Source organism: Molothrus ater, chromosome 2 (assembly GCF_012460135.2).
Source record: "Molothrus ater isolate BHLD 08-10-18 breed brown headed cowbird chromosome 2, BPBGC_Mater_1.1, whole genome shotgun sequence".
Taxonomy (NCBI): Eukaryota; Metazoa; Chordata; class Aves; order Passeriformes; family Icteridae; genus Molothrus; species Molothrus ater.
Genome location: NC_050479.2, coordinates 34,874,673 through 35,012,523, shown reverse-complemented (window position 1 = coordinate 35,012,523; position 137,851 = coordinate 34,874,673). Strand labels below are relative to the sequence as shown.

At 40.7% G+C, this 137,851-nt stretch overlaps 5 protein-coding genes across 7 annotated transcripts in view; 3 read left to right on the top strand and 2 right to left on the bottom strand.

Moving 5' to 3' along the window:
• The first annotated feature begins 24,205 nt into the window (after positions 1–24,205).
• Positions 24,206–51,799, top strand: P2RY8 (P2Y receptor family member 8). 2 transcript variants are annotated; one of them, XM_036388285.1, is made up of 2 exons: positions 24,206–24,261; positions 50,402–51,799. In XM_036388285.1, exon 2 carries the CDS (start codon positions 50,470–50,472, stop codon positions 51,541–51,543), a length of 1,074 nt encoding a protein of 357 aa, XP_036244178.1. In that variant the 5' UTR covers positions 24,206–24,261; positions 50,402–50,469; the 3' UTR covers positions 51,544–51,799. The 2 variants fall into 2 exon arrangements, with proteins under 2 accessions (XP_036244178.1, XP_036244169.1); XM_036388276.2 differs by lacking the exon at positions 24,206–24,261 and adding an exon at positions 42,441–42,476.
• Positions 51,800–65,912: 14,113 nt separating this feature from the next.
• On the top strand, positions 65,913–91,400 carry ASMTL (acetylserotonin O-methyltransferase like). 2 transcript variants are annotated; one of them, XM_036386280.2, is made up of 13 exons: positions 65,913–66,028; positions 67,028–67,159; positions 68,947–68,994; positions 69,627–69,691; positions 70,693–70,754; positions 72,674–72,782; positions 76,641–77,061; positions 79,985–80,147; positions 81,890–82,074; positions 83,782–83,911; positions 84,987–85,130; positions 85,636–85,758; positions 91,076–91,400. In XM_036386280.2, exons 1-13 carry the CDS (start codon positions 65,936–65,938, stop codon positions 91,288–91,290), a joined length of 1,890 nt encoding a protein of 629 aa, XP_036242173.1. In that variant the 5' UTR covers positions 65,913–65,935; the 3' UTR covers positions 91,291–91,400. The 2 variants fall into 2 exon arrangements, with proteins under 2 accessions (XP_036242173.1, XP_036242165.1); XM_036386272.2 differs by lacking the exon at positions 91,076–91,400 and adding an exon at positions 87,959–89,157.
• A 3,197-nt stretch (positions 91,401–94,597) lies between these two features.
• SLC25A6 (solute carrier family 25 member 6) lies at positions 94,598–99,977 on the top strand. Its single transcript, XM_036382173.2, has 4 exons — positions 94,598–94,768; positions 95,931–96,417; positions 97,118–97,258; positions 97,672–99,977. Exons 1-4 carry the CDS (start codon positions 94,658–94,660, stop codon positions 97,827–97,829), a joined length of 897 nt encoding a protein of 298 aa, XP_036238066.1. The 5' UTR covers positions 94,598–94,657; the 3' UTR covers positions 97,830–99,977.
• Positions 99,978–100,739: 762 nt separating this feature from the next.
• Positions 100,740–116,685, bottom strand: LOC118685153 (granulocyte-macrophage colony-stimulating factor receptor subunit alpha-like). Its single transcript, XM_036380962.2, has 12 exons — positions 116,662–116,685; positions 111,999–112,116; positions 111,691–111,827; positions 110,555–110,675; positions 109,123–109,252; positions 108,856–109,031; positions 107,785–107,924; positions 106,065–106,097; positions 105,064–105,193; positions 104,372–104,465; positions 103,648–103,729; positions 100,740–100,990 (listed from the first exon to the last, which is right to left on the bottom strand). Exons 1-12 carry the CDS (start codon positions 116,683–116,685, stop codon positions 100,928–100,930), a joined length of 1,248 nt encoding a protein of 415 aa, XP_036236855.1. The 3' UTR covers positions 100,740–100,927.
• A 3,550-nt stretch (positions 116,686–120,235) lies between these two features.
• LOC118689020 (interleukin-5 receptor subunit alpha-like) overlaps positions 120,236–137,851 on the bottom strand; it is a 20,672-nt gene continuing 3,056 nt past the window's right edge. The window contains exons 6-13 of the mRNA XM_036387026.1: positions 129,112–129,241; positions 128,845–129,020; positions 127,366–127,505; positions 124,474–124,512; positions 123,365–123,494; positions 122,023–122,119; positions 121,456–121,537; positions 120,236–120,656 (exon numbers count right to left, since the gene is read on the bottom strand). Coding sequence (XP_036242919.1) covers positions 120,582–120,656; positions 121,456–121,537; positions 122,023–122,119; positions 123,365–123,494; positions 124,474–124,512; positions 127,366–127,505; positions 128,845–129,020; positions 129,112–129,241 — 869 coding nt within the window. The 3' untranslated portion in view covers positions 120,236–120,581. The remainder of the gene's footprint in view (positions 120,657–121,455; positions 121,538–122,022; positions 122,120–123,364; positions 123,495–124,473; positions 124,513–127,365; positions 127,506–128,844; positions 129,021–129,111; positions 129,242–137,851) is intronic.

Below are 137,851 nucleotides of genomic sequence, written 5' to 3'. Positions count from 1 at the left end.
AACCCCAGGGAGCCAGTGAAAAAGTCCAATGGTTTTCACTGGTTTTTATATGACTTTTTAAAGAAGGATAACATGTTACATAAGGAAATTGCCACCTTCTATAAAAGCTCGCATTAAAGGACTAAAGCAGATCCTGGAGTCTTATAGATTTTGCCCTCCACTTCTGTTTGATATGATGCCAGAGCTAGTGAGGTCATATCATAGCCTATACCTATACCTCTCTGGTGAAAGTATAAATCCTAATGAGAAATGTCCAAAATACTTCCTTTTCTGTTCAGCTGTGCTCTTTTGACCATGTGCTTGCATCTCTATGTGTACACAGAGCAGCTGTATTCTGGGACTTTTTTTCCCCTCAGTTTTGTGCCCTGATTTTTATTTAGGAAATTACTGGAACCTGTAAAACCAGGTATGTTCACAAATGATAGTAGCTAAAAAATGAGCAAAAGAGCATCCTTTCTGCTTCCACTGTTCTATAAGGATGTCACAGCCACTGTGGGTGGGCTGCTCCCCAGGAGTGAGCTGGGAGCCAGGAGTGGCCATGAGGTTGGCAGGGCCATGCTCTCCGTGGCAGGTCAATCCATCAGCAAGGGAGCAGGGATAAGACAGGGATGGGGCTCATGGCCAGCCCAGAGCCCTGCAGCCACCTGGCAAGGCCCCAGGTGATGGGGCAGGTGGGAAGGCCAGTGGGGGCAGTAGGTGGTGGCCAGCAGGTCCAGGCTGGGCACAGACTGTGGGGTAGCTCAGGAAAGGGCCACGGCTGAGATCTGGGTGTGCATGGAGTTCCCAAGAAAATGGGAGCTGTAAAGTTACTTCAGTAATACTTCTGCCCTTTCTGCCCTGACTCTTTTCCAGCAGTGTGAACCCAACCAGGCTGCAGAAACAGGGGCAGCACCCCCAGCCTGGGAGAATGGGGGGCTCAGCAGCAAAGCTGGACTGAATTTTTCTTGCATCACTGAGAAATGCTGTTGTATTAACTGGAGAGTTTTCTTGGAAGCATATTGCATTATCAGCAAAGTCTCTGGGTTCCAAACAGGGCTCTCTGGGTCCTGGAGCATGAGGCCAGCAGTGTGAAAAAGCTTTAGGGTCCAATGGGGCCAGTGTGGCCATGGCCAGAGGAGCCTGTACTGGGCTGCAAGGTGTTTGTGCAGCAGACAGGGGGCATACTCAGTAAAATCCTTGAGGGTTTGAAGCTTTCAGAAGCATCAAGCTCCTGGAGGAAGGGCACCACCCAAGGTGTGCTTCCTCAGAGGAAACGTAATTTCTTAGAATCTTTGGTTTGTGAGAGATGAAGGGAAAAAGGAGTATCACTGTGTGTATAGTTCTGACTCAGACCAAACCCAAAGTTTAAGAGCGCCTGAACTTCCCAGAAACTCAGAACTCTTTCTGATCATCTCTGGAACAAGACTTACTCCACTCACCATTTTGTTCTTTAGAACAAAAAGAATTGATTTCTGCACAAGTCCTTTTCAGGAAGCACATTGTTATCTTGTGGTTGTAACTGAAATTTACAGCACAGAATATATATATTAAAGAAAAAGACTTTCACAGTAGAGAAAAGAGAGGACTCTAAAGCTGTAATGAGGCAGAAAAAATTGGAGCAGGTAAAAGCCTTGAATACTGAGATCCCCCTATTTACATTTACTTCATACAGCCACAAAGATAATGACTTTTTTTTATTGTGGTATGGACTTACTGGTATCAGGAAGGGATAAAAGCAGACAGTTTTAAAATCTTTCTCTTCAGACATCAGTTAGACCATAACAGAATTGTAAGTTGATAATAGAGTGACTTATTTATATTTCAGTACAAAGTTTCAATGTGCTACCTGATACTTCAGTGTGAAAAAATATTGCTGTGGATATAACAGTCGTGAGCATGCAAATGAACTTCATATCACTTGTTTTAGATGTTAAAGTCTCTTTCCAGGCAGTGATGTAGCTCATGTTACACTCAGGTAAAAGATCTAATAGGAACAATGCAAGGCTTTTTGGCTTTTTATAGATTTATCCCTACCTCACCATACACAGGCAAGTGTAGGGTGTTATTGGATGAAATCTTTTGTGGAGAAGCAGCTGCATTGCCAAAACCACATCAATATAAAAGTCTTAATGGATTCCAGGAACTGGTCTGTATAGTCTGTCTGACCCCTCCTAAGTGGCTTCTATCAGGCAGTTTGCCACAGGGATGAGGTTCTAGCCTCACCTGAATACAACAAAGTAAAAATTAACATCTTCTTGTTCCTCATGATATGCTACAGGGAGGAAACAGAACTTTGTTGACCATGTAAGTGCAGTTTCATTTATGGATTGAGATTGTGGCTATGCCACAACATGAAAGCAAATAGATTTGACCTTTTATGCCCTCATGTTCAAATGTACAGTAGAAACTACCATAAAATCTGCATGGGTCCAAAGCATTGACATGAAAAGGCTTTAGGCACCTGGTCTGAGTCAGAGTAAAAATGTCCTTTTCTTCAGAGGTGTTTCAGGTGTTTTAGTAGTTACTGGAACAGTAATATGGGAATGAGCTTTCAATTACGACCCTCCACTTGGGGCTCAGAAACCTGACAATTCAGGCATACAACAAAGCCATGGCATTAAACATGTTCTTCCTGCTCTGCTTTGGCAGCAATTCCCTGGAAGTGAACAACAGGGGTTTTCAGCAGGTGCCACTGCCCCAGCCTCAGGAATCCAAAACTGAGTGAGCAGCACCTCTTGCTATGACCTTGCTCAACCCAAGTCAGATCTCTGACCTGCTGAGATGGGCACATTGCCTCTCTGTCCTTCAGTCTCAGGCACCTTCATCCAAGGATCTCCTCTGATGTGGAGCCAAGCCAGCTGCACTGAGCCCTAGGCCCAGTACTGTCCCAGGAGCTCTGGGGTGGGTGCAGGGGTTTTGCTTTCAGCACCTCAAAACTCTTGTCACTCCTCAGCTGAGTATTCAGGGTCCTGCTTCTTCAAAATGGCTGCGTTGTGTTAATGCTTTGTATGAGTGCTGATCCCTTGCAGTGTTTGTGAATTGGACTGGCTCCTTTGAAGTTGTTCTTTGGACAGTACTGAACTTTGAGAACTGTATTGTGGACCATTGCTTCTTGGACTTTAACATTCTTTATATGATTTTTCTAAAGCTTTTTAAATTATACTTCAGGGCTGTCTGGGTGAAACTATCAGGGCTGGTCAGTTTTTTTCTCACTTCCTCGCATTTGTATCAAATCTCCAAATAATGCAAAGAACCCCTCTAAACTGAGATGCATTGAGAATCCCTTCCCACCTTCTGCCTATACTTCAGTGTTTATCTCTTGCTTTCAAAATGACCAGATTTTCCTATAGCTTGTGGCTCCTCAGCCCTGAGGATCAGCTGCATCCAGAAAGGATGATAGACACCTGGGAGGAATGAGTCAAATGGAAAGGAAGTCAAATGCTTGGTATAGATGAGTAAACAGGAGTTTACTCATCTATACCAAGCATTTGATTTCCTGGGGAGTTCAGGAAGGAGATGGAAGGCCAAGGATTGAAGATAACCTTTTTGATTTCTGAAAAAATATTGTTAAGATGGGTGAGGGGGAAGGAGAGGAAGAGGGGAAGGGAATGCTAGTAAAAGTAATTGTGTATACAAGTGGAAGAAAGAGAGAGTATTACTGGATGTCAGAGCTCACCTCCTACTCTGGGACTACAGATATGTGTATTTCCATCCCAAGCTGTACTCTGTCAGTCTTGATATTTGCTGACCAAAACCCAAAACTTTTCCATTATTGTAACACCAATGTTCCTGCTCATGGCTGATAAGCCCAAGCTTTTCAACTCTGAATCATCAGCTGAAACTTTTGTCTCCAGACTGAATACATGCTATTCCCTCATGTATTCAGGGAATAGGGGAAAGAAAGTACAGGGACATAGGGTCAAAAAGCTATTAATTATACCAGTAGTTTCTTTATTGTCCTTTCCTTCATGATTACTTTACATTGTTTGTAGAAAAATAGAATACGGCTCCAAAGAGCAGAAACAGATTTGCAAGAATTATTTGTTAGGGTTGATTTCTGCTCAAATAACCTAAAAAACAAACAAAACAACAACAACAAAAAAAACCAAAAACACACACAAAAAAAAAACCAAACCCAAAAAACCCCAAACAAAATTAAAAACAGTAACAAAACCAAACCAAACAACCCCTCCAATTTCCAGTTTGAAGGAGACGAGGTCCTGCTGGAGGTACTGCTGTAAACCAGGGATGGCAACTCCTGTTGTCATGGCACCACCAGCTGCTCGTCCCTGCAGCTCCCAAATCCCTCACGTCTGGCGGCAATTCCCCAGCGAGTTTTTTTGCATTTTGCCCACGGCTGGTCTTTCAGTGGAGCCCAGATACACCCGCAGCCCAGTCCATGATGGGGCACAGGCATAGCCAGGTCTTCAAGACTTTGTCCCATCGTCCTGCTGTTTTCCAAGTTTCAAAAGCCAAGTCAAGTGCACTCCAGGCTCATCCCCTTGCAAATTGAGTCTGATTATCTGTAGATACTGAGCCAAAACTGCCCGTAGTCTTGTGTGCAGACACAAAAGAAATGGAACTGTGGGGCTTGGAGTGCAATAATGAAGCTCCTCTAATGAGCACTACCAACAAAACCTGTTTTTTTCGCATGTATGATTGACATTAGTAGTCCTTTGCATCCATAGAGGCAAGTAGAGTGAGGTAGCCTAGAAATAGGCATCCTGTGACTGAGGTCAAAGGAAGAGGAGGAATATGGGTATGTGCTTAAAGAGCAAGCTTTCTCAGAGTGTTCGTGCTAGGGGAGAGTGGTTTTCATGCTATACAATATGGCATTCCAAGCTAATTCTAAAAGTGTCATTTAATGAGTGCTCACTTTCCTTTTGGTTTTTCCTGTTGTTCTGGAAACATTTAGCTTGCAGTCTATATCTGTGTGCTGCAGCTGCCACAATATCCTTCAGAGAAGAACTCTTCTACATCTTGCAACAGCAGCATGATGTGTCAGTGCAGCTGCCTGGGATTCTTCCACCAGGTCATATTCCAAACTGTTGATGATGCTGGATTTTTTCTTTTCACTGGGGAGAAGTCTTTTGTGGATAAATGAAACTGGTTTAGATTCAACTCCATATCACCTCAGATAGTTTTTTTAATTGCATTAATTGGTTATTTTTTAATTATGACTTGAACTTTCTTCTTCACCTATTTTTGGCTCTTAAGAGAAAGTTTTCCATCCCCATCATTGCAGGAAAAGGTTTCAAGATATGGATCTCAGTGAATGACAACCCATAAAGTAATTATTTAAGAAATAAATAAAAAATAAATAAATTATTTGAAACCATTTCTTAGTACTTATCACATCTAGGATTTCTAGATGCATGAGACTGGCAGTAGGACTTCCAAGTAAAAGTGTGAAGGAATAAAAAAGCATTACTTTCTGGTCCCATTCTCTAATTCTGCCACATTTAATTTGAAAGTTCTCTACACATATCTAGCAATATTATAGACTTAATCTGCTAGAGCATCAGTTGCACCAACTGGTACTAACTCAGACTCTTTTTCTAATGTGTATACCCACAGAAATGTCATAGTTATATCACTTTTATAGTTACATCACTGAGAAATGGGGATGGGAGAGAGAAAATCATTTTTATACTTGTCTGTTGTCAGATTTCATCTAAGCTTCAGTCTAAAGCAGTTTTGTTACTATAGACTGAGTATACCAAAGCTTTTTTTTGGAACCTACATCCTGAATGTATGTTCAGCAATGGCTTTAATGAGTTTAACTCATAAAAAAACCTGTCAGCTAAAACTTGCCTTTCTGGAGTAAGTCACGGAGGATGGGATTCAGCTCATGTGAATTAAATAGTCTAAAATGGGAGAGTTTGGATAAATCCCGGGGGGTGATAGACACTCCTATCTAGAAAAGAGATTTAATTTTTTGCCAAGGAGGAAGTGAGGGAGAGGGGGAGAGGAGGGAGGCAGGTCCCTGCTGGTGATCAAAGTTTTCTGGTTTCTGTTGCATCTGACAGTCAGAGCAGGGCCCAGGCAGGTTCCTGACGACATCCCAGGCTCTCCAAGTCACAGTCTCAGCTACCCTGAGAAAGGCACACTTCAGTTTGGCATTGGGTTCATGGGGCAGCAGTTTGAAAATATAATCTGTGGGACAGAGCCCCACATTGCATCCAGTCCAGAGCCCACTGAAGGGATAAAAGCTGGGGAGAGTGTGGATAAAAAGCAAAGACTCGGAAGTCACCTAATCTGATTTTCCTGAAGCTGGCCAGCAACAGAGGAACATTGCAGACACTTGGAGTAGCATCTGGCTTGGCTGTCCCTCCTGCTGTGTCCCTTCCCTTCCCCGGGACAGCAGCGGTTCTGGCAGGAACAGGAGGATGTTTGTGGTGCCAGCTGTTGCTGTAGGGAAAGGGGAGCACAGCTCATCTCAAAAGTGGGAGCCAGGAAGTTCTGCACAGAAGGAGGATCTTGCAGCAGGTGGGAGCAAAGTTTCAGGATTTGATGCTCATGAAGGTCTGTGATCCTGTACGGTGCCAGTCGAGGCTTCTACATGTGTGATTAGCCTACCAAATAATTAAATTTAAATGTATTCAGTGTAGCTCAATGAGCTGCAATTAGTGATGCACTAGCCCTATTTTTTATCCTGTTGCTCATATTTCTTCTCCTTTATAAATTAATATTCCCTAATGCTTCATCAGTAGGAAATGCAAACTAAGTGTGTCATAAAATTGCTGATTTCAAAAACACATTCATTTTTCTCCATTGTTACAAAAAACAATAGATGGAGCTGAAACCTGCAGGAAGTATGCCTTATCATCCATGGCCATGGGCTCATTAAAGACCCAGCCTCTGACATTTGAGGTATGTTTCTAAGAACAGAGGTTACAAACAGATCACTACATGTGTTAATAAAAGCTAAGGCAGCCACTCATATCTGTATGTGGAAAGTCAATAATGTCCCCACATCTGAGGCGAAGCCGCAGAATTCTGCAAGATAGAAAATCCAGGACAAATTAGTTCATGCTTTGGGAACTGGGGCAACACAAAATATTTTGCTCTTCTGGAAGCTTACATGTGCTCAGAGATTTGAAAATCTAGCTGCCACTGCAAGTTCAAAAATCAATATCTTTAAATTTCTATCAAGGCCTTAAATTAAGGTTAAAGATACTTCAACATTAGAAGTGGAAAAAGAAATCAAACCTGAGAAAAGTTTATTTTAGGTCTTAGCCTTTTCACAAAGCCATAGTGCCCAACTACATAGGAAACCAAGAATTTCTTGATTATTTTCTTTTTTGCTTTTTTCATTTGGCTTCTAGCTGCTTCTTAGGAGTTTGTTCAGTGCTGAGCTAGTCAATGAGAACCAAAGAAGATGCTGCTGCAGATGTTTTTGGACTGAATTTTTTTTCCCAGTCAGCCAAACAGGCTTGTTTTTCTGGCACTGGATCCAGCATCCCCAAAGGTGTCCAGGTCATGTAAGAGAAGAATGGCTCATAGTGGGCCATCAGGTTGGCCACATTAACTGGCTTGGCTTGCTTCATCCCTCGTCTCCATTAGAGCTACGAAAATATGTTAAACAAGCCAAGTGACCTCAGCATCTCCCCTCAAGGCCCTTCACCATTTTCATTGCCCTCCCTTGGACACTTTACAATGGCTTTATATCTTTCTTATATTGTGGTGCCCAACAATTAGCTGAGGACTTAGAGTTTGTGGCTTCAGGAACTCAGCATCATGGCAGAAGCCACCAGGAAGCCACCATCACCTGTCTTCTCTCATGCCTGCCCAAGACTCCCTCTACACCTCACTAACCTTGCAGCAGCAGGAGCTGTGGCAAATAAAAATTGGAATTTCTGAGGTGGTAAGTTGGTCCTTTTCAGAGGATGGACAGAAAAAGTGAAAACCCACATAATGCTCAGGGAGGAAACCCAGGGAGGGATGGAGGGAATTTCCCTGAATTCACATGGGGATGGTGCTTTTCAATCTCCAAATTCCTCTCACCTCTCTCCTCCAGTATCTGTTGTGGCAGACTGTGGGGTGAGAAGCACCAAGCAATGACCCCTGCCCACCTTCACAGGGGTGATGGGAACCACAGGAAAATGAGCAGCTGGGTGGTGTAAGAGCAGAGCTTGCCTTTGGGCTGATTGCCCATCTCTGTTCTTTAGAATGACACCTCAAGCACAGAGCAAGGCAGGTAACACAAAGCTATTCCCAGCACAGTCTTAGCATGTGCTTCCCCACCAGAGAAAGAAGGAATACCTTGACTGGGGCTAAAAACATACATTCAAGGAAATATTCAACTGGTGGAACAGCTACTCAGAACGCCTAAGAGAACACACTCTTGTGATACATTATGTACCAATTCCTAAATTGCTGTTACAACTAGGAGACATCTTAAATACTGCAGAAAATAACTATTAAAAATATTTATGGATGAAAATGTATATTCTTTTCTGAGATGAAAATGAAGAATTGAAAAGGTCTCTGATCTGTAAGGGCACTTGTTCCTTAAAAATATATATAATATATAAATTTTAAAAAGAAATAATGGGTTTCTTTTTTACTCATTTGGCTTTCTTCCATTAAAAAAGGCCTTATTTTTTCACTTTGTAAAGCAATTTGAGTAGAGATCACCAAATCCATACTACAACTGTGGCAGCATTAGGTGCCAAAACAGAGGAGATGCCCAAGACCAAAAGCTGCACACTGCCCTGTCAGTCCTCTGCCTGCTCATTCCCCTGCCAGCACAGGCTTCTGGCAGGAATCCTGTAGCTCCCTTGATGCCTTGGGCTCCCTTTGTGAAACTCCCCCATAAACTGAGCAGCAGCCCTTTGTTTTACAGCACAAGTGCCTGCATTGCCTGCTGTTCTCAGCAAAGAGCCAGCTCCTCAGCCCCTGCTCTCTGTCACCCTGCAGGTGTTGCTTTCTGCAGAAGGGGGTGAGGCTCCAGCTCAGGCTGCACACAGAAGCCTCAGGCACTGCCTGAGTGCCTTGACATTGCAAACATTTGAGGTGTTCAAATCTACTCCTTTTGGTGTGCACCTTCTCCAGCTCTTTAGTTTAGGAAGACACATCACACTTTTCAGTGCAGGAATGACAGACAACAGCTAACTGTCTGTTTGTTTCCCTGACCTACATTTTCCTGAAGAAACACTGCTTATATTAGAGATTCTGCTTTGGCTCACGTGTCTCTTCCTGCTCACTAGCAATAGCATCACAATTATTCAAAAACTTCTTACTAAAAATTTTTCACTTCCTCTTGTACACAGTTCAGGGAAACCAAAAAGCACACTGCTGCTTTCAACTTTGTATTGTGGTGTAGGATTTTATGATGTTCTATATGCCTGAAACAGTGATAACAATAATCCAGTTAGCCTATATTGCCAAAATGAAGGGTTTGTTTGGGGTCATATAAGCTTTTGTTGGCATTAAACAGTCTCCACTTTGATCCTGTTGTTGTTATTGTGCTGCAAAGAGTTTCAATGAAAGGCACAAATGGAGATCTGCAGATACATTGCTGAGACATGCATTGGAAATGAAGATATGCTGAGAACTTCCAGAGAAAAGAATTGTAGAACTAAAAATGCATTTAATCTGGAATAGATGCCCATTTCATGATTTTTTGGGAACCTGAAAAGACTTCTATTTTAGACAGCAAACTGCTCTCTGCCAGAACAATTGCAACTTTTTTGGGAGACAATTACCATCACAAAATAGCTCAGTATGAATAGCTGAGTATGATCTTTCTTGGTATCAGCACACTCCAGCATATGAATGTCTCTGAATTAGATATGCAAGGTGTACATTAATGCAGGGGCCCTGCACTCTGTTGGACTATATTTCCTGGGCTGAAAAAAATTCTTCCAAAGCTTCTTTCCCATTTGCATTCCTAAAGGAAATGACTCAAGACAATACAATAAACATTCAGTCATGGAGCAAAGAAATATCTGGACTGAGAGCAAAATACATTGTTGCCTGGGTCAAGGGTAAGTGCAAATGAGTTGACAGACCCTGCAGTTAAAAACTGAATGGCAGAAGGATCCACAGATTATCTTCAATTTGTCTACGTAAATTTAGTTTCCTCTTTGCCATCAGTGTTTGTGCTGTTGATCACTGAGTGTTAACACATTGCATGTAATTTCCTAATGGTGTTTGTGCTTTTTCTGCCATTTCCGGGCACGGCCCATCATGTTACATACCCCCAAATATCTGAAATATATAGCAAAGCACAGCACAGCAGAAAATCAGCCCGGTGCTCTGCACCTCTCCTCCCTCCAGGCACTGACCTGGCAGCCTCACCTGCTGCCCAAGGTTTGCTCCCAAGTTCACATCTGCTGCCAGGGAGCCTCAGCCACAAGAGCAGCTTCACAGGGCTGTAGCTGTGCCCTAAGGGAGCCAGAGCTGAGCCACAGCCAGAGCACTGCTGCTGTCCAAGCCAGCAGGTTTGCATGTGAGGCTGCCACTCCTCTGGAAACCTGCAGCTAAAAGGACCCCTGTCCCAGGAACACCTGTCCCAGCAACACCTGTCCCAGCAACACAGTCACAGCAACACAGTCACAGCAACACCTGTCACAGCAACACCTGTCACAGCAACACCTGTCACAGCAACACCTGTCCCAGCAACATCTGTCCCAGCAACACCTGTCCCAGCAACACCTGTCCCAGCAACACAGTCACAGCAACACAGTCCCAGCAACACCTGTCCCAGCAACACAGTCCCAGCAACACCTGTCCCAGCAACACCTGTCCCAGCAACACCTGTCACAGCAACACAGTCACAGCAACACCGTCACAGCAACACCTGTTGCAGAACACCTGTCACAGTGTCATGGTTTGACACTGGCACAATGCCAGTGCCCCCATGAAGATACCCTCTCCCTGGTTTCTGCTGTGAGATGTGACCAGGAATAAGCAAAGCAGGCTCTCACTTAGGAAAGAAAAGAAAACAAAACTTTATTAACTACACTACAACTATATATAAAAAGGAACACACACAGAGAAAATGAAAACCTTACAAATACATTTCCTCCTCCCCCCACCAAATTTCCAACACAATACATCTATTCCCCAAATCACCAACTCTTGGTCCAGCACCACCCTTCAGACAATCAATCCCCAGTTCATCAAGAGGAGAGGAGTCCTGCTTGTACCATGGGCTTCCCCTGGAAACACAGTCGAAGCCTCGTGTGTTTCCGTGTCACTCGTGGCACCGCCCGGAGTACATCTGCCGTCGTGACTTCTTCCTTTCCATGTCCAGTGCTCTCACCACTGAACACGGACCAGAACTGCTTCTAGGGTTGTCTTTTAAGGATGCTCTGTCCCATTCCAAAAAAGGCACAGTCTCTCCTTTGGGACACCTGTCCCCACAATCTCTCCTTTGGGACACCTGTCCCCCCCATATTTTTCACCCCCTGGGGCCGAGGGGCATCAACACTGAACCCTCTTGGTCTGTGGCCATTGCCTCCCCCTAGAATGCAGTCTCTGTATCACAAGGAACATGGTTCTGTCCATGGCTGTACAAAAAGAGTCCAGCAAAAGCCACTCCATCATCTCTTCCCACTAGGATTCTTCTCTATTCTTCTACTATCTCTCGCTCACCCAGACCTCTCTCACACTTGCCCATTTCCTTCCTCATCTTCTACTCTATCTTCTAGGAGAGGTCAGTGTTCTGTAAAGTTCTCATTCTCCAAAAAGGGGTTAAAAGCTCCTACAAGTGGCCGGCTGAACCCCCGTCTCTTCTCCGTCCCAGCCGTGCTGCCGGCACAGGCCCATGTTTATCCAGTCTCAAGGTTACAGTCCCAGGCAGCGGCTCTCTCTCTCTCTCTCTCTCTCTGTGTCTCTCAGGGGGGGGCTGCCCGATGGCTCCCGGTGTCTCTCTCTCTCTCTCTCTCTCTTCCACCCTTCCACCCCCGGGCTCAGGCCTACCTCTCCCGGCCACATGGCTTTCCCCTCCCCCTGCCCAGCCAGCAGCTGGGGGGGGGGGAGAGACCCGAACTCTTTCCCACCAGAAACCCAAGAGAGCCCTCCCAGGGCAGAGCTCTGCTTTTAACCCCGTGTTCTCAGAGGCGTGTCCAATGTCCCAATGTCCCAATGGCCAGATTAGATGCCAATATTAAAATCTGAATATCCATTTGCCCAACCATAGCATCCCAAAAAACACATTTCCTGTCAAACCACCACACTCAGCAACATAGATCACAGCAACATCTGTTCACAGAAGCACGTGTCCCAGCAACATCTGTCACAGAAACACCTGTCACAGCAACACCTGTCACAGAACACCTGTCACAGCAACATGGATCACAACAACACCTGTTCACAGAAACACCTGTCCCAGCAACACCTGTCACAGCAAGGGCCCCAGACAGCTCCTGCCCAGCTGCCTGGGCACTCCTATAAAATTCCTATAGGGAGAGCTGTCTTCACAGGAGTGCTGTGAGGTGGCAGGTACAGACCTTCCTGACCCATGCTGCTTACTTCCTCCCTTCTTTCCCCTCCCCAGTGCCCTTCCAACACAAGAGCCATAAGCAAGCAGGCTTTTGCCTGAGTCACCTCGAAGTGCGTGCCCTTCCCTAAATGAGAGAATTCTGGATGCACAGCCTTTGCAAACAAAGGCAATGAGGATGTCAAAAGCACGGCTATAGCCCCGGAAGGATGCCAAAAATACTGGAATCATTCCAGGAGCTGCCATGGTTTACTTGCACCTTAGCAGTGCTGGGAACATAATTTGACTCTCGCTTTTTTTATGTGTGATGGTCTCAGGAGTAAATTACAAGAGTAAAAGTACAAGACTGGTGCATTTGTCATAGGAAATAGAATCCAGGTTTCTGATTTAAACTGCAATACAGAACCCCTTGGAAATATGCACAACCTGACCTCCCCCTCTCACACGCTCCATTCCCTTTTTGCAAGAAATAACAAAATTTTTTTGTATCTTGTTGAAACGATTTCTTAGCAAATGTGTGTCTGGAAAAATCAAGAGCTTTTCTGAATGTAATAGCCATGCAATAAATAATTAATGAGCAGTAAGATCAACTGGGTTTTTTATTTTCCTCTTTTTCTTAAATAGAAAGGGTAAAAACAGACTTCTCTTGAGACACCTTTAAGCAATGGTACATGATAATTTAAGAAATTGGGTGGAGTACTTCCTTCCTGTAATCTGTTTGTAATGAGTGAGAAGTTAGAGATAAATAGGATGTCTTATGCAACGTCTGAAAAAAAGCATTTTAACAGTTTAAAATAAAAAAAAAGAGCTTTTCCGACCTCCCTGTTGGGCCTAATCCTGAGTCTTCTTAAAGACCCTGATGACAACCTGGTTCTTGGTAGATGGAATTGCTGGTGTTGTCCAGCTGGTAACTCTCCCTGTTGTTTTCTCTTCTTGCTCAGTAGGCAGGCTTGCTTATTGCACACCTTGTCTTGGGGGTAAAAGTAGATTTGACTTCAAAGTATTTCTGGTGGCAGACAAGACTTGACAGCGTCTGCTTACCCAAACATGGGTGAATACATTTTCCCAGCAGCTGTGTGATGCAAGATGGGGACAAAGAGGAAAAAAACACACCAAAACCTGCAGGGATCTCACCATCCTGTATGCAACAGCCACAGCCTCCTTTTTTAACACCCTCCGCTTGAGAGCAGATGGCTGCTCTGAAACATCTACTGGCCATATTACAGTTTGTCACACGTACATCTGGGCAACAAATCAAAAAACCCCCTCACTTTTCAAATAGCTTAAAAAAAAACCCAAAAAGCCAAAAAAACCCAAACCCTGAAACACTTTAGTTGATAAAACAAAAAACAAAATAAACCCTAAAGCATTATATTTTTTTTCAACTACATACAGTACTTTCCTTCCCTAGGTATTGACTTTTGCAGGAGCTGACCATTCTCCTGCTAGTTTTGTCCAGTGGTTTACAAGGATCTAGGAGGACGGTCAGCCTGAGGAAAGGCTTTCCCACTTGCATGTCCTTCATTTTGGGTTGGACTAGGTGATCTTTAAAGGTCCTCCCAACCCAAACCTTGTATTATATCCATGACCTTGGTCAATCAGGGAACAGGCAGACAGGAAGCATTGGTTTCCTGCCCACTAGCCACTGAAGTGTCTGGTCTGGCTGCTGAGGTCTGTCAGGAAACAAGTCTGGTGGGTAAGGGACCAAAGAGCCTTGATACCTGGGGGAGCAAATTGCATCCCATTGTAAGAGATCAGGTTTATGGCCACTTGAGGAACCTGGTTGTGCATAAGACTATGGGACCTGATGAGATGCATCCCAGAGTCCTGGGGGAACTGGCCATTGTAGTTGCCAAGCCACTCTATGATACTCCAAAAATCATGACAATCAGGTGAATTTCCTGGTTACTGGAAAAAGGGAAAACATTTTACCCATCTTTAAAAAAGAGAGAAAGGACTGTGGGAACTACATGCCTATGACCCTTACTTCTGTGCCTGGGAAGATCATGGAACCTCCCAGGATCTATGCTAAGACACATGGAGGATGGGGCTGTGACTCAGGACCATCTGCACAGCTTCACCAAAGGCAAGTTCTGCCTGAAGAACCAGGTGGCCTTTGTCAGTGGAGTGGCTACAGCAGTGGACAAGGGGAGAGATGTTGTCTGTCTGGACTTTTGTAAGGCCTTTGACATGGTCCCTTCCTACATCCTTTCTCTCTAAGCTGGAGAGAGAGGGACTCAAAGGGTGGATTGTCCAGGGGAGTAGGAATTGGTTGGATGAATTTGCCCAAAGCTGTGTCCCTAGTAACACAGCTTTGACCAAAGCCTTGCCCATACTGATTTCAGTTGGTCAGTCCTAGAGTTCAAGGCATGATCCCTGAAACTGAGACCCAAGAATATGTCTGCTTTGGTTTTACCAGCATCTCCTGAGAACTATGGGGCAGGGACCCAGGACAGAGTTCAGTTCTGGCGTAGCACTCAATTCCTTCTACCATAAGAGTGTAGAGGGATCCCTACTTTCTGCAGGACCACAGAAATTTGTCTCTTGAGCTGCCCCCCACTTTGGGAGGGCTTCAGAGCAATGGGGGATGTGGCCATGTCTGCCTACTCTTAGGGGCTCAGCTCAAACAAATGGCAACTACTGACGACATTTTCTCCCAACCCAAGTTACCTTGGGTAAATTTCTTATCACTCTGCTTGTCTCTGTCTGAGGGGAAGTTCCCTCTGTGAAATGCAGCAACCTGATAGACCAAGGTCATGGATCCTGCCTCCTTCCAACATTTCTCTCACAGAATTAACACCTGAGGTTCTCAGTCCTGAGTCTGGGCCTTAGGCTGAAATTGAGATTTTTTTTCTTTTTTAAATGACAAACAGAATTGGACTTTACACAACTGGAGGAAAAGCTACTTCCAATAACTAAACACTAGGTAAGAAGTTTTGATCACTGCACTTTTTTTCCCTCCTCTTTTACAATGACTGGAAAATTAAGAGAGACAAATTCATGTAGGGATAACACTCTGAAATAAAAATAAGAGCAAGGGGAAGTCACTTTTAAAGGCTGACTGACTATCAGGATTATCAAACTGAAATCTGCCTCATATGGGTTAGTCAGACCAGCAGCCTGTCAGCAAACGTGCAATTTTCTGAACTATTTCAAAGGCAGTTGAAGGTTTTCTCAAAGCTGAGTCAATTCAAGCTAAGGCTCTAGCTGCTTCATGCTATGCAGTTGGATATATTCACACTGAGGTTTTTAACCATCACAATGGAGGCAGTGATCAAAACAGCGATGACAGAGTGATTAGAACCTTAAAAACACCACCTTGGTGAGGATCAGATATAAAAATCGCATTAATGTCTACTAGATCAAGAAATGTGTACTTTATTTTGTGCTGATTAAATGGTCCAGGGGCATTTTTTCATTTGGGATTTTTTTTCCTAAAAATGCTTTTAGGGAGTCTAGGGACAGCTAGATTCAAAGGAGGTGCTGCTGTGAGGTGGCAGGTCCAGACCTGGAAACAGAGCTCTGGTGTTTCACAAACTGGTGTTTCATTTCAGCTGCAGGAAACTGAGACACCTCTTGGTTCTCATTACAAGCATCACTTCCCTCCCAGGAGCAGTCACCAGTCACTGGACCACAGATTTATTCTGCACTGAGAATATTTTAATATTTTGTACAACATTGAACAGCAAAGACAAAGACTGCATCTGAACTTGGACTCTGATGCACAACACAATGCATCTGATGAGCCTGGTTATTCCTGATTTGGTGGCTGTGCCCCCTGCTTCATGCTACCTAAGGGCTTTTTCCCCTTTTCTTTGCTTCCTTGCTTCTCCACCCCCTTGCACATAACAGAGTATTAACTCTCCTCTGCCATCTATCATCACTCTCCCTCTATTCCTTCACAGACTTTTCTCACCCCTTGCTTGCCTTCATTCACCTGAACCTTTGCTGCAAGGAAAACATATGCCAGGAGTCTGCTTTGGCAAATCCCTCCAGTTTTGCATAGAAACCAAGAGGAAAGTGTGAGTGTGTTTGGAGGGGGAGGAGATGTTGAGACTCTGGAAGTCTTGAGACAGTTTGATTCAGAGGTGTGACCAGGACACTCACATCAGTGTAAAAAGTAGGAAGTTTCCCTGGCTACGGTAGAACAGATCTGGTTGGAGAGATCCTGGCCCCAAAAGGCTCTGCAGTCCAGTGACTGAAATGCTCCCCCAGAGGATGGAAGGCCCATCTCAAACAAAGCAAAGATCCATATCATGTACTACTACCATTGCCACTCAATTAGGCAGCAGCTCTCATTTCCTATGACAGAAATTTCCTATGCTGAAATGAAAAGATGTCAGTTTGAAAACACTGACGTAAATTTTTTTCACTTTGAGTTTTTTTTCCAATTCATTGGTCAACATTACACAAACCTGCAGTTTGGGGGTTGAATAACTGACAGACAGAATATTTTGACCCTTGAAGGCTGTGACATTGGGCAAAGAACCAGGTCACATCTCATGTGCAAGAGAGAACTGTTAGGTACATTTTCGTTCACCCCTCCATGGGCCTAGAACATCTGTAATGAATCTAACTAGAAGTAATTGGCCAAGATATCTGCTTATTCCTTAAGAACTGATAGGAATGTCTCCTTTCTGGAAAGCTCCACAGCTGATTTCATGTTAGCACTAAAATGAACAATCAGTCATAACTGAGGACTGGAATTTCTTCAGATGTGTAATGGCATCATAGCACACAGGTCAACAGCATTGGGCAAAAAAGAGTTTTGCCACCTGGACAATGAGCACCAAAGTCATATATTCTGCCTGCCATGTGCTCTGTCTTTCCTATCACTCTTGGCATCACAACTCAGTTCTGAGTGGATGAATGTTCCACAAATTGGAGATAATCAGATTGGTTCTGAGTCAGGCGTGGGTCTCCTCATTCTTTTCACTGGTTACCTGCCTGCCATTCATCCCTAAAAAAAGCTCACCTTGCTATGGGACAATTCATGCCATGGTTATCTCACCTGCCTAGAATGGACCAAACACCTGAGCCCTGGAGATTTGCTCAGGACCTCCTGGTGCTGGATGACAGAGAAGCAGAAGTTTTCAGAAAACTCTTCTCCTTTCCTTCACCTTTGCTATGATACAGGATAGATTCCCCAGACCCTTTTTCCTCCCTCTCTAATTGTCTTCCTTCCATAGATCAGGGACTCCTTCTCTCAGTCCCCCTTGCTCCTGCCACCTTCTCTCACTTCCATGCAGATTTATCCTTTTTCCATCTTCTCACTCCCAAATCACAGGACTTCTTTTTGGAGGTTGCCCGCTGTCACACTCCCATATCACTGTACTTGCAGACCTCCCACCACCACCTGTGCAAGCTGCTGATCTCTTTGTGTCCCAGTGCATCTAAAGCTGAGCTCCAACCAGACCTGCACAGCTCAGCTCAGGCTGAGATAAGGAATCCCTTGGGAAGGTGGAATGATAGCTTGCATCTCTCTTGTTTTCATGTCACAGCTGCTAACATTGTGCCATGTCCTCCCACTGTTAGGCCTTCCTCTGCTTATGGAATGACAGGCTAGGTCTATCAGGGAGACCCCAGAAGCAGGTCCTGTATTTAGCCTGCAATTCTGCATTCCTCCAGGCCCTCCTCAGCTGCAGAAGAGAATCCAGTGTTTGCTTCTCTGCAATAGCATTGCTGTTAATGAATGATAACATTCAGCCTTAGTGCAGCTCCCCAAAACCGTTTTTCTCTTTTTATTATGCAAAGGGTTGGTATGGCCTGAGGCTGAGTAGCCCTCAGAGCCTTGTGCAAATCAGATCCTCATCTGCATCTGCTTCCTCTGGGCTCCAGGAACCAGAGGCACATTCAGGTCAACCTCAAGGCTGTTGCAGATTGACTGTAGAGGAAGACCTCTGCACTGGAAAGATATTGAGGAGCTTTCTAACATCACTAAAAAAAAAAACACCAAAAAACAAAAGACAAACCAACCAAAAAAAACCCAAAACCAAACCAAAAGTCTAAAATGCCACATGCCACCAGACTAGTCTAAAATATCTTACACAAAAGTCATGTCCCTGTCTCCCAGGAAAACACAGTTGAATTGCAGGTTTTTTACCAACGAAGACAGGATCCCAAATACTCATAGACTGCTTGAAACAGCTCCAGGGAAGACTCTCAAAGTGAACTCCAGAGCCTGCTGAGCTCAGTGAGAAGCTAAATGTGGACTCCACCCAAAGGAAACTCACCCATAAATATTCACACTCTTTCTCATAATCATTCTGAAAGACACGACCAGACTTAGAGGGATGCTTTCTTAGCACTTAATTGCTTTCTGAGGAAATTTTAGCATGGCCAAATGAACATCATCAAATTGATTACCTTGTAGAAATAGTATATTTAATTATTAAACAATTTTCTTTTCATTATACTATGTTATGATATATCACAGTTTATTGTACTATAGCATTAATTAATAATATACTCATTATAATACTCCAGGACTGTGGAATTTAATGGTTTTTTGCCAAAAGTACATGCTGGGTCTTTTCATTCTGAAAGTTTCTTTCCCCAGTTTTAGAGAGGAAAGCTTCTTTAAAAATTGTAGTGAATTAAAAGTTGCAGAATATTAATTATTTGTAGCCTTAAGGATCAAAAAGTTGAAAATAAAAAGCTCTTTTTCTAGCCTGCTATATTTGAACTAAAAGAAGATTGTTTAAAAAAATAACAACCAAGAAGCAAATCTAATCTCATTTTTGGAGGAGTTTTTAGGGGGTTGGATTTAATATATTTTTTACTCTTTGAAGCTATAAGACTGAAACTCCTTCCTGTTTACCTGTGGGCTCATGGTGAGAATACTGACAGTTGGTTTCAATTTTTTATATGTGGAAGTGAGAGGAGTTAAAGCAAGAACTTGAGTCTCCATCCTGCAACTGTCTTCAAATTAAAATGCCGTGGTGTTTCTGCATACGAAGCTACAGCATCAATAGCCATAGCTTGAAGAGTCACACAAACGTTTTTTCCTCCATTCTGAGATAACACTAAGCACCTGCTCAGATCTAGGACCTTGAGTATCCTCATTCTTTTTGTGGAGTACTGTAAAAAGATAAACTTCAAGTGCAGACCAGCCTCATCAGTGTCTTGTGGGAGCATGCCTCTGGAGTCTTTGTTGCTGGAAATAATCATTAAAACTTAACTTGCAGAAAATAAGGACTTTTTGTAGTTTTTATAATATCTTGATTGAATTAAAAAATCATGCCAGCATATATACATATGTATCTATATAACAGAAGAAACTCTTATTTGGATGTTAAAATTCCCAGATAAAGAGCCTTGCAAAGGTCTTTTTCCTTCCACTGCCTATATTCAAGAGTGCCTTGAATGACAGACTCTGGTGTAGACATCTACAGTGCAAATGCCCAGAGCTAGGCAAGACAACCCCATCCCTGTCTCAGAAAACCCCAACACAGGGGTATTTCCGCAGGCTCAGAAGCCCAGGTGCCAGCTTGGGTTCTGTATGGAGGTGTCCACTCCCCAGAAGCAGCTTGTGCTCTTGTGGGCAGCTGGCCTTTAATAGCTTTCAGTCTAGTGGGTGTTTATAAGCTCAGTCTCAGAAATGCCTTTTAGTCAAACATATACATTTAGGCAAGGAAGATAGGCATGTTTTTAGGCACAGAGGGGTTTTACATGCAGAGGACTAACTCCTGATACTCTGGGATACCTGACTTTCAGCTGGAGACCCTCTGTGTATAAAAGTATCATACACCATATGTATATGAAATGCTTGTCCAGGCTGTAATGGATGCCACTCCTTCGAACAACCTTGGTTTTTACCTTGCTCTCTTGGGCACCACAACACTGAATTCATGATGAGAATGTTGCTGCACTGCTCTAAACCTCTTCTGTAAATGAGAGTTGGGAGGTTAAGCCATTACTCTAGGTCATTTCTGCATTTCATTACATAAGTGTCACTCAACAGTAAATTGTACTTGGTCACAGTTATGCAGAAGTTCTTCTCTTTCATAGAGGTGATCAGAGTCTTCTCCTCTGTCCACCTGCATTTTCTCAGTGTGAAACAGAAATCGTGTGTAGGGCAGAGCATTCACTACCAAACTGCAGTGGAACTGTACTTGAAAGACTTTGAAGTAAGGAAGGAGTTAATAGTTTCAAAATAGTCATTTCCTGAGTCCTCTGGTTGGATGAGTAAAAACTTTCAACTATTTCTATTTCTTCTGTGTCATTTAAGAGGCTTTCAAGGTGCACTGTACTTCTCAGACCAGGTAAGGAGTACAGCTTTTCACTTCTTGATTGTTTATTCATAATAGTTTTTCAGAGGAGCCAGACTCAGTCAAGACTGATTGTTCTCCCTCCTATTATTTACATCTGAAGTGAGAACGAAGTTCATTGCAATCCAAGAAGTACGTGTGTCTCTTTGTGCCTGATGATTGTGAGCTGTAGAAATAAATGAAGAACTGTATGGCTTAATAGTAGAGCAAAGATAGTTAAGAAATTATGTTGCACATATTTAGAAGTCAGAATTATTACAGCAAATACTGTAGTAAAAGAGAAAGAAAACGCATCACCAGTTTTAAGGAGTTCACTCTGCAGGAACCACTAAGAAAATAAGTTCTCAGGTGCAGTTTGCTTTAGTGAGGACAGAAGTAAAAATCATAGCATGTCTTTAACTCCGATTTTAAAAAGAGGAAGAATGAGCTTCTACATATTGGAGACAGAAAAAAAATCAAACCCAGATAATTTTGGACCAGTTTTAATTGTAAATCTGAACCTGATATCTATCTTAGCTATTGCAGAGTCATGTACTGTACTCATCCTGAGACGGCTCCAGCAGTTTGCAGCAGCCCAACACACACACAGAAGTGACTGTGGAAGAATATCATAAAATGATACAATTTCATCAGGGTCTTTTGATGCATAAAAGCTGACCTCAGAAGAAAGTCCCACAACACAGTGCACTTTAGCACACGGCATTTGTTGCTTCTTAATAGATAAGGAGAGGGATTATTTGTGTGAAAACCATTTTGTTTTGTTTAATAGTTCAGAAACGAGCATAAAATAGTCATCTGTGGGGAAGTTATTGTAATAATGTGCTGTCATTGTGTCACCATACAGAAAGGGAAATTGTAAGTGCCATGCTGATCCCTGAGTGAAATCATACAGTGGTATGGCATTTATGGGTTTTTTTAAAGACTCAGGGTTTTTTTTGCATTTGCGTGTTTTTAAGCCTTTGCTTGTTATCAGTTTTAATGTTTGAATATTGACTCCTTAAATGTTTGGTTTAAACGCTTTCTGGATTTTATGCATAGTAGTCAGGAGAATCTAGCTAGGACTTTTAACAGCATTGGTTTGATTCAGACACAAAATTTCCATCCCTGTTCGGACTTAATTCCTAAATAATTTCCACTTTACTTGTGAAACTGCTGATAGAGTAGCGATTGGACCTCTGTAATGAATTTCACGCTCAACAGACCCAATGATCCACATGAAGTTTTGTCACTGCATCTACAGATGGGGACTTAATATGAATCTCAGCTGGTGCCAGACTTGTGCTCTAGTTTTTGCAGCTGCCCCGTGCAGGCAATCTGATCAAGAGCCCCAATCTTCCCTTGCAAACAGCTGTGTCAGTTTAGAAACAACCAGAGAGCATGTCACCCTTCTGCTAGGGAAGCGGCTATGGCAGGGGTAGAAGCATTTGCATCAGCCTTAGTCTTAGTTTGAACATCAGTGCTAAGCAATTTGCTGTTCCTTACAGGTCTATATGGCCTTAGTTGGTAAATTCTTGCAGCCTTTGCCATAGTTTGCTGAAGGAAAGGTGGCTGAGGTGTGCCTACACTTCTGCAGTCACATTTCCCAGTTACTAAATAGGCATGGCTCAAGGGAAAGTGCTCAGCAACTTTGTGTGGGAAGAGCAAAGAGAACTCAGGCATCCCCTGTCACCAACCATCCTCTTACTCACTGCTTGTGTATTCACCTTCTGTCTTACAGTGTGGGCTTGGGTTCAACTCAGATGCATCTGCCCATGCAGATAATTAGGCTTTCGTTGATGACTGTTAGTGCAGAAAAGGCCAGCTCAGGTGATATGAAATGTTTGCTCTCGGTGCCCTCTTTCAGCATCAGTATCTTTTTTTGATGTGGGAAAAGGGTGCACTCCTCTGTCTGAGGGTGCAGTATGTTATGTGCAGTGGTTACGTGTAACAGCTCTGAAAACAAACAAATAGCAGAAAGGTGATTCATTGTATGGCAACTTTGGTCTGCCACAGTAACTGCTGCATTCTGGTCAAGCGGCAAGAAGGGAGAAACCCAGACACAACTCAGCCACAACAAGTTGTTTTGTGGTAGACTCCCCTGTCCTGCTCAAAAATGAAGGCACACCAAGACTGTGTCACCATGCGTCTAAAGTACGTGCTGGTGTTGTGCGCTTGTATTGCCACTTACAAACTTCACATTTGCACAGTTTCCAGATAAAAAGTCATTTTGAAACAGAAGTTCAGGGGGGTTCGCTGCTGACAACTAATGTTTGCAAAGCTTTCAGTTGGACAGAAGGCAGGTTTCCTTATCAGGCATATTTATTGACACTGGTTCCATGCTCTTCACAGCATGAAAAAGGAGCTTGAAAATGAGCTCTCCTCTGAAAAGTGACATTACAGAAATGCATTACAGTTTGGACCTTGACTACTGCCTCCAGAATTCCTGGATGAAATGAGCTCTATTTATAATTAAATGTCTGTGGGATTGTTGCTTTGGCTTGATTATTCTTACTGACAGCTCTCAAATGGGAAAGTCAAGCTGGTGCTCCTCTTGGGCTTACTATTTATACACAGGAAATCTGAGAGGAACTCAGCCTGAGAGTTAAGGTTGTTACTTAAAATAGGCTTTAAATGGGTAATATAATCATATAATCCAATTTTTGTCAAAATTTAGTTGCTAATCAATCAGAAGTATCCCACAGGATTAATTTTCTGCATCTTTGAACCAGGTAATGTCAGTTTGATCCAGTCTCTTTTCCTATATTTTTGATTGGAAGCCTTCTGTCCTTACCAAATTTTCCATTGGTAATCTTATTTTTCAGTGTTGATGAATATTTAACTAAAGCTAAATATCAGAGAAAGAGAGAGAAAAATCTGTGTATACTTCATGCAACAGCTCAATAATTAAATACTGGGTTTTAGCTGTCATTGATATCCTAACAGAGAGATTCTCCCTTTTTGCACACAGACTGATGAGGGTCCAAGAGTTGCTCAGGCTGGGGCCAAGGATCTGTAAGTTTGGTCAACAAGAGCTGCACATTTTTGTCATATTTTCACACTACTGCATGAAAAATTTAGGCTCAGCAGCTGGTGAATTGAAAATCCTTGCTTGCCCACCTGCTGACTAAATCTTGAAATAAGAACAGAAATTACACCTTGCTATGGTCATGAAGAAGCAGCTAGGATACTTACTGTGAGATACCCTGCACCTGATTCACATCTGCACAAATGAGAAGGGAAAATAGCAAACCAACAAGTATGTGCTCTTTTATCTTCTCTTCATCTTCAGATGTCTGTATTCTGAAGCATTAGTAGTCCTGCACAGGTATGTTTTACAGCTAGTGAACCATATTTTTAAGGCTGTGAAAGAAAATAGAAAATATTATCAGTGCTTGTCACTGTCACTGTTTGTAATTATCTTTAGATATGTCCTCTTCTTTTTTTTTTTCTTTTTTTTTTTTTCCTTATAAGATTTCTTGTTTGTTCCTTTCTGCAGATCTTACTCATAGAGGAAATCTGATCTGCTGCAGCGCGGAAACATCAGCAGTGAAATGGCGAGACAAATTCCTTAGGGAGCTGCTTGTAAGTCTGGTCAACATTTAAGATGAAAAGTTTTGCATTTTCTTTGGCAGGATGTTACATGCAGAGTTTAGCTGTATGAGGCAATTGCTGAGGCAATAAGGGAATATTCAGGAACACAAGCTTTGAGTAGGTGAGTAAGCACAAAGGCAGAAATAATCTTGTTAGGATTTTTTCTTTCTTCCCTGCCCTGCCCCCCCCGCCCCCACTCCCCCAACTCCTAAAAACATGATTTTCTAAAAACGTGATTGGTCTTTGAGACTCACTAAATCATGAACAATTGAAATCCTGTTCTCCTGGATACACTGAATAGACCCCACTTTAGGGCTACAATGGTTCAGCAGTCGAAAGCTGTGAGAAAAAGCCTTTTGTACTTTTGTTGCTTCACCTTGAGACAGTCAAGCAATGCAGGGATCAAAGGGAAATTCCCCTGGAACACAGGCAGTGGTGAGAGATAGGGTAGGAAACCGTGGATAAGTCAGCAGTGAAATGGTGAGGATGAGACCAAAAAAAGGAAAACTGGTAGTACAAACTTGGGGTAGATGAGGACAGACGGTGGGATCTGGGGAGCAGTTAACAGGAGGAAGAGAGACTTTGGGTTACATGATGATGATGATGAAAGTGGATTTGTAGAGGACAGCAAGGTGTGATTCTTTCAGGTCTTTCTCCCAAATACTCTGGGGAAACCCCTGAAATATCCAGGTCTCAGAAACATAGAAGTAAATCTTGGAGGCAGCACAGGTGTGTCTGCACCCTCTAGTGGGCTACAGAAAATTATTTTACCCAGCAGAAAATTACATTATACAGAATATGCTTTTACCCAGCAGTAACTTTCCACTTCATTTGCTAGGACCAGTCATATCCTGATGTTTAGCATATTTGACACACATGTAATAACTATTTTCAGCCTCTATAACATGATGGCTGCATCCAAACTTCTTTTTCTGGGATGGTCTTTTGTCTGTCATAGCTCCTGAACTATACAAGAAGTTGATTGTGGCTCAGAGTTGTTTGAGGCAGCATTAGCTGGTGTGAGACAAAACCATGCCAGAACTGCAGCAGCCCAGCAGTTGAATTTTGTGATCTGAGCACTGTTTTGACAGTGTTAAATTTACTAATGTTGACATACTTTACATGTTGTAAAATCTCCCTTGTGCAGATGGTATACTCCTCAGAGTCCTAAGGGTAAATATTACAGAACAATAATTCAGCACAAAAAAAAATCAATGAACAACCTGTTTAGTGAGAGACCATTTCCTGTCTCATTGCTCAGCTCTCATCTACTTGCTGCTGGAGGACATATTCTGACTGAGATGTAGAACTACAGGAAAAAGCAAAGCAGCTTTGTGATTTTAGTGACTGAGTAATGTTCTGGGAAATATGATTCTGCCACTAATTCTACCTGGGAGTAGATGCTGATAAAAGCTTTTGTAATGGTCACAAAAAGGTCACCTTTTTAAGAAAAGGATACATGTGAAATGCCTGAAATGGAGCTAGGAGGGAACTTCAGAGCTTCAGCTCTGAACAAGGAAAATTCTGATGCAGCCTCTGACTACTGGGGGATTATACCATAGTAGTTGCTTCTTATAACACAAGATAGCAGTATTTAAGATGCTTAGAGACAAAAATAGAGAAGATATCCATTAGCAATTATAAGAACAAATGGATTTTGGCAGGACTGAGAAAGCTGGTCCGGTGCCACCAAGGAGAATTCTTAAAGAATGTCAGTGAAACTGTTTCTTCTTTACATATACAGGCACTTGCTTTTAAAAAGGTTAGAGAATAGGAAATAGTATAACTCCTCCTCTAGAGCATGCTCCTAGGAGAAAGAGTGCACATTCAACTCTGTTCTTTGGAAAGTATTTTAAGTCTTATCCACCTCCCTCCTAGGTAGTATGCTAAACCTATGGACTGGGCTGAATTGCACCCAGCCAGCAGAAGCTGGAACAGCAAGCAAAAGAGGAAAAAAGAGGTCAGAAGCCTGAAATACCATTCAGCTGGAAGGCTAAAGACCTTATCTCTAGTCTTGTCTTCAGAGACAGTTTCACAGTAATCACTGGATAACTCCAAAGGCCAAACTAAAGCTAGATTCCAAGCCATGTGCACTCACTTGATGGCTGCCTTTAGAATCTCTAAATCTCTTATTTGCCTTCCTTCATGGTGTTTTCATCTTTTCCTGAGCTGTTGTATTGATAATTTTTTAGTGTGCGTCTCTGATGTGAAAGATGGGCAGTAACCAGAAGCTTTGTGGCTAAAGCAGTCTCCAGCTCAGATAATCTAACTCCTATGGTCAGACTTGAAAGGCAGCTTAAGGCATCTATTTCCTGAAATTAACCACTGCATTATTGTTCAGACAGGGCTGGCCAGACAGCTGCAGAAAGGAAGTGTTTTGCTTCTATCAACCATCTTAAAAAATTGTAGTAAATCATATTTGGGCCCCAGAAAGAAAAGGCAACAGGGAATTTTAACAGAAGGAACTTTGGCAAAGAGGTTCAAGGTCTCCCTGTATTTTCCCTGTGAGAGTATGTTCTGTGAGAATTACTATTTTTACCCCCAGGTTTTCATGTTTTTAAGGCTCATTCTCTGTCTGCACTGGATGATCTATGTGTGTGGCATGTGAAGTGTGCTGACTTAACACTGTTCCTTATAATTTTTCTGACTATTTCAGATCCCATTCTGAGACACCAAAGCCTTCACTGGTGCCTTCATCCTTCCACCCATGTGATGCTTATCTTACAGAGCTTGAAATTCTGTTTCAAATCTGGTTTCAAGGGGTTAAGCTTTCAGAAACAGGAACCAGCTCTGAGTTCCTAATTTTCAAATGCTTATTAAAAGATATCTGGATCTGACTTGCAGAGATTATTGGGTACTCACAAATCCAGGCATGGTCAATAGAAATGTGGTTTTGAAACAATAACATTTTATTTAATGCCAAATGCTCTTAGAAATCAGGTCCTAGGTAACTCAGGCCCTTCATTCCTCACATTTCTCTTTGTAATATGGGGTTAAATAATATTTATATTAGAGGAAGGCTGAAAATAAGAAAATTGTAGGTGTTTCTGAAGCACTTTGATGCTGCAACACTGGATGCCATAAAAATGCCCAAAAATAAATTGTTTATTTAGTATTTAGGACAAGAGTTTGAACAGTGCATTTTACATAGGGCATAGCATCATTTATTAAACAATCAGGAGAAAAAAGTCGAAATTTTTCTGATAGGGCCTTTGGAAAATTGCGGGGAAGGCATTGGTTCCAACAGAAATCAAGTGGAAAAAGGCAAGCTTAAACATGTCCATTTTCAAGCCTGTGATCTGTAGAGTTTCTTGGCAAGTAATTGAGTTCAGTTAGAATAGAGATAGAGAATCTTGACTGATTTCCTGTCTTCAGCCTGTTGACTTACACCATTTCACTAGGAGGATCATTCAGCTAAAAAGCAACCAGGGGAACCTGCTGATGAAATTCTGGCTCTCAAGATTTTCAGCTGTTTGTTTATTTATTCAGGCTGCTAGAACAGTAACCTTCCTGAGATGAATGGGCATTGTGAGCATTTCAACATGGAAGGAAAAGACATGACATTTTCATAAGGGACACCTTCTCTTCCCCGCAGTCACATGTCTCTGCAAAGCTGCTGATCTCAGTTACACAGTGTCTAAATCCTCAGAGCACAGATCAGAGCTGCTGGGGTCTTTACAAATACACAGTCAGTCAAAAAGTTTGCAACCTATCCATGATTGCAGCCAACAGAAGCTGGCTGCTAGCACGTGAATGTGAGACTGAGTTAAACAGAAGCAAGGTCAAGACCTTAAGCTGGACTAAACACTGCCTTGCACATTGCATACATCTCCTTATCAGCCCGATTTGTGACCTAAGTCTGTATATCCCTGTCACAGAAAATCACTGGACCAGTCTTTCACATGAAGATGTGCCTTCTTGTCACCCAGTTTTCCCATGGGGCATAAATATGTCTTTAACACCTCTAAGAGGATGAAGAATGAAGTTTCCTGTTACATGTCTGGCTTTTGCAAGTTTAGCAATTCTCAGCAGTGCTGACACATAATCTTAACATCCAGTGTTAGTGGATAAAATAGCCTCACAAACTCATCACTGAGGTTTTTCATGGTGAAATGCATGTTAAATGGTTGACATTTAAAACCATATATACTTGTGAAAAATTTTTTGAGCTTTTTAAATGAAAAGTTTTCTACCAACAGCTCTTCTCTGAGAAACAGGACATGGCACAGTTTTACTTGTTATAGTAAGTTGATAGGTTTGCTCAACTCACATGTCTGTTCTGCTAATGTTTGTGGGTTGAGTACATAATTACCCCCACATGACAGGGGCAGAGATCATAGCCAATATGGATATCATTAACAAATATGATTGGTTTACCCTGGGCTTGGAGATTTTTACACTGAGTTGGGTGGATTCTCAGCACTTCACAGCTTTTGTTGCTGCAGTACGGCAAAAACCAACTGCAAACTCTCCCAGCAGTGCCTGGGAATCCCTTTGTTAAATGTGGAGCACCAGCACGTGGAAAGACTTTTGCTGTGTCAGTTAGCAGGGGAGAGCAGAGAGAGAAAGGAATCAATCATATTACAGAAAAATCTGTCCTTTGGTTGTGCCTATTTTTCTGACTGCTTCAACTTGTCTTTGGGACTACTGTAGTCATGAGTGTAGAAGGAAAAAGAGGTGGTCAGAAACAGAATTATTTAGGTTGGAGAAGAGTCTCAAAGTCATCGAGTCCAATCCTTAACCCAGCACTGCCAAGTCTGCCACTAAACTATGTCCTAAGTGTCACATCTACACATCTTTTAAATACCTCCAGGAATGGTGACTCCACCAATTCCCTGGGCAGCCTGTTCCAATGCCTGGCAACCCTTTCTGTGGAGGAATTTTCCTATTATTCAGTCTAAATCTCCCTTGGGTTTACAGGCCAACCTGAGTCCATTTCCTTTTTTCCTATCAGTTGTTACCTGGGAGAAGAGACGAACCCTCACCCGGCTCCAACCTCCTTTCAGGTGCTTGTAGAGAGTGATAAGGTCTCGTCTTTTCTTCAGAGTCAACATGCACAGCACCCCCAGCTGTTCTTGTGCTCCAGACTCCATTGTCCTTCTCTGTACATTCTCCAGCACCTCAACGTCTTTATTGCAGTAAGGGGCCATAAAACTGAAAATCTTTGCCCTCTTCAAAAGTGCACATGGTGACCTGGAGATTTGACTTTCTCAAGTTTGAAATAAAAACTTCAGTGTTGCAGCTTTGCCAATGATTTTGTTGTTCACACCAATGTGCTACAGGAGCTGTAAATGTTCCCCTGCCCAAACCTGCCTCAGCAAAGTAAAAAAGTTCACACTCTCCATGTATCATCAGCTTAAGCTTTTCTAGTAAATTCAAAGGAAATGAGAAGGGGTATGTTCGCAAAGAACCAGCCAGAAATTCAAAGTGTTCCAGGTATTAGAAATAAAGCCATGCTTATATATTAAAGATATTTTGGTGTCCAGCTATGGACCCAAGAGGACTGAATGCTAGATGCTTCCTTCAATGGAAGATAAATATATGGTTCATTCATAAATTAGGTCTGTCACATGTTGGATCGAGCAGGATTTGGGGCAAGATTTGCAGACTGATATTTGTATCCACAAGAAATACTTTGTCTTCTATTCTGAGCCACATTTTTCTTGTTTTGACCGACCCCAGACAGAAAAAAGGGCTAAATGAAAGGCATTTTGAACAGTTTGGATGAGACAATGACACTGCCCTGCAAGGGGAGATAACACCAATATGTGTGGATTCACTGGCTCTGGAAACAGTAGAAAACACTGGTCTGTTTTCTTACTATGACTTACAGTGAAATAATATATAATGAATATTATCCTTATTGCCATTGCACACATCTACAAACTTCTCCTGAGTTATTATGGCCATTACACACAGAAAACCATATGCAGTTGCACTAATCAGGGAAAGGAGCTAAAAAAAAATAGGTGGAATTATAAATGTCTGAATTCCAGGCTTTCATCCAGCCAATTCACATTTTTCGAGAAAAAAAGAGAGAGGAGAAATATAGGCTTATGTATATAGGCCAAATATCCTTTTCAAACAAAGCTGGACAGCAGCTGGGCTCAGTGGCTCTCTGGGTTTTATTTACATTCTTGCTGCTAAGGATAAAGTGAACAAATGTGTGATACCTGTTCTGGCTGATAGTTGCCCGGGTCATTCCCTTCTGGATTGTCCTGTATTACATCCTTCCCGTACAGATGAGGCTACAAGCTCACCCACAGACTTCATTTGTCTGGTAAGAAAGTGTACTGAAATATCCTTCACTTCTAGAGTCTTTCACTTCTAAGTCCAAGCTGCCCAGTTGGTTTCTGGGAATAGCGTTCATTGACTGACTCAGAGAAAGGATTGCCTGGCCCAGCATCTCAGTGTAGGTTCTCTCTGTTATCTCCAGTGTGCTCCACTGAGCCCTAGCCCACACCTTTTATTTCTGCAGCCCAGTGTCACTGTGCCCCTATACTTTCTTCTGGGAGGGAGACAATAGGTTCAGGCTGAGCTTTCTGCATGGACATTATTGTCTCAGTGCTCTCCTCCTCCTCCTCCTCCAGAGAAATGTGGTGTAGAGGCTTCTGGGGGCTTATTTCCTTTTTTCAGATCTGAGCCAAAGCTTAACTCTCTTGATGTGTAGCCATCAAAGGCATCAAAGATAAATAATTCACAGTAGTGCTGGTAAATAAATATCTTGCAGACTGTTACTCACTGCCTTACACATGCTCAGAGTTAAACAGGATTATATAGAAGCAGAAGGTTAAGCTTGCAGTAATTAAACTTCTAAATAGTTTTGAACATCAAAATTAAATGTTTTCAATTTTATCTATTTATTTTATATTTATTTTATTCACATTTATTTCACTTACGAAATTAATTAGTCCTAAACCATCCTTAATCTAAATCCTTTCCACAACAACTCACATTGGTGAGAAATTATGCCATAGATTTTGGCAAGGCCCTACAGACAATTGCAAAATGACAGCACTTTTTTGATTACATCTGCAATGTGTCTTATGCGTTTATTTTTTTATTTGTTAGGGCTACAAAGATTACATTGCTGCTGAATCACTACTGTTGATCATGATAAATGACAAGAGTATTTCCCCAGTGGAGAAACAGCCAAATATGTTACAATTTTTTTAAAGCAAACAGAGCATTCTCAGATCAGAATTACAGAGTACGTAAATGCTCTTTGCAAATCAGTTTGTATTTATCTTTTCGACACTGACAGTCTCAGTGTCCTTTGTGGTAAACATCACAAAGGGCTTTAATGTGCTTGTTCTGTTTTATATACTTTTGATCCACTCGTTCTTAAATTAAATAACTAGATGGAAAAAATTGTGCTACTCTACACTGAAAGAGTTTGGAAACCAGCCTCTCTTCTCCTTATTAGAAATAATCTCTTCATGTTTCAGTCTAGTGGGTGAGAAAACTGTGCTTGTTTTTTTGGCTAAAAGTGTAGTGTTTCCAATTCTGAAGTTCTCATTGCAGTTTCCACCAGTTATGAACACCCACATCCCCAGGAAAAAAAAAGGAAAACACCTAGTCTGGGGCTCTTCTGTGTTGTTTATACACCGTTTAAAATGTTATCAAGTATTTCTTAACCTTTCTCTTTGCTTAAAAGCAGATTGTTTCAACCACTACTTCCTTATTTCTCCTCCCTTCCTCTTAACTCTTTAATAGAGGATCTCTATGTGTGCTTTTCTTCTTCATTTCCAGTCTATGAATAAGTTGATCTGTGCATCCTTCCAACCAACTGGGATTATGAAAACCAAACAAACTTTAGGGTAGCTTTTCATCAGAACAGCAAGATAGAGTTGAAGAGTTTGCTGGGAGTGGGGGGAGAGGTGGTGTCAGTCTTTTACCACTGAAAATCTTGTAGTCTTCCCATTCATCCTTCTGACAGTTTTATTTTGACAGCCTGCATCACAGATAGCATCGTATTGTCACCACACCATGCTGAAAATGACTTGATCATCTGCTGCTTTCCTCAAACCTTGTCCTTCACAGTGATGTACCCCCATAGCCACTGATAGGAGTTAGTCATGCCAGCAATGACAGGATGTCACAAGAGATAGCTGAGGTCTCATGCTGGCACAAGAAGGTGTGTGCGATCTTCTCCATGTATGTCCTGTGAGCCTTGTTCTGTTAAAAAAATATTGGGTTGATCTTTGCTCTGAGGCCAGCCTGAGCCTTGTTGTAGCTCCATGAGCACAGCTTTCATTCTCATTGGAGTCCCTTTCTCTGGCCTGGCTTCCTAGGTATTTCCCTGAGTAATTGCCACCCTTGGCAGAAAATGAAGTCAGTGTAAGTATGGGATCTTTTTACTGTTCTTCTCCAATTCCATCCAGGAAGTGGGAATGTGTAAAGGATCATAGCAAAATGTAGAGCAAGTTATACCCCTGTAGGCTGAAACTCATCATCATGAGATCATCCATCTAAACAATGCAGGAATTCACGAATTTTTGTTCAACTGGAAACAGCTCTACTTCACCCCTGCCTGTCACAGGGGGAAAAGATACACGCACACTCAGCCAGGTGATTTGCAGTGAAAGCATCACACACACCTACCAAACTCACCCTCACACACTTCCACAAGCACCTTATATCTGCCTGGGGAATGGTGCTAAAACATGGAGTTGAGCCAGGCAGCTTTTCTATGCTGAATGTCTTTCTCAGTCTGCTGGGACAGGATATCCGTTCTCAAAGAGTTTAGCAAGACATTTTACCGTCATGATCTAGAAGACTGATTGAGTGGCAGTACATTCTGGAAGATCTGCTAGAGTTCTTGAACTAGAGAAAAGCAATTGGCACTGCAACAAAAGCAGAAAAAGGAAGTATTTTTATTTGACTGCCACTGATTCTTACAATAGAGGATGAAGACCATTCATCCACTGTGGCACTATGCTCAACAACGCATGATTTAGATAGGAGCATAAGAGATTCTTCTGCAAAAAGGGCAAAATCCCAGGAGGCAGAGCAAAGCAAATGTGCATTTGTGACTCACATTATGCCTAGCATCAATCCTCTGCCTGTTCATGTGCCTGACCTACTTGCTGGGATCCACTGAAATCCAACACTGAAGGAGAAAATTTCCATCGCAGGTGGAATTTCCAATTTCTGATCTTTATGCTAGCACTGCCAAAGGCTTTAGGAGCCTAAATAACCTTTTGTTGTCACTCAGTGCTAAGTCTCAAGACTGAGATCTTCAGCTGCACACCTTTTGCTAAAGGTGCCATTATAAAAGCTGTGAATCCCAAGGACTGAGTCCTCAGAAGCCCATATATCCTAATACCCAGCCCAGGCTGCAGGCCTGAAATCACAGTTGTTGAGTGGGGGGAAGACTCTTCCTTATGCTGCATCAGTTTGAGAACCTAGTAAACCATAAACTGCCAAAACACTCTTTGGAGTACGTCCTCCATGGGATACAGAAGGAAGCAAGATGTCAATGCCATGTGCCCTTTAGTCCTGTGGATACTTAGGGCACTCCCTACAGATTATGGATGTTTACCTGGCCTAATTGGAGCCAAGCATTCTTGCAGAAATGCATTAATCATAATGTTATTTATCTACAAGTTGTCTTTATTCCTGCAGCTGAATTTGTTCCAGGTCGCATGGTACCACTGTGACATAAATTCCATAGGTGAGAAAAATAAACTCTAGTGTTTGTTTAGTACTAGAGAGGAGAAGACATCCAAAATGCAGTTCCTATTTCAATGTAGTTTATATATTTTCTGTGAATCAACTAATAGAAAATCCTATTGCTTAATGGGGAGGTGGGGGGGAGAGTAGATTTAAATCTCCTCACTCTGATGAGAGAAATAAATTCATATCTCCCACTTCCCCATTGTGTGATATTTAGGAAGTGTGAATAGTACTCTTTTTGCTGGTTTGGATACTTCTGGGTTTTATGAGATAAGACAGAGGCAAACATCTCCCTGCAGGAAAAATTTCAGGGTTAATACATGGTTGTATCTAGAGATCTCCTTGAAATCCTCCACAAAGGGTGTGGAGGGTTTCACACACTTCCTCTGAAGCTTTCTCAGAGACTAAGGTGTTTCTGTCTAGTTTTCTTGCTGCTCGGTATCCTGGTTTTCTGTATTTCATGGTAAAATGCCTAACTATGAGCTGATGAGGTGGGGACATCTCAGACCAGGCCATGGAAACTCCTTGGCAGTGGCAGGCAGGTGTAAAAACTTACATTTCTACAACCCAAGGCAGAGTAGGTGTGGATGATGGTGCACTGGGCTCTCTCTGTGGGTTTACACTCTGTTTTAACTCCTCTAGGTACTTGCTGCTCTCCTGTGTCTCTCTTTTTCTTTTTTCTTTTTTTTTTCTTTTTTGTGATTGAGCAAATCTAACCACAATCTCTTTTTACACCCAGTTTCTAAAGAAAGTCTTTTGCCTGGTTTTCAGCTGAACTTTTGCTTCAGTAGTAACAAGAACGAGACATCAGAAATCCAGTATACAAAATAATACATTGATTCTGTAATATGAGGCATTCAGTCATTTGAGAACCAGAGAATCCTACAGTACCCTGCAGTTTGTGGAGATTTTTCCTCTTAGGATATTATTATATTATTATAATTCATGCAAAAAAAATCCACTACCTCTAAAGAAATACTTATTTTATTTTGATTATTGATTTAGGAAGTCTCATTATATCATCAGTTAAAGTTCGAGGAAGTGCTCAATTTCAAAAGCCACTTTAAATGTTCTCCTTATGACTCTTGTAACATTTACAAAGCAAGACACTAATAGGCCTTGAGCCATCAGCAGCAAGGTAACTGAGTTGTGCAAAAAATGTTAGTTATTTAAAGAAAAAAAAATATGAGATTAGGAAAGTGACTTTTTAGAAGGCATTGAGCATGTGAGAGAGAGCACTGGAATTTAAGATGTTCTGCTTATCATCCTCAAGAACATACCTACAGTCTTGCCAACTCTTGCCAATGTGGTCAGCCCTCAGAAGAGACCTGATTCTTAATCATCTACCTCTCGTAATTGCAAGGAGGCTTTTTCACAAAGAGATGCAAAGTAGTCATTAACATTTTCATCTCCTTATTGACATGGCTCTCTGCAGCAACAGTAATGAGGAAGCTCACTGTGAGCGCTGCCTTCAGTCCACTTCATCCCAGCACTTTAGAAGTGGTTTTGGTGTGCCAGATCCTTTTACACAGTTCAGTAAGGAGGCTCCTGGCTCTAATCTAGAAAGTCATATTGCTTTGGATATTGTGGCATCGTGGGGAGGCCACTGACATACTGGTCAAAGTATTGCTGCTACATTCTCATTGATGGTTTTGGCAGGAGACAAATTGTGTTGTTTGTGTTTGCTTTTGCTTTGGCAGAGGCATACAGGGAAACTAGTCAGGAATGCCACTGCTAAGGACTGATTCATAAAATATTTGGATGCCTTCTGAGGACTTAAGGCAAAATTAGCATATTTTTCAAATATTGCTTTGCATCAGGTGTGTAAAGAAATGGGGGGAGAAAAAAACCCCAGAAAAAACTAGTATTAATACAAATGGCAATGGCAATGAGTTGGAATGTGATGCGACTTAAAAATAGGGGACTAATATAAACACTTGTTCAGACGAAAAAGTACTCTGTCTTGTGATTGATGTGACCATTTCAAAATATTTCCTGTTGTGATTGTATAACCTTAAAAAGAAAGGATAAGTTTGACCTGGTGAATGCCTAGGTCTTCTCTTTCTGCTGGTCTTGGTAAAGGGATTTCTTTTACCTTAAAGAAACTGGAACAAAAGTAAAAGACAAGCCTTGAGGGTTTTGTGTAGGTTAGTTTACATCATGCTGTAACAGAATGCTCTAAAAACTATCAACCTACGCAGTACAAACACAAGTAACTTTTAAATGTACTTAATAGTACATCTAAGAAGCATCTGTAGAAATGGTGTGGGAGCGAAGGAGGGCTGAACTGAGGAAACTGCTTTTGAAAGTTGTTTTTTTGTGTGTGTGCAATTTTTTTTTTAAAGAATTTCAGAGAATGGAAAGAGGAACCTACACTGAGAAGCTAGGCCCAACTTGTCAAAAACTTTCCCCACAGCCTGTGGTGAAACATCTTTTATCACTGCACTCTTATCTTTGGTATGTTGGCACTATGGTTTGCTCGCCTGCATGGACAGATGGATGGATGGGGCTAGAAGGGATTCTGAGAATTTATTTTGTTTTTCCAGGCTCTTTTATGAAAATTTAATGCACAACCTTTATTAAACCACTATCCTCAAGAAAATGGATCTATTTTAAAGCTTAAAACTCCTTTCCTTTTCTTTCTCTCTCTTTCTCTGTATATTTGTATGATGATTAGGCAATATAAGAGAGAGAAACACACAGAGAAGAAGAAAGGAAACTAAAGTTGCTCTCCTGAAAAGTATTGCCATTAGGTTTTTATAAAAGTCTTTCTCAGATGTTGAAATAAAAAGGACTCAGGTCTGTTTCTTTCAGTTCCCTGAAAAAGCTTCAAATCACTGGCATTTTCCTTCATTTGCTTGCCAAACCACATTTAACCCTGCCACAGTGCTCAGTGGCTGTCACAAGCACGGGTGACTTCATCTGTCATGACCCACCAGGCTCCCCTCTGCTGAGCTGATGCCACACAGAGATGCTGGCTGGATACCACGAGCACATGCAAAAAGTGGCCCAAGGTCCCAGGGCATTTCAGCAGGGCTGGGGAGAACATGGAGTCTTGGCAGCTCTGTGGGAAAATCCCATGAAGGCTCTGAGCCCCTGATCTTCTCAAGAGCAAGCAACAAGTCCCAAAACAGAGCTGAGAACTAAGCAGTAGTAAAAAATAGATCACTCCACTGTTCTCAGAAAGAGAAGTGAGAAAGTAGTTGGTGCTGATGTTTCTTTACTGTGAGCTGGGGAGCAGGCTGCGTTTTCAAAAGGCCTATCCTATCTCTACTCCCACGTAGCTGAGGGCAACCTTGGGGTTTCAGAAGAAAAGGTGGCACACATCCCAGCTGTGATGGCTGGGATCACACCTCAGCCACTGCCAAAGCATCAGGTGTCTGCCAGCAAAGAAGCTTCCAGCAGCAATTCTCCTTCACGATCTGTGGCACCACAACAGAGTGAAAAAGAGAACCAAAACCTTTTGATAGGGAAGCCCTCATGAGAATACAGGTTTCAAGATTGCCATTTGCTAAAAATTCTCAGTTAAAGAGTCCAAGTTGTAGAAATTTATCTGCAATAGTCTATAGGCCAAAGCTCTTTGGTGCCTCGATTGGGAAGGGGAGACCCCAGGTGAGTGCTCCTGCTGCTGTGGATACTCAGGATAGCCAAGACCTGAGCCAAAAGCTGCTAATCCTCATCTTCTGAGGGCCTCCTCACTAGGTCTTGAACAGATGATTTCCACAAGAAATCATATTTGATGTGCCTGAAGACACACATTGCCAGAGTGCATTTTCCTAGTTTGGTTAGGGGTACTTGAAAGGTTTTGTTATTTCCATATTGTTTGCTCTCACAGCTGTTTTTTCTATCCCAAGCACATTGCTACCACATTTACCATCCTCGTTATGTGATTAATGATGCAGTCCTCCAGTCACAGCCTTCAGCCCATGGAAATTCTGTCTTGTGTAACAATCCTGAAGCAACATGGCCCATTTTGGAAGCGCTGTATCAGTGTGTGCCTTAGCCATACCATTCCTAACAATCACTTTCTGTCATCAGACTTCTCAGATGCCTAAATTAGGTCAGATTCCCAGCTGAAAACCAGGGCAATCTGCCTCAGCATTTTTACACCTTTCATTTAACTGTTTTTTTATGTATCTGGGTTTTTTTGTGGCTCACTGTTTTATGTGATGTGATGTGCTTCACACACTTGACACGTAGCAACTGTTTGTCTGGTTCCTTCCTGGACTTTATTGACACCTTTTCCTGTCCTTTTTACTAAGATTGCAGGGGATTTAATAACATTCCCACCACTAAATATGTGCCATCCTGAACTCTACACTTTTCTGTGCCACTTGGCTCTCTCTAATTTTTAGTTTAAAAGCTATAACATTCATTTTCAGTAACAGAAAATTGCCCTATTTTAGTTTAGGTCAAACCATATTTTCTTGATGGCACCATCTGCACCAAACATTTCCTTTATTCTTAAGTGCATCTATATCATTTTTCTATGCATCTGCTGTCAAGTTACACACTGAAAGTTCAGGAATGTGGTAATATTTCAGAGCACATCACTTAGAGATCTCTAGGTCTCTTAACAGCCCAAATTTTGTCTCCAAAGAACTCTCTCCTAGTGCTCTAGTGTTATATGTATCTTATTGAAGCATAATGGTACCAGTCATCAAAATTGCCTTAGAGCAGAGTCTAGCTGGGGTGCTTGATGGTGATACAGAACTGTGAGGAGTTTGATAGTGAAACAGAAAGGGGAGGAGTGGCTGATAACACCAGGGTGCTGAGCTGTCAGCCTGCAAGACGTGGACTGGCTCCCCACACAAACCAGGTGCAGAACACTTGACTTCTGCCTGTGATTATTTCATAGGTAGCATTCATTACAGTAATGTATCAGCATATATCTGGCTATAGTTAGGGCACTTGCGTGTTTCTCCAAGCAAAAAGAGTATGTTAGACAAGGATAGAATCCTATTTCTCTCTTATTTATGTGTTTGAGTTAATTAAGTGCAGAGAGGATGGGAGAGAAGACCGAACCCTGAATACCATGGCACTTGCAGTCAGGTTCAGCTGAAAAGCTGAACTTTTGACTTCCTGTCTTGCCTGTACTTGAGGATATCAAGAGGAGTGAAGCAGATATAGTTTCAGGGTGCTATTCCTGTTGTAGCTATTTGTATTAGTGTGGTCACAAAGATACTGGACTAAGGGTGAAGCTTTTCTCAGAAATCTTTTTCCTTTTTTTTCCCCATTTTATAATCTCTGCTTCTTGCAAGTTACCAGTCATACCTCTAACTGGTATCAGATTGCCAAGCTGAGGAGAAATCAAGAAAAAAGTGTTAAGTCACAAAGAAAGTAATAATTGTGTTGACTCTTTGCTCCTCCCTCCTTTTGTGCATTTATGATGCTGCTTTTAAAACTAGGTCATATCTGCTCCTGTAGTCTGTTGTTTCTGAGGTTCCTGTTACCTGTGCACTTTGCCTTTGGGCAGCTGAGCTCTGCACTGTTCAGGCACTTGTGAGTCCATTTTGTGCCCTGCTCCAGCCACAAGCAGCACAGCTGTTATTGATACTCAACATAAGCTGTGAGCTTTTGCAGAGAAGACAAATTTCAGGTCTTTCCACATGTGAACAAAGTGATTTTGCACAAGCTGAAAAACAATGATCTTGCTTTTACCTACGAAGCAAAGAGCTCCGAGGTGCTGTGCATACAACACACAGAGCTGCCTCAGACTTCTCTGTGAGCTGCATGAATACCAGACCTACAGGACTGCTCTGAGAGAAATGCTTCCTGGTCATGCCATTGGGCCTCCAGAGATGATATCATCACAATTAAAGGCAGAATCAGCCATTGTAGGATTGACAGGGGTAGCACGGTCAGGACGGACAGAAACGAGAGATCTCTGAAGCCAGGTCGTGGAACTTGGGGTTTATTGCAAAGGGTCTGGGTGCAGGGCCCTGCTGGGAGCTGCCAGCCACAGCTCGGAGCAGGCCCGAGAGAAGAGAGGGGTAGAGAGAGGATGAGAGGGTGAGAGAGTAAAAGCATAAGAGAGTAAAAGGGTAGGAGCGTAAAAGGCAAGAGCTAAGAGACAAGAGGTAAGAGTAAGAGCATAGAAAAGTAAGAGCTAAGAGGCAAGAGCTAAGCGAGAAAAGTTCTTGTTACAATACAATAAATCATCTTCTGTGTTGAATATTCTGATTCTCACTAACCAATCTAGTACAATATACAAATCTTATAGCATTTACATACAGTCTATAAGAATCACTACATTACTATACTGTGTTACATTTTAAACCCTAAAAACTCCTCTTTGGACCCCTTCTGCCAAGCTGGCAGGGTATGCTCGGACTCTTGGACTTGCCTGCAAGCAGAGGGTCTTGTTTCATCAAAAGGGGATTACCTTCAGTCCGGCCACACCATTGTTTCCCAGTTGTTCAGTAGCTAAGGTATCTCAAAGCTTGCTTTCATTTCAATCTCGCTTATAGTTTCTATATTCTCAAAATCTTTTGCCAGGCAATCATATTTATAAGGCTTTCCTGTTTCATCTTCCCCGACAAGCCATGACTGTAGCTTGAATACTACTGAATGGTGATGATATTTTGTTTCAAAAATGAAGAAATTTTCTCTAGCAGAGAACCACAACCACATATGTGACCATAAACACGAGCAACTGAACATCACTCTGGAAAAATACAGCTCATCTATAGCTCAGTAGTACAATTCAGGGTTCACATTTTGATCTGTGACGATAAGCAGTAAAAGAAACTGGGCAAAGGAAAGAGTGACTGTGCAAGGTTCCTCATGGAGATGACCTGAGGTGCGCCCCAACCACCAGTCCCTTCAGGCCAAGCTGGAAAGGAAGCATTGTCCAAAGTCCTAGGGAATGAGCTCACATTTCCCACTGCCTTGGATTGCCTGCATTTCTGCCTCCTAGTGATTTGTCAGCCCAGGCACACCTCTCCTCCTGAAATACATGCAGTCACCTATTTTCAGTGGGTAGGACAAAAGGCACAGGAGAATGGCTGAATGCAATATCAGTTCCAGTCATACCAAAGTGCCTCCAGCAGCCTGGTTTTGAATCAAAGCCTTCCAGTAAGATGTGCAGTTTGACAGGAAGCAAGGCTCACTCTTTCTGTATATCTGGCTCCTCTTACCCTTTCGGGAGCAGAGAATAAGATATGCAAGAAGCTGCACAGTGCACATCAGTTTAGCTCCTACAGAGCCCCTGGTCTCGTATTTTTCAGCCAAGACTGTTTTCACTAGCACTGATGGGGGAGCTACTCCAAACTGACATGAAAATCAGGAGAACACTGAGTCTGCAGGAGTTCACTGCCAGAACATTGCAGAAGGCACCTGGGGGGAGAGCAGTGGTCAGCCCATTCCATGGTCTGCCAGTAAGGGCTAAATGTCATGTGCTGAGCAAGTCCTGAAGCAGGAGCAGAAGACAAAATAATTTTTATTGTGAGTCTTTATGATCATGTAAAACTGACTTGTAGGCTTCAACACACAGGTGGAAGAAGATGGATACAGGTAAAACAATGCGTTTGATCCTATTCTGTGCCAATTTATTTTTACACAAAAGCTGACCTGGTCATTTAAAAGTAGCAGCTGGGTGATCCAAGTGTGAAAGGGGTCAATTATGTTTTAGTGAACTAGCTCAGATTCTGACAGATTCCAGGCAACTGTGGGCGTCCAGGAAATCAGGATCTGAATCAACAGGATGTTTAAAACAGGCTGGAATCAGCTTCAAACACCTGCATTTACTGTGGAAGTGGCTACGTATGCAAATACTGCAGTCACTGGAGATCTGCCCAGTACAGTAAACACTTTCCAACTCACCCTAAAATAGATACTTAGATTTCTATGGATGATAAATCCATAGCTGTAGCAAAGACCAGGCAGGAATGGTCACCTATACCCAAATTCTGCCACTTAGTACTGCTGTGGAAAGAGTTTTGCCTATTCATATAGATCTTAGTTAACAGGAGGAACAACAATTCATCCTGTGTTTTTACCAGTCACCTGTTGTAATGAATGGATCCAGTACAGGCTTATTGAAGACATCTATTTATTCAGGGGGTAGAAAGATGAATCTACTGAGACCAGGTAGTGGAAGCAGTGGAAAAAGACACATCTGAAGGCAGCTTACACTCTCAAACAAGTTATTTGATACACCCCTACAAATATTACTTACAATTTCTGGCCCCAATATTTATATGGCTGTTCGAATTACTCTACATTGTTTGCTCAAAACATTTCCCAAATACCACACCAAATTATCCTTTCAGGTACTCCTGCAAAAATTCATGAGCTGTCCTGTTTATGGGCTCAATCACAAGTTAAATCATTTAACAGCTACAGACTGTCATATCCTTACTGCAAATATGAAAAAAAAAACCCATAATCTGAGGTTCTGTTTTTTTTTTTTTTTTTAATTTTTATCTCTAAAGATAATCTTCAAGAGCACACAGCAACTCACCTCAATTCCTTTGTGGACTGATCAGGAGAGGAAACACTTGAAGAGAACTTCGCAGAAAAGAGAGGTGAAAAGATAGAAAGTAGAGATTTCAAACAGAATATATATACACATATATATGTGTATAGAATAAAACCATATGTGCTTTTACGTGTGTATACTTATATATATTTGTTTGCTGCAAAATGCCAGTTTGAGCACACAGATTCAGTGTAAGACCACCAAGTTTCTGAAGATTGAGGGATTCTCTGTTAGGAATCTGTCAAATTGTCTACCACAACTGCCTTGTGCTGATAAACTGTTAAATTCTTTTCCTGGAATTTGAGGTTGGAAGGGAAATGATTGATTACACTTTTTCCTCTGACTCTCACAACAGCTATGTGAGGCAATTACTTGTAGAGGGAAGTAGTTGATGACCAGAAGCCATTGTCTGTCAATCCCGGATACAGACAATATTTAAAACTTAAAGTTATAAAGGAAACCAGTTCATGTGTTATTTAAAGTTCAACTAGATGAGGCAATTTCATCAAAGTTTTATAAAAACATGTGTCTTCATCTTGCCGTAAGTCAAGGCCGAGGTACCTTCAGGCATGCCCTCTGGCACAGGATAACTCCACACTGTGCAGGATGTCTGCCAGAGGAGTTAAAGGAGGTTTACAAGCTGATTGTTCATAGCCCTGCACCATCTGACAAACTCTGTGGTGCGTTTAAGTGAAGGTTCCTTGCCAGGAATCAGCAGTTTCAGGAACTGCTTGCATGGCTCTTCCTCCCTGTGCAAGATAGCATGGTTTCACTCAGAGGAAAGTTACCTTGTGCTGTTGGGAAATACAAGTGTGCGTATGGGCAGTGATCACAGAGGCCTCTATATCCTACAGAATGAATTCTTGAGTTGATATGTTGAACTCTTCTGTTGCCTTAGCTTTGCTAATCTTTTTTAAAATATCAGTCTTCAAAAAAATTAAGCTTAAAAAGTCTGCTTATGTAGGAAAGATCAACATACATATAATATTCTAGCTATTAGCCCCTAAATTGGAACCTCTTCAAATCCAGTTTAGGATACTTATTCTTACTGAAATTTAAACCAGCATACAAAATTTATCAGTAGTTACACAACCTGGGTTTCAACTGATCTAAGGTTTTGTGCACAACATTTTTATAGGCTGACTTGTGCACTGGTAAAGAAAACTGCAAACTGATTTATTTTGTAATCTAAGTAGCACTTGAACTGTAAAATCATACTTCAGATGCTGAGAGGTTTTTGTCAATACTGGCCCACAGATTTACTATTTCCAAGAACCTGACTGCTACAGAAATAAAGTTTTTTCAAGACCACATTGATGAGTTTTGCTCTGAGCCAGCTCATAGACACAGATGACAGTGGCTGTGTTTATGCAAATCTTACCTAAATTAGGGTGAATGTTGCTAACACCAGCAGAGAATCCTGACCTTGCTGATTTATATTTCGAAAAGGTGAAGGTTCAAGTGAACTAAAATCAGCACAACTGCATAGTCCAGGACAGACACAGGAAATTTGAAAGTAGATAAGTACATTTAATTTTACTACTTAGCTAGTTCTGAAGATTCGGTGCAGTATTTGCTTGCGGAGTTTCTTTGCCTCTCATCTGTATTTTTTAAATTTCACGGAAACAAATTTTTGGTTCAATCTTGGAAAGTGCCTGCTTTTACTCTGTCAGGCTGGAGAACAGAAGCACTCCCTAGTAGGCAGAAATGACAGCATTATTTTTATTCACTTTTGAATAAAGCAGTTTTTCTCTAGAATGATACAGCTAACAAGCTCTAACACGTATGCACCCCTCTACTACATGAAAGCTGGTAATGTTTCTATATTTTCTTGCTGAAAAAAGAGAGGGGTTTTTACCTCTCAATGTGAAATCCTTGTGGAGAGAAGACACTCTTGTTTTACTTTGCCCTGATGGTTTGAGGTCAGAGCTATAACCACCATAGGGTTTACTTTGACTGTGTGTACTAAGATAAAGACTGACTGAAGGTAAGCTAAAACATCAAATACTCCCTTTGTGAAAACATAACTAAGGCTTGACAACAGTTTCTGACCTTTGTGATAATGATACTCAGAACAGAATAATAGGAAAACAAATCAGCTAAAAGAACAAAGAAGCCCAAATACAAAGAAATTTCTTAGAAGATTTAGGTTCACATCTTCACTGAGTGAACCAAACTCTTGGCTTTTAGAGATGTAGAGATGTAACACTGCCAGCTAAAATTTGCATGAAAGTTTTTTGCAAGGGTGAGAAAGAACCATCATTACAAAACCTGCAGCCCCTTTCGGTAAGGCCCATGTTCTGTTTAGGAAACATTCAGACAGCAATGGACTCATTTACATTGCTCAGTTTGGTGAACTTGAACATTTGCAGAAGTGTTTCTCTGAATCATATGAATGGTGCTTTAGGAACTGTACTTGAGTGGTGTTACAAAAGGGCACTTTTTCTTCTTGTTTTTCATAGTAAAACCCCTTACTTTATTTAAATATCAAAGTGTTTGTCACTTTTCCCACAGCTCAAGATTACTGAATCTTGGCTCTTTACTTTCCTGACTCCTTCTTCTCCTCACACTCAGTCTACAATAGAAATTAAGCATTTGTTTTACGGGCTTTTACTCATCTCAGTAGTAATTCACACAGTCCAGGAGGGGTTGAAAACCCAGCAGAAACACTCCATACTGAGAACCCCCAAGGTGTCTGTAGTTTTATCTACCATTAGGTAGACATAAACTATCCTAGCCCTTTAGCTCTTGTTACTGCTTTTTAATCAAACCAAGTAAGCAAAAAATAATGTAAAATTAAAATATACTAAAACGCAGTCTTTTAAGAAAAAACAAAATACACTCTTCAGCTACACTTGCATTGATGAAAAACTATTAATAGGGGTTTTCTACGTACTTGCAATAAAATCTGTGCTTTTACTTTGCTTCATTCTAAATCTATTTGAAATTGAGTTGAAATTGCATTTCGGCTTGTTTTTCCAGTAAACATGCCATCCTGCATTCTTCAGCTAGAAGGGTGTCTTTCTAAAAGAGTAACAATATCAAAAAATTTATAAAATCGGAACTTTTTTCCCCTATGCAATAGTGCTTTACAGGTAATGAACCAAAAATTATGAAATGCAATACGTTTTGAAAGGCTTTCTGCTGCGGGATATATTTTAAGAGGTATTTTTCCAGCTTAAATCACAAAGCAAATCTCATTTTTTTTTATAAATCAGCAATTTTCATTTTGACTTCACTCAAGGGCTTTTCAGTCTTCTTCACAGGTGTGCTTGACACTGAGAACAGGAAGATAATAGATGTAAGAGAGAAATCACATCAGCTTAATTTAGCAGTTCTCTAAAAATAGAGACATCTCTACTGTTCCTCTTCCACAGCAAAGAAGCAACACATATCTTGTGATTTTTTACTGTTTGATTTTCAGTACACCCTTAAATGTTTTATTTATCAACTTTTGTCAATTGAAGGGAATGAAATCCCTATTCCTGTCAGAAAAGCATTAAGCAGCTGTCACCTTAGCTTATGGTTGCAGCTTGGATGAAAACATGATGCCACTGAATTTCCAAGTAAGTTTTCTGTGCAGAGTGCCACGAGCCAGTGAGTACAAAGAGTAGCAAAAAAAATCCTACATGGATCTAGTGAGCATTACTCCAGAGGCTTAGTACTTAATATGAGACTAATATTCATCCATCGACTAAATGTTTCAGAAATCAGGCAAGCAGAAAAGCTTAACATTTCTCCTTCTATGTCACAAGCTTGAGGACTACTGTAAATGTCTCCAAGACTGGATCATGTCACTTGAAGAATCCTTATTTAGTTTTTGTCTCAGTATGTCCATTGGTCTGTCGTATTTTAAATATAGGTCTCCCAAAATTAAAGAAAAAGCATGTATTTCTAACAGGGAAATTTATGTAACAGAACTATATTTTGAAAAATTATGCATATGAAACCATAGCTTAGGGTGGATGTTTTAAAATCCGTGCAAGCTTAACTGATTTGAATTCTGTTGTAAAGCTGAAGTTGGATAGAAAAAGCTCATAAAATGTAAGAAGAGTCTAATTTTAAACCTCTAAAGAGGGATTCTTTTCTCTCTTGATGTATTACATTTACAAATAAAACCACAAGAGACAGACAGAGACTGCGGGTGCAGTGGGGGAAGGACACAGTTACCCTGAACCAGATGAAAATGTAAACACAGCATTAACTAAGCCCCAACAGACGCAGGAATGGGAGTGGTACATTGTGGTTCCAGCAACTTAACCTGCTGTGGTAGTTTCAGTCTAGCCAGCAGCCAAACACCACACAGTCACTTGTTCACCTTCCCCACTAGGCAGGGTTGGGGAGAGATTTGAAAGGGTAAAAGGAAGAAAAATTGTGGGTTGAGAAAAAGACAATTTAATAAGAAAAACAAAAGGCCATGCACACAAACAAAGTAAAACAAGGAATTAATTTGCTGTTTCCCATGGGCTGACAGGTGTTCAGCCATCTCCAGAAAAGCAGGGCCCCATCACATGAAAGGCTTACTTGGGAAGACAATCACCATCACTGCAAATGGTCCCCCCTTCCTCCTTCTTCCCTCTACTTTGTATGCAGGTAATGGAATATCCCTTTGGTCAGTTTGGGGCCCCTGTCTGTGTCTCCTCCCAGCCTCTCGTGTACCCCCAACCTCCTTGCCAGCATGGCACTACAAAAAGCAGTGTGGTGGCTCTGTGTAAGCACTGCACAGCAATAACAAAAATATCTCTCTATTGTCAACTCTGTGTTTAGCACAAATCCAAAAAACAGTCTCATACCAGCCACTGTGAAGAAAATTGGCTCTATTCCAGCCAAACCCCACACACCTGGGCATTTAAAAAGCAAATCATTACAAGTAAGGGTGAATTAGAGCAGGAATTTCTTCTAGTCCAGGCTTTCCTGACAAGGAATTCAGGATTAGTGTCAGAGAATCTGGCAAAAGGAAAGATGACATTAGGGGGAGGATTTTCTGTACTCCACATTTCCTGAAGAGGCTATCTGCCCTCACGAATGACATGCAACATCAGTCTTGTGCGCTTTGCATGCCCACTCTCCCCTGCAGAAGACTCTAATGGAACCACCCATCATTCTTCTGCTCATTGTGATGGACATCTTCATTACTAAAAACGATGTCAAGGAGACCTACCCTTTTTGGAAAGCTCTTGTATGCACATAATCAGTAAGTCTGGTGTCTTTCAACTCCAATTCAAGAGGTGCCCGCATTTGGAGGCACTTCTGTTTTACTGACAGTAGTGTTCCATGAGTGCATAAAATTCGCCTTTAGTCAGGCTGTGAATGCTGACACTGTTTTGCATTTGGCAGCATCTAGGCATGCATTTTTTATCTCCTTCTTATCAAGATGTTCTCTCAGAAAAAAAGCAAGTACAGAAGAAAATATATTTGAGATTAACACAAACCAAAATGTGAAACAGATAGCTTTATGACCAGTGTGATAGATTTAATGGAAATTTTTACCTATATTCCTACCTTCCCAAGTTCCTGTAATTTCTATAGGAATAGCATCTAGGGGCCAGTGATAGCAAATATCTTTCACTTGCTCTATATTATTAGAGCTCTGTGGTAACTCTGATATAGACAACAATTTTCTGTTTGTTTTGAGAAGTATAGAGTTGTTAGGCACAAAGGGATGCTACTTGAGCAGGATTTTTGAGGTAATAGACTTAATAAACATTTGCTATGCTAAGTCACAGACAGATGAGTTGAAATAGAGAGCATTAAGGCTTTCTTCCCAGAGTTATGTGACAGTGAGTGCTTTTTCAAGTTAGCCTGAAAAATGAAGAATTAGTTTCAATCTTGATAGATCTCCCCTGATAAGATTTGAATTTCATTTGCAACAGATTTGGCTCAAAGGGCTTTTTGCAATTGTGCCCATATGATGATCACTTCACTACCTGAAACATGCTTGCTCTGTGTCATGTGCATGATATATGTCCATCTCTGATTTCTTTGAAATTCTATTATCTTGTTCCTTTATCTAGAATTCCAACAACTCAGCTGGAAGCAACATTAATCAATACAACTTTCTTGATACTGACTCTCACCACTTCTGAATATTTTTAGGTGACATTTAAAGCACTATTGTCAAATGTATCAGATCAAGAAATAACTTTAATAAGCCCTCACTGAGCTGCTTGCTGCTGTAGCTGTACCTTTTTCTGGATCTGCACTTGGGTTTTTCTCAGTTGATTATCTCTTTACTGCACTGAAGCCTCCAGTAGAGACTTCACATTTGCCAGGTCCCAGGAATCATCAATGGTTCAGAAAACAAGTTTTTCAGTTAAAGCCTCTCTTAGAAAGTACATTTTTTTTGTCAGAATTATTATTTCCAGAAACTATAGAGTTTCTCAGCACTGTGGGATGAGCTCTTTGAAGACTGACTGGTTGCACTGCTCATGGCCTATGAACACACAAACTAAAGCTCTTTTTAAACAAGATATCAGGTTAAGTGACACCAACATGTTTTTTTAATCTAACCTCCTACAGCAGGGCTGTCTTGCAACAAGATGCTTGGAATAAACCATGCAGGTGATGAGAGTCCACAAGCAGGAGTGTGTCTGAACCCACTCTCTGCCTGTAATTAAGAAGTAGAGCCAGTTATTGGCTGACTTGGCCTGTCACCTCTTCAGCCCTTATTGTAAGTCTTTGCAGAAACTACTGTAAATCTATCCTCTGCCTTTCTGGGTATTTGTTGCCATTTCTTCACTTTTTCAGTGTTGTACTTTTGTGAAATTGCCTCCCTGTACTCACAGTTTAAGGAAAGCAAGCACACACATTGAGGTGTGGGTTCTGTCCTGCAGCTGCTGAATGCTTCCATGCTGCTTAAAATAAATACACTAAACCATGAGCTATTGCATCTGCCAAGAAAGATCTATGAAAAGCAGACAGTGAAAGCATGGGTGTGCTTTGCAGACTGCAAAACTGAAAGTAATCTTGCAGAATTACAGATTATGCAAATAAAACAGCTACAAACAGAATATTTTTAACTAACTTACATTTTGCAGAAACTGAAGCTCAATAGTTTTTTTTTCTTGGTAGAAGAGGGCTTCTCCAGCCTGTAAACCAGTCCAAGCAATTGCAATCTGTCCCTGGTTCTTATGTTTCTTTCCTTATATTCTTTTTATATTATAAATATAGCAAGAGTCATTGAATGCATGTTTTCCTTTCCCTAAATTGAAAAAAAGCAAAAAGAAATTAAAATCCACACCTTATTTGAAATGGATCACAGTTTAGTTGTGGGGAAAAAATGTCAGAAGATACTGTGCACTACAGAAATCAAGGTTATGACATCTAGAGTAGATGCAATGGATTTAGCTCACGGACAATCTATGGACTAGTGTTCTCATGCAGACATCAATTGAATGTCAACTTGTAATATGTGATTTTCCTTATGTTACAGTCACATAGGAGGTGTGATAATGAATAGACTACAGAGCAATCCATGTGAGAGCGATTGATGGGCCAAGGTCAATGGTGTGAGGTTCAATAAGGCAAAATGCCAAGTCCTGCCCTTGGGTCAGAAGAACCCCACACAGCACTACAAGCTTGGGGCAGAGTGGCTGGGAAGTTGCCCAGTGGAGAAGAACCCAGGGGTTCTTCATAATCAGTGCTATGATCTAATTGACATGGTGATGTTTGCTCAAAGATGCCATGATCTTGGATGTCTTTTTCAAGTTTAATGATTCTGTGATTCTAAGTGTCAGAAAACCATTCACCAGGGAAAAGGTAGCTGCTCCAAGATAGAAAGAAGTCAGATTGGCAAAACATTATGGTGATTTGAAGGGAGGCAAGACTTTTCAGAAAGTAATTTTAATGGATTGAGTGCATTCAAGGAAAATCTGTCAAACTAAAGATTTTTTTTAGTTGATTAATACATGATTCATGTCCTAAATTTCTGCTTTGACATATTGCTTTTCTCACTTGACATTTCTCCTCTAGGTTTTCAAGCCAAGTGCTCATGATATGATCCAGCTGGCTTACAGGGATCAACAACCTACTTATGAAAAATGGTTAAAAACGAATCCCACCTGGACGATTTGACACTGGCAATGCTCCAGAATAAAACAGTCTCCATCACCCTCCCAATTGTGTATACAGTAGTGGCTTTGGTCAGCATCCCTGGCAATTTGTTCTCCCTTTGGGTGCTCTGTTGGCGCATCAAACCCAAAACACCTTCTGTTATTTTCATGATCAACTTAAGCATCACGGACCTTATGCTAGCCTTATGTTTCCCCTTCCAGATTTATTATCACCTCCAAAGCAATCACTGGACATTTGGCAAGACTCTTTGCAGCCTTGTGACAGTGATGTTCTATTCCAACATGTATTCTTCCATACTGACCATGACCTTTATCAGCATGGAGCGGTACATGGGTGTGGTACACCCCTTGAAGTCGATCAAGTGGAGAAGAAAAAGATATGCCTTGGCTGCCTGCCTAGCTATGTGGTTTGCCTTGCTACTAGCCTTCTACCCACTAGAAACTACAGACCTGACCTATGAAGTGAAAGAATTAGGGATTATAACCTGTTTTGATGTCCTTAAATGGAATATGCTGCCCAACTTTGCAGCTTGGGTAGCCTTTCTCCTCACTTTATTTGTTGTGCTGTTCCTGATCCCTTTTGTTGTAACAGTTGGATGCTACATTGGTATCATTAGGAAGCTAATTCAGACATCAAGCAGATACGGCAATAAGCAAAAGACTAGATCCATATACCTGGCGATAATTGTCCTTCTATCCTTCATCACTTGCTTTGCCCCCAATAACTTTATCCTACTTGCACACATGATCAGCCGCCTATTTTACAACGGCAGTTTGTACCCTGCCTACAAGCTCACCTTGTGCCTCAGTTGCTTCAACAACTGCATAGATCCCTTCATTTATTATTTTGCATCAAAAGAATTTTACCAGAAATTCATGCAACTGTTTCACCCTACGGTACCGCTCAGCGACAGCTTGGAAAACAGAAGGGAAAGTTTATTCTCTGGCAGGACCATGTCAGCCAGATCGATGTCAAGTGGACCTATGGATGGGTTAGAGGGAGTAAGGATCAATTTGGAAAGGCAGGAAAGTGTTTTTTAGCTTTAGATATTCCCAGAAGAAAGACACCTGCAAAACTCACAAGTAGACACAGAAAACATTTCCTTTTGAAAGGCCATGCTCAAAATACCTTGCTCCAGTGACAGAACTCAAGCTGTATTTAAATTGCATTTCAGGATTTTCTGGTCATGGAAGTGCTAAAGGAACTGAATTTCTTCAAGAAGGCACTGAAGCAGGGTTAACCTGGAAATAGCCTTGCTGCATAAGACCAAGGAACAGGTTTAGAACAGTTACTCTCAGGTTGTACTATAGTTAACCAAAGACTTGCAATTCTCAGTGAATGTAAAACATTACTGTACATGAATTACAGCATACACCAAAGCTGGTTTGGGAGTAACACAGTTGTTTTTCTAAAGAATGTGCCAAGCTTTGTTTTTGTTTTTTGATTATATTTGCTTCTCTGTTGTTGTATTTTTATAAAAGAAATAATAAAAGTAGCATGGTATTTTACCATTAATGCATAATGCAGAGCCACTGTGAAATCACCACAACACTCACCCAACTGGTTTTCAAAGTCAAACCAAACTGACACTTGAAAAGGTTAGGTTGACTCACATTATTTATTTATTTCAATCTTATACAGCAAAACATCTCATACAATGAAAGGAAAGCTAACAATGTTTGCAAATACAGCTGCACTTCTTGAAGTTATTCATTTCTCAGGACTATGGGGAGCACTTTATTTAAAGTAACAGACCTTCCCACATTAACCTATTATAGTACCAATGCTGCTTGTATGGGGTTAGTATCAACTGGTCATTTTCACCAATGTGAAAAGGCTACACATAGAAGAACCATCCCCCTCAGCAGAATTTAGCTTTACATAGCGCCTGGGGAGTGATGTTTTCTTCCTTACAGAGATGGTGTAGATTATAAACCAGATTTTCAGCTGCATAAATGAAAATTCAGCCACAGACTGGAGAGTCATTCTGTGCCAGCAGAAACCAGATGAAAACTTTTCCTGATGGCCAGATGTCAGAAACAGACTTCTTTCAGGCAGGCAAGAAGAAAGAAGAAAAGAAAGATGAAAATAAGGCTTGAGAATGGGAGTTGTACAAAACATCCTGAAAATAAGTTATGGCAGGTAGGTTGAGCAGTCCTGTGTTTGGAGCCCCCCTCTGAAATATCTTTCTACAGCTTGTTTGCATATTGTGTGCCATGTTTAATCCTTCTCACTTCGCAACAACTTCCTGCATGCCTGGAAAGACAACTGCTACAGAACATGCACTGGGGACAGACAAAAGAGAATGTTTTCCTGTAGTATTTACAGCTTTTTACCTACATTTGACTCTCACTGACAGAGGAGAGACGCAAACCACCTGAGAAGACCAGACAAGACCCCCTCACAAGCAAGACAAAAATACACCATATCCTTTTGCTGCATTTTGACTTTTTGACTCCATCCAACCCTGAGGAGGAAACCGTCTGCAATGTTGTAGATGGTTGAGACATCTCATGCTGCACTGCTTCCGGAGCTCCTGTGCCTAATTAATAGGCAACGCCCAAGGCCCTTAAAATTTGCCATTTTTCTTTGGGTATCTCATGGTTCAAAACCAATTTTCCACCACTAATTACCATGAATTTCTTCACAGTGGAGGGTGGAAAACCACAACATGCACAGTGAGATATTTGAATGTCCTGTCTTCTGCTAAAGTATTATCAGTTTTTGGAGCAGAATAAATGTGAGTGGACTTAGCACTAATGTTTACAAGCCAATGTGAACATTCAATGCTTTGTGGCATTTCACAGTGCTAGTTTTAATTGATCTGCACATTTTCTGTGTACAAGGCAAATCTTTGCCTGGAAGCTACCCTTCACTATTCACTTTCACATGATTCCAGCTTTCTCACTATCACAGTTGTTTAATTGTTTTCTGCATTTTTTTGTGGCAGAAAACTTTTTAAAGTTTATACTGAAATCTCCCTCCTTTTTTTTTAACATGGAAATGCTTTTACATTGAAAACCTTTACTTCTCCTACATCTAATGCAGACTTTGACTCTGTTTTATCTTGAAAATGGTCCTCAAATGCATAGTCCCTCCTAAAATATGCTGCAAAGTGCCTGAACTATAACTGACACAAAATAGAGCCAAAAGGGCAGAAACCTTGCACTTTGGACATCAACTGCTATATTTTGAAAAATGGTGAATTGCTCCTTTTTCACTTGAAAAAGGATGCTCACAATGGACTGAAAATGTTCTCTCCAAACTCATGCATCTCTTCATAACCCTTCATCTCTCTTCTGAAAATGTTTAAAAAGGAACAGGAAGGAAGCCTCATTTGAGTACACTTCATGCCATTTCACTAACTAGCTTCTAGTTAACTCCTGTTGGGTCAGTGAGATTGTTCCTTGAGAAAGGAATGTAAAAATGCACGCATTAACAATCCTTTGAGTCCGATGGCATATACTGTGAAGTCTTGGAGAGTTCTTATTTGAGAGGAAGAGAATAAATTATTATTAAAAGAGGCCCATCATGCTGTTCTTTCATCCTGGAAATATATCCTTCTGGAGCACCATAAGAATAATGGCTTCTACCATACTTGATCAGTAAGTTGAAAACCATATACATATACACATATAAATATACATTGCAATTTGTGAAGTTATTGAGAAGTTCATGTCCATATTATGTTCAATTTGGGGAATATGGGCCCTGGGCAACTTGCTTACTTGTAAGCATTACTATGTAGTTAATGTAATTTTACTGAAAAGAGAAGAATGTAAAGGCTTCTGTTTGTTTTCAAGGTTGGGAGGGAGTTTGTGTTTAGTGTTGTTTTTTAATTACAGTATATAAATTTAATCCATGAATGTGTTTGGACTTTTTTGTAATATAATGATAATAAAAAAGAAAAAGAAAAGTACATGATTTAAGATTCATTCCTGTGTTTTTACCTGCCATGCGTGAAAAACTTCCAAGCATAGAAGAGGGCAAGGAAACCAAGTTATGAAACAAAATTAATCTATTTCTCATTGTTATTGTGGATTTTTTCTTTTTTTTCATATTTCTTTACAGAATATATATATTAGAAGTTGGCATTATTATAGACACTTCACACAAATTTGAAAAGTATCAATACTTTAATGAGATGTTGGCTAACTTGAATCCTTCTCCTTAGGCAATAGGTGCACTGATACATATATCATATATTTTTTTTAAATTTCTATGCATTTCTGAAGGAGCCTAGCAGTCTGAGCCTGTCCCACCCCCAGTCTGCAGCAGGGCATTGGAGGAAACTGGGAACAGACAGTCAGAGTCAGTAGTCATGGAACCATAAAATATGTAAAGTTGGAAAGGACCCACGAGGATCATCAAGTCAAGCTCATGGCCCTGCACAGGACCATCCCTAAGAGTCACACCATGTGCCCAGGAGTATTGTCCAAACAATTCTTGAACTCTGTCTGGTGCTGTGATCATATCCCTGGGGAACCTGTTCCAGTGTCCAAATACCCTCAGGGTAAAGAATATTTTCCTGATATTCAACCTAAACCTCACCTGACACAACTTCAGGCCAAGCCCTTCAGTCCTATTCCTGGTCATCAGAGAGAAGAGATCAGTGCCTGCCCCTCTGCTTCCCCTCACAAGGAAGTTGCAACTGCAATGAGGTCTCCCCTCAGTGTCCTCTTCTCCAGGCTGAACAGCCCAAGTGGCCTCAGCTGCTCCTCATACAGCTTCCCCTCTACACACTTCACTATCTTTGTAGTGCTCCCTTGGATGTTCTCTAAGAACTTCATGTCTTTCTTATATTGTGGCACCCAGAATGCAAGGTAAGGCCACAGCAGCACAGAGAAAAGCAGGACAATTACCTTGCTCAACCAGGTCGTGATGCTGCGCTTTCATGAATGCTCCCTAGACTGACTATGTTCCATTTTGAGTTCATTATCTGTTTGGCTACATATATGCTGATACATGAGAGGGCCAGAGATTATCCTGAAGTCAACTCATCACTTTTTGTCATTTTTTCCAGTTCAAACAGTTTAATATAACATGAGGTGTTATCTAAATTGATACCCACCAGCGTGTTATTTCTCTAAGGTGATGGTTAGGGTATGTGCTTACCCAAAGATGGGAGGGATTGCACAAATGTTTGTGTGTGAAATTCAGTGTTGGTAAGTGTGAAGTAATGCACACAGGGAAACCCAGTCACAGCTCTGTGTATAAAATGATGTTGCTTGTCAGTGACTACAGTGGATCATAATCCATAAGTCCATTCATCAGCTCAGCATCATAGAAATCCACAGTTCACCCATTCCTAGTTTACTCTCTGCACTTCTGGCCTCTGGCACAGAGAAGATCAACAAGGACTAGAAAAGACCAAGGTAAGAGCACATGGTATCCTCTAAGAAATTAATTTAAAATCTTAGAAGTCAAATAGTTTGGGACTGCTTATCTCAGAAAAGAGACAATATAAGGTAGGTAGGAAAAAGGCCTCCAAAATCTTCAATGGAGTTGCCAAAGCTGATTTGGATGACTTACACTGCCTTTGCCCAATAATTGGTGAACAATATATTAAGCTAATGAGATCTAGGCTTAAAACCAGATCAAGTTCATATCTCTTCTTACAACACATAGTATAATTAGAAAACACTTTGCCAAGAATGTTGTGGATGCACATAGTACACTGGTCCAGAGAAACTGGAAAAGAGCATGGAAAAGAAATCCATTGTAGGTTATTAAACAGGAAAACCACCACAGGCCCAGGAAGACCTCAAGGATTAAAATTGTCAAAAGCTGGAGGAGTAATAAGAGGAAGTCATAGTATGTGATTGCCCTGTTCTCCCTTCTCTTGAAATGCCAGTGTTTGAGACAGGACTCCATAAACAAGACAGCCCCTTGGCTCCCCTCTGGTCCATCTAACACTCCCAGTTAAGCCCTGCCAGAACTACCTTGGAGCCTGGCCTCTTCCACCCTGCCTGCTGGAGGGCTGCCAGGGGGATTCAGCAGGAAATTCAGCCTGCTACCATCGTGGAAGAGGCTATTCCATAGTCAGGGGAGCCTGGAGCACAAAACATCTGTCATTTAGTCCTTTTGACAGATCACAGAATCACAGGATGACTGAGGCTGGAAGAGACCTCTGGAAGTCACCTTGTCCAGCCCCCCTAACCGAGCGATCTCTCACAATCAGGTAAAGATGAACTTGTGTCTTGCTCTTCAAGAAATCTCTCCAGGTGCTTGTAACAGTTCATCCATTTTGCTTCAAAACACATAATTATTAATTCAATTTCTGACATATTGGTCTCATTTTTTCCATCACCTATCTCTCTCAAAGGCTGCTGCTGTTGAAGCTGACTACCAGCAGACCTGCTTGTGCATTTGAGGCGTGGCAATTCACTGTTGCTGGTTCTTTTTAACTTCTCAGGCAGCAGTCTAGTCTACTCTTTAACACTCACAGCTGTATTAGTGAAGAACACAATTCTCTGGCATAAATTGTCACAAATACATTAGCAAATACACTCTAGTGTACCTTTTCTGCAAAAAAAAAAAAAAAAGGAAACAAAATCTTTTTCAATAACCTGATAAGTTCCTCTAAAAAAGCTAATTTAAGATGCTATGACCTGGAAAAGTCCATTAAAATAATCAGTTTTATTGGTAAAATTTTTAGATGTATCTAAAGTCACAGTTCTTTTAAGTGCCCCAAATGAAAATTCTAATAAAAAATAACTCTTACAAGAATGATTAGGATATAAGACTTGGTTATTGTTCTTAGCAATTAAATCCATCCTGGAGGAAAAAAAAAAACAACCTAGAATCTTTTATAGGAATAAATATACTTTCTTCATTTATGCCACAGTTCATAGTTTCAAAAGGAGTTACTGAGAGCAAAATTTCAGTCATACTATTAATTTTGATATATTTGGATTACTTTCATTCTGGATTAAGTTTTTGCAAGTAATTGTTTTCTTCTTGAACATATAAAGTGTAATTATGTAGTGCATAATAGAGTACAGCATAATGCTTAGTTGAAATATCTTTTTTAAGCTTTCTTTTTTATTTGACAAAGAAACCACAACCCTGCATAACTGAAGTCTGGACTGCCACTGAACTCCTGGTCTTTCGTGACTTAGTTGCAAGTCTTCTAGCATTTTTCCTTAAAGTCTAAACAGCTGGAATATATTATCAAATAAGGACACTCTCAAGCATCTTTAATTATAAAACACGAAGTTCAGAGCTGCCAGACAAATTACCTTTCTAGCTTTTAGCATAAATAAATACCTCAACTCCTTTCTCGACTATCTTATCTCAGGATGATGTCTTGCAGTCGGACTTTTTCTTCTGCGGAGATTTTCAGCACAGGGACACTGATGGTTCTCTTTCCCCAGTTTCTGCACCACTGCCCACATGACCTGGCTCTGGCATGCCCCAGTTTGCAGAAAGAAAAGTGCTGTTGTCCTACTGAGAGCTTCCCAGGCTAATTGTCCTTTGGAGCTTTTCCTAGTATGTTCCACAATCTTAACTGCTGCTGTTGGGTATGGTGAAGTACCAGGAAAATGGAGATATGTTTTGTTGAGTGCCTTAAATCTGAGGAAATTTAAAGGTTTTTCTCCTCTGCTGTGTAGCTGAGAAGCTTTATCAAAGGAGAAAGGACAACAGACTTCTATGAAGTATAAGTAGAAAATGGAAGAAGGGTTAAAGAAGTAACTTCTGTGGCAGCTGAGCAGAGAAATACTTTAAGTGTCTGCAGAGAGACACAGGAAGTGAGTTTCTGCACTAGGCTATCTGCAGTTAGAGAATGTCTGTAAATAGTTCTTTCATAAACAGCCACTTTCATTTTAGAAACATGGCGCCTTTTCAGCAGAAAAGCTGGGAGCAGCAGTAAATCTCCAGATCTCTACTGCAAGGAAAGAAATGTGATTAACAGACATACAAACACTATCGAGATACTGAACAAACATCTCACAGAGTGACTCAAACCTCTGGAAATGTGGGCTTGCCATGCACAAAGGTGTAACTTACCTGATCAAGTGTTGCCTTAAGCGTCTTATTGTTTGGAAGCATTCATGATGACTGGTGACTGTCTCCTTCATTTCCTAAACAATACCAGCTTTGGTTTTTGATTGCATTCAGACATCTGATGTCAGCAGATCTCTCTGTAGACAAACACTACAAAAGAAATAGTGGTATCCCACAGCTGTTACCATCTTCTTCTTGACAGCTGTTTTTGAATTTTGACATCTTCATGCTTGTAACAGCAGGTTACAATAATATTCCTGAGGATCCCTGCAAACACTCAAATAGGCTCCGGGTCTTTCTTATCTCGCCAAACTCGCACAACTCCAGAAAATAAAGGAAAATATATAATTTAGTGTATAAAATAAAGTATCTTCCTGTTATTTACCTCTGAAAAGAGTCTGTCCATCTTCTCAATTAGAAACTCTCTATGAAGTACAATGGCTTTTTCTCTCTCAAAAAGTTTCAGCACCACACGTCTGACTTGGTTTCCTCAGTTCCTTATTATTGTCAACATGCTGGTATTTTTTTCTTTTCCCTATTTCATGTTACATTCCATAGTATATGCAGAACTCATTGGTATCCCACCCCATTCTGATGAGTAATGGAAATTTCTCTGTACGCTTTCACATAGTGTCCATAATTTGAGCTTTTTTAAACTCCTAAATGAGTACAAAATAAGTTAAAATACAACATCTAATTGTTCTTCACTTGATTCATCTGATAAAATTGAGGTGATAGAAGACAGAAGTCTGACTGTGTTCATTTCAATATTCAATAAAGGTATTTGTTTCATAGGGCAGAATTATTCCTGTTCTTACAACCATGAAAATTTGCTGAAGGAGCCTTAAGATCTGTGGCAATCATATCTTAGCACTTCTTGGCGTGCTTATGGTATCTCTTTATCCCTCCAATCTCAATGCATCTCTTTCAAGATATTGCTAGACATATTGCCATTCACATCAGCTCTTACTGTCCCTAAAAGTACACATCTGCACACACACAAGTGGCTCCATTGCTCAGCCTGGAGAAGAGGACGCTGAGGGGAGACCTCATGGAGGTTCTGAGGTCCTCTTGCCTTCCTCTTGAGATCAAGAGGAGGGACAGGTAACTGACCTCTTCTCTGTGGTCACCAGTGACAGGGCCCGAGGGAATGGCCTGAAGCTGTTCTGTTATGTAATCCTTAAAATTAAAATTAGGAATGTGAGCGTTTGGGGTGTGTGGCCTTTAGTTACTAGAAGTTACAGCATTTTGGAGGTACTTGAAAGTTCGGGTTCATGATCAGATCCGTAGGGAAAAGACAGGACGCACTGCCCTCCGGTGGAGACTCAGATAATATATAAGAGCTCCAAGATGCTCTTCACCTCGGAGCCTTGGAAGTTTTTTTCTGGAAAAACTGGGATTACAGTGAGCCAATTAATATTCTCTTTTCACCTTATTTTAAGTTTCCCTAATTTCATGCCGTTTTCTTTGCAGCTGTCATTATACTGTACAAGACAGAAGACTTATTTTCCAGTCCTAGGCAACTATATATTTGTATCTTACATCACATTTGTGTACATATATTTTTTTTAATAAGCACACACACACATAGATAACATGCGCATAATGCATTTATAATAGGTATATTAGGTATATGCAATTTCCCCCAAAATATTTTATGTACTTGTTTATGTATTTTTCAAATTTAAATAACACAGAACCAGTGTTTTTTATAGTCTGATACATAGCTTCTTTTTGTCTAGAGGCTATGTAAGTGTTAATTGAAGTGAGATTGGGGAAATGCTGAGATTAGATTTGCATGTGCAGCAAAAACCAGACATATGACTTCAAGAGAGGCTCATGGATTCAATATAATCCACTGGCTGTCAAACACACACAAACACACAGATATCTAGGGATGCTGTCAGCAAACACTTATCCTCCTGTCCCAGGGACTACAGGGTTATTAGACTCTGCCTAGTCTTCCCTTCTGAGGCTGCTTGTTGGCCTCAAGCTCACAGCATGGAGAAAGAAAGCTGCAGAGCAGAAGCTGCTCTCCGCAGCAGACATTGGCTGTGGCAACGGCTGGGGAAGTCAGCACTGGCACTGTGTGTAACTGTAATGCTGTTTCTATGTCGTGTAAATCAGGATGTGCTTGCAGCACTCCACTTTATACTGGAGGAGGATATAGCACTTATTTGATATCAGGTAGAAACTAGCCACACTATCTTGTGTGGCTGCTGTAGACTTGACAGCTCACCCTCTTGGCCAGCACAGGCAAAAAATCTGTCATACTCTGCTCCTCTTATGAGGATTTAGTTGTCTTCACATTGAAATTTTTTTCAAGGCTTTAGGTTTCTCCAATTTACAATATGTTTTCTGTGGCAGAGGCCAAAAGCAAAGTAGTTTGTTTGAATTCCTAACATTCTTTCTTCAATTATTCTTGGAATGACACTTTTTACACTATTTAAATGTGCTGTCCAAGGATGACTCTTTGGGGCTTGGATAATGATTTCTGTAGTTAAAAGTTGCTTTGTGAATGGCCATGTCCTCCCCCTGGGCATTGCTATATCCATGTAGCAATGGATACAGCCTTTATCCTATAGTGTATTTAAATCTTATTTCATCTGACTTCCTGTGGTCTCCAAAAATGTCTCTATATGATTGTAGTACTACTCTACTTCAAATAGAAAGGAAATTCTGGAAAATGGTCACCTAAAGACATTGAGATATTACAGGCTTCCAAGCTGGACAGAAGAGGAGAAAGGAGTATTTGGACCTGAGCAGACAAATTGATAGGGATTCTTAAAATTGGCCTATGAGAACACAGAGCTAAGCAATAAGACTGTGAAAGAAATCTAGGGCATCTGCTCTGAAAGTACTCCCTGAATCTGGAAAAATCTAGAATACCCCTTCATAAACCAAAGATCTAGTTGAACATGTAAAACCATCTTAAATATACAAAGCAGGTAACTCTGCTCAGAAGGCTACTGGCTAAATACAAGCTGTATATAAAAAGACAAAAACAAAACATAGGGCCGGGAATGTTAAATGACACCATGATTTTAAACAGAGTTACTGATGATTAGCTGATGAAATCCATCTGCAAACAACTAAAGATCTTTTCCCCTACAGTAACAGAAACAAGATGTATTAATTACTTCACAAGTTACGCAGACACATTATACTATGGCAAGGATTTCACTGGCAGAAAAAGGTCCATTGAAAAATGTAAGTGTGAGATTTTTGAATTGATGAGATTATCCTAGAAAAGTCAAGCTGCCCTGTGAAAGGTGAAATGCTCATTCCCTTTATAGCAACTTTATAGCTAAGCCCGGAGGGTTCACTAATTTCCTCACAATGGTAATGCATTGTTCCCCAAACAAGATGATCCTGTGCTTGCACAGGTGGCCTAGGCAAATAATACATCTGGGTTGAAATACATACACTCATCACAACACACACAAAAGTAGGCATAAGAACTTAATCATCACAGTGCTTTTTACATGCTTGAAGGTGTTATTGTCATAGCCACCAAGTAAATGCATAGACAGAAAAGCAGAGAAGTCCAGAACAAAAGTATTGAGGTCTCTGCAGTTCAGAACTTTAACTGCTGTTTTGCTTCTGCTCAAAATACTTTGGATATTTGAAAAAGTCAATAGTTTCATAACCAACCTTGGACAAGCTTAATCTTTGACTAGCACAGTCAGCCACGACACAAACTTTTCTGATAACTGCTGGTGTCATTGATCTTCCCCTCGGTCAGCTCACTGCAGCCTCACACTCGCTGTGCCTGGCTCGCGAGGCCGGAGGGGAGCAGTTAACACCTCTCTGCCAAACCTCTCCTAGCTGTGGCAGCTTATGTGATGTGGTTTAGCTTTTCTCACAGGGTTCTTTAGTTTGACATTTGGAACAGCAGAAATAACACATAAAGATGGCAAATGAAAATATGTATTTCAGCAGGTTTGTGGTTTTGTCTTGTAAATAAACAAAATCACCATTTGCCATGTAAGTTTAACAGAATGACAGATTTAGTAATTACCACTCCTTAAAAATAATAATCCAAGGGCCAAATCTCATTTTCTTCAAGTAAAAAACTATTTTGGTGGTCTCTAGTTTTGGGCATTTTCTTAACTTTCATGGAAAACATATAGAAAATCCACATATTTCCCATTTATTTGTTTAAGTTTCAAAAGGTCTGTTGTGCAAAGCAGAATTCAGTTAAGGGAAACATATCAGGCTTGTTTTACTCTTGAGTTAATGGGATGCCACACCTAAGAAAGAGGAATTATGTTGGGTGCATCTCTAAAGACTCTACAGGTGTCTAGAGACAGATCTGTCTTTGTTCCTCTCTCTCAAAAGAAGCTGCCAGGAACAACTGTTCTTTCATCTCAAGTCTTTCCTTTACTTATGCACACAGATTGGGATGGAGTCACAGCTTCCCTGCTCTGTTGCTATGATAGTCAAACTATATTGGAAGACTGAATAAAATGAGGAAAAGAAAATTTGGCTTGTTAATTTGATATATAAACCTTTGCCTTATCATCTTAGTCCTCTGGAGTGTCTGATTTTAGTTTATTATGCTTGCTTATATTCAGCACAAAGCAAGGCATAATATAGAAAGACAACTAGATAAGAAATATGTCCCAGGTTCTAGGAACACCCATAAAATTGTAATTTCCCTTTTTTGGTTAGTAATGCAGTCACATTAGAGATGTACATATATTAGGATTTACATTTACTTTAAACTTGCAGAGTTGTAATATTTTTTCCCAGAAGAATAACTCTTTTCCGGTGTGTGCCAAGAAACATAAGCTTCTGCAATCCTTTTCCTTTTATTCCATCAAAAATTATATTGCTATCATAAGAAAGATACTATGGCTTTCATTTCTGCAATATCTTTCAGACCTGTCATTTGCAAGGAGCAGTGTCACACTTCACAGCCCTGAAAAAGGAATAGTGAATTTGTTCTGACAAGCATACACTATTCCTTTTTCACACAGACCCTATTTTCCTCGCTGACTCTCCAGATATCTCATAACTATATTCAATATTATGGATATGCAGAGCACAGCTGTCTACATTCACAGGTGTACTTAATCTAATTTTTTTTTATTTCTGTTTTCAATTCAGCATAATTTCCCTAGGTTTATTGTATTTTGTAATAACTTGAGAAAAAATGTCTTTAAATTTTCAATTCTGCTCTCAAGTCACCATCACCACTTTAAAAAAAAAATTAAAAATTGAAGTTCAAACCTTAAATCCTGGTAGCGAGGATGATATACAACCTGTCAGGTTATGTTGACAAATCGCTGATACCCATGCACCATGACAGGAGCAGAAGGCCCCAGCCTGAGGGGAGCCCCAGCAGCTCCACGAGGCCAACAGAGTCCCCTGTCCCAACCCTCCAGGTGCCACAGGAGCCCTGTCATAAGTTGTGCTACTGGGGGATCAACATATATGATAGGTAGGTAGGGGAATGTGTGTGCATACAAAAAAGTTTTTCATCCTGATCAGCCAGAGGCGAGCAAAGAGACTCCTGGTGGTGTTTGTGCCTGTGTGAGCTCTTAGTGTCCCTGTCCGTGTTGCTCCAGGTGGTTTCCATGTCTCCAAGTAGACGTGCCATGCAGTGTGTGCATGTCAGCCTGCTGGCAATGGAACTCACGCTCAGCCCTGCTGCTGGGGGCACCTGGGGCATGGGGCTGTGGCAGTCTCACCTCCACTGGGCTGTCAGATTTGGCAACCCTTAACACAAACCATGGAACAGAATGGGAAAGGTTGGAAGGGATCATCTGGTCCAACTTCCTTGTTCAAACAGGGCCACCCTAAAGCACATTGCACTGGATTGTGCCTAGATGGCTCTTGAATATCTCCAGTGTGGGAGACACAACAATCTCTCTGGGCAGCCTGTCTCAGTGCATGGTCAACTGCACATTAAACTTCTTCCCCATACTAAGGTGAAAATTCCTGAGCATCAGTTTCTGCCTATTGCTTCTTGTCTAGTGCTGGGTACCACTGAGAAGAGCCTGGCTCCAAAAATGAGACACATGGTCCATGAGACAGGTGTCAAAAGATCCAAATATGCAATGCAAACTGCTGTTTTAATGACTTCACTTTCTTCCGAGCCAACTGAGAAAGCATGCAGCATCACACTTTTTGACAGTAATCTGAGTTTTTATGTTCTTTTTCTACTACTTTTTCACTTAAAAGGCCAAATAGGGGACATTTAAAGTTTGATGAAAATGCAAAAGGTGATGATGAAAATAGAGTCACAGCATCATAGAATGGTGTGGGTTGGAAGGGAACCTCAAAGATTCTTCCGAATGTCTAATCTAAATTTTCCTTCTCTCAGTTTGTATCCATTATGTCCCATCCTATCACTACATGCCCTTGTGAAAAGTCCCTCTCTGGCTTCCCTGTTTTCACTTTTCAGGTGCTAAAAGATTGTTATGAGGTCTCCATGAAACTTTCTCCAGGCAGAACAACCTCAGCTTTCCCAGCCCTCTTCATAGCAGAGGTGCTCCATCTCTGATCGACTTCATGGCCTCCTCTGGACTTGCTCCAACACTTTCATGTCCTTCTTATGTTAGGGTTCCTTCTGAGCTAAGAAAAAGTGATAGCACCTCTTTTCCAAACACTTCATGCCAGCATTAGTGGAGCAGAAGGGATGGGATGTTAAGCATTTTGTGAGCACTGGTGAGGCCACCTCTCGAGTACTGTGTCCAGTTCTATGCCCCTCCATTCAGGAAGGACACTGAGGTGATGGAGTGGATCCAGATAAGGGCAATGGTGAAGGGTCTGGAGCACAAGTCCTGTGAGGAGCGGCTGAGGGAGCTGGGGTAGTTAAGCCTGGAAAAAAAAGGAGGCTCAGGGGGGACTTTATCACCCCCTGGAAGCACCTGAAAGGAGGCATTAGCCCAGGCAGTGGTCGGCCTCTTCTCCCAGGCAACCAGCAGCAGGACAAGAGGAAATGGCCTAAAGCTGTGCCAGGGAAGGTTTAGGTTAGACAGAGGGAAGAATCTCTTCACAGATGGGGTGATTGGATACTGGAATGGAATGCCCAAGGAGGATTTGGAGTCACTATCCCTTGAGGTATTTAAGGAAAAGCTGGACCAGTGCCATGGTCTGTTGGTGGTGTTCAGTCATAAGTTGGACTCGATCTCAGAGGTCCTTTCCAATCTGACCGATTCTGCATTTCAAGGCTGCTGTCAGCTGGTGCGCAGGGGATGACCGGGACAGCTGTAACCCTTCCCTCACGGCAGGTTAGCCTCCGCGCCACTTTCCCCACACGCAGCCGCCCCGTGCCGCAGCAATCTGGCCCCGAACTTCTCCGGCCCGGCCCGGCCCGGCTCCGCCCCGCGGCCCCGCCGCCACATAAAGCAGCCGCCGCCGCCTCCCCGCCCCCGCGCAGCGCGGAGCAAGGGCTGGGAGCTGCCGTCCGCCGCCATGGTGTTGAACCCGGTGCTGGGGAAGCTGGTCAGCAAGCGGGTGGTGCTGGCTAGCGCCTCGCCGCGCCGGCGGGAGATCCTCACCAACGTGGTGAGTGCGGCCGGCGGCCGCTGGCCTCGCACGGGCCGGGGGCTGCGGGCGGCGGCGGCCGCCAGCGCCGGCCGGGCCTGCGGGGCCCGACGCCTCCCGGCCCGCCCGCTCCGTGAGAGCAGTGGGAGGGGAGCGGGCAATAAAGGAGAGAGATGTGTCCTTTCTGAAATGCACTGGTGCAGAGCAAAGAAGGCCGTAATCTGTCATTGAGACTGTTCAGCCCCTGCGGAGGAACGTGTGAACCTCGCTGGGCGGGCTGCAGTAGACTTTTGAATAGCCCTTGGGTATTACCTGTCGAACTTAGTTTGCTTAGTATTACTGTTCTTAATAATTCTCCCGATACATTGAACTTCAGCGGAAGAAAAAAACTTCAAAATTCGGATGTGTGGAAAAGCACCGGGGTTCAGTTGTGCACTAAGTTATTAGAAACATAGCATGCCTGCTGAGTGCAGTAAATGTACAAGTGTAGCCTAGAGGCAAAAAGTTGGAAGAATAGTGGGGCATTGTTTGATGACATCAAGCAAAAATTGTCCGATTTTGTTTTCTTTTTTCATGTGTGTAAGGGCACATGAACTGCAGTAAAGCTCCTGTAAGAATGTGCACTGCTGTTGCATGGGTAAAGTGCTGTGCAATTCAATTATAAAAATCCAGTAGTATGTTTTTTATTCTGTTTATGAAGTGTGTAAGCTTATACTGTTAGGTTTTATATTAAAAGAATAATGAAATTACAAATGTGATTAGATTCTAATAAATAAGGGCAAAATCAAATATACACACCAATTTCAAAGTTCTGATTGTTTTGTTTTAAATTCCTTCTAAGAGATATGTATGCACTAAACACTGGTAGAAGCACTGGGGGTTTTTTCCGTGTATTTTTGGGGGAGGGAGGTGTGTTAATATGTAAAAAGCAGATGTCAAATTTGGTATTCGCTTAATATGCCTTGGGGGCAATGTTTAATAATGAGGTCAGATTGACTGCATCACTTTCCTGTGTTACAGGGCCTGCGGTTTGAGGTGGTTCCATCCTGGTTTAAGGAGACACTAGAAAAGTCATCTTTTACAGCCCCTTACGAGTATGCTGTGGAAACAGCAAAACAGAAAGCTCTTGAAGTAGCAAACAGAATGCATGTAGTAAGTTACTAACTATTGCTGCAACGATCTTTTTGTCTTTAAGTGGTGCATGTTACTTGTTACTGTGACTTAATTTGCTTGCACTGCTTAAGTGATCCCTGAGGTTTGTTTTTTTCTCCACTGAAGGCTAATGGATGTTTTCCTGTCATTTGTGAAAGATGGTGTCTTGAAATTGCCTAATCAGAAGTCTAATGCCTGCAGTTCAGGCTTTCCACAAACTGAAGTGGCCTGCATCTTTTGTCAGCATCATACCTACTCTTGTGTGTGATGCATATTCCATTTTTTTTTTGAACAGTCAGGTGTGTGGCTGACCTCATTCCACGTATTTGATGTATTTGTTGATTGTGGAGACAGACTCCACAGAAAAACACTGATGTGCTTCCAGTGCTTTCACTGAAGGAGTGACAAGAATAGCTCAGGAGTTGTGAGTATAGAGGTACTGGAGGAAAGCAGAAAAAAATACTATTCTTTCTTTGCCCAGAGTGTTTTAAAACAGAATTGGCCCATCTAATTTTAAGAAGGGAGAAGTTGATATAATTTTAGAGTCTGTTAGACAAGGCATCCATTTTGTATCCTAAATTTTATCGAAACCAGTGGTGCAACTTATACTTTTGGTGGTGTTTGACTTATGCCCTTGGCTGTGATCACTGTTTGAACACATAAGGCTCGCCAGAGGCTTGCTACATAAGGCTTGCTACCAGAACCTATTTAAAAGTTGAGCAGATTAAATCTCACAAAACGGACCATAATATTTTCTTAATAATATAGCTCTGAAAGAGAGAGGTGTTTGCTGATCCTATTCTAGCAGCAGAAAAGGAATGTTGAACACTTTAACAGTGTTGCCAGATGTCACCATTCTTCAAAGCAAATATTGCATGATCTCCAGTGTAAATCGTTACCCAGTTTTCTGTTAACTACCTTCCAGACAATGGTACAGCATAGGAGAATGGATTTTAAACCCAACCTCAGTAAATTACTTACTTTGGGCTTTCATTGCAAAACACTGTACTGGTGATAATGCTGGTTCAATGGATTTCAAAATGCTTCTTCATACAGGAATTAGTAGAACTAATTCTAGATATCATTAAACAATTTAGAGCACATCAAGTCTTTGTCTAGAAGAATTGCTTCTCTCTAAATGTTTTATTATAATGGTCACACAGATGGATTTCATGTCATGCTATGGTAAGTAACAGCAGTATGCCTTATAATATGCAGGTAAATCAAAACTTAGCTATAAGGACAAGTACTGTTTAAAGCAAAGAAAGGTTTACAAGGAATTTTTATATATCGCTACCTCTCATATTTTAAAAAGTAGATTGTGTTCCCTTATAAGAGAAAAACACTGTTGCTAAAAAAAAAGGGATTTACTTTTCAGTAAAATTTTGCTTGGAGAAATGATCCTCGAGGGCTGTATTCTCTGGCTTCCATGTACTAGGCACTTTAAAGGAATTGTTTGCCACCTTGAAGACCAGATTGACTTTTGAGAATGCACTTTATTTCCTAGATGCATTTAATCATCAATAGCATATATTGATGCATTTATTCATCAATAACATATTTGGGCAAATCCGTGGCTTGAGAATGGTGTGCTCAAGCCTCATTTTTATGGTGATATAAATATTTACTATTTTGCAAACAGTGCAAAAGGAGAAATTAACTTCTTGTTTTCAGGGCAGTGTAGAGCCCTACTTCTAAACCAGTCAACTGCTATTGTCTCACCTTATGTCTTAAAAGATTTTGTTCTCTTTGTATCTTCTGACAAATGCCTTCTTATGCTTTTGCAGAAGCATATGAGAACACCTGATATTGTCATAGGAGCAGACACTATTGTGGTAAGAAGTCTTTAGTAATTTAGCATTATTTTAATTTATGACAAGTGTAGAAAATACTTGTATCTTTAGGTTTAAGTTTGAAAACTGCCTTCACTGTGAAGTTATACGTGCATTATGATACATGTTTTTGGGATGTGTTGATGTGGCTTTTAGGGCTTTTTTTCCCCAACAAGGTAATTTTTGAACTCTTGAGAGCTAGAAGCCTTGCTGCTGGTTTTGGGGACACTAATACTGCCATAAATATTGCCTTGGATCTTCTAATATGTAATGGAAATTCTGTTCTCAGGTGACTTGTCTGTCAGGAAGTCCAGATCATGTGAACAGTTCTGTGCTGTGCCTTGTAGGAGGAGATCACTTTGTATCTGACCTCTTCACAGAGACAGTGAACTGTTAAGGGCAGAAAAAGTTGAATTATCCTTTTGTTTGAGAGGTGCAGCCATTGGAGGGTAGAGTATGGCACTCATATGCTTGACACTAAATTACCTGTTCTACCAAAGTATTTGTGCTTCTTTCTCTACTACATAGACTCAAGTTTGAAGCCCTGGCTGAAATTGTTATATGAATATCATTTCTGACCTCAGTTTCTGAAAAGTGAGAAAAAGCAGCACACTCATTCTGTTTTTCTGTTTTAGTCTGTGGATGAGCAGATCCTGGAGAAACCAGTTGATAAGCAAGATGCCTACAAGATGCTATCAAGGTCTGTAGTTTTAAGTAAGATATAAAATCTGAAGACGCAGTTTTTCTCCATCACTTAAATTCTTAAAAGGGTTCCACAGAAGGGATACAAGCAAATTTTTTGGGTTTTGTTTTGTTTGTTGTAAGTTTAGTAGGTCAATCTCTTAATTAGGGATATGAAAAGCACTTAATATTTAGCTTTTTAGAACTCCAGAAAAAAAGGCAGGCAAGATGATGCATCTTTGCACACATCCAAGGTGTCAAGTGAAAATTTTCACAGTTTCACCTTACAGTTTGACGAGTTTGGAATCTCGTGGGGGACAGAGCATGTGAGATGCTTCTGATCTCATCCAAAAGTATCCTGGCTAATCTTTACAAGATTATTCCTTAAATAGTCTCTTCAAAGATTCTCAATCCCTTGCTATTATACATCTGTTGCTCACACAGCAGATAATAAAGTCCTCAGAACTAATTGGCCACAGCGTGGCACTCTGGAGCCACTAGAGGAGAGAGCCAGGAGTAAGGGAATCTGGGCTCTTCCTCTGCACTCTGCTTGCCATGGGATCTCTGAGGACCAGTCTGGATGAAATGAGAACATATGCATTAGTTCCCTATTACATGTTTAGTCTGAGTTACATCACCTAGCTATTTATTGCCAGCTTTCAGTGAAGAAGGCCCTAACAGTAGGATTTATGCCAACTGGGCTTTTCTAATGCATTTGAAATAGTCACTTTTCTAAAGTACACTGAATGAGCTGATACCATGGACTACTCTTATACAAGTGGTATTTTGGAGACTTGAAATGACTGCAGCTTTTGGTAGTGGTTTTTTATGTGGTTATTTCTTTGTGTGTTCTGCCATTATATTTTCAGCAATACTGAAATAAAATTTATTTCTTTTGGATGCATGTCAGATCCATTGAGTGATACATTAATGTAATGGTCTGCATCTCAGGCTGTAGCAATATGATCATGTAGAATATTTCATAAGACTGTTGCTTAATGGACATTTTTTGCCTGACAGGTTAAATGGGAAAGAGCACAGTGTTTTCACAGGTGTGGCTATTATACACTGCCACAGTAAAGGTATGTGTCATTTTATTACAACCCAATATTAGTATTAAAAATTACTCTCGTGATAGCTTTTACAAGTAAAGAAACAGGATGAAAATGTTTCGTATACAGTCAGAATTGGTTTTCTGCTCAAGAACTACCTTATCAAAATATAAATTAAAGTCTCCCCACAAAAGCCAACCTTCTTCCTGTATTCAGTTCTCACACAGAAGGGAAAGTGACAAGACAATGGAGTTCAGAAATACTGTCTCTGAAAGCTGTGAGACTAATTGAAAGGCCAGTGTAAGTGGTGGAATATTCTAAATTAAATTCAAGTAAGGTACTACAGACTGTGAGACTGAGCTCAGTGTGATCCATATCAGCTTCATTCTGTGTTGTGCTTAGACCAGTTGAGGCTTAATGCCTCAGGCTGCTAAGAAGCTGTAGGGAGCGATACACCAGTGTTCCTTATCACATAATTTATAGAGAAAGTGAGTCATTTTTATGGAAACAGTACCATTAATAGTGTTTGAAGGGCATTGTCTGATAATTGTGCCAATAATCTTTTAGTAGAGCTTTTGCAGACATTTCACTGGACATAGTCTTTCTGTACACAAATTAACAGTTTTTAATCTTTTCTGGTGTGGTTGCTCTTAACTCCTGTAAGATGGAATTAAAGTTAGTGATGCAGTACTGCTAATATGCTAGAGGGAGAGCTGCTGCAAAAGAAGTAAAACATGATACCAAGGGCGTGTTCCTGTGAGCAACCCAGCAATGTAATTAACGCCTTTAACTGTTTACTCTAGGAAGAACGTTAAGTGCACCCAGCTGTAGTAGTGATACTATAACAGCACATCTCATTTGAAGTGTACAAATTTGAAATGCATCACAGTCAGATGAATAGCAATATACCTTTAGTCTGCAGATTCCCCAAGAGATGCAATTAATGCAACAATTCTGTAGAATTACTATAAACTGTATTTACAGTTTATATTTATATTGTGGTTTTTAACTTGCTAAAGATGAAATTTTTTACTAGAATTTGTTATCAATACTGAAAGACATGGTAGTCTGTCTTCATATGCACCAATTTTCTTATTTTGTTTGGGCTTCACACTATCACTGTTAGAAATTGGTTAGCATTCTTCCTTTGGCCTGTACTGTAGATATTTCTTACTCCTCCTCCAGCATTGCCACTGCTACCAGAACTGTGGTAGCAGGAGATGCTTGGTGTTTATAGAAGAGTAGAGAGAGCTAATAATCTGCAATGTGCACACTCATCTGTGCAAGGCTGTTACCTTTTGAACATGTTTTGGAAAAGCCTCTGTCTGCAGTGACAGCAGGGTCACAGTGTACCACATGCAGCAGGGTCCATACCAGGTTTGCAGTACTGTATTGCACCTTCCCTCATCCACTTCCAGCTACAGAAGTCTGAAATAATATTGTCATCTCTTCAGAGATGGTAGGAAGATGACAGTGGTGGTTCTTGATGGGACTGCTGGATACCAAGTCTGAAGTGCAGGTGCAGTTGCACGTACCCACTTTTATGACTGCTACATGTTGAACTCTGGTATGTTGTTAAGAGTTCTTTGACAACGCTCATAAAGTTGGAAGGGTGGCTGTAACCTTCTTTGTACTCAGTGCTGGATATGTGTGCCAGCATCCATAAATAGCTTTGTGTAAGCATTGGTAATTTAAGAGTATATTCCACACAGGAAGAGCAGTCTGTTATCGCTGAGACAGGACTGCAGAGGTTGAAAATGCAAACTCTTACTGTTTTGGGAAAGTTGAGTCCGCTTACCCTGAAGAACATTATTAGTCATTTCATACATCTGTGCAATATATTTAATTTTTCTCAAGCAAAATTGTCAAATGATTAAGAAATGCAACCTAGATTTTATGCTCTCTAAACTACAATTCCTGTTTCTAATAAGACCCTTTTCTTTCTATAGACAATCAGCTAGAGATGGAAATCACTGATTTTTATGAAGAGACTAAAGTAAAATTTTCTGAGCTGTCTGAAGAGCTCTTATGGGAGTACATTCACAGTGGAGAGCCAATGTAAGTAAGACCTTGATGCCACCACACAACACTTGAGAATAGGCCTTAGGGTACATTACTAAGCCAGTGTAAAACATTGTCCCATGTTCTGTGAAATTTTGTTCTATGTGTATGAGAAATTATAGTATTGGTAATGCAGGGCACTTACTCTTTTGTTCTTGTGTAAAGCTGTCATTTGTCCAGTGAAAGTGAGCTACCTTTTTAGAACCCTAATGAATTTGAAAAGTGAAGACTTGAAATACTCTGGATTAAGCAAGCACTTGTGCAATATACAATTATCTTTCTGTTAGCAGAGGCATTCAGGGATCATCAATGCCCAAGACAATGCATAGTTCATTACAAACAGGTGAAAAGAGTGTTGGATAATCAGGGCATCATTGAACTGTGTTGGGAGAAAGCTAGAACTTGGTGTATTTAGTTTATCAAAATCACTGCTCTAATGCAAGGAGCACCAGCTTAGTTTTTACTTATCCTTGTGAAAAGTGAAATTGCAGTTTGTGTGTTGCTGTGTCAAAATTGCAGTTTGTGTGTTGCTGTGTCAAAATTGCAGTTTGTGTTTCTGCTACACTGGTAATTTAGTTACTGATCTATACAGGCAACATCAATACAGGCAAAACAATACACCAGACAGCAGTTATTCAATGGAAGAAATAGGATGAGAACAGAATGCCTAGTTACTAGTCCTAAGATGAAGTTCACTAGATTGCTTAAAAAAAAATTACTTATTTGGAGACAACAAGGGAAAGGAATTTGTCTTCTTTTTGTGTTAGCTGGGCCTGCCTGAAGGCATAGTTAGCACTATGGACTGCATATCAGGTGATCTGATGTGAACTTTTGTCCCTGTAGCTTCAATTCTGACCATGTAAGAAATTGTGGTGGTTTTTAAACTCATTTGTGCTGTAAAACAATAAAGACAAGTTTTACTGGGGAAAAGAAAGCACTGTGGACTTTGGATATACTTCAATGCTTATGTGCAAATGAGGTGTACTTTGTGAACATGTAAGGTTCACACCTTATTGAATAGACTGATTTTTAAATTGGATTATATGGAGAGAATGTTTTGGCAAGACTGCAGCTTGTAATAAATTCCAACATGGGTTTTTGGAAGGTGATGTTTACTATGCTGGTTAGTCTGATCTTTAGATTTAGTGGGCCATAAAGTTGCAGTTTGGAGGAGAAATGACCATGGATTTTTCGGAAGAATATGAGGTTGAAAATTATATTGGAACATTCTTAATATTTCCTCTGGAAGCAAATAGCTTTAGCAGTACTTCACTGCACCAAAACGGGTCACAAGCAGTGCTGGATTGTTCTGTGCATTCTCCTAAAAAAGGAGTGTGACGTCAAGGGTTTCTCAAGGACCAAAGGTTCAGAGAATGTGTTTTATTGTTCTCTGAGGCTGAAGCAAAATTGATCTTTGTTTATATAATCCTGTTTATATATGTTCCCGGTATGTTTATATAATAGGAAGCACTTGTTCCGACTTTGCAAAGGAACTACTAAACACAGTGTCCTATAAATTTTGCAAAATTCAGTAAGGAGAAGTATGTCACATTTCTTTTGGTTATTTTTGTTCCCTCCTCCATGTCCACCCATACAGTTACACGATTCTATGCATATAGGTTTTTCTAAACAAAAAGCGATCATTCCTTTTTTTTTTAATTTACATGGCAAAATAATTTTCTGAAATAATGCAAGACTTAATAATCACATGAAAAAATAAAAGAAAAATGACTAGTTCTCTTGTGGGATAAATGGAGTTCTTTTTCTAGCAAGAAAAAGTGTACCAAATGCAGTTGAGTCCATACCTAGATATGCAATACTTTATTGAACCTTCCTTCATCCACTTCCAGCTGCAGGAGTCTGAAATAATCTTATCATCTCTTGAGAGGTGACAGGAAGATGACAGCGATGGTTCTTGATGGGACTGAAGAAGAAAATTGGCATATAGTATTTAAGTCAATCTCTGGGGACAGAGAGTAATACTAGAAATACATAGCTGATGTAAAGTATGGGTAAGGAAGGAGGTGAAATTGCTATCTCAAGGTAGTCTGTGATGAGGCTATAAAAACCTCAACTTTTGGCTTCAGAAAGTTTTCCTTTTGGTTTTATTCCTGTTCCTCTTTCTAACCAAGGATTTTCTCCTTGCAGGCACTGTCTCTTTCCTTCTTTTTCTGTGTATCTGTAGAAAGAAGGCTGTACCACAGTAATCCTCACTGTTTTGGGCTTGTATAATGAGTAGACTTTGACCCAGCTTTTTATTTTGTAATCTTTCCCTTATGAACAACTTTATCTGTCTCTGTTTACAACTGCTAGCCTGAAAACTGCTGTGATTTTAGTAGCTCTCCTCTGATGGCACTGAAACCAAAGGACTCTACTGCAGTCTGGGAAGGAGGTGATGACAGAGCCTTCAACTCTACAGTTTCACATTTTACTGTGAAGGAATAAAATACAGAATATAAATACTCTTTTCAGGATCCAATCCCAGAACACAAAGTGTTGTAGAAAATATAAATGTGTAGCCATTTCTGTTAATCTTCTTGCTGGGAGTATGATACTGCTGCTTTTGATGGTTGTAATGTTTTTTGCCTACCTGTAAGTATGTACCAATACTATAGCTTCATTGAAAAATGAGAGGACATTTTAGTCATTATAATATTCCTAATGAAGTTGATGTAAATCATAAGAATGTTATAAAAGAAAAAATAATTTAAACAATGACAAAGTTATAAGGTAGTGCTGACAATGCAAGATTAAAGGAAAATCCCTATTCACAATTTATAGCAATTCAGAAAATCCTACTTGCTGGTATACTGATTCTTTTGATTGTTTTAGTATGCTATTAGAAAGGGAATCTGGAGGCAAGTACTAAAAATAAAGAGCTGTTTCTGATCAAATCTAAGATGAAAAAATTAGCAATAATTTTTTTGTGTAGTAATCTTCTTTCTCAAGCAGTTTGTGTAATTCCATACTACCTTAAGTTAATAGATCTGAGACTGACTGACCTTTGGTTTCTAAGCTTGCTGAGGTAGGCTTTCAGATTCTGCTGTTATGTAGGAAACGTACTTTTAACTGCCTTCTTCCTTGTATGAGAACAGTAAAATTGTTATTTCCATTCCAATCTGTGGAATTTGCATAATTACACCTAAAGACAAATTAGATTTCCAGGGTTAGTTTCTGTGCCTGTACATTCCTGTGCCAAATTGCCAGTATTACCATGACATCCAAGAGCAGAGTGTTGTGAACCACAACTCTATTCGGTCTCAGATGGTTGCACAAGAGATGGATGGATAGGGCTAAATAGAGTAGTGGATCTTATTTGAATGGGTTGCTCTTTTCTAAGGAAGTCCTGTCTTCCCAATCCCCACTTTAGGTATTCCTATGACTGAGATCTGCAAGATGCTTTCTGTAATAATTTGAGTTCTAAAAGGTCATCTTCATTGAGCCTAAAGGCTTTCCAGCCTCTTGTAGAATTGGGTGAGGGTCATTATGCATCTGGTGACCCGGTGGCAGTGTTGCTCTTGGTAACACTGTTACCTTTTTGGTACCCACGACTTGGTAACCTATGACAACACACTGACTGCAGTCACCTGCTGCTTAGGTGACTGCTTCCGACAGTGCAAGTGCAACATCAGGACCTTTGGCTCCTCACCCTTAGTAGGAATACTGATCCTTATAATTATCTTGTGATTTATAAATTGAAGTGTTGAGCCTACCTAGTAGATTTAATCTGTCTGTAACTTAGGTACACTAGTCTTTATTCCAGCCTCTGCAGTTCTGGTGTATTATTAGTGTTCTGTGATATCTCTGCTCTTAACTTTAATTAGATCTTTGTTGGTTTTGCTTTCTCTTCCTCAGGGACAAGGCTGGTGGATATGGTATCCAGGCCCTTGGTGGGATGTTAGTTGAGTATGTCCATGGAGACTTCTTGAATGTGGTGGGATTTCCTCTGAATCACTTCTGCAAAAAGCTAGCAGAATTGTACTATCCGCCCGCTAAACATGACGTACAACATAAAAAGTATGACTCTATCCCTTCTGTGGACACTTTTGAGAACCTAAGTGATGGAGAATCTTCAAATTTCACAGAGCACAAAGTTGCTAGTAAGTTGGACCACAGTGGGATGTGTTCCTCAGGAGCTGCTTACACTTCTGAAAATACTTCTGCTGTCAGAACTGGTTTTACAGTACCTTTGGAAAATCAGAATGGAGTGTCACAGAGTGCATCAAAACTTCCATCCAAAATTCTAGAGCTGATGGATGGTTTTAGAGCTTCAAAGGTAAGGGAAAAAAAACTACTCATTACATGGTTGTCTGATACATTTGTTTCACTGGACTTCAGTATGTAACAGGTATTGTGAAATATTTCAGCTGGGGGAGGAATGTATTAATAATTAGTAAAAAAGGACCACTGACTTCTGGAGAATCTTAAGATAGCTGAAATTTCTGGTGCTGTGCAAACGTTGTTGGGTTTGTCTTTTTGTATTTGTTTTTATGCGTTCTATGAAATTTCAGTTGCCTATTGGATAATTTTATCCTTTGAGTTGAGAGGGAAAAGAAGTTGCAGATTTTTCTTTTTTTACTGATCAGAAGAGCACAACCAAGCTGGAATTATATACTCTTCAAAAAAAAAAAAAACCAAAAAAAAAACATTTAATGTGATTAACTCACCTAACTTAAAACTGTGACAAGATTTGTATATATTATATTTCCTTTGTAACTTTTAAGGCTTTGCATTAGAATTCTGTGGAAGATCTTAATTTTTTATTGCCTCTTCAGAATATTGTTTTTAATAACCTGTTTCATGTTCTGGATGTGTTTAACTGATAATATCCATGCTGTATCTGATGGAGGCATACTCATAACAGCTCACAAACAAGGTCACATGCTCTGTGTTTCGGCCAGGCATGATGAGAAATGCATAACTGGACATTTTAAGTACTCACAGATTTTCTACATAGTTCCAGTGTGGCAAAGATAATAGTGAAGAAGAGGAAGAAGAAATGAACAGTGATCATTCTAATAGATTACTGGTCTCCAAGTTATTTGTGTTTTAGAAAGATGTGGGAAAAAAGTGCTAAAGTGGCAGTGAAATGCAAACTTGGAGCTAAAGATCCAGCAACTCGGAGGTGAATGGAGGTGGGCACACCAGACAGTGAACAATAGTTTTGCTGAAACAGTGGAGAGTTGTGCTCAGCTCTGAAGGAAGACTGTAGTGTGATCATGTGGTTCTGTGGGTGTGCTGCTTGTAGGCATACAAAGCTGTCCTGAGAGGTTTGGAATAAAGTGGCTTTGAGGGTGCTGCATTTGTGAACTTCTTGTGTACGTATGGGGAGTGACATATTTGAATGGGTGAGATGATGCTTAGCATTTCTTCCATTTAAGTAAAAACAAATATGAATAATCATCAGCATGTGGCTGTACATTACTTTTACTGTTTACAGTGATGTGATGCTGAATAGTTTTGTGCAGTGAAAGACAGTGGAAGCTGAAAATAAAAGAAACAACTCTACTTTCTCACTACTCCTGTGTAAAGTCATAGTATGAGGTACTGAATCACATGTTGAACTAGTGGGATTTTTTTTCCCACTAAATGGATCTTTGTAAAATTAATTACCAGTAGCAATGAATTGCAATCTGACAAAACTCATCATGTTTCCATTTGCAGAATAGGTATAAGTACACAAAAGCATTTATTTCCACAAAAACTCAAGTTTTTTTCATCTTGATTCTTGGATGTTGCTTCAAGAACTTTTTATAAAGCCGAGTAAAATCTCCCACAGGTGAAGGCATTGCTGCCTATTTTCCTGTGAACTGCTCTGTTGCAGAAAGGAGGAGATCGGGGTTAAATACTTGCAAGTTAAAAATCTTTGAAGTTTACTATGTTCAAAATTTACATGGTCTGATCTGTACTCACATCTTTTACATTTTTTCTTCTTTAATTCTTTTTTTTTTTTTTTTGAACTGAGAATTACTGGATGGGTTGGTCAGCCAAGTTTTCTGCCTTATCTTCTCACCTTCTTTTTCCTGTTCTAATGGTTTCCAGTTGGTATGAGTCCAAAGACTGGGCAAATCTCAGAAGCCATCTGGTTGTAAACTAGGTGTAATTGGCTCAGTATTGTGAAAGCCTGAATTATAATAAATCCCAGCAATATGTTCTTATTAAAGTTGTTATAAAATAGAATAAAAAGATGTGAAGATTATAGAATATAAATACATGCAGTAGCAGACCTACCTCTCAAAGTTAATCTTTTTCTCTTTGATTTTTATTAAACAGAATGTCAAGGCGCTTCTTTCCTTAATTACCTTTAGATTTAAATTGCATTATAGTTGCTTGCAATTGTAAAGAAATGGATTCTGTGATTGCTGCATTTGCCTCCACTGTTGTGCTCTCCACAAGTTCCTTGATTTTAAGTATTTTACCTGCTTCAGAATACAGAAACTGTAGAATTGCAAATTAATTTTGAATGGAGAGGTATATATTACTATATTTAATTAACTTTACTCTCTGGTTTGGTTAGCATATCGTGAAAAAAGTTCAGCTAAGGATTTCAATTTAAGGCAGCCATTGCCCATGACCTTTTCTTCACCATGAAGCACTAGCTGTTCTTTTTTCCCCATCTGTACACATCCTGTTAAGATGTGCTTGTAGTACAGTTGTCCTATGAAGTCTTATTCTTTCTGTTCTTAGTCTTTTTGGGTTTTTTCCTTAATTTTGATAAAATAAAGACCTGTATTTTAGTAACTGAAGCTGTTGCACTATCTTAGTGGAGACTTTTGAGTTCCTTATGCTTTGGGTCTATCAAATTTAATTTTTCATTATTTAATAATAATTTTTATTATCAAATTTTGGTATTGGTTCATATGCTTAAGAATGTTCCATTACGTCAAACAGCCATATAGATGGGCAAGTGCTAAATATATAAATAAAGTGGGTCTTCATACACAATTTTTAGGCTGCATTCCAGAATACTGTGAGTTCCCTTCTCTCCCAAACACCATTGTTAAAAGTTCTGTTACTTAGCCAAGATACTGAAACCCTCTGAGAAGGAAGGGAGCAATTTTTAGGAGGTTTTTGAAATTGTGTTGCAGTAGTTTAATGGTAGTTGTGTAGAATAATTGTAGGCAAACAATATAATTCTTCTGTTTTCTGATTGCAGTCTTTTAAACACAGCATGATAACAATTTCTTACCTACACATAGGCTCTGTTTGTAGCCTCTAAGCTGAAGATATTTGATCATCTGAAAGATAAAGGTCCAACGAAGGCTGTGGATATTGCAAATGATGTTGGAACCTCTCTATGTGGAACTGAAAGACTCCTTGATGCATGTGCTTCTCTTGGATTACTGGAGAAAACACCACAAGGTGATTAATTTACCCTCTGTGCAACTGTATATACTAAAAGACAGGCAGGACTGGAAGAGATGCTTTTAAGGTCACAGGTTCTGACTTGATTTTGTGGGTAACTTGGATTTGGGGCAGAGGGAAATGGATTCCTTTGCTTTCATTATTAGTAGCTGGAATTGTTTCATGTGGTGGAAGGCTTTATGTAATGAACACATTCAAGTCTCCTTTATGGAAACCTTAGATTGTTTTTGCTCTCTGGACATAATACTGGCCAAATTTCTAAGAAAAGATTGCATGGACAGTCCCAGGGAAAAGTGTAATAGCTCAGATCTGTCATCTGTACTTGAGTCACACCAACCCCATGCAGCACTACAGGCTGGGGGGAAGGTGGCTGGAAAGCTGCCCCAGGAGAAGGACCTGGAGGTGTTCAAGAGCAGCTGAACATGAGCCAGTGTGTGCCCAGGTGCCCAGTGAGCATCCTGGCCTATGTCAGCAGTAATGTGGCCAGCAGGAGCAGGGCAGTGACTGTGCCCCTGTGCTCAGCACTGGTGAGGCCACAGCTTGAATCCTGTGTTCAGTTTTGAGCCCCTCATGACTAGAGACACTGTGGTGCTGCAGCGTGTCCAGAGAAGGGTAATGGAGCTGATGAAGGGTCTGCAGTGTAAGTCTGGTGAGGAGTGGCTGAGGAAGCTGGGGCTGTTAAACATAAAGCAAAGGAGAGTCAGAAGAGACCTTATTGTTCTCCACAACTGCGTGTGAGGATGTAGTCAGGTGGGACATGGTCTCTTTTTAAAAGTAACTAACAGCAGGATAAGAGGAAATAGCCTCAAGTTATGCCAGGGGAGATTTACATTGAATATTAGGAAGAATTTCTTCCCTGAAAGGATGGCCAAGCATTGGAACAGGCTGCCTCACCATCCCTGGAGGTATTTAAAAGGTGTGTAGATGTGGTACTTGGGAACCTGGTTAAGTGGTGGACTTAACAGTGCTGGGTTAAAGGTTGTACTTGATAACCTTAAAAGGCTTTTCCATTGAAGTGATTCTGTGTTTCTATCTAAAATGATTGTCAAATTCCATTTCCTGCTGTATCAGTGCCGTCAGTCTTCAGCAGAGGGATCAGGCTTTTAAGGGGGAGAGTTCTGCAATCTGTCCCTCTTTGTGGACAACAACTTAAATTTTAATGCTCCTCGTTGGAACAGCCCATGAATGTGTATGTAAAGGAGGGAGTCAGTATTAGGATTAACTTTTTCAATCAACACTATGTGGTTCTAAGTTTCCATGTGTATCATTTACATAGTAGGACTTGAAATAATTAGGTGTAAAGAAAAGAAAATAAAGGAGTCTTTTTAACTCTGTTAGAGGACAAGACAAATGAAAAAGACCCAAAGACAAAATGGAGAAAGCTTAAATTCAGGAAAGAAGCAATCATAATCTAAACAAAAATAGTCAAGAATGAGGAACTTCTAATACTATCCCTTGAATATTAGGTATCTAACTGAGGTGCTCGGGTTTAAAATAAAAAAATAAATCAGTGTGTAGCTATATTTTCCAGCATCTGAATTCTTTTTTGAAACTAAGTACTTGCTGCTTTTAAGAATGACAAGACTTGGAGAATTACTTTTTGTGCAAAAATTTTAGTAATAGATCATAAGATCATCAGGATTACTAGTTATTTATGAAGGAAAACATGCCTTCAGATTTTAAACAACAGTTGCAAAGTACTGAAACAAAGCTGGTTACAACTGTGTTCTTCCCATAAGGTTACAGTAATACAGACTCAGCGAATACCTACCTGACCTCAGATGGTAAATACTCACTTCATGGCTACATTATCCATTCTAATGACCACCTTTGGCCTCTCTTCACAAACTTGGAGTCTGCTGTCAAAGAAGGGAGCAGGCAGCATCATCGAGCCTTTGGAAAGAAAGCAGATGACCTGTTTAAGGTAATATAAACTCTTACTAGTATCAAAATCAGCTGTCTGGAGCCCAGAACTGGTCTAGGGACAAATGGAGATAGAGCTATCTGAAGAAAGTTTGTTAGTCTCAGAAATGGTAGAAACACAATGCAATTCACCAGTCCCAGGCTTCCGTTCCCTTTAGGCTGTGAAGTAGTGGAGCAATCACAGAGTATATTGGGAAATTTGAGTGCTGACAAGAATTCTCCAGGTGAAGTGTTGCCCATCCCACGGACACACTCTCAGAACAACCTCTGGGCCTGATTAATTTAAGTTTGTGTCCCTTTTATAACACCAGATAGTACTGTACCACACATGTACTCCTTCCATATTGCATGCCAATCATAGTGATAGTGATGTGCATCCAGTTTAGGTTGTGCTGCTTAGTCAAAGCTTGTTTGTGTTGATGCAGTGGACAAGGGATCTAATCTCCTTTATGATGTTGTGTAGTTTTGTATAAGCTTCAAGCTGATATCTATTACTGATAAAATTGTAATCCTTCTGCCTTCTGTTTCAATCTGTGGTATTCCTTTCCCAATGCTAGCCCAAGTGGATGTGATCAGACTGGAGAATCACTTAGGGGTGTTACTAGCCTAACTTGTCAGTTACCCATGTGGTGAAGCAGGTTGAGAGGCATAAATATTTGTGCCTGTGTAAGCAGAGAGCTGCTAGTGTGAGCAGGAGAATGTCATTGCCAGCACTGCTGGCTTAAATTGTACTTCAGACTACATTCTGAGGTCCTTAATTTGTATTAAATGTCAATAGTGATGGTGATGAAGGTGGTCTCCTGAAGGACATGTCTACATCCCTCATGTATTGTCAATGGAACAAAATAAGGACTTCTGGAGACTTAAAAGCTCTGCTAGCTTCATGTTAGTACTTAAATAACTGGAGGACAAAAACTCCATTGGAAATCATTCAAAGGGTCTTTAAAAGGGAGTTAAGATACTTTTTTTAGGACAGCTGTTGGAGTAGATGTCTAAATTTGTATACAAATTAAGTGGTTTAATTAACCACTGGAGCTCATCCTTTGTTAAACATCTGGGTTATCAACTTTGCTTGGGTGATGCTTGTGTCCAGTTTGGACCTGAGCTCCATATGTGTACAGGATGGTGTGCCTGAGCAGAATCTTTGGGCTGCCTGTGGCACTATGCACACCACAACCTGGAGATTCTGCCACTTCATGGTAGTTGCAAAGCCAGCCATAACTGGTGAAATCTGTACAAAGGTGAAAGGTAAAGGGATTTGTGTGTTTGTGTCCTTGAAAAGGTAAAGGTATGAGTTTCTGCTCCTGAATGCTTGCTTGTTCCCTAATCAAAAAAAAAACCAGAAGGATCTTTAACGTTTCTGTTTTATGGTATAGTCCAATTATCTAGTTATTTTTCCATCATAGGAGAATACATGTTTGAGTGAAATGAAAGCAATTTTTGAGGATATCAAGAAGGAGCACTAGAATTTTTCTTTCATTCTCCTAAATCTGTCCTTTCAAGGTGTCTGTGTGATCAGAATTCTTGAGAGGATGCAAAAATCTGCTTATTACTACAGCAAAGGATTTGGATGAGCAAATAGTCAGTGGCACTTTTAATGGACCTTTTCATTTTGGGAATTCTGATGTTCACCTACTGCCTTGCTTGTACATAGTTTTAATTAACTCTGAAAATAAACTTTAATTATGCTGCTTTTCCCCCTTTTTAGGATTATTATCACAGCCAGGAGGTAAAGCAACGTTTTATGGCTGCCATGCACAGCATTGCTCACCTGACAGCAAGAGATGTGGCTACAGCATTTGATCTTTCACAGTTTAAATCTGCTTGTGATTTAGGAGGTATTGCTTGTAATTGAACTTGTATACAGATTAAAGGGAAGTGCTTGATTTCAGTTCTGCATTTTATTACTTAAAAGACATGTATATTTTTACTAGAACTGCAGTAATATTATCTGTTGTTTTTCTGATACTGCAATGTCAGTGCAGCTAATTGAAAGCAGAGTTACCTGAATGGTATTAGAATAGCTTAAGATTAGTGAATGTTTGTCTCAATCAGTTACACAGTTCAAGGCAGAAAATAAGATAGTGGCTCAGATGATACAGCATTGAGGTGGGAGTGTAATTTTCAGCAGTGTTGTTGCTCTCCTTAGGCACATCCAAGATCTTCAAAAGTAATGCAAGTAGTGAACTACCACTATTGGGGTGTCAAACTTGAAACACTGCACTGCTAAAACAAAAGTTTTGATTCTTTTCTAGTGGGTTTATTTTGTGTATTGTTGTAGTTATTAATATCTAATATATCCATCAAAATGTTGAAGACCAGTGATATATCTGAAGAAACTCTGCTTTTTAGCACTCCTTTTTTTTATAGGAAACCCTGTGCTTGGACCTGCACAGAGGAAGTGTTATTGTATAGGGAAAGATCCACTGAAGGAAGAATAATTTATTTAGTGCCTGAGGAGGTGGACAGTATCTTAGAGAAATTAACCCAAAACTGGTACAACCGTTGCCACTTGTGCAGAGCCTTCAGAACCTCACAATCTTTACTATGCTGGAGAGTGTCAAATTTCATCTATCAGTGCTTTGTAAATGCTAAACAGTTAGAGGTGTTCTTCTTCAGCAAATAGAAGTATTTGCCTTTTCATTTACATTTTGATACTCCCCAGAAAAACCCTGAGGTACTGATATCAAAGGTCACATTTGCAATTCTGTGTCAGTAAGGAGTCATGCCTGCATTCCACAGGCTTTAAAACCTTGCTCTATCAACCAGGAAGTCTTGTTCATTGTTGAGCTGTCTACCTCTGGTTCTGATTGGATGTCTCTATTTCACAATGTTATATACAGCCTTGTCTTTAAAAATGTCTGTAAATTCTGGGAGAAAATAATTGAATTGACTTCTTTAAACTCCTAACAGGTTGCACTGGAGCTCTGGCTTATGAATTAGTACAAGTATACCCAAATCTCAAGGTCACAGTATTTGACCTTCCAGAAGTCATTGCAAACACCTCTTACTTTCAGCCTTCAGGACAGCACACTGCTCCAGTGACATTTGTGTCAGGTAAATGTAGCACATAATCATTTTTCTGGTTTCTCTTGTTTTTGAGCACAAACAGGCTCTTTTGCTGCTGCTCCAACCCCAAACATATCTTAGTACAAGGCAATATAGGTTCCTCCAGGCTAAATGGGGACATAGTATTTTTCAAGTCTGTGGGGATAAAAAACGCTTGGAGAATGTGGCTAAGTAGGTATGAATTAGTAATTTTTTGAGTACCACTGGAAGCAGAGGCTGCATGTGCTTGTCTGAGGTATTTCATTTCTAGACAAGATCAAAATGGTGACTACAAAGAACTTTGTCTCCTTCCTTGCTTTATGTTTGCTCTCTATTTTTTTGTTAGACAACTCTTGCCTATGATCTGCTCTTTAACTACACTTCCTTTATCTGCAAATCAGGGCATACTGTACCTGTTCATTCTTGTTACTGTTGTACTCTGCTGAAGTGCCTTGTTTTTGCAGTATGTACTCTGTGGTTTCTGTAGGAATGTACTAACTCTGTTTTCCAACAGGTGACTTCTTCAAGGATAATCTTCCAGAAGCAGATCTTTACATCCTTTCACGTGTTCTTCATGACTGGCCTGATGAAAAGATACACGTGCTGTTAAGCAAGATATCAGCTGTTTGCAGACCAGGTATGTTTTATTCATCTTGTGAACTTACAGGTGCATGTTAATGTACCTTTAATAAGCACTGACTAATGCTTTTCTAGTATGAACTTAGGATATTTTTTGTTCAATCATAGTAGCTTTTGCCTGAATGTGTAGGATTGCATTATGATAATACCTACTAAGAAAAAGAAGAAAACAAAGCTGCAAATAAAACTATATATAATAAACTTTTACTATAGCTGCAGGCTTGACGTACGACTCTATCATATCCCCAGTCTCTGTAATGCCCAGTCTTTCTTCCTAAGCCCTGTATCATCAATTAAGTAAGCATGTGCCTATTTCTGTACATAAAATTAGCCTAACTAAAGTTCCTTTGGGTAAATCAAGAAGCAGCAGTTTGTTTTGCTGTTGTTTTGCTATCTCAGTAGTGTGCAGAATATGGTAAACTGGCTGAAGTTCAGTACTACTTTATGCACACATAAAGTAGAAATATGCAGCCTGAGAAATATGCAGCCCCTTTGACTTTCTACTACATTTGAATCATGGAATCATCAGAGTATCTCAAGTTGGAAGTGACCCTTAAGGATCATCAAATTGAACTCCTTGCTTCTTGAAGGCTTAACTAAAACTAGTTGATATGACTAAGAATGTCATCCAGATGGTCCTTGAACTCCAGCAGGTTTGGTGCTGTGACCACTTCCCTGGGGAGCCTCTTTCAGTGCCTGCCACCCTCTGGGTGAAAAATCTTTCCAAATGTCTAGTCTGAACTTTCCCTGATGCTTCATTGCATTTCCTTGTGTCCTGTCACTGGTTCACCAGAGAGAGGAGATCAGCACCTTCCCCTCTACTGCTCACTTTGAGGAAGTTGTACATGGTGATGAAGTCACACCTCAGCCTTCTGTTCTCCAGTCTGAACAGATCAGGGGACCTCAGCTGCCCCTCATGAATTTTGGCCTCATGGCCCTTCACCATCTTGGTCACATAAACTGAGGCATCCAAAATTACCCACAGAATCAAAGAATATGCTGGGTTGAAAGGGACCCATCAGAATCCTCAAGTCCAACCTCTAGCCCTATGCAGGATGCCCCAGGGGTCACACTGTGTGCCTGAGAACATTGTCCAAACACCCCTTGAACTCAGACAGTCTTGGTGCTGTGATCACTTCTCTGGGGAGCCTGTTCCAGTGCCCACCCATCCTCTGGGTGAAAAGCCTTTTCCTGATACCCAAACTAAACCTCCCCTGACCCAGCTTCATGCTGTTTCCTTGAGTTGTGTCACTGGTCATGAGAATGAAAAGATCAGTACTTGTCCTCCATTACCCCTTGTGAGGATGTTGAGGACCACAAAGAGGTCTTCCATCAATCTTCTCCAGGCTGAACAAAGCAAGTGACCTCAGCTGCTCCTTATAAGGCTTTCCCTTGAGACCCTTTACTGTCTTTGTGCCCTCCTTTGGATGGTCTCTATTAGCCTAATATATCTATATATATATAGATATATATAGATATATATAGATATAAATGAGAGATATGGATATATATATTTAGATATATAGATAGCTATATATATACGTTGTATATTGTGGTGCCCAAAACTGCACACAGTACTCAAGGCAAGGCTGTACGGGCACTGAGTAAAGTGAGACAATCACCTGTTTAGTGATCATCTCTCTAAATCACAGAATTTAGTGATCCTGTGCTTGGATGCACCCCAGAACACAGCTGTCCCTTTAGACTGCCAAGGCACACTGCTGACTCATACTCAGGCAGTATTAAAGATCAAAGAAGACAAAAAGCAGAAAAGCCTGATTCCTTGATGCAAGTGTAGGTCTGACATTTGTTTCAGAGGAGACAATGCAAAATAAGACTTAGCCCATAAACTATAATCCTGATTATAAATTATGAAAGAAAATTTTGGGTGACTATCTTAATCTTATGCAAAGTTTAGGTTATGACAGATGCTTACAGGAATTGGTTGGTTCAAATGAAAGCAAGGCAGAGTTTAAGAGCATAGGCAGGAAGTGATCTGAACTTCTGGAGACAGTGCTATAAACTCTCCCTTCTTTTTAACAATTAAATGGTTGCATCCAGGAAGAGATTGCTAAAAGTAAATTTTCATTGAAGACCATTAAAAAGGTCAGTCTGAGGGGATCTCTGTAATTGTCTCTGAAAAAGCACTTTAAAGTTGAACTTACACAGAACCCCTTTTGGTTGTTTTGGAAATGCAGGAAGTGCCTTGCTAGTGGCAGAAACTGTGCTTGATGAACAGAAGACACACCCTTCAGTAGCTGTGCTACAATCCCTCAGTATGACTGAAGGCAAGCAGAGAAGCAGCTCAGAATATAAACAGCTACTGGAGAAATATGGATTCACAGATGTACAAATTAAGATCACAGGAAACTTATTAGATGCTGTTCTGTGCTTCAAGAAGAATCTGTCACTGTAGAGTGCCTACAACCAATCTGGGATGCTGAATTTTCACCCCTTGTGCAATATACCCATCATCAACCAGCTCCTATTGGCAGTTGAGGATCATTTTGACCCTTTGTCTGAAGCACAGCTGTTACAGGCCTTGGATACAAGTTGGAATGCAGCTTCTGCCAGAGTGGATTCTGTGCATTTTAAAAAGTGTCTGGGGCAGGCTGAAACTCCTGCATGTGAAATACCTTAATGTCCAGTTCTTCTGCATTCTGTATTAAGCTTAGACTTGGCATAGCTATAGCTGTGTATACCATGTCAGGTTAAAACGGCAAGCTTGTACTGAGGAACAATAATATCTTAGTTTTCTTGGGCCATAAAATTAAAGAGAGTTCTCCCTCTGCAGTGTATTCAGTGGTTACTATTAATTTTTATCAGAAATAAAAAAAAATAATATTGTATGATCTGCCTGAATTTGGGCATGATAGTCCTCTTTTTTCACTGCTGTGTGGGACTTTACTCAAAAACAACTCATATATAGTCTTTCAAAGCACTTTTACAAGCAAAGGTGAAAACAGAACAACCCTCAAACATGCTCCTACAATAGCTGTAGTGTCACAGAGGAACTTCAGCAGCCTCTGGCCTCCAGCCACAGTATGTACCTGCACAGGCTGTAGCTGAGAGCTGTTCATATTGCTTGCTGTCACTTCTGGGGTTTTCTGAATATGGTTGAATGGCCATATATAGTTTCTGTCTCATTAATTGAGATGAGTTTTAGGATTTATGTATAAAACGTTGTATGAAAATTTCAAAAAATAAAAGTTTCTTCATGCTTCAGTCTTTAATTGGAGAACTGCATACTGTATCCCATCTCTTCAAGTAATTTGTCACAAATGTCACCTCTCCTAATGTTTATTTCTCTCCTGATACTTCATTGATATTTATTTTTTCTTTTCTAAGTGTGATGGAAGCCTTTCTGGAAATTAAAGTTAATTACACGTTCAAACTAGCTTTCTTTCTATCATTTGTGAGGTTTTTGCCTGTTGCTCGTACAGCAGTAGTCCAAATAAACCAGGGTGCAAGAGGCTGTACCAGTACTGAATTACCAACCACAGCAAATTAGAGAGAGTTAATGAGGAAGGTTAAGAGTGCATCTGCCTGGATGTTAGTTAATCAGGAGTTACTTTGCTCCTTGACCAATGGGTAAAGAAAAAGTACCACAGTGGCTCAACTCATTAGGAGAAACAGGTTTCCTACAGAGCATTTCAGGTGTACAAAATCAGGGAAATGTCAGACTTTACCACATTGGGGTTTTTAATTCTTAGCAGAAGGTTTCTATGAATGGAATTTTCACTGATCTTATCTGTACAGACATTTAAAATGGATAAGGCGGATTATTCAAATGAATAAATTTAAAATGTTTCTTTTCCACATTGACATGAAGCTTGCTTTTAGCTTAACAGGTTTGTATGTTGAGAGAGACTCATTCTGGCAATCACATGTGTCTCATCTCATAGTTACTCATGAAGTTCATAATGCTGTTCCTTAAGCTGCTTTAAGCTCTTTGAGTCAGAAACAATCAAATTCTAACACTGGCACACCTGTAACTGTTACAGACTTTAAAACTGTGCCCCTAAGTACTATGTCTCTGACTGTAAAATTAGAATAGAATGTGTTTGGCTAGCACCCAGCCTTCATTTACTCTGTGATTAATGCACAACACTAAGCATTAGTCCCTTGGGCATGCTGTCTTGGTCATGTACCACAGCTTTGCACTCTCAGGATAATTAAGTGTTGGAGCAGATGATCCAGGCAGGTTGTGGAATCTCTGTCCTTGGAGGCTTCCATGTGTGAAGCCAGTCCTGAAGAAGCTGAGCTGATTGCAGAGCTGCCCTGCTCTGAGTGGGAGGCTGAACTAGAGATCTCCTGTGGTCTGTTTCAGGCTCAGGTGCTCTTCAATCATGTGATGCAGCCTGGTCACCTGAGGAATTATAAGCTCATCTTACTAATACACAAAGTTCTTCAGTTGCTCTGAATATCTTTTGCTGACTGGTAGAAGGAGTGGATTTAATAGTCTAACACTGAAAAGATTCTAAGCAATGTACATAACTGAGGAAAATTTTCCTGACATAAAGAATGAGGAGGGTTAAGTTTTAAAAATTTTTGATGATTATTTAATGTCTGAGCTGTACAAGTTGGAATGGCTCTGAGGAGATTGTCTTAAAGGTCAGAAAGGTATGAATGTTATGCTGCACTTCATAATAAAATCACTCTGAACTTCTGCTATTTTGATCTGAGTTGGTGTCAGGCCAAAAGGCAAGTATGTATTGCAATGCTTTTGTCAGTAGCCCTCTCTTGGCTTCCCTTCCCCCTCACAGGTCTGAATATGGAGAAGAAGACTCTGTAAATCACATCATTTAAGTTCTGCTTTCATCTTTAGGTCAGTCCCACCGCAAAGAATTGGGGTTCTACAGAAAAAATGTGCAGAATGTATTGAACAGAAATATTGACTTCTCCTCTACTTCTGTAATGCTTGCCATCCACTCTTCTCTCTGCTTGGCATCATTTCAACCTGAATGTGAAGCAGCAGTATATCCCAAAGAGATGCAACTCTATTCCTGTCTTACTGTTTTCTATAGTCCTCATGCCAAGTCTACATAAGTCATCCCCTTTTCCCCTGAAAACAGAGACGTGACTTGACTTGTGAGTGTTTGATCACTCCATGCTGGGAAAGGGAATTTCCTGGGGTTTGTGAGAGGAGTGGATTATTCCTTTAATAGTGGATTAGTCATTTAATAGGAGAGAAAATCCATAAATGATAAAGGAAATCACCCACATCTTGTAGCTTGCACCCCTCTATATGGCAGCAGAAATTTTCTTGTCTGATAATGGATTAGAATTGTTGCATGTGTTTGTTTTTAAATTAGGCTGTGCAATTTTGCTGGCTGAAATGGTGTTGGATGATGAAAAGAAGAACAGGAGCACAGCTCTGCTGCAGTCTTTGAACATGCTTGTGCAGACAGAGGGAAAGGAGAGAAGTGGCTCTGAATATCAAGCTTTGCTGGAACAACATGGATTCAAAAATGTCAAAATCAGAATAACAGGAAATTTGTTAGATGTCATTCTCTGTGTTAAGACTTAGAAAAAATGTATTAAGCAGTAGTCTGGATGTCTTGTGTTTGATGTTTTGTAATTATCCAAATACACTCTCAACTTCCCATCAATACCATAAACAAGAAATGTAATAAGAAATGCCAGCTTTGTGGTATTACTTTTATAAAGTTTATTTCATTTAGTTTAGACTTCAACAGAATGATGCCAGGAGATTCTGTGGCTGCACAACACGCGTAGTACACAAATGGTGTCATCAGCCCAAGGGCAGCATTCACACTGCTGAGAAGTCACTTTCTTCATACTTGGTGCAATTAGAATAGTAGAGTTTTTAGACCAGCACACATTGCTTTGCCCCTGTTCCAGGAGGTTAATGTTGGTATCATTTTAATGCTCCATCACTATCCATTTTAATATCATTTTATGTTACGCCCTTTACTGTAAATAAACACACTCCAATCAACTCTGGAAACTGCTACAGCAATGGTGTAAGATTGGAAACAAGAACTGGAGCAGCAGCTTCCTGAGAGAGTCAAGACAGGCTGCTCTGCATTAAGAGAGGCTTCCAAAAAAAAGGCAATTATATAAAAGTACAAGTTTCCTCTGTGATTGTAATTTGAGATTAAATGTGAGGGCATCACATTTGTTTCAAGAACATCATCCTATACCTTTTTAGCCCTACTTAATTTGTGAGCTCCTATAAAAGTGGATAGCAGAATATGAGATAAAGAGGAAAAAAAAGTGAAGAAACAGAAGAAAAAGCATGGTGATGGAGAAAAAAGGATTTCCCCCAGTCATATGCAGGTGAAGCTCCCAAGCTGAACAGAACATGACAACTACAGACTGAAAAAGTTCCCCATTACAAGTTCTGTGCCTTTTACCTTCATTTTTTGCACTGATGATACTCTAAAGTCTTAGAATATGAAGTTCTTTTTGAATCAATAGAAAATTTTATGGTGAACAAAATCTCAGTCTCGCAGACAAGGTATTGTGCTAAGAGAGTATTAACATTCAGTTTTGAGCTTCTTTTAAAGGAAGAGGCACACTGTGTGTGCCTCCCTGAATGAATGTATCACATCATTTCATAAATTACATTCAGAATATGGCCTTCTAACACCCTATGTGCATAAACCTCTGTGAGCACAGGAGTCACTTCAGTCTGTCTGTATTATGCTTCAGGAGAGCACACAGTTTATTTTTGGTCTTCTGGTGTGCATAAAAAAAGTATAGTGACATATCTTGTACTAGAGCAGAAACAAAGGCTGTGCCTAGCACCTTTTCTTCTCACAGCATGCCCTCTTGAGAGACATGCTCATTTTGAAATCCTGCAAAGTACATACATGTGTAAGCAGTGGTTGCTAGCACCTCAGCTACTGCAGCTTTGTGGTTCACCAGTGATCTGTTTAAAAAGAAGGTTTGGCCTTATTGACTTTGGTTGGAAACACCCACAAAAAGTGAAAGCAGGTGATGTGAACTAATGCACTCCAGCTAGAACAATTTCAATGCTTTTAGAAAGAATAGGTATCATTTCAGACAGAAGTTTGACAGGTTCAAAATATCAATTTCAGCATACAGTAAAATAAGCAAAGTTACTGATGGAAACCAGGCCTGTCTTGGTAGGGCCTGAGTCCCTGCCATGAGTGCTTGCTGTGACAGCTTGCAGGGGAGGTTTTCACAGCATCTAACTTCAAGTGCCCATACAAGAAGCTGGAATTACCCTGTCCTATTGTCCCTCTGTTGTCCCACAGGAAACTGCAGCTAAGTCCATTGTCTTGGATCAGTTCAGTGACATACAGAAAAGTCCAGTGATGTGACCCTTGGCACTGGCAGTGCTTAGAAGGAGGTGTGAACAGAACCTGGGAAGAAGGATATGTCATGGATCAGCATTACCCAGAGGGTGGTGAGCATGGAGCAAAACTGACAGTGCCTGGACAGTGCCTGAAATCTGCTCCCCTCCACCTGACAGCTGCTGCTGCCCCATGGGGACCCCATGCAGTAAGCTGTGTCTCCCTCCTAGACTGGCTTCCAGCAGTTGCTGCAGAAAGAGCCTCCTAGTTCACTTGCTTGTGCTGCTCATTGACTCTGCCTGGGTCCACAGACCCATACCCCAAAGTCAGTGCTCCAGCAGCTCACACTCAACAGAATCAGAATCACAGAATCAGTTATGTAGGAACAGAAATCTCAGATCATCAAGTACAAGCTCTGACCCAAAACCAGGTCAGCAGATCATGGCACCAAGTGCCACATCTACTCTTTCCTTAGATACACCAAGGGACTTTGACCACACCACTTCCCTGGATGGTCCATTCCAATGTCTCACCACTCCTGTGAAAAAAATCCGCCTAACATTCAACCTAACCCTCCCCTGGCACAGCTCAATATTGTTTCCTCTTCTGTTGCTGGTTGCCTGGGAGAAGAGGCCAACTCTCACCTGGCTATAGCCTGCTTTTGGGTGGTTCTAGAGAGCAATAAGGTCACCCCCGAGCCTCCTTTTCTCCTGGCTAACCAGCCCCAGCTCCCTCAGTCGCTTCTCACAGGACTTGTGCTTCAGACCCTTCACCAGCACTATTGCCCTTATCTGGATCCGCTCCACCACCTCACTGTCTTTCCTGGATTAAAGGGCTCAGAACTGGGCACAGTACTCGAGGAGTGGCTACACCAGTGCTGAGTGCCGGGGCAGGATTACTGCCCTGCTCCTCTTAGCCAGGATGCCACTGGCTTTCTGGCCTCCTGGGCACACGCTGGTTCATTTTCCGATGCTGTCACCAGCACTCCCGTCCCTTTTACGCGGGACAGTTTTCCAGCCAGTCTGCCACGGGGTTGTTGTCACTCAAGTGCATTTGACATTTGCTCTTGTAGAACCTCATACAAGTAACGCCCATCGGTCCAGCCCGTCCAGACCCCTCTGCAGAGCGTGCGTGCGGGGCGATACGGGGGCTGTGCAGGCTGGGGCGGGCGCTACTGGCAGCGGCACAAAGCGATCGCGGAGAGCGCTTGGGAAGGCGACCGTGTGCGGACAATTGTGTGGGCAGCGGCGGACCCGCAGGCTGCCCCGCGGGGGCCGGGCCGGAGCGGTGGCGGTGCCGGGCCGGTGGCGGGGCCGGTGGCGGAGCCGGGGCGGTGCCGGGGCGGTGCCGGGGCGGTGGCGGTAGCGGGCCAGGCCGGCCCGGGTGACGCGGCGCTGCGACACTGGCGCCGCAGCGGGGCGGAGGGCGAGGGGAGGGGCGAGGGCGGGGCCCTTTCCTCGAAAGCACCGCCCCCCGCTGCGGGCTGGCCAATGGGGCGGGGGGGCGTGGCCTGCACGGCCCGGCATTAAGCCCTTGCGCGGGGCCGCTCCCGCCCTTTCGGCTTGAGCGGCACCAGCGTTTCCCTCCCGGCGGCTCCGGCGCGGCGCGAACATGGCGGACCAGGCCATCTCCTTCCTCAAGGACTTTCTGGCGGGCGGCGTCGCCGCCGCCATCAGCAAGACGGCGGTGGCGCCCATCGAGCGGGTCAAGCTCTTGCTCCAGGTCAGCGGCGTCGGCGAGAACGGGGGGCGTGGGCAGCGCCTCTCTCTGCCCCCGCGGGTGCCGGGCCGGGCGAGGACAGAGGGACGGGCGTGGGCGCGAGCCGGGGCCGCGGCCAGCGGGGACAAAGGGCGCGAGCGAGGCGACGGCGGCTGGCGGGAAGGTCACGTGAGCGACGGCGGGGAAGCCGAAGCCGGTTCCGCCATGCGGGGCGGGGAGGGGAAGGAGGGCCGGGCCGGGCCGAGGGGGGCGGCCGCCGCTGGTGTCACTTCCTGCCGCCCCCGCTGCCGGCGCCGAGGGCACGGCAGGGAGGAGAGGGCGGCCGCTCTCCGCCGCCATCTTGGTGGCCTTCACGTGATGCGCGCCCGGGCCGGGATTGGGCCGCGGGCGGGGCGGAGCCGGGGCGCGGCCGGCGCGCGCGGCCCGGCGTGACCCGGTGGCGCCCCAAGGTGACTCGAGTGACCTTCGCGTCGGCCGTGGGGCTGGCCGCTCCTCACTCACCTCCAGCCCCTGTCCCTCTGGCTGGCACCTCTGTGCCTAACGCGGCTCTTCCTGGCGATTCCCACCACAGGCCTGTCTTTGTCAGTAAAGGCTCTCACCTCTACGTATGCCCGATGAATTTGTCTTATGCTTGCCCTTGTACCTCGCAGAATCAGTTTGGTAAAGACCTCGGGGAGATCATGGAGCCCAACCTAATGCCACGTAGTCTAATTTAAAGTAGACTGTGGTACTAAGTGCCACATCCAGTCTTAAACACCTCTAGGAATGGCTGCTTCACCAGTCCCTAGGCAGTCCATTCCAAAGTCTAATCACTTTTTGTCTGAAGAAATTCCTCCCCTAGTTCCCCCTAAACCTTCCGTGGCACAGCTTGAGTCTGTGTTCTCTTGTCCTGTCACTAATTGCCTGGGAGAAGAGGCTGGCCCCCACCTTGCTGCAGTCTCCTTTCAGGAAGTTATACAGGAATTGCTAGCAGTTTTATATTCTTGTTTTGTAAAGTCCTGATTTCTGAGAAAGCTTGGAAGCAATTTTAAGTCTTTTTCTTTAAAATAACAACAATGGCCACTCAGAACTAACAACTTTTGTTTTATAGTGTAAGCAGGTTTAAGCCTAGCTGCAGCATAGACCTCTCGAGGCAAGTGATCAATGTTTGTGATTTTATTTGCAGGTGCAACATGCGAGTAAACAGATTGCTGCTGATAAGCAGTACAAGGGTATCATCGATTGTGTAGTGCGTATTCCAAAGGAACAAGGAGTGCTGTCCTTCTGGCGAGGAAACCTGGCAAATGTCATCAGATACTTCCCAACTCAAGCTCTTAATTTTGCCTTCAAGGATAAGTATAAGCAGGTGTTTTTGGGAGGTGTAGACAAGCACACTCAGTTCTGGAGGTATTTTGCTGGTAACCTGGCATCTGGTGGTGCAGCTGGAGCCACTTCCCTCTGCTTTGTCTACCCCTTGGATTTTGCAAGAACCCGTCTGGCTGCTGATGTTGGAAAAGCTGGTGCAGACAGAGAATTCTCTGGTCTTGGGGACTGTCTAGTCAAAATCACCAAGTCTGATGGTGTGCGTGGCTTGTACCAAGGGTTCAATGTCTCTGTCCAAGGCATCATCATCTATAGAGCTGCCTACTTTGGGATCTATGATACAGCAAAAGGTAATATTTCAGAGGGGACCTGAAAAGCCTGTTTTTAGAATTGTATTGTCTGTTTTGGATATGTGAAGGGGCATATTAGTGCTACATTTGTGACACTGCTGTATACAAGGGAAAACCATTGTTAAAGGCAGCAGTGTACCTGCAAGTACTGGTTTTGTACTTCAGGCAGTTGCTCCTAAGGCCAGGAGAGTATGTTGGTGACCAGACACAATTAGAATAATTTCTTTTTTGTTTGGTACATACTGAAGTTACACTGGACCAGTCCAAGTGTGTTTAGCAGAATGGGATTGAGCAGTGGTTTTGCAAAGTAATTTTTAAGCTTGACATTTGGGGAAATAAACCATTGATGCTAGTTTGTAATGTAAAAATATCCACAGGGACAGCAACTTTAGTGATGTTTCTTTAATAAAAGCAGAGTGAATAGTCAAGTCTTCTCATGCCAGTCTAAAAAGAATGCTTGTGCTTAAATTGTAACCTACTGTGGTTATTGAGAAAAAAGTCTTGCAAGTACAGCTTCAGTATGTTTAAAGTTTGTGAAGTGTTATGCTGCAATTTTATTTAGAGTATGGGTCTACAGTGTTTCATACTAGTTCATCTACTAAAATAGCTAGATGAACTAGTAGCTAGCTGTCATGCAGGAAGTGAACCAGAGGAGGATGTGCAAGGTGAAAAGCTAATTGCTGTTTTTGTTTTACTGCAGGCATGCTCCCAGATCCCAGGAATACTCACATTGTTATCAGCTGGATGATTGCCCAGACAGTGACTGCTGTGGCTGGCGTGGTCTCCTACCCTTTCGATACAGTGCGGCGTAGGATGATGATGCAGTCAGGACGCAAAGGAGGTAAGCTGCAGATCCACAGAGCTGTCAATGCTGTGTGAAACAGCATTAACAAGATGGAGTTGTTTTTTTTACTAGTAGCTATCCTCAGAGTTGCAGTTCATTGTTCCATAAATCTGGTTTATTATATTGTACTCCAATGAGGAAATGCAGTAAGGCTCAACCTGAGATTATCAGGATTTATGCTGAGGATTTTTCATTATGGAACATGAAATTAAAAAAAATGGACTGCCTGTTTGAATTGCTAGATTAAATGAAGATATTAAAAAGGGGGCAAAATATTTTTAGTAAGTATTGTGTTTCAGTTTTAAATTGTGGTTTGGGACATCACAAAGCAGTTAAGTGAAACGGGGCAGTTGTTAAAATTACCTGAGATGAAATAGGAATTAAGAATAACTCTTTGCTCTTTTCTGCAGCTGATATCATGTACTCTGGAACAATTGACTGCTGGCGGAAGATTGCAAGGGATGAAGGAGGAAAGGCCTTCTTCAAGGGTGCATGGTCTAATGTTCTCAGAGGCATGGGGGGTGCTTTCGTGCTTGTGCTGTATGATGAATTCAAGAAAGTAATTTAAACAGCCTAAATAGAATTGGAAATCAAGTTGAGCAGATCATGTAGAATAACTACCATTATGGACCATTGACCTTCAAGAAATTCCTGTGAGTCTTATTTATCAGAGCCAGATGATACTTGTAGATGGGGCTAGAAACTGACATAGAGGGCTGATCCACTTCTCTGTAACATGCATGAAAACACTGAATCTGGCAATTCAGTGTGACAGTTTTTCTTTACAGCAGTAAGGAATGAGTCGCGTTGGTTCTGGGTCCAAAGTTGTTAGGTCCAATTTAGGCAGAAAAACTATCATTTGCCTGTGGATCAGTCTTCAGTTTCAAGTCCTATCTTATAGGACCATAAAATTGTATTTGAAAGCATTTGCTAACAAATCATGGTTTTTTCCACTTGTACTGAAGCACTATGTACCATTTTGCACAGCTGAACATCTAGCAACTTTGTTCTTAAATTGGGGCATTCTGCTGTAAAACAATAAACATACTTACTCGGTCTGTGTTGAAATTATTACATAAAAGCCTTTGAAAAGCCTCTTGTATTTCAAAACTTGTTTCAGATAATGGGTCCTCTGATACCTTTACACAAATAAGCTTTTTAAAAAAATTATTAAATGCGAGATCTTTAGAGAGGAGGGGTGGGCAAGCATGGGTTATACTAATAGAAACCATTCCCATTCTTTGTGCCTGATAGTGTATGATGGGCTGCTGCAAGTGGCTTTTTGCATGATTCTTAGAAATTGATTTACAACTTCTATGATTTAAAGTTACAGGGTTGGGGGTTGTAGTGCTAGGAAAACCCAAAGTACCAAGGACTGTTGAAAAGTAGCGCTCTTACCCTTGGTAAAGCAGCCTAAAATAAATATTTTTTTGGTCGAATCAGTATGGAAAGCATCATGGCATTCATGCAAAAACCCAGGAACCCAGTAAATGCCTTCAACTTCTGAGTGACCTATGTATTGTATTGTTGCTGCGGGTTGGAAATATTGATAGTGCCATTCAGGCACTGTTTGGCCTCATCTGTAGCAGTGGTCAGTAGCTCTGTGGAAGGTTGAATTTAATCTGAAATGAGTTGCAGCCTAATAGGTGAAGTTCAAGGGTTGTGGGGGAAGGAATGTGTGTGCTTCTATGTAGCTGTAAGATAATAGATCAAAGTAGGTCAGCCTTCAGTATTAACTGACTGATGTTTAGGGATGGTCAGAAGACCAGATTGAGTAATTTCTCATAACTGCTCTTTGAGATGTAATACCTATGTGCTGTTCTTCATATGTATATAATCTTTTGTACTTTGTAATCTGCAAAGACATCCTAGAGGGACCAGTAGAGGAAAACAAGGTGTTAATCTTCATGTTTTAAGAGCTCTCCCTATATCTTTAGAAAGAAAAAGTGTCACTGTATGACTCATTGAAGGCTGACTGAGCTGTCTTGAGTTCTTCTGTGTGCCTTCTGAGATTGCTATTCAAGATGAAGTATTTAAATTACCTGCTTGGCTTTGGCTGGTTATTACCTTCCTCCTGAGTGTACTTTTTCCTTTCACTGTTGCACAAGCACTGCTTTCAACATCTGTATGTGAATGTAAGGACATTACACAGCTACTTTGTACACAGGCTACTGGCAAACTTCATGTACCTACTGCAAGTGGTTCTTACATCCTGTGTGGCAGTAGCAGCTCCCTGTCATGCAGGCAGGTCATTAGGTGTTAACCCTACCAGTCAGTTCTCTGGGGGAGCAGGGGAAGACATTTTGTCTATAAAAAGCATTAATCAGGTTTCTTTCTGTATCAGTGCCTTGCAAGGGTAGAGATGATGATGGGATACCTCCCTGTGAGAGAGTCCAAGCTTTGTGAGAGAAGCCAAATGTGGTTACTTCAGCAGCCCCTGACAGGGACAGGACTTTCACACCCAATCTCTCCTTCAGAACAAGGTTTAACCAAAAGAAATAGGAAAAGATACAAAACCTCCCAAATTTGCTCTAAACCAGGACACGAACTGCAATTTCCCTATGCTGTACATTGAATATGAACTAATTTGTGGTGTTCAGGTTTGTTTTTATTTTTAATATATGGCTTCCTTTAGTCATGCAGCAGCAATTTCCAGTGTGTGATGCAGTTTAGGGATGTAAGAGGCAAACAATAAATGAGTCTTTTAAAAAAAACATTTGTTCTCTGTCTTATTGAAACACTGAATTCATTCATTTTGAATAGTATAAACAGGAAAACATCCAGCATTTGTAAAAGAAAGTACTGGCATCTAAAGCCTATATTATTTTTAAAAGGCATTGGAAGTAGCATTTGCACCCTTTGAAGGGAGAAACTAAAATGTGTTTGTGAGGAATTTTTACATTTAAGATCTAGCTATTAAATATTAGATTTTTTTCATTTCTTACAACTGTTGGATTTTTTGAAGGCTTTCAATGCTATTTGTGTTACTGAAGTACATACTAAAACTGCACAGGATCACAGTGTTGCAGAGGTCTATTTACAGTTGCAATACTGAGCTCATGAAATGGCTGACTGAGACCAGTATAAGTAATTATATTTGACAAGTATAATTTTATTTTCTGTTCTTGCATAAACTTAATTGCACATATTGGGATAGCTTGGTGGTGCTGATTGGAAGACCAAAGAGCAAATTTTAACACATTCTAAATAGCTGGTTTGTGCTTTAGAAAATAACTGGGCATATAAAAATTACAGTATAATTGCTGTGGCATTATACAGCAAGGCTGTCAGCCTCCAGGAAATCATTATAATGAGAGGCAAGAAGCTTCATAGCAATGACAACAAAAAGTAACAGCTTCATTCTGGTTAAGAGGGCTTGTCTCACATTGTAAAGAACCTCTTAGCAAGGTTCAAGCACTTCTTCAAAGTAGGTGCTTGCAGAAAAGCTTAGTTGCCAGGCATTGTGGGTTTGAACAAGAGGAAAAGAACAAATTTCACTGATTTTTCTCCCTTTTTTTTTTATCCGCTCCATTTAAGTAGATTTTAAGGAGGCAAACAGTTCTATAGGTGATTATATTCTTTTATAGATTGGTTTGAAGTACTTGTCAGCGGGATCCGTAATTTTCTTTCATGTTGGGGAATCAGGTGTGTTTTTGGAAAGTCGGATCATTCCTCAACTGTAGTTATTTTCTCAGTGTGACTTTTCGTTGGTAGATTTACATATTCTGTCTAAAGGGAAAGAAAATTTTGTATCATGCAGTAGGCTACAAGTTGGTATCATTCTGAACATTAGTTTCAGCAGTACCAAAGGCATCCCATCTTGGTCTTTTAATAGTTAATAAATGATTGCAAGGCAGGAGAAAACAGTTTTAAGGACAGTTAAGGAATGTTTCAATATATCTGAGCAGTACTTGCTGTCAGCAGGAGGAAGAACAGAAGCTGGTTTAGACACTGGACAGCCTTGGCTGAGAAAATAGAAGGAATTTATTCAGAATTTTCCATACGTAGGCATTTGCTTGGCATGCAGGTAAAATATGTTGGTTGCTATCACACATTTTTACATTGGCTAACCTAGAGTTCTAGGAGAGTACCTGCTGCTAGGTAAGATTGTAGTACTCATAGAGCACTTGGAGTTTAAAGTTTTGAGGAAGATAAATAATTTAAAAAATGGGAGGGATAGTACTGATGGGGAAAACAGGTTAAAAAAGCAAGCTTGCTGTTGTACTGAGGGTATGTTGTGGAACATCAAACCAGGGTGTTCTGGAAACTTCTTTTCTAGGAAAGCTGAAGAATGGGTAAAGCACTGCAGGGCCTTGTGGTCATGGTGTTTTGGGCTACTTTACTGTTCTCCAAGGAAAATGCACAAAGAGTGTATTTTGCAAGTTCTTGGAATATATTTAACTCCAAGCAAGAGGCGATAAAACTCGGTAATGGTGAGGAAAGCATATGGGGAGAGTGACTAGAAAGTCATTGGTCTGTAGTAAGATGAGTAAAATAGAATGGATTAGAGGAGTGCAAGTTGTGTGATGCACTAAATGATTTGGTTGGTAGGATCTTAAAGCAAAATTGGCAGTTCATTAACGTGACTGTTTTAAGGATGCAGTGCAGAGAGTTAGGTTTTTTTAATCATGAGCTTTTCCAGCTATCTCAGAAAAAGTATTGTGTAATAGGATAAAAGAATTAGAAAATGTGAAAGGTCGTTGAGTAAACGGAGGGAAAATGAGGAAATGCAAACTTTAAATAGGTGTGATTAGCAAAGGATATTGCAGGTTTCAAAACAGCTCAAAAACCCATTAGCACTAAATGTCAGGGAGAGTGTTGGGTATTCAGTGGAGGAGAGCTTTTGAAAATGTACTTTTTGTACTGTGTTATTTTAATAACTTTGAAGAATTACAACATTCAATCAGTGTTAAAGGTACTGAGTTTGGAGAGAAGAGGTAAAATAAAATTAGATTTTAAGAGTAGATCAAACTGTTTAAACATGTCAAAATCATATGAATTATCTTCACAGTAGTGGTTGGCAAGTGTTAGGTAATGTGAGGGCTTCATTTAACTCTGGCAGCTGCTGCTGCATTGCTCCCTGCATGGGTGTGCCTGAGCCACAGTTTGCAGACCTCATCCACAAAGGCCTCTGGGTTGTAGTGAGTGATTTGAGTGTGTTTGGTAGTGTCTGTGCACAGGAATTTGGAAGCCACTCAAGTTCAGGAAAGGCAAGCAACCACTATTCAATTTTCAATTTTACAAAAACAGCTTGTTACTTTCCTAGCTATATTATTTAATGTGATGGACTGCGGACTGCTGCTGCTCTGTAGCCTTAGCTCGGCTGCCTGGTAGGAAGTGAGAAACTGGGTATTTATGACTTAAGGTGCATGAAGAAACCTATCTAAGTCACAGTCCTACCTACTTTCTGTGAAAGGCAAAGGTGGTAGGACCAAGCACAAATTAAACAGGACAGCAAGCTGGTATATAGTTACCAAAACTGGAGAGTTTTAGTAGTCAGAGATTTGGGGATTCTTTGTAAACGATTGAAGGAAAATATATGTGTCACTTTTGGAATCCTCATTGGAATGCATGGTGTTGCTCACTGAATTTTAGGCAATTAATGACTAACCTGATTTACTTACTTCAAGAATGTCTTTGCTTTAGCCAAGCATGAATGGCTTGAAGCCTGGTTGTCATCATGTGTGTAGAAAGAGAGAAGAGTTACTTGCTGTTGACAGTGTGCAAGTGTGTAAGATACTGTAAACAGGAAAGGAATAAGGGTAAAAAGTAATGGATTTTAGGTGCATTAAACCAAGCTATTAAAAAGGCTTTTTAAAAGTAAGGTTAAATAAATACACAGAATAGGCTGCACAGGGATGCTACAGTGTACTGGTCAAATACAATTTGCACAAAACACTGAAATTGCAAATCCTGTGTTGAAGCAAGAGGAAGTTTAACTGTTAAGCCTTTCCAGCCTTGTTGATTTACACTAAGTGTGACGGGATTTTTACATGGGTATAGGTCAGGCTTATGAAACACATATTCACATTATATTATGACCATTGGTGGTTGAAAATGCTAATAGAAAATGCATCCTCACTTTGGGTATTTTTAAAGTATGAACAGCAACCTTGCAAAGCTGGTACACACAGAAATTACAGTAAATTTACACTCAGTAAAGGTGTAAATTCTGGTCTTAAAATATGTCTGCAAATATCTTCAGGACAATCTTTTGTTTCAGTGTTGGCATAGAGCATTTCAGGTTTCAAAGCAGAATAGCTTGCATGACAGGAATTAATTTTGGACCGAATGTTAACATTTATTTTTATAAGTCAGTTTTTCTAGTCTTTGGCCTGTTGTGGTTTGTAGTTAACAAATTTGACTGAATTGAGAAGAAATCATACCTGGATATCTTCATCAGTTAATGCACTGAATTTGTCTCTTGGTTGTGGTATGGGAGGAAATATGTTCTTGAAACTGCAGTACCTTTGGGTAGAAAATGGGATTGTGGAGAAATTGAAAATACCGCTAATATAATTCACACAAACATTTTGTGGTGTAACTTAAGGACATTTTTTACTTTCAAGATTGAGTATCTATTGCTCTACAAATTAAATGAGAAATAAAATATTTTCAGTGGGGTAACTGGTGGGTAACTATTATTACACTTAACATTTGGGTGATTAAAATTTATTTTGTGATTAAAATCACAGTAAATAAGTTATTAATAAGATACTTTGAATAAATGAAGTGACATAACTTTCACCCCTGAGTGAGAAGTTTTCTCACAATAAGAATATGTTAATTTGGGTTCCCTTTTGTCTGGTACTGTATATAGCCAATGGCTTCAAAGCTACCTGGATGTTAAATGCTTAAAAATAAGGAAAAAAAAGCTTTTGTAGGATCTGGTAGAATCAATCACTTAATAACTTCAACATCCTTTCCCCCTTTTCCACTTAGTGATTTTGCATGCCAAAGGGCCATTCACAGCAATCCTGGTGGTAATAGTTCATGGCATTGATAATCAGATTATTTTAATTTGCCGGTAGGAAAGTAGGAGGTTGTAGGAATGTGTTTCATATAGACAATACTTTGTCATTAGTGTTTACAGAAAAAAAATTGATTTACCTTTTGAGAAGACAATACAGGAGAAGTGTAATTGAGATTGTTCCAAGTGCAATCAGAAATAAAATCACAAAAATAAAGTAATCTTTCCCTTGACCTGATACAGGCAAGAGAGAGAAATATTTTAGCATGGTAAAAAGCTGTCTTTGTGACTGTACGATGTAAGGAATGAGAATTTCATTACATTTTTTTAATGTTCTGAAGGACTTCAACTTGACTTCATTATAGAATTTCGTCCAAAAATGCAGAGGGATTTAATACATTTTAAACCTTTTCAGATATTTAAAATTAGAGATTTTTTTTTTTTTTTTTCAGTTCTGGAAAAAGAGAATAAACTGACTTACAGAACAATTAATAGAGCAAAATTAGTGAAGAGAAAGATGCAGAAGGAAGAGGATGATATTCATATAAAAACTTAAGAGAACAGAGAGGCAGCCTCATCACAGCAGACCAAAGACAAGAGTGGGTCTGTCTCTGTTTCTGTGGCCCTGGCATCTGAGTAACTGCTGCCTTCACAATCCCAGCTAATCAAAGGCTCTGCTGCCAGACTATTGGAGCTACTCCTCCCATTAATAAAATCCATCCAGTTCCGTCCATGTAATTGGGTAAAAATTAAGATTTTATTAATTTATGTGACTATAAGGAAGAAAAGGAAGCAAACAAGTTAATACTGAAAAAAATATTCGTGGTCTTACCAAACTCAATGGGTTCACTCCATTCCCCCCAGTTTGAGCTTACAAGACAGTTTTTCCCACGTGCTCTGATTTTCAGAGTGTATCTTTTTTTCTCATTGTAATTTTGGAATTCATATCTATCATTCCTTACCTAAAAGGAAAGTGATTAGACTCTGCATTTCACCTCATAGTCAAATATTAACAAAGTTTGTGGGTAAATTTTCTGGTACAATTTCTAAAAAAAGATTTGTATGATTTTTTTTTTTTTTAGGTATGCACTATCTTGCCTGCAAAACTATCTCATTTTTGAAGGTAAAAATTTTTGTAAGTTTATTTTGTCTTTGATTTCTTTTATTATGCTTTATGGACACTTTTTTTTGTGTCCTTGTTTGTGGACCCTAAAGAAATCTGAAAGACACAAAGCAGAAATTGGAGAAGCACCCTGTAAACTGCCCTTGCAATCTTAATGGGGTTTAAAATGTATGGATGGTGTCGCTCATTGCTAAAAAGATTTAATGTTCTTGAGACAATACAATAACAGATAAGTTATATTTGGCCTCATGTTGCTTTATACAAAGTCTGGAATCTTTCAAGCCCTTCCAAGGCTTAGAAGACCACTCATTTTTTGAGGGAAGACTGACAGTATTTATTAAATTCCCCAGGTTTTGAAGATTGTTGTGGTCCCTTTGCCTAGCTGTCCTGAGCTATCAGTGGTATTACTCCAATGAGAAAGAGTATTTCAGGTTTTTAGTAAGCAAAATGTCACATCTGTCAGGAACAAAATCTATTTGTGCAATAGATGGAATGTATGAAGTTTTGTGAAATGCATGGAAAATTTTGCCTACCCCATCCAAAGTGGATATATTCAGTTTACATTTAAAGATATCACAGGAACATATTTTTCTGAATTCTCATTGCTACATTGATACAAAACCTGTAGTTCTATAACTGTATTTTCTGTAATGGTATTTATATGCCTAAGGAGGCAAAAGTATAAATTCATGTGTGACAAGAATACTTACACGAGGAAGCTTTTTCTCTTCTGTGGGCTCATCCTGCAAAACAAAGACAAATCTTAATTTTTATTATTTTTTTATCAATCAAATGTTTCTCTTGATTGTTCTCATTTTCTTGCTTTTGAAGATCATAAGTTATTTTAAACTGAAAAATCAATCAGATATAATTCTCCAGTAATCTCCCAGAATAACAGCATTTTATTCAGTTTTGTTTTCCTACACTTCCTTTTAGGAAAGGAAGGAAATATTAATTATTTATCAGTAGATGTGAGAAGATGTATTTACCACTAAGGGTATTTTTATACACACTGTGCATTCTCATCCATATCCAAATTACGCAAGCAATCACATCATCCTACAAACACAGCAGATCTGGAAGCTGTGATTTCACAATAGTTTGTGAAAACTGACGTGAATAGTGAATTTACCCTCCTTCCTGTCAAAGTCTCTGTTAGACTTATCCATGCTCAGAGGCTTTCTGTAAAGAGCTGCTTACACATCCTATGCAATCAAAACTTAATTAACTGGAAACAAACATTGACCTGGATCAAAGAACCTGAACATTTTGAAGAAAGGGATAGGTTCAAAAATGAGTGAACAAATTCAACAGCAGTGACTTTTAGCAATGACTTCAGAAAGCATCAAAAAGCTGAGGTCCTGGAAACATCTATCACATGTAATATCAGGATAGCCAGCATTATGGAAAAGTCAGAAAGGCATAACTGGAAGGGATGTCTCATTACAGAAAACACACCCACAGTGTGTCTTTGACTGTAAAGAAGACTAGCATTTCCCCATCACTCACTGTCAGCTGAGTGCTTTCAGCTTAGGAGGTGAAGGAAGTCATCAGCCTGTGCTGGGAATGAGCAGGGTGCAAATGAGTTGCCTAAACCTTAGTTGTGTAGTGCTGCTTTAGCTGTCTTACCTCTGTTGGTCTCTCCTGGAAGGTGTGAGTTCTAGCTGCCATCTCCACGTCAGTACTGCTGGGACCTTCAGCACCTCGAGGGCTGTGAGGCACCTACTGCTCCACAGCAGGGAGCCCCGGTGGGCAGTGACCCCCAGGAGATATTCGTGCTCCTGTGCAGACACCTGCATTAAGGTGTCTCAGCCTAGGAGATGAATTCCCTACTCAAATGTAGAAATCTACACTGAACCCCACCCATTCTGATTGTGGCACAGGAAACAAGAGTTAACATGTATTTCTTTCAAATAAATGTTTTGACTATATTGTTATATTGTGATCTATATCTTTATGTAAAACTTCATAAACATTTCACACAAGATCTTACTGTCAAATTATGCCAACCAGCTGGAAAGCAGCATTGCTGCAACTGCTCCTTGTACCAATAGGTACCAAGGTAGATACTATTAATGCGTGAAAGATACAAAATCCAGATAATCCGAACTGCCTGCAAGCTGTTGATCTTGTTTTTAATAAACAAATGAGATTTAAGGATGTATTGCTTTATTGTAGTTGTAGATTTATGTTTAACCCTTAGCTGATCTTTCCTGTAATGGTCTTGTGGCTGAGCAGTTACTACCATGGTAAGCCTCTGAGCTGCAGAAGTTGATGACAGCTAGGATATGAGACCAGGAAAACTGTAGCAGGAGGACACTACAGCTTATGAGAGACAAATTAACAAATAAAGAAGTCAGAAATGTACATATTATAGATATGCATGAGCATAGGTATGGTACCATACAAAAACCAAGAAATTGTTTTTACCTTATTTTGTATGCTAATTTCATACTGAAAACACTTTGTGTTTTCCACATGACTTGTAAGGGGTGGATGCCATGTAATTATGCAACTCATAGGATCTCTGGTACAATGGGCAGTGACATTTAATGGAGCAGTGAGTATTTCTGGGGAAAAAATGGAATAATTAATATAGGCATGGTCAGTAAACAGTCACAACTCCTGCCTTCACAGCAAAATGCATGTGAAGGTGGGGCAGCTGATGTACAACTGTGGGCTGCTGGTGCTAACTGAAGTTATCTGGTAAATAGCAGTAAAATACCTAACCAAAACTTGAGATTATATCACTGAAGTTTTTGGACAACTGAAGTAAATGAAGTTCATGTAAAGAAAAGGTATGAAAGATTTTGTGTAATTCACTAGTGCAATCAGCAGAGTGCCATTTTCTTCTACATCTGTTTTCCAACCTCACATTGACAATGCAAGTTTCCATAGGAAAAAGGAAGGAAGTTTTTGTGTTTGTGGTATTATTCATGATGCATTCAAGACATCTGAATTGGAGTGCCTATTATAGTTGACTCAGTGTGACCTGATTTCTCTTGGGGCTTAAATACCTAATTCACAGAGGTACCCACATATTTAACTAACGCCGTCCTAATTTGGAAGCTGAACCTCACTCTGGTTTTAGGACATGTAGCTCTTGTGGCTCTCAGAGAGGTGTGAAGTTAAGGGATGGAAAAATAAGCCCTTAGGAAAGGTGGCCTTGAAAAACATCTGACCATTGAAAATCAACCCATCAGGGCTCCCTGCTGTGAAGCAGTAGGTGCCTCTCAGCCCTTGAGGTGCTGAAGGTACCAGCATTACTTGGAATCCATGACTATGTCCACACCTCTTGTCTCAGCAGTTTTCTTCAGGCTGCCTCTGCTTGTTTTAGTCAAGTTTTGGAGCTGTATTCTGTCAGCTGTTGGAAGCTAAGTCTGCCCTGCAGTGCAGGATCCTGCAACAGCTACAGACTTTGTTTTAATATGCTTTTCAAGAAAAATTCCCCACTTCCTTATTTTATAAAACAGTAATAAAGTAAAATGCTCAATTACTTACCAATTTTATACAGGTCAATGTACTTATCATAGAACTGGATCAGAGAGTCTTTGCTAGACCCATTCACCAGGAAGTAAGCTTTTTCAATCCCTATGCTCACGTTTTGGAAGATGCATCCCACATTTCTGCAATTTTCATCTTTAATGTAAAGCTCACATTCCATCTCCTCTTCATCTCTGCATACAGCAAAGTATTTTAGTTAAACATGGGCACTGTGATGTGCTGAATGAGAATTCAGACTTTCCTGTCTCAAGCAGACCTACTTACCTTGACTTTTGCCAGTAGAGAAAATACTGTGTGTCTGCTGGAGCATCCCTTCCTGCCTGCCAAGTGCAGTTCATGAGGAAGATGTTATAAATCACACAGGAGAAGTTTTCAATGGCTGAGCCCTTCATGCCTGCAAACACAGGAATATCCATGGTGAGGAAAAATCATGTGACTCCTCCAAGCTGGAGGATCACGGCACACACTTAGCTGTGTTAGACACCTGCAAGCCCAGCTAGTTGTTGCTTGGGTTAGGAATGAGAACTGAGAGAAAACTCTACTCTCACTCCACTTTAACTGCCTCTGAACTGTGAAACTTGTCAGCGAAGCATTCCACATGTAAAGGAAGGCACATTGCCTTTTAATACCATCCATGCTGCTACAAAGATAAGTATTTCTTCTTTTGCAATTAACATCCAGGAAACTACTCCTGATGTGTTTACACAGAAGATTTAAAAAGCTGAGACTTTTAAAGTGAGGTTGGACTTTTTCCTGCTCTCCAATCAAGCAGGCTCATCCTTAGATCTTTCCACCTTCATGTGGGTGACAGTGACATGTTCTTTTGCTTTTCTGGAGCACATTGAAACAGGAACCTCGTTGGTTTTGGAGGTTCCTCATGGCTGGGCTGTGCAGGCATGCTCAGCCTCTTCCTCTCTTCTTCAACCACTTTTCTGCTTCTTACTGTGCTATGTCCTAAATTCAGTGAAAGCCTGGAGGCTTCCTGTGCTACTGACTCCATCCCTCTCCAATGCCCAATAAAGAGGGCAACCTTATGGGAGAACAGGGGAATCCTCTGAGGAAGCTGCACACTTGGAAGGTAGCACCAGCCGGGGAGACACACTGAAGTTTTGGGTGTTCTGGCTTATATTTTGAGAGTCACCATGAATGTTTCCACTGACAAATCTACAGGAAGAGAAGAGCAGCGAGCATTTTCTGTGCTCAGACATGAGAAAGCTGCTGATCCATCACCTCTGTCCTGTCTGAAGTAACCCCAGTTACACACAACTGCTGCACCCCTGGTGGCTAGGGAATTTTAATGGAGAACTCTGAGCTGAGAAGGAAGGGAAAAATGGGTCACAACAAACTCATCAACAGCCCAGTAGAAAGGCATTCAATAAATAAGTACTAACATCTTAATTTGTAACAGCCAGAAATGTTATTTGACTCCACCCTTAAACCACTGTAGTTTATTAGCATTTTGGAGCCTTAGTATAAAAGAGAATAATGAACTTATGGATAGATTTGTTGTAATACATCTCTTGCAGAATGATGGAGACATTTATTACCGAGCAAATAATTTTAACAGATCTGGGAAAAAAAGCTTCTAATAGAAAATATAGCAGTTGCCTACTATGTAAGTAACTGTTTTCTAAGGTAGTGTTTACCTTTAAAAGATTGCAAATGCATAAAACCTTAGCCAGATCATATACATTACCTCCAGGGAGAAAGCTGCATTGTTTTGAGATGTTTGTGTTTGGCACTTCAATGACAAAGGTTAGCCCTTTGTGCATAGGCATGTGTAGTTCCACTGGAAAGCTGCATAGTGGACTATCCACCTGTAAAGAGAACATGGTATTTTATTTCTCTGCTTTTCCTCTTCTGATGTTAGATGAGGCTGGCTATGGAAGTGCAACTCAGGACTACAATTCCATCTATATGCATGTTTTTGGTTCAAAAACTAGCTCTCTCCTTTAGCACTCAAGGGTGATATAGAATGGAACTGAGGGATCAAAGACATAACTTTGATTAACTGAGGGACAAAGACATAACTGAGGGATCAATGACATACACGAAAAGCTTTGCGGCTCAGGAGTTGGATACTACACTAGTGTGCAACTATTTTAGGAAACTAATAGTAGCCCAGGGGGATAACAGAAGATGGCTAATACATAGGGGAGCCACAAAGGAATTTAATCGAAGGATTAAGCAAAACAAAAGTCCTCATCTGACCTGCTCAGGGGTTAAAAACTGTCTGTGCTGTTATACATATAATCCTCAAAAAAGATGTGATGTATTTTGTACTGTGTATTTCTAAGGCACCTACTTTGCTAGGCTAAATAAGCCATCTTTATCTCTGTTGAGCTTCCTATTTTCCTCTTTTGATAATGTGGGTTTATAACATAGCCTGTGTTACAGGCATGATCCTATTTACTGGGAAACAAGTGAAAAATTTAGGATTACCATAATCCATGGCAGTGTTTCTGGGATTTTTTTTTTTTTTTTGTGAGGGGTCTCTTGCTATGTCTCTTTAAAGTCTCTAGAAGTCTCAATCTCACAGCCCCTTTTTTTCAGCAGCTGCATCCCTGCTCATGATTCAACATAGCTGCAGTTCAGGCTATCACTTTCTTTCTACTTTGGTGTCAGAATTTCAATTCTTTAGTATGCATTGGGTGCTCATCTCACAGTAAATGCACCCTGGCATTGCTGATGGCTTTCCACAGCCCCTAAGAGATCAAGCTGTAGACTGCAAACAGCCACATGTCAGATGTTATCTGTGACATTCATTTTTTTTCAAAGTAAATGAAATTGATAAAAGGTACAATTATTTCTCTCAATGAATAGCAAGTTTACCTCTGTGTCTATATATTCCATGCCTCTGTCCATGATGATACATTTGTACTTGGAGAAATTCCTGCTGCTCTCCCAGGACAGTCCCATTTTTCTCCAGTCCACATTCACATTTGTAATAGGTGATTCTTGTGTGTCTGCTGAAAGTGTTGCAGCATAAGTTCAGTAAGGATATGCTATTGCTTTTGTTGGATACAGAGGATGGTATCTGTCAGGTTTAAGATAGCAATTGCCAGTTTCATTGCAAGTATCTCTGATAAATGAAGAGTTAAACCTTGTTTCTCAGATTATATCTGCAAAAACGTACTTACACTCCATACACTGGATGTCAGCATGCAAGGGATGAAATAGCATCATATACCACAAAATCATACAAATGAGTCCAGGAGGATCAAACATATTTCCTTCTCTGGAAAGAGATAATGAAACCTTCAGAAAGAAAAAGGAGAATATTAAAAAAAATTAAAGGAAAATCACGTTGAAGTGTACTTTGGTCTTGCAAAACTTAATTTTTAAAAATATTCTTTAGAAAAGCCAAACAGAGGAGGTGCTTCAGGCACCTCTTCTTTGAACTAACTGAATAGCCATGATACTGCCTATAACAAAATAGGTTGAGATAAAGAGGCCATGGACTCTCATGATGATAAATACACTCACTGTATTCAGTGCAGAGACCATGACTGACAATTACTTTTTTCCACATATCTATCCTTACTGTACCATCAGAAAGTCAGGTTTTCTTGCTTTCTGATCCTGTGAGATCACAATGCTGTGCTGTTTATTAGCAGCTAGAATGGTGTTGATAACACACCAGTGTTTTGGCTGCTGCTGAGCACTGCTGGCACAGCACCAGGGTTGTCTCTCCAACCCCATCCCACCAACTCTGCAGAGTCCAGTGGGACAGGGGTGAGCCAGAGGCTGGGAGGGAACATGGCCAGGACAGCTGACCCCAGCTTAGAGGGATATCCCATATCATATGGCATATCATATGACATATCATATCATATCATATCATATCATATCATATCATGTTCCCATGATATCATATCATGTTCCCATCATAACATATCATATCATATCATGTTCAGCAATAAAACCTGGGAGGAAGGAGGATTGAGATGGGATGAGGCATTTCTTGTGCAGACATTTGACTTCTAAAGCAACTGCCATGTGTACTGCAGCTCCTATTCCCAGGGAATGACTGGATATTGTCTGCTGAGGGGAAGTAGAGAATAAGGAAGAGGGGGGGAGTGAGAGAGCAGCTTGGTGAGCAGCTGGTGGCCAACCAAGGTCAGGGCACCACAGTATTTATTCCTGTCACAAATGAGTCTCCACTTTTCAAACGACATAACTCCCACTGGTCATAGAGGTTTCCATCCATACAGAATAGTCTGCTTCAAATTTTATCTTGCTTCAGTGTCAGAAACCAAGGAGTCAGATGTTCCAGATCACTGTGGGCAATTTAAATTTCTAAGGAAGTGTGAGCACCTGCAAAGGGTGACTCTACATTCGTTCATGTGGTATGGAGGACTGAGCAAAGTTAGTCAAACACTGACGTCAGCTCTTGTCAAACATTTCTCATGGCGTCAGCTCTTGTCAAACATTTCTCATCTTATGTACAATTTCCCTTTTCTCCAAGGAGGTTAAAACTCTTTGGAAAAGATTTCTCTATTCCCAGCTTTTTTTTTTTTCTACATGAAGAAGCAACTCTGGTTAAATTTTCATTTGCTTTAGCACTGCCTAGCAGTGCAACTTTGTAGCAGCAATTTTCTTGATTACAGATAGTACTAAGAATAATTCTAAAACTGAATTAAATTCTTACAAACTCAAGAAAAAGAGAAACGTGGTAATATTTTGTTACTAATCAGCCCTTCTATATTAATTTTTATGGTCATCTCAGGATGCTGATTTCAAACTGACTCCACTTGTGGTGAAAGCAAAAACCCACCCTGATGTTCCAAGTCATTCTGTAATCTTGAATATTTTCAGAAGGCGTGTCACATTTCCTGGAAATTGGCTTGATGTGACATTTCCGTCACGTCCCCAGGATTGAAGCTGGGCCTTGGGGTTGCAACAGAGACAGACTCTTCACTGTAACCTGCTTATCTCTTGCAGCATCCATATTTGTAAATCATCATGCTACAGTAAGGACGTGGCCAAGGCTGCTGGGAAGCGATACTGAAGAATCTCAAGTACAAACAGTATGGAGGACTGGCCATTGAATTCTCTGTGAGATATTGTCTCAACAGTTATTTCCACTTTCCCACGCTCCCAGGGACCACCCCAGCAATGCACATGAGAACCTTGAGACCTGTTGTCCTTCCAGTTAGCCTCTTAATCATATTTTCTCTGTTTTGGCCCTTCTGTTCAGTCACTCAACACTTTCCCCTTCCTTTCCTCATGTTCCTTTTCTAGGCATTTGTTTTCCTTTTCTTTGGCAACTGTCTGCTCTCCTTTCCTTTATTTTCTTTGTTTCATTTTTCTTGAGATCTCCCTCTCTGTTCTGATTACTCCTGTTCTTTCAAAATCTCCCTCAGGTTTCCTACACATGAGTGCAGCCCCATCTTGCAGGTACCCTTCATGCTTTCTCATGGAAATGCTCATCTGGGACACTGCCATAGGAATCATCCACAGCCCTGTCTGCTTAGAGGAGTGTTTGCTGCCATCATTGTCTCCACACTCTGGACATTTCATTGGACATGCAGTGGGAATAGCAGGGCCTGTAAGCATTCCCTTTCCTCATAAGAAATGATCACTCCAGCTGAATGCCCCAACACATAGCCAGGTGCTCTGTTTTTTCTCTGCTTGGAGGCAGGATGGGCAATGTAGGAGCTGTGGTGAGCCCTGAACCATTCAGCTGAGCAATCCAGACCTTCTGTACAGTGTCCAAACAAGTGGCTCCAATCATATTTTTAGGAATTTCCAATCGTATTTTTAGGAATTTTCTGCCTCCAGGACCTCCATTCTCTCCCAGACTGGTCTTCTTCAGACAGGTGTGGTAAAGCTCTCTCTGGTCTGAAGTCACCTTAGTACTGAAGGTGCCAGAAAGAACACTCATGTCAAAATGATTGTGAGTGTTATTTGGAGGATTAGACCAGAAGAACCATACATATTCTGCTGTCAGCAATATTTCCTCATATTTCATCAAAATAGATTTTATTGGAATGAAAATGCCCAAACTGGATGATTTTTTTCTGCCTTTCTTCTTTCCTCTTTCTCCCCTGGCCAGCCTCAGAAGTGTGTGTCTATCCTGCTACACAGGGGAGAGCCCCAAGGGTACTCAAGCACCTGTTTTCCAGACTCCTCAACTCTTAGCTCACTCCCTAGCTCTCTCCAGGGCAGTTTGTAATAAGCCCAGTCTATCCACCTTATCAATGTGTCAGAAGTGAAATACTGTCAGGTAACCTGTAGTGGTTTCTACAGAAAGCAGGCACTAAATATTGACTTAAGCGCTCTCAATTCTTACCCTCTCAGTCCATTGTCTTTGCTCTTAGGCTGTGAGTACAGGATGGCACCAGAAAATGTCACCTGAGAGCAGTGACTTACTTGCTTCAGTGTCCCTGGGAAAATTACACCTGCCCATGACACTCTTCCAGAAATGAAACTTTGTATTTTACTCATATGGTAATGTGAGGATAAATGGATACTTATACATTGCCAAGATATTGGAAATATCATACACTGGCTAAACCTTCCTGGAAGCATTGAAATAGGAATAGAAGTCTTACAATGCCTACCAAGCAATATTATTATCAAATTGCTGCCTAAATGCAACTATTCCAGTTTTTAGATCAGTATTCTGATTCCTGTAGATGATACAAAACTGGGAGAAGTGGGTGCTATGCAACTACGTTTGCTTCAGAGGGACCTGGAGAAGCTGGAGAAATGGGATGACAAGAATCTTTTGGGATTCAGCAAAGGAAGGTGCTGAGTCCTCTGCTTGGGGAGGAATACCCCCTGTCACCAGCAGAGGCTGAGATCCACCTGGAAAGCATTTTGCAAAGAGCACAGGCTGACCATGGGCCAATGGTGTGCCCTTGCAGAACAGAAGATCAAAGGCACCCTGGCCTGTACGAGGCAGAGTGCTGCCAGCAGGTCAAGGGAGGTGTTCCTGGAGTGCCCTGTCTTGTTCTGGGACCCCCAGGAGAAGATATGGAGCTGCAGGAGGGAGTCCAGCAAAAGGGCTCTGGACACATGAGAAGAGGCTGAGAAATCTGGGGTTGTTCATCCCAGAGAGATGAAGACTCAGCAAGATGATATCCATGTGTACAAATACCCAGCTGTGGGGAATGAGGAAGAGCCAGGCTCTGCTCAGTGGTGACAACTGACTGGACAAGAAGCAATGGGCAAAAACTGAAATCATGGAAATTCCATTTAAACACAAGAAAACACCCTTTAACTGTGAGGTAGTCAACTACTTGAACAGGTTTTCCAGGAAAGCTTTGAAGTCCCCATTGCTGGAGTTACTGGCTGGACAAGCCCTGAGCAACCTGCTGTAGCTGACCCTGCTCTAAGCAGGGTTTGGGATAGGACAATTTCCAGAAGTGCCTTCCAGCCTCATCCATCCCATGATTTTGGTATCTACTTTTTTCTCCCCCCAAGAAATAGAAATCTACCTATTTCTAGTTAATGTATAGAAAGGGTACAGAAAATAGCATTTCTTTCACTTATTGAAAAATAGATGTCAGATAAAAAATGTCAAATAGTGCAATATATATCACAGACATTTCATAGTCTTCCTTGGATCTTGCAGAAATCTTTACAAATTTTGTATTTACACATTTCTACTTTTAATCAAATCAGTAAAAGAATCCTCAAAATATTCTATAGAATTCCTTAAACTCAAAAGACACTAATCCATATTTTGTACATATGCAAATATGACTGTACATAGCAATCCCTGGAAAATATTTGTATCCTGCAAAAAATCTTCTGTGGCATAAAAAAATCAACACAGAACATAGAGAGACATACCTCCTCTTGAAAAACTCTCTTCATTTATCTTGTTTGATTTTGGTTCGCAGCAACAAGGACACTTTAACGTGTAGTTGTAGTCACATACAGGAATCTGTAAATGTTTTGCTCTGCCAGTTTGCTTTGTTTTACTGCATGACAGTATTAAGTAACAAATGCTGCAAGTTAGAAAGCTGGTCACTTTATCATTTCCCTTACTGCTTTTGAGCTTCCTTAAGTTTCCTGATTGGCAGATGATAACAATTTCACACGAAGAGATCATGCAACTAACTCTTCCTTCCTCTTATATCTGATGAACTAGGCATTAATAGTCACAATATGCAAACACATTACCAAAAATACATAAATACTCAGCAGGGTCACAGTATATCAACATGCTCATAGAAATAGCACCTCTGTATATGAACAGATTTTCATAAATAATGTGTTCTGGGGATAACAGCAATTGTGTGTGACTGGTCCATGTTTAAAGTGACTGCCTGCCTATGCTGGTAATGGCCCCTGCAGAAGCCCAGGTTCTCCTTTGAGGAAGATCAGTCCTTAGCAGGTATATACAAAGAGCCAAGTATACCAAAAGTATCAAGACACTCAAGAGATGGCATGGGGGTCTTGTTAAGTAGAGCCTAAACAAACTTCTCATGTCTTGCATATTTGCAGGCAAAGAAATGCCAAGGAAAATACCAGACCCAAATTTCTGAACTTTCTCACTGCTGACTATGGGTTGCTTTTGTTTAGTTCATCTTAGGCTACAATATCATGTTAGGTGAAAAGGTGCCTGACTGCAGAAATAAAAGAAAATGTCCAAAGCATTTACTGAATAGCATAATGCTACATTTGCAAAAATCTTTGCTGTCATGTAAGTATGAGAGGCATAATCCATTTTATTTGCTTTAACTTTCAACAACTTCAGATGTGGCTCTGACTGTTAGCCACTTCCCCATTTGTTTTACATGACATCTGACATGCAGTTATGTAATCTGCATGTAACGGAATTTTTTTTTTTTATTTTCCTGCTGTTCTTGGATGCTTTTAGCAAACATTTAACATTTAAGGAGTTCATTTAACCCCTGCCTTCCACTCCCAACACAGGCACAATAGCAGGAAGGTGAAGAATTCCCTAGGCTTCTAAGGTGTGAGAGAGGATCCTTAGTAGTTTGTCTGCTAAAGGAAGAACTATATTTAACCCTGGTATCATTGAACCAAAATTGTAGGGTAGGTTTGTTTGTTTGTTTTGCTAGTGTACACGCCTTACAGACTTCAAATTTTAAACTTCTTTGCCTTTCAGTTCACACTGCTCAGTTTTGCCCACCTTTACCAAGTGGTTCCCACTAGAAGGACATGTTAATAGTATTTTCCTTTTCAAATCCTTGGGTGAAAACACCTAGGTAAGTGGAATGAGTAACAGTTTATATGGAATATTAATCCCAATATTTCTGGGTGGGACGTGCCTAGGCTCATCTGACCCTTGCTGCTGGGCCAAAGGTGGCAGCTGTGGTGTTTCACCTCAGAGATACCTTTGGCTGGCTGGATGCTGCAGCTGGGCACAGAACAAATCCAGGCAAAGTAGGAACTCAGTTTACCTCTGGTGGAAAAGGTTCAGGCGATGGTGAAGAGAAACAGGAGAGGATTCTATCGTGGAGTTTTAATCCAGAGTTTATTCCAGGATGACAGACCTCTGAATCTTGTAACAGCTCCCAACAGAATCCTGACTGCATGGTCCCGTCTCCTTTTAAGCCCGGGGACAAGGGGAGGGGAAAGGAGAGGTTGGCACACCTGGAGGGTTGGGATAGGTGAAACAGGAAATGGCATCACACTGCAACAAGTTTAGTCACAGCATGTGTGAGGCAGGGCCCAGCTGCAGAATTTTGTCTCTGGAACCACATACTGGCATTGGCTCAGTCCTTGTCAGCTTTTTCAGTACCTTGGGGACAGGACATGCATGTTTCAAATCTTCTACTCACTAAAGGATTTAATTTACTTATTTTATGCAGCCTAAAAGAAGCACATCCGATACATGTAGTCCCAGTACATGCAGCACATCCAGTGTAGTCCCAGTTCAATGTGATCTGAAATTGTCTATTCATCAACTATGCTCTACTTGGGTACCACCACTCTCCTCAGTGACCACTGCAAACTTGAATAACTTTTCTGAAGCATCATCCTTCCATGTCACACATATTTGTGATGCAATGTGTGTGTCTGTGTGCCTGATTAATTTTGGAGAGGGGATTTGCATGCTGTTGTGTCTGGTGAGGTTTTAGGGTGATGTGAAGATGGTATTACAGTATCACCTGACCAGTACCTTCAGGCTGCCCAAACAGTGGCTGAATAGTTTTATCTGATCCATTTGTAAGCCGTATGAGGAGTGGCTCACCATCCCTGGAAGTGTTCAAGAAATGACTGGATGTGGCACTGAGTTGCATGGCTTTGTTGAAAAGGTGGTGGTGTTAGGTCAAGCGTTGGACTCAATGATCTTGGAGGGCTTTTTCAACCTTGATCATTCTGTGATTCAAGGATTTTGCATTGTAGCCTAGACTACTTCATCAGGGTTCTATCTGTAACACCTTTCCTGAATCAGTTGAATATGTTATCCATCTCCAGGAGAAAAAAGAAAACAAATTAGAAGTTTGTTTAGGCTCTACTTAACAAGACCCCCATGCCATCTCTTGAGTGTCTTGATACTTTTGGTATACTTTACTATTCCCTTCTGCAGGCTGAGCCACTGAATGGTTGTTCATAGATCATGGCTAGGTTTTGGTGGACTGGAGCCAAACTATGCCTCACTCTGGCAATTTTGCCCAAGAGGAGAGTTGCTGTGCAAGGTTATGTAAATCAGTGCAACCTGTTACAGCCCCACCACCCTTTTAGCAAGTTACTGTGAGCATTTCCACTCTGACCACTGCTGCATACTGGGAAAAATGCATAAATGGTTTGCAAGTGTGACCATCATGAATTCAGCCTCTTTTAGAAATTTGTTTTGTTGTTCTGACCTGCTGCAAAAAGCTTCCCAGGTGAGTCTTTGACCAGAATGTAATCATTAACTGTGTCAAAGGCAATAGGTGTGCCAAGAGCTGTTTGTGTTCAGCCACGGTATAAGCTGGAGAAAGTACGGCATTGGAAGGCTCCCCAGCACTGAAACATGTCCAGGAACAACTGTTCCCAGCATTAGTTCAGCCAGGATTTACAAGTAATGTCCTGAACAGCTCCTGGACATAGTCCAGAGGTTAGCTCAGGCCAGGGCTAATTTCTAAAGGTAGTTTGCATGTGTTCACTTCATTTAGGGATTTAAGAGTGTGTCTGGACTCTTATATATAAATTGGCCCCTGTGCAAGAAAATAGTCCCAGGAATGTTTAGTCTAATAATAAAACATCTAGTACCATTATAAAATTAGTCTAATAATCCAATAGCAATGTTCAAATGTCTAATGTAAAAATCTGAATGAATCTCATTTTTCTAGTTGCCCATGTGTACTTGAAGAACTCCAAAGAAACTTCTAGTATGAACTGACCCATTTTTGACAGTAGAACAATGAAATTCAGGCATCAGAATTTAAAAAAAAATTATTAATCTCAATAAATTAATCATTAATCTTTTTAATATGAGACAGAAAGACAATTATTTTTCCTTAAGATTAAAACATAACTAAAACTTGCTGAATAAAATATTCCATTCATATTTACAAAATAGAAGGTATGCAATAAGTGCAACTTACCCAAACAGTTAAAATTAGCCAAAACTAAAAGCAAATACAATGGCATTTAAACAGATTGCATATAAGGTATCATTCTATCTTGACTGCATCATGCTTTTATACAAGAAAAAGGAGAAAGTAAAGAAAGCCTATATATTATTGCAGACTTTCCACAGGGATATACAATTGTCTAAGAAATGCACTTTCAGACTCCTCCATTTTTCTTGGTTATCTCACGATGTCAGTAACTAATACTATCTCTTCATTTTCAGATGTTGTTGACTGTATTTTGCTCTCCATCAGCTGAAAGGAAAATAAAAACTTCCATCAGTTTTATACCAAATGTTAGGTTAGCCTCTACTTAAGCACAATTCTGAGAGTATTTCACCTGTTTTCGCTGTGTGTCCACAAAGTCTGTCCTGTTTCCTTACAAAATCCTATTTGGAACTGTTTTCTGTGTCACCTTCTTTTCTTTCCTGCACATGTAACTTGCTAGTGGGTAAGTAGGCAAGGTGTGCACCTGGAGGGATTCAAGGGGACAGCTTGGAGAGGGTGACCTGGGGGGACACAGGGCTCAGACACTGGGATCAGGTGTGAGGAACTTTATGGTGGTTGTAGATGAAGAGAGCCAGGAGATGTGCTAATCTCACTGGCAAATTCAGCCCTGCTCGGCTGGGCAGTAGCAAGGGGACTGTGATGTCCAGGACCCTATTTTAGAGACTGCTGCTGGTGCTGATGAGATGCTGGTAGAGGCAGCTGTGCTGGTTTTGTTTCTGGCTGCCTCACTGTGCCCTGTTGTGTCATTGTCCATGTTCTTTGTTTTGGGAAAGTGAACAGCCCCTCCTGCTGCCTGGATCTACCAATGGGAGCATCAGCCTGTGCACCTCTGAGACTGGAATGGGAGAAACCCCGTGGTTCTGGAAGAGCACTGCATTTGACTTCCCTTAAAAAACTCTCCTGCTGATTTTCTTTTATTTTTCTTCAGAATATGGCAAAGAGAAGAGCGATCCTCTGTAATAAGTTCCTTATCATTTAAAAATTCAGCCAGTAGAGTCTTGTATGTATTTCACACATTTAATATAAAAATAGAAAGAGAACATACCTCTGGATTTGTATCAGCCAGTGTGAAAAAAGCAGGTTTTGGTCCTGGGATCTGTGGAAATACTGCCTTCCAACAGCCAGTCCTGGAAATCAAAACGTATTGAATACAAAATCAAAATTGTATAACCATTATGTGACAACACCATTGCATCCTTGAAACTGCTCTTATCTTCCTCTTCACTCTTAGAAATAAACTGAAAAATACACATAATCTCAATACAGAATGAACGTATATCAGGAAAACATTAAGAATTTAGAAGGTAATAGATAAATTTTTTGATTGAAGATTTACTAGTAGTAAATTTCCTTCTTAGACAGAGAAAGAAATTTGTCCTGCTATTTCACTACAAACAGTGAAAAGTGGGGGTAAAAGTTTTGACAAGTTGAGAGAGCATATTTCTATGCAAAGTGCATCATACAGGAGAATATACTTTTTCTTTCCATTTCAGTTTCACTTATGGGGTTTATTTTACCTATCCTACAGAGACACCTCCACCTTATTTGTTAAAAAACTTTAGGTCTTACACATACACAGAGAAAATAAAATAAATGCATAAATTAAGTTAACCTTTTGCAGAAAAAAAATGTGATGATTGCCATTAAGAGTGTTGCAACTCCTACCCCAAGTAAAATCCATACTGAAGAAGATATAATTTCCTCATTTCCTGAAAGAGAAACATTCATAAATTAGTAGCAATAGTAGTAGTAATAGTAGTATCAGCAGTCGTAATATGAGGCATAGATAATAGAATTACAGAACATTGAATAGTTTGGGTTGGAAGTGACCTTTAGAGATCACCTAATTCCAGCCACTCTGTCACAGGCAGGGATGCCTTCCACTAGAGCAGATTGCTTAGAGACCCAGCCTAGCTATGAACACTTTCAGGGATGGGGCATCCACAGCTCTCTGGGCAACTTGTGCCAATGCCTCATCACCCCTACGGGGAAGAATTTCTTCCTAAAATCTAACCTAAATCTACACTCTTTCAGTTTAAAGCCATTCCCCCTTGAATTATAACTACATGTCCTTGCACAGTCCCTCTCCAGCTCTCTTGTAACCCCTTTAGGTACTGGATAAGTGTAAGAGGGTGTCTCTGGAGCCTTCTCTTTCCCAGGTAGAGCAAACCAAACTTTCTCAGACTGTGAGAGGTGCTCAAGCCCTCTGATCCTTCTTGTGACCCTCCTCTGGACTTGCTCCAACAAGTCAATGTCCCTCCTGTGCTCAGGACCCCAGAGCTGGGTGCAGCACTGCAGGTGGGGTCTCACCAGAGCAGAGCAGAGCAGAGGGGCAGAATCCCCTCCCTGGCCCTGCTGCCCACGCTGCTCTAGATGCAGCCCAGGACACGTTTGGCTTTCTGGGCTGTGAGTGCCCATGGCTGGGTCATGTCCAGCCTCTCACCCATCCAGACCCCCAAGTCCTTCTCAGCAAAGCTTCCGTCAATTCCTTCATCCCCCAGACTGTGTTGGCAGCAGCAGCTGCCCTGAGCCAGGTGCAGCACCTTGAACTTGGTCTTGTTGGACTTCATGCTGTGTCAAACATCTGCTGTGGGGACTGGCTGTGGTGAATGTCAGTCTGAAGGGTTTCACTTGGTATAAAAATGAATTCTGTCATTTACCACTTTAGCAGAAATGTCTGATGGGAAGAATTAACATTGATCCTATTTGTCCACCCCCTGGAGTAAGCAGGAGCTCACTACAGCTGCAAAGGTGTAATTTTTAATGTTATTTCCAGTGTTAGAATGTTAAGAAATCGATTAAGTCTCTTCCCACTCTTCTCTGTAGTGCAGTGTGAAACAAAACGTTTGCCAATCCTTTTTACATGTGTGTGTGTCCACAGGTGTGTGACAATGTGTGAGGTAGGCAGGACATCCCTGGGGGAAGAGTAGCCCAGGGCTTGGGTTTGTTCTTACCAAACTCAACAGGTGCACTCCATTCCCCCCAGGCTGGGCTCACAAGGCAGGCACTGCCAGCAGCTCTCATTTTCAAGACGTACTTCTTTCGTCTATTTGATCTTAGAAATATGTTACTGTTTCCCGCTTCCTAAAAAACACCCAAAAAACTGAGTTGCTTTTCTTTGTTCCATGCCTGTGTTGGCAATATGTATGTGCCATTTACCAGTGGAACTTTAAAGAGGCTATGAAAGCATTGTTATTAAAGAAGACTGCTGTTACAGAGAAAAAAAAATCATTATTATTATTTATATAATATATAAACAAATATTTATCTCAAAAATAACCTGACACTCTTGCAACTTTTTACATTTAGAAGCATTTCATCTTATACACTATAAAAGTATAACCTGTGATTTCTTATTAGATGGTTTGATTTATTGATAACTTCCCATAGCACATAGAGAGGCAGAAAATTCTCTTTAGCCATCTAATTTTAGTGCTTGAACTGAGTGATTTGAGGAATAAGGTGTCTGTGCACCTGCCTCAGTCTCTGCATTATGAATTTTCAGAAAAAAGCTTAACTTTCCAGCCAAACCTGTAAAATAAGTAGATGACTGCAATACTCAGTGTTACCAGAATTTAATGTAATACTCTTGCTCTTGGTGGCTTTTGCATAGAGGTGGGATGTGCAAGCTGCACTGATTAAAAGGAGGTGCAGCATACCTGGATGACAGCCTCCATCCAAAAAGGACTTTTGTGGTCTATGTTTTTCATAATCAAAATTGAATTTCTAGGAGATACTTTATCTTTTCTCTGTAGTCAGTGATGTGTAACTTCAAAGTCTGTTCCAAATATTTGAGAAGGAGAGTGGACAATAAAATGTAAAATTGGAGATTTTTCAAAATACTGACAGAAAAGCAATAAAGTTCTGCCCCTGAATGTATAATAAATTGCATATGTCATGATGATTTAGCAGTTTGATGTATTCATGAAATCCATTGAAAAGGTTCCCATAAAGCATAGGATACTGAGCACATATTGATTTAAAGGTATTTCCATACTATTTACTTTTCACAGTTGACAATGAAATGAACATTTATTGCTGATTAATAAACAAACAGACTCACTTGTATGGATGTATATATGGGTTTTCTTTTAGGATTATCCTGTAAATTGAAAGAAAAAGAAAAGCAACTAACTTTATTTCTATCATTGTTTTATGTTTCAATAATAATTAATTTTTATCTCCTGTTCCATTTTTCTGCATTCTAAAACTAGCAATTTGTCTAACATTTAGTATCTAATATCTAATTCATCTACAATGCCAACTTTACATATAATTAATTCTGCTACTGAAAGATATTTGTTTTCCTTTTCATCACAGTAGAGATATAAATTTAATTTCAGATTGAAACACAAAGCAAACCAGACCTAAATGAAAACTATAAGTTTATTCTTATAGACACCAGGAAAAAAAAAGAAGTAATCTATAACATAAACCTTTTCTTTTACATCTAATGTTTTAATATTACAATAAATGTCACGGTATGTAATTGCAAATATTATATAAATATTTGGTTTTCTTTCAGATGAAAATATTTGGGACTGACTGGCATGGATTCACATATATTTTAGGTTGTCCTCCACTACATTTTTGATAGGTAGAATAAAATTTGCTCATGTTGTTTGAATAGCCATAATAACTACCACAAAATGTACTGACCACACACAACTAATGACTGCAGACTATATCCTCTCCATTAGACAACTTGTTAGGTATTTTTGTAATTATTTTGTAATACACCATTTTAGAGCAAAACTCAATCAATCCAGACTTATTTTTTCAAATAATTGCATACGTGCTCATGTGGCGCCTGGAAATGAGGCTGTTCAGCCTGGAGAAGAAAAGGCTCTGGAGAGAGCTTCCAGCACCTTCCAGCACATAAAGGGTCCTTCAGGAAGGCTGAAGAGGGAATTTTCACAAGGGTATGTACTGATAGCACTTGGGGGATGGCCTTAAGATGAAGGAGGGTAGGTTTAGATTAGATATTAGGAAGAAATTCTTTACTGCGCTGGTGGTGAGGCACTGGGACAGAGTGCCCACAGAAGCTGTGGGTGTCCCTGGAAGAGTTCAAGGCCAGGCTGAATGGGGCTCTGAGTAACTTGGTCCAGTAGAAGGTGTCCCTGCCATGGCAGGGGAATTGAATTAGATGGTCTTTGAGGTCACTTCCAACCCAAGCCATTCTAAGATTGTATAAAGCAAGCTGTTGTCCAGGACACCTTCTTCGAGCTAAATTATGCACGGGGGTCAATCTAGGGCAAATATCTGGCCAATGAACGCCTTGTTCTTCTTTATTGGTGCAGGGGTAACCTGAAAGTTTTGAGTGAAGTGATTACAGAGCACTGGGGGGAAAGGTGAAGGACAGGAAGTCCAGATGGTGTCTCCTCAGGCCTTCCAGTGAGAGGGAAAGGCTTGAGCAGAATCGCAGTCATCCAGCAGGTCAATGCCTGGCTGAATAACTGCTGTCACAGGCAGGGCTTTGTCTGCTGTGACCTTGGGATCCTTTTTGATAAAGAGGGGCTACTGGGCAGGAATGGGATACATCTCACCAAGGAAGGGAGAGGATTGCGTCCTTGCAAACAGATTTGGGCAACTCGGCCTTCTACTGTGTATAAAGGAGTGCCTTGTATGCACAGAGCTCTGTCTTGGGATAAATAATGAACCAGTAAGAGAACTTGTGTGTAGGCATCAGAGGACAGATCAGCAGAGTTGTCAGTGATAAAGCAATAAATTTGGCAGAAGAAATTTTTATGGGTAAATCTTCCAAAGATATGATTATAGCTGCATCTGATAAATGTCACAGGAGCCTACAGTGCTCAATTGGTGGAATAATTGCTGTACCTTGACATAATTAGCTTGGTGAAAACTGATAATGATGATGAAAAATAGCTAGAAAATTCAGACAAAGTATGAATTGAGTATTCTTTATAAAATGAATGTTACATATATTAAAGGTTATTAAAAAGTATGTATTGCTTTACTGCAATAGATTTTATTCCAATGTCAGGCAGATTTTTCAATAATGTTTCTTTGTTACAACAGCCAAGTGATTCAGAGAAGTAATGCTGTTTCACAGCAGTTAGCTGGGCTTGCAAAAAGATTCGTCTGTGAAATAGTAAACCCAACCCAGACTAAGAAATTCCAAATCCCAGTACACCTTCAATCAGCCACTAAGTAGGCGGCCCAATCTGGTTGTAGCTCAGGAAGATTTTTCCTTTGTAGTCTCTGCCTGCCACCCTGTGGCGTTTCGGTGCAGTTCTGCCGCAGTGGTTACACCTGCCCTTGCAGCGGAGCACAGCAATCTCATTGCCTCCCTGCTGCTGCCAAAAAACTTGCAAAGCCAAGGTCACCCCCCACTAACCTGTCCTTAATCACACTGCCTTTCTGCTTCCTCTCACATTTATTTACCTTTTGTTCATCATTATAAACCTTCAACTTTTGGACCAACAGGTGTGGTGCATATATCTGGGTAAGCATTTCATACATGGAGAAATTAATTCATTTCTATTAATTCAAAATTGTTGTGTTAATGCACATTTCCCTTTTCACTCTTTAAAGCTCAGCTCTGGCCTTCCACAGAGATCCAGTTTCCACTGGAAATACTCCCAATCCAGGGCAACTCCAACAAGTGTTAGTGAAAGAAGTGCCTTTTCTAAATGCTGTCACAGACAAAGCTGTAATGTGTTGAATCTTGATTAACATGCTTCACCTCTAGGACTGTCCCAGACATCCAGTGTATCTCCAGCAGTGTCTTACTCAAGGAGGCAGGGATTAAAAAAAACCAAACAATGGGGCAGTATGGCAGAGCAGGATTTGGTATGGACCTGAAAAGTGCAGTCACAAAAGAATAAGGTGCTATATATGGGGAAGGCTACATCACAGAGAGCCTTTTCACTCATGTATATTGATAAATGCAAATATATGAATTAATGTTAAGTGTAAGTGAAGACATTCTTACCTTATACTTTATGTTAATTTCATATTTAAAACACGTGTCCTTGTTAGAATGACTTATCTGGGGTCGTTGCCATTGAATTATGCAATCATTTTTAATTTCATCACAGTTGACTGTGATATTTGATGGAGGCATGAGCTTTTCTGAAATGATATAACCAAGAATTCAAATAATTAAAATCACTTGATCTCTTTTTTATTTGATGAAAGAGAGTGAAATTGCAGATAACACCTCTATGAACAAAGATACTTGTTTATATCTATTTTACTTAGGACCTATTAGAAATAGTTTAAAGACCAATATTTTCTAAATCATGTACACAGGATCATAGAAAAAAATAAAAGGGACTAAGACAGCAAACATGATATAGGAGCATACAAAGACACAATCCCCTCTTTTTCTAGAGGAGTAAGGTAAAATACTGTCTTCCTTTTAAGAGAATTTATTACTGTGGATGAACTAGCTCCTGCTATACCTAAAGTAAGACATTTAAAGATCTTTTTTTCTCTAGGTCTCCTCACAATGCTTGTGACATGAAGGTTTTGCCTTCAATCTGTTGTGAACTATGCAGTTTATTCCCCCCTTTCAAAAGAAATAGCCATACAAAATTTAAGAAATACACTCAATTTTTTATAGTCTAGCCAGTTTCTTCATGTATTGTCCCTCACTTCACAGATGTAAGCAGAAGTATGAGCACCTTTATATTTTGATCATTGCCAATGACTTGGTTATTGGAACAGCAGAAAACAGCCACTCATGGCAGAAAGGGTGACAAAATGGAAGAAAGTTTAATATGAGCTAGAATACTACTTTACCTCAGTCTTTAGGGACAGGCCTGACCTGTTTGTGATGGGCTAGTTGGTCAAAGAACAATCTTGTTTTATCTGCCATGAGTGACATTACAGCTCAGTTTCTTCTTCTGGAACAAAACCTTTTCTGTTCAATCTTTTAGCACAATACCAGAATCAGTGCGACATTTCCAGTGAGATTTTGCTGCAGAAACAGTGACTGCACAGGATGCTTTCAAGTACAGCACCCATGCCTAAGGTATGTTGTACATGTCGTAATTCATTTACACCAGGATACAGTGTCCTGTCATCCCCACTGGCAAAGAAAAGCAGAAATTAGTGCTCAGATAAACTTCTAAAAAGTCTTCTCTCTCTTCTGTTGAGAGGTGTTTGGCCATCACTGACAGGGCAGCAAGGGAAAGTACAGGTTTTTAAGTCTTGTGGACTTTGCTTGAGAAAAACCTAAAACTTATAAGGGTAGATTGCTAAAGAACCTGGGAGATAATGCAGCTGTGAGCTTTCCTGTTTGATTCCCCTCTTTGTCTTTTGCTTGGGGAATAGGTTTTCTTGAGGAAGCCACAGTGTCTTACTCTCAACTCTAGGTGAGACAGGGTACATGGTTCCTTCTCAGGGATAAATGCCTTAGAAGGAAATACAATAATTAAAATAAAGCTGAAATAAATTATTGACTTACCAATTTTATACAGGTCAATGTACTCATCATAGAACTGGATCAGAGAGTCTTTGCTAGACCCATTCACCAGGAAGTAAGCTTTTTCAATCCCTATGCTCACGTTTTGGAAGATGCATCCCACATTTCTGCAATTTTCATCTTTAATGTAAAGCTCACATTCCATCTCCTCTTCATCTCTGCATACAGCAAAGTATTTTAGTTAAACATGGGCACTGTGATGTGCTGAATGAGAATTCAGACTTTCCTGTCTCAAGCAGACCTACTTACCTTGACTTCTGCCAGTAGAGAAAATACTGTGTGTCTGCTGGAGCATCCCTTCCTGCCTGCCAAGTGCAGTTCATGAGGAAGATGTTATAAATCACACAGGAGAAGTTTTCAATGGCTGAGCCCTTCATGCCTGCAAACACAGGAATATCCATGGTGAGGAAAAATCATGTGACTCCTCCAAGCTGGAGGATCACGGCACACACTTAGCTGTGTTAGACTCCAGCTGGTTATTGCTTGGTTTGAATGGAACGACTTGGTTTGAAAGGAATCACTTATTTCATTTTGTTTTCTAACACTGAAAGATATTTGCCCTGATAGATTCAATGAAGAATTTTTTTTTATGGATAAATCCCCCCAAAATGTGATTATAGCTGCAACAAAACAATGTGTGTGGAAAAAAGAGCCGGTGATCTTAGGAGCACTGCATAAACTTTATAGACTTACATTGGATGGCTGCTATTTTAAGGTCTAAAGATTTTTCTGCTATATACAAAGTCAAGGGTGAATAGATGTCAGGCAGGTGGGTAAAAAGCTGCAAGCAGAAAATATCAAAATAGGTCACAGCAATATCCATCAACTGAAGTTACCCAATGCTGAATGTGGTAAGTTTGCTGAAGGTGTTAGTTCATGTGCTTTCAAGGATGTAGATCAGATACAAGAAAGAAAACCTTTCCTGTGAGGGCAGTGAGGCAAAGGGACAGGTTGCCCAGAGAAGCTTGGATGCACCATCTTTGGAGGTATTTGAGGCTGGGTTTGTTGAGACAGTGAGCATTCAGGTGTACTGGAACACATCCTGAAGGGGCTGGAACAAAGTGATCTTCAAGGTCCTCTCCAACCCAAATCATTCAGTGAATATGATTCTATGACTGAGGAACAGTGTCTCACTTCTAAAAATTCAGTATCAAACCCAGTAAAGTTCAAAATTGTGTCTAGGATCTTTCTTAGCATGCAGCAGGTACTTTATTTGTAAAAAAACTTCATTTAACTTAGTTCTGTATATTCCTCTGAGAGCTTTTTAGATTTTGTCTCAGACATCCAGACACCCCTCCAGTCTTGGACTTCCTAGAGACTCAGTAAATACCTCAGAAAACAAAACAGTTGGAAAGAAAAAGATGGACCTACCTTTTATTTCAAAATGTCTTTACCTCGTTTATCTTTCTATTACAATCTTCAGGTTCAGAGAAGATGAAAAGACTACATTTTAAAAGGCTGTATAACTATAAATAGGTCTGTCTCCCTTGCTGCTTGTGCTTTGGGGAACCATCTTAGCGTAGGAAGTGTTGCAAAATAAATGTTCATCACTTCCCCCCTGATTCATAGCAAATTTTGTAATTGCCCAACTCAGGATTTCTTATAACGTGAACAAGAAGTTAGCTGGTTAAATTTCCCCTTCTGTTGCACCAGAGTATGGTCGTGTTTGGGTATCCAGAAAGTGCTTAAATTTACAGGTATTTGTCTCTAGCTCTAAACAATACTGAGGAGTGAAAAGCATCTCTCCATACAAACCATCTCTGGGGGATGGAAGATTGGAGCTCTCCATGGAGGGCATCAGGGTGAGGCCTGGCAGTCCCAGCCCACCCCACCTCCAGCCCAGATCAGGGCAGCTGTGGACCCAGGGCAGCCCCAGCCCTGACCACCAGGCACGTCCTGGGGGACTGGGATGGGCCATGGGCATGAGGGTGGGCCCAGCTTGGCAGGGGCCATGTCCAGGCAGGGCAGAGCTGGGGGAACCTGGAGACCAGCCCTGCTGTGGCACCACTGGGCAGGGGCTGATGGATCCCAGGGGCTGAGGTGGGGTCCTGGGCTCTGGGCATGGTGAGGGAAGCTCCAGGGACTGGGCAGGGACAACCAGGCGAGTGGGGGTTCCCAGGGAAATGAGAATATAAACTGTAAATGTTCTTTAAGCAGATGGAAAAAGGGGATTTCAAATCTTGGATATGATATCTTCAGATAAGATATACCACTACTAGAAAGTGTGACATGTGTTTGTCCTCATTTCATTTCTCCTGATGTGAAAACAGCCAAACTACAGACTGCCACTGAAACAGAAAAAAATTGCAGGTAATAAGCATCCAACTACAAACAGCCACTCCAGGCCCTGCTCTTATTACCTTCTTGGGTCACAGTCATGCATTTTCTAAAGAGAGTTATTGCAAACAGTATAAAACATCAAAAGCTCCTTTAAACCCTGAAAGGCTTTGTTTCACAGAAGGCAAAGTAATTTGCTTAATATGGAGATTTAAAATCCATGTAAAGTAATTTCATTTCTTCACATTGAAATTGAAGCATCACTAGAAAATATGACATTTTTCGAACATCAAGATATGTCAACATTTTCCTCTTTAAAACATGCAGATCCTTTCTGCTTGGAGTTAAAAACTTGTGTGAAAGAGCAGTCCATGTACTTCTCTAACACTTCCATTTCTTGGCTACTATATATGGCCTTATATTATATTATATATATAATATATTATATATATAATATATATAAAATTATATATATATATATATAAATTGCCTTTATCAAAATGCTGAGGTCATTCCAATCCTATAGCTTCTTTATTGACATATGGAATGATTTAACCATATCAGCAGTAGTTCTTATGTATCAGCTATTCACAGATGACTAGGAGGATATAGTTATGTCCAAGAGAGGAAGCCAAAGGTAGCTCAGTGCTGTCTTCCCTAGAGACAAAGAGAGCTTCCTTTCTAGAGACCCAGAAATGCCCAGGCTCATGAGTATTTCTTCTTTCTGGATTCTGGCTAAAGTATGAGATTGGTGACTGATGAGCTAGAAGTGGGCAGTCATTTTCTGGGTTCATTATCTCATGTTGATTGTAAATATTAGTTATACTGAGTTGTTGCTGAGGCCAGCCAGCACCACCAAGAGGATATCTGACTTGGTTTCTTCTCCTCAACACATGTAGTGTAAAGTGAACAGGTGTAGTGAAGCAAGTCTACTCATCATGTTGGAAACTTTTTAACTGCAAAATTATTTTCTACCACCAAAAAAAAAAAAAAAAAAAAAAAAAGAACCTACCTCACTTCTGCTCACATGCAGTACTAAAAACATAGAGCATGGCATGAAAAAAGAACTGATGTTCATGCATTTAATCACATCTGTTAATAACTCGGTGTTAACTGAGGAGATGAACAACTCACTTTGAGCATCCAGAACTTCAGTCATCCACAGAATCAATAATCATGAGAGAATCAAGAGAGCCTTGCCTGGTCTTTTGTGGTTTGAGAGGTAATGATCTAAGGCAATGTTGGCTCTATAAGGACCTATTCATGGACGTTCACTCTCTTCATATGCTAGTAGAGAACAAAAATGTGACAAAGTTTTTCTGAAGCATATCTTAGAGACAAAGGGTGGGAATGACAAGCATGTATATATAGATGGATATTCTACCAAAAAGCAGATTTAGTCAAATAAGCAGGTCATTTTGGTGAGAATCACTATGACTACTCCTATCACATTATAAAGGTCAACAGATAAAGCAAGTGAAAGCTTGGACACCAGGTCTGAGCCCATGATAGTTGTTCAGAGGTAAAAGCTGCCCATTTTCAGAAGTTTCACTGTACTTCCAGGTTAAATAAATTCCATACATAACCATGCATGTATTTTTTTGAACACTGACTGTACTGTAAAGACAGAAGAAAGGACTTTGGATCACAAAAACTGTAAAACCCCACAGTTTAATGTGTCCTCATCTTTGGAAGAAAGCACTCAATTTTGTGGCAGTAACATACTGCATTTCATGGAGAAGGGGAGTGACAAGTATCCAAGTAGTAAAATCAGAGCCATAAGAAATGTCATGGAGAGTCAAATGGGACTCTGGAAAATAAAGGAAGTCAGAATTTTTGTTTGCCTGCTTTTCCATGCTCCCACTCTGAAGATCCCTTGAGCCTGCAGAGAAAGCAAGCAGGGAAGCATTGTGTTTTTGTGTGCTCTCTCAGAATATGTATCTCTGAAACACAGAAAGGAAGAGTGGAGTTTGAGGTTTTGATTTGGCTACTTTGTCTTTAAACTGGAATTACTGCAGCAGAACAATCCAAACAGCCCAGAAGGACAGTGGCGTTTTTGCAGAAAAGGGAACTCTTCTACCCAGGGGATTTCTTTTCTTGTCTATATTTAAGCAAACTCCTTAGCTAAGGCTTTCAAAAGTGCAAACAAATTAAACAAATTTTAAAAATTTCCAAGCAAAAAGGGTGCTACTAAGGGTGCTACCAAAGTCTGTCACCTTTCAGAGACCAGACAACTTGAGTGGCCTTGATATCACCCAGGAGTTGAAAGCAAAATGAGAAGAAGAGAAAGAGGAAAAAGAATAAAGGAGAGAAGACAAATGTGGGCAGAGACACTAGGGCTGTTTACAGACTTTTGGCTCGACAGGGAGTGAAGTCATTGCAGAAACAGTATCAAACCAAACATTTCTTAGAACTCAGATAAACTTGAAGAATAATTTATTGCTCCAACAAAACCAGGAGTGTTCACAAGAGCTGCCTGGTGTTTTGCTGTACTGGTGTGTTGCAGCTTTTGCATATGTCACAACAATACAAATGGTAGACAAGACCTTTAATTTTTTCCTTGCATCAAGAACTTTCTAGTTTTTAGCACAGAACAGAGGAATAGCCATAGGAGACCAGAATAAAGGACTTGTTCCTGTGTGAGCATCCAAGGAACTTAGTTAAAAGATTCTAAAGCCTGACCATCCTTTCCCACTGATTTTGGGGTCTTTGCCCAGGGATGGGAAAGTGATACCTTAGTGCCACACCTACTACCACCTCCACTGTTTCATGGATATGGTTTATGGTTTTCTTATTAGTGTGCTGGTCGTGAACAAGTTTTCTTAATGACTTTTCCATCTCAGCAGCTCTCACAGTGAAAGCAGTGGGGATGTAAGGGGTGCACCTATAGCCATGATCAATTCTGTGTGAAGCAAGATGGAGAGGATCCAGTAGACTGTATCTGTTTAATTGTCCTTAGATTACAGTGAGTGTTTGCTTTAGTTTTCCCATTTAATGCAATGCTTTTATCTTTTGGCAATTTATCTTAAGGATCCTAAGTAGAAGAATCCTTTTCTGGTTCTGTTTTAAAAGGACATTAAAAATATTTTTTTATTTAAAGCTCCTTTAGAAACATAGAACCATCGAAAAATTTAGTTCCAAAGATGGTCTCTTGAGAGTAACCCGGTCTAGTGGAATTTTATCACTGAAAGGACTTTATTTTCCATTCTAGGATTTCAGCTACTTGAGATGACTTTAACCGTCTTGAGACTTGATGGAATTATAGAATCATAGAATACCCTGAGTTGGAAATGACCCACAAAAATCATTGAGTTCAACTCTTGGCGCTGCTCAGGACTGCCCCAAGAGTCACACCATGTGCCTGACAGTGTTGTCCAAATGCTTCTTTGAACTCTGTCAGGCTGCTGCTGTGACCACTGCCCTGGGGAACTGTTCCAGTGCCCAAACACCCTCTGGGTGAGGAACATTTTCCTGATACCCAACATAAGCCTCTCCCAACACAGCTTCCATCCATTCCCTGGGTGCTGTCACTGGTCACCAGAGAGAATAGATCAGTACCCGTCCTTCTGCTTTCCCTCACAAGGAAGCTGTGACTGCAATGAGGTCTCCCCTCAGTCTCCTGCAGGCTGAGCAGAACAAATGACCTCAGCCACTTCTCATACAGCTTCTCCTTAAGGCCCTTCACCATCTTTGCAGCCCTTCTTTGGACCCTCTCTAATGGCTTTTTATCTTTATTTTGTTGTGGCACCCAAAACTGCCCCCAGCACTTGAGGTGAGGCTGCCCCAGTGCAGAGCAGAGCAGGACAATCCCCTCCCTTACCTGGCTGGCCACACTGTGCCTGATGTAGCCCAGGACAAGGTTGGCCCTCCTGGCTTCCAGGGCAGGACTGACTCATATTCAATTTCGTGCAAAATGGAAAGTCAAAATATGTGATTAGCACCCAAATTGAGGGTTTTCTCTCTTACCTCCTTATTAGCTGAAGGATTCAGGCTGTTATGCTTCTGTTTCATCCAGGTGTTATAAAAACACACAACTTTCCTGTACCACAATTAGCAAGTGACAAGCTTCTGCTGGAGACTTCGAATGCTCGATTTCCAACATTTCCCACTCAGTACATATACATATGAACATCTGCTACCTGTTAGCAATCATATATTCAGTAATTTTTTCATCTAACACAGATAGGAAGGGATGAAAAACGGGAGACAACAAATATACTTATGGGAAGATTGTATCCAGAACTCTTTAACAGTACTCCTTTTTATGAGCAAGTAATCTTAAGAGGTTTGTTCTTGGCTTCATACAGCGAGCTTTCATACAGATGTCAAATTTCATTCCTGATCACAATCTCAGTATGGCTGTACCTTTTTTGAGACACTGAACCAATGGAGATCCTGAATAAAACCCTTAAGTTTAGTTGTTCTTAATTATTCTTTTGCATGTTGTTGAAAAACAGTAAAATAGCTTCCAAAGCAATACTGACATATTTTTTCCTGAAATACTGTAGTATTCATCATAATAAAAACCAGAAACTTTACTGTTCATAGAAAATGCAACCAAATACAAGGAGGCTTTTAGAGATAAGATCTTGGGGAATTGTCCTTATGGCCAATGCTCTTCTCCCTGCTTCCAGGAGTGAGAGAATATGAAAAACCTCTTGAATTTTGCCAATAAGGTATATATGCTTGAAAAAATCAAGTCGCTCATTTCACTTGCATTCCAACACTTCTTCAATATTTGTTATTTCTTCAGTTCCTTGTTTTTTTAATAGATTCATATATTCTGGCTATTAAAGGAAGAATATAATATTTTGTTAGTTTTTCATGCATGAGATTTGTCACAAGATTTATGATTCTCCTGTCATTAAAATTTGTTATTTATTGTATAAAACCTGTAGCAGGTTTTATACAATAAAATTAGAAGACCAAGGTACACATGTCTGGATGATCCCTCCATATAGTTCCCAAAGAGGAGCAAAGACTTTTCAACTAAAAAGCTGGAAAATTATCTTTTAAAATATAGAAAAGTTAACATGATGAAGGAAGAGAAAATAAAAGTGTTTATAAAGGCTCAGCAGTAATTCAACATATCACTGCAGACAAATTTTTTCTTCCAGACCTGCCTGCAGCCAACCTAAAGATTTGCAAATTGCAGCAAACTGCAACACGCTCTCTAGAAGGCCAGTTCCTGCAGTGTTTGTCTGTTTGTTGCTTCTCACAAGTCAATTCCAGCGTTCCACATAAGTTAGCACCTCTCAACATTCTGCTCTACTTTCTTGCTTACCATACCCTAGAAACTTTTACCTCCTTTAGCATCATTGCCAAGTACTAGCATGGCAAAACTAATGAAGATTTCTTTGTCCCTTCTCTCCCTGCCTGCTGCTGCAGTATTATTGTGCTGAGAAACTAATGCTCAGCATTGTTTTAGTGATAGCATATGGCTTATAGGGACAGCAGGGTGAAACTGCATTTTCCCCAATGCTCCAGGTAGACAGATGACAATTATTTCGTAATGGAAAAGGTAATGCAGACAAGTTATTAGTGTGTGGACTTTCTTTGTCCATATCCCAAGAGCAATAAAGAGAAAGAAAGTTTATTCTTGCTTGTGTGCATCTTTCTGACAGTTAGGTCATACCCTTGACACTAAATTTTTAAATTTCAGGCAAATGGAAAGAAAGCATACCTGGAAGTCCATTGGAGAGGGCTCACGGAATGGGTCTCTTGGCTGTGGTACTGTAGCAGATGTTTTTTTGAAATAAACCCTTCTACAGTGACAAAAAGGTTTGGTAAAGAAAAGGCTTAGTTTGCAAACACATGAACACATACTATTTAATCATGCTCCTGAGGTACTATTTTATTTCTCTAAGACATAAATAGTATTCTTCTAATTCAAAAGTAGCTAAAAATTACATAGGCTGAATACAATATTATAATTATTTGTTCAGAATTTGGATGACAATAATTTATTTTCTGACTTCCTAAGGCCTCATAGGAAAGTAGTTTTTTAAGTATGTGAAAAGGAAATGTTGTCAAAACATGAAAAAAATTTCATGTACCACCCCTCTACATTGCAGGGTCTGATGGTAGGAAAGAGGTACTGATATAAGGCCTTGGCCCAGTATTGGAAAGCATTGTTTTACATTAATCAAGTGGTTAAGAAAGTTGGGAATCAGAAGTATAGAGCATACTTGAGGAACATCCAGCAGATGATTCCTAGTATAGCTCAGTGTTGATTTTCTCCCTTCCTTGTCTCCTTTAAAAAGAAGCCAGAAATTTTCTGTTGGAGGAAGAAGTATTATTTTAAATAAAATAAAAATTTTGCACAAGAATAAGACTTACACTGTCATGCAAAGGAAAAATGTGAGACCTGCTGCCAGGCTTGGTATCAGAAACATCATATATGATGAGGTAGACGTAAGTTGTTGTGTTCCTGAAAACCAAGCAATCATCAAAGTGTTGGTTAGCATCACAGGACACAAATGACTGCACAGCTGTGTGTAATCTGCTTTGCATCAGGGTGTCAAACACTCTATGCAGGGATGACTTCTTTAGCTCTGACCTCATTGCCCTGTAGCATGCAAAGGAGTAGAATGGCTGAACAGTACATGGAGTGTCCACAGTAACTGGAAACCAGAGGAACTGAGTCCTACAGAGTATTTAAATATCCAAGGTGGCAGAGAGCAATAGCAGGAAAAAGGAGATCATAAAGTCA

Excerpts from the sequence above, each read along its gene's own strand:
- P2RY8 (XM_036388285.1), top strand. The coding sequence starts at position 50,470 with ATGGTTAAAAACGAATCCCACCTGGACGATTTGACACTGGCAATGCTC.
- ASMTL (XM_036386272.2), top strand. The coding sequence starts at position 65,936 with ATGGTGTTGAACCCGGTGCTGGGGAAGCTGGTCAGCAAGCGGGTGGTG. Across the intron at positions 66,029-67,027 it reads GGGAGATCCTCACCAACGTG|GGCCTGCGGTTTGAGGTGGT; the intron begins GTGAGTGCGGCC and ends CCTGTGTTACAG. Across the intron at positions 70,755-72,673 it reads TATACACTGCCACAGTAAAG|ACAATCAGCTAGAGATGGAA; the intron begins GTATGTGTCATT and ends TTCTTTCTATAG.
- SLC25A6 (XM_036382173.2), top strand. The coding sequence starts at position 94,658 with ATGGCGGACCAGGCCATCTCCTTCCTCAAGGACTTTCTGGCGGGCGGC. Across the intron at positions 94,769-95,930 it reads GGGTCAAGCTCTTGCTCCAG|GTGCAACATGCGAGTAAACA; the intron begins GTCAGCGGCGTC and ends TTTTATTTGCAG. Across the intron at positions 97,259-97,671 it reads GCAGTCAGGACGCAAAGGAG|CTGATATCATGTACTCTGGA; the intron begins GTAAGCTGCAGA and ends TCTTTTCTGCAG.
- LOC118685153 (XM_036380962.2), bottom strand. The coding sequence starts at position 116,685 with ATGAAGAGAGTTTTTCAAGAGGAG. Across the intron at positions 109,253-110,554 it reads ATGCAGCTTTCTCCCTGGAG|GCATGAAGGGCTCAGCCATT; the intron begins GTAATGTATATG and ends CTGTGTTTGCAG. Across the intron at positions 103,730-104,371 it reads CTGTATTGTCTTCTCAAAAG|GTACTGCAGTTTCAAGAACA; the intron begins GTAAATCAATTT and ends TTCTACCCAAAG.